The 133,815-nt window shown below is 33.3% G+C and overlaps 3 protein-coding genes, 1 long non-coding RNA gene and 2 other non-coding genes across 6 annotated transcripts; 3 read left to right on the top strand and 3 right to left on the bottom strand.

The window, feature by feature from the left end:
- Positions 1-568: 568 nt before the first annotated feature.
- Positions 569-3,668, bottom strand: LOC149907601 (extracellular matrix protein 2-like). Its single transcript, XM_090103358.1, has 3 exons — positions 3,486-3,668; positions 2,679-2,854; positions 569-2,196 (listed from the first exon to the last, which is right to left on the bottom strand). Exons 1-3 carry the CDS (start codon positions 3,487-3,489, stop codon positions 904-906), a joined length of 1,473 nt encoding a protein of 490 aa, XP_089959484.1. The 5' UTR covers positions 3,490-3,668; the 3' UTR covers positions 569-903.
- Positions 3,669-7,826: 4,158 nt separating this feature from the next.
- On the bottom strand, positions 7,827-8,576 carry LOC149907600 (uncharacterized). Its single transcript, XM_090102526.1, has one exon. It carries the CDS (start codon positions 8,574-8,576, stop codon positions 7,827-7,829), a length of 750 nt encoding a protein of 249 aa, XP_089958652.1.
- A 37,187-nt stretch (positions 8,577-45,763) lies between these two features.
- Positions 45,764-114,303, bottom strand: dve (SATB1_N and homeodomain domain-containing protein dve). The gene is made up of 6 exons (XM_090102617.1): positions 114,122-114,303; positions 77,725-77,896; positions 53,641-53,829; positions 53,044-53,273; positions 46,773-47,600; positions 45,764-46,660 (listed from the first exon to the last, which is right to left on the bottom strand). The coding sequence occupies exons 1-6, from the start codon at positions 114,209-114,211 to the stop codon at positions 45,995-45,997; spliced, it is 2,175 nt and encodes a 724-aa protein (XP_089958743.1). The 5' UTR covers positions 114,212-114,303; the 3' UTR covers positions 45,764-45,994.
- On the top strand, positions 93,594-95,751 carry LOC149907599 (uncharacterized). The gene is made up of 2 exons (XR_016456797.1): positions 93,594-94,382; positions 95,191-95,751. It is a non-coding gene; the product is annotated as an uncharacterized LOC149907599 (long non-coding RNA).
- Positions 114,304-126,381: 12,078 nt separating the features above from the next.
- TRNAP-UGG (transfer RNA proline (anticodon UGG)) lies at positions 126,382-126,453 on the top strand. Its single transcript has one exon. It is a non-coding gene; the product is annotated as a tRNA-Pro (tRNA).
- Positions 126,454-131,405: 4,952 nt separating this feature from the next.
- On the top strand, positions 131,406-131,477 carry TRNAP-UGG (transfer RNA proline (anticodon UGG)). The gene has a single exon. It is a non-coding gene; the product is annotated as a tRNA-Pro (tRNA).
- The last annotated feature ends 2,338 nt before the right edge of the window (positions 131,478-133,815 follow it).

The following is a 133,815-nucleotide window of genomic DNA, read 5'->3' as shown; positions in this document are numbered from 1 at the left end:
CGGACCGCTAGTATTATGTAAAAATTAAATTATTTTATTTAATATTGTATTTAATTAAATAAATAAAAAATATCTCACATAAATAGCTATTTACAAAGCAAATCACCATAATTACAAGTAAACTCAAACTTCTTACCAAATTCTTAATGTATAAAATTATCAATATTTTCATAAGTTAACATAAACATACACTATACCTACTATGATTACAAAAACATACATTGCACAGCTTCTCTTTATGTATATAAATATATGACAATCCAACAATATTGGAATGGTTAGGTTAGACCTCTGTTCTCGTGTAATATAGGTACAATTACCTATGGTACCAATGTACCACAAGAATTGTTGAAATAAGAAGTTAGTATTATTTCTTATTGGAAAGATCAATTTATAAAAAGAAGTGTGGCACTCGGGGACTGCCGCGGTAAAGCTATTGCATGCTATGCCTTCAAGCCACACCTCCGCGCCCGTCGGAGTGGGGAGCGTGAGGTTTTTCGTAACTAAATTTCTGGATTCGGTCCCCGCGCTCAAGGCCCGTGATAGAAGTTATGCAATAGCTTAATATTTAAAGATATTCACACATTTATTACACTCATACTTATTAAACTTTTTATTAATTTTAGTCGACTCATAGTATTTATTTCCATTGGTGCTTTGTCTTTAATCTTAATAATATTGATCCAGTAAACTCGAAGTGAAGCGACTGCAGGCCAATAACACATTTTTATTGATCTTTTTCCTTGAAAATTGTGAACATTTCCGTTTCTTAGAAAATTTATTAACGTCTAAAGAGTGCAATTTAATTAAAGCGGTCATCCTCTCTATAATGACACAGTAGTTTGGATTTCTAACAAGTTTTACTAAAAAAGCAGTCATTAGTTTAAGATAATAATTATGAAATCATCCTTCTTCTGAAGCTAACTGCAGTGTTCGTCGTACCGATCGTCTATCACCTAATCGTCTAGGTTCTGTTAAATCACCTATTGATCTTGAACGACGATTTCTTCTCGGGTTTTCCTCTTCGTCTATAAAGTCTGGTAACGAATGGAATGAAGAATTTAAGCGAGGCAATAATAATGCCTCATAATAAGTAGGAGGTAAGTCATCAGTCAAAGGTATTCTTGTCTCCACCGCCTCTACTTGTGTTACTGGTCCGTTTAATACAGTTGTCTCTGGGCTTGGCCGAGGAGGATCAGAATTATTCAAGTACATTATTCCTCGACACACGAGCGAAGTAAATACTATTCCTATAATTAATCCAATCATAACCGCCATCACACCGTACATGGACTGTGGACTATCCACATCATGCCACGTTCTAATGTATGCTTGCTGCCAGCTTAGCTGCGTCACATTTGAAGGCGTGTAGCAAATTAGCGATGCCGTATCTGAAATTTTTGGGGGATCCTTCGTTAAGAACTCGTAAGTTAGGAGCAGGTTCACACTGAAACCCTCGCAGCTCCATCGGTTCCCCTTCACGTGTACTTCCCTCAAAAATGGGTTCGAGGCAAAGTGAGAGGTCGCCCAAACATCTCTGAACTCGTTCCCTCTCAGATCCAAAACCGCAAGGTGCGGTAATGATGAGAAAGTACGGTCCGTCAGCATGTATATCTCGTTGTAACTCAAATCCAGCTCTTGCAATGTGTTCGATGCGAAATTATCGGGAATGTATTCGATCTGATTTATGGATAAATCGATTAAGACTAGAGAACTCATGTCTGCGAGAGAAGTTTCACTTATGGATGCTATTTGACAATTACTCAAATACAAATTTCTTAACGAATGCGATTGGAACCTCGGCACTCTTGAGAAATAATTTCTCGTTAATATTAATGTATCTAAATTGTTTGCGTAGGAAAATATCGTCTTTGATATTTCATACAATCTGTTTTCTGATAAATCCAAGAAAGATAGCTTCGGCATTTTCGAGAACGCATTTTCATCTATTTTGTTTATTTTATTCTTGGAAAGATCTAATCTTTTGAAATTCAGTGTCATTTCGCTCTCCACCCAAGAATCATAGTTATTATTCGATAGGTTTAATGTGCTAAGTGCTTGAAAATTTTCAAAATATATCGGCAAAGGTCTTGACAATCGATTTCCTGAGAAATCTAGTATTCTTAATTTAACAAAGTTTTCCAATCCTTTCGGATATGAAATAAAGTTGTTATTGGATAATATGAGGGCGTCCACCTGAAAAAAAATGAAAATACATGTTATTTTAACACTTTTATCTCGTAGTATTTATATTTTATACACACATTAATAAAAATATTCCATTTAATACTAATGCGTTTATATTTCATTCCAACTAATTTATGAAATTATTATTTTTTAATGTACCTAAGACTTTTGCTAGCATAAAACAAATTTGCAAGTTGGGATTTGCTAGTCATTTATTCTAATTCCTGTGGTTCTCAAAAAAACTAAGACAAGTTCTATTTAAAAGGAAATTTATCTAAGATATTATGTCATAATTAATCTCTACTATATAAAAATAAGTCGGGTTTTTCTTCCTGACGCTATAACTCCAGAACGCACGAACCGATTTCCACGGTTTTGCATTCGTTGGAAAGGTCTCGGGGTCCGTGAGGTTTATAGAAAAGAAAAGGTGTCTCTGGTGGCGAAACGGAGTTCGCCCGGTTTGCTAGTTGTTACTAATGTTAAAACCTTACCTCATAATTTAATCCCTCCGGTAGTTCACTAATGCCTTGTTCAGAACAGTCCAAGTACACCAGATCATTTACTGTATACGAACGGCATTGTACCTCCTGCTCCTCCATGACGTCACGAAGCACTCCACACCATACTGTTGCTGGAAGCAGCAATAGGAGAAATATAACCCCTTCATCTGAAAACATTGTTTTTTAATATTAAACAGAGAGGATAGTAAGCATATTTTTATTATTTATCAAATTTTGTTAACTTGGTTCGTATCTCTACCGATATGTCCTTATAATATCATCAAATTAAATATTCTTGTTAATAATTGATTCACGATAAATTACGTTTTAGTTTATTTATTTTTGTATGCAAAAAAAAAATTAAAATGAAGTTTCCACCCCTCGTGGAGTAGGGGATAGATCTGAGCTCTGATCAATTTCATAGATTTTTTTTAGCAAATTGATTATCATTCAATTCCAGGAAGGTATTTTTTGCGCTATCAATACATACATTGAACCAAGTCAGGGCCAAGGCTCTTTCGGATCAGTGCTCGTGTCCTTAACGCAGATCAATTAAAAACATTCAAATTCAAATTCAAATTACATTTATTTACAAGAATGTAGTTACAAAAAAGGTCTTATTACAATGTTAAGGCGCTAATACATTCTACCCACTATCTGGGTGTGCAAACCCACTTCCCACTTAAAATCTCACATAACCTATTTATAAATGTATTATTAATTTAAGTAAATCCGATAAAGCGCAATCAATAGTTTCTCCAATCAAAGACGTATCAAAAAAATCAAACACCAACCTACCCATTAGTTACGTATTCTGTTCCGCATAATACAACACTTAATGTCACATGTTATTCAAATCACGTTCACTAAAGAAATCCCATAATTCGTGTCACTGCATTGAGTACATAAGGTGTAATTTCACTTTTTTATTCTATGTCCAAATCAGCTATGAAATATATCTATATTTACACGGATGGGCTCTACCCGTGAAGCGGGACTAAAATAAATGGTGTTCGTATTTTTTTAATGCTGATTATCTGAATGATAATAATAAATAATAATAATAATAAAAATTCTTTATTGTACACAAAAAGAGAGGATAAAACAATTATACAGCAAAGTACAGAACAAGTACACAGGGCGGTCTTATCGCTTCGAGCGATTTCTACCAGACAACCACAGCAAAGGAAAGCTGCAGAGAAACGGAGTAGGTGGTGCACAACTGAAAGTTGAATTTTAATACATATTAATATATATACATACAATACATACATATACAATATACATACATACATATAATATATACAATAGATATACATACATACATAAATAATACATACAAATACTATACATATACTTACTATATACTTATATATACTTACAAAACAGTGTTAAGGTTCAACATCATTATCATCAATCTTGTGATAAGGATGCATAATGGTTCCTTAGCTCCTTTTTAAAAATAGGCAGGCTTTGAGCTCTCCTCACAACCTCGGGTAATGCATTCCATAGCGAGATGGCGGTGACAGTAAAGGAAGAGTGAAAGAATTTTGAATGATGATGAGGGAAAGATAATGTCAGTTTGTTCGAGGATCGTAAAGCTAGGGAATGGTTGGAAGATACGTAGGAAAAGTTTTGTTTCAGGTAAGGAGGAGTTTTAGGATCAAATAAAATGGAATACAAGAGGTGGAGTATGTGAGTATTCCGGCGAAGGCGAATTGGAAACCACTTGAGCCTGGCTCTAAATTCAGAAATGTGGTCGTATTTACGCAGTCCAAATATAAATCGGATACAAAGGTTTTGCAGTCGCTCAAGGGAGTTAAGCTGGCATTCGGTGAGGTCGGGATAACAGACATCTGCATAGTCTAAAATAGGGAATAGAAGGGACTGTGCAAGCGCAATTTTAGTGGGAATTGGTAAAATATTTCGGAGTCGCCTAAGGGAAGCTGCAACACCAAACATCTTTTTGCGTACTGCGTTGAGTTGTACCGTCCAGGAGAAGGTTTGGTCAAAGTGCAAGCCGAGGTTTTTGGCAGTAAGGGAATAGGGAATAGGAGTGTTGTTGATTTGGATGGAAGGAATAGCGGTCCAATCAACTTTGGCAATTAATTGAGGACTTCCTATGATAATAGCTTGCGTTTTGGACGGGTTAATAGATAAGCCATATTTATTACTCCAGTCGGCAATACTTTTTAGGTCAGCATTCATAGTTTTCACGGAGTTGTGTAAATCTAATAGAGAGCATTGCGTGTACAGTTGTAAATCGTCTGCATACATATGGTAGGGAGAAGAAATATTTTGGGAAATTGAATTAATAAAAATTGAAAAGAGGAGAGGAGACAACACGCTACCTTGAGGTACACCGACAGAAACATTGCACCAAGAAGAAGTGGAATCATCAATCTTGACACACTGCCGGCGACCTTGGAGAAAACTACGAAACCAGTCAACAGCTGCTGGAGATATGTTAAGAGAACCAAGCAAACTCAACAGAATGTCGTGATCCACGGTATTGAAAGCATTGCTAAAATCAAGCAATGTAAGCAGAGTGAGTTGCCTGTTGTCCATTCCAATACGAATATCATCGGTTATTTTGACGAGAGCAGAAGTCGTGCTATGACCGGAGCGGAAACCGGATTGAAAAGGGTTAAATAGGTTATTTTTGTTCATGAACGAGCATAACTGACCCTGCACTAAACGTTCAAGAATCTTGGATAAAAAGGGTAATATGGAAATAGGTCGGTATTCGGAAAAAGAAGAGGGATTGTTATTTTTCGGGATAGGAATAATAAAAGCATCCTTCCAAGCTGAGGGAAAAGTAGACAACGAAATGGAAGAATTAAGGATAAAGGTAAGGACAGGGGCAATGATGTCAAGGATGGGGACGATCATATCACGACCAATGCAGTCGGGACCAAGAGCTTTCGATGAAATAGACAGAATATTCTTCTTAACATCACAGACAGCGAATTGACAGAAGTTGAACGGTGGGATGTTAGGAGTCGGTGCAGATGAAAGATTATTTAAAGTAACAATTTTGGTGCTAGCATCAAGAGCGATAGAAGTATTTGAGAAGTATTGATTCAGAAGGTTAGTATCGATTCTAGAGGAAACATTATTTGAAGGTTTACCAACTCCTAGTGATTTAAGAAATTTCCAAATTTTTGCTGGATCGCCGTTCTCGATCGATTTATGAACATAGCGCTGTTGTGCATCCCTACACATAGTATTGCAGCGATTACGTAGTTTTTTAAATTTTTCAATATTCTCAGCACAGCAGTTTTTCCTAAGCTTGACTTTAGCATTATTTTTGCGATTTATGGCTGCTTTTAATTCATTGGAAAGCCAGGGGGCAGGAAGGTGCTTGAGTTTTACTGGCCTTAAAGGAGCATGTTTATCGTAAAGCTGCAGTATGAGTAGATTAAATATGTCCAGCATTTGGTCTATACAACCAGCAGAATAAACACTAGACCAGTCAGTATTCTCCGCATCCTCACGAAGACGATCCAAATCCATTCCACTAAAATTGCGTTGCATAACAGTTTTGTGTTTCCTTTTGGGAGGTCGGACTTTGTAGGATAGGAATATAAGGTCATGATATGAAAACATCTCAGCTGGGCATTGGCCAAAGCTGGAGACGTGTTCAGGGGAGGAAACAATCATGAGGTCAAGGAGAGATGGGGAGGAATTGGGAAAATGATGTGTTGCGTTGAGAGGTAGGATATGCAGATTGTGTGAGTCGACAGTGGATTTTAACTTATCAGAACGATGATCACTCTTAAGCAGACAGGTGTTGAAGTCGCCCATTATAATAATATGGTTGAAGGAGGGAGAAAATTCTTCAAGGAGGAGATCAAAAGATGGGAAATAGTTAATGGAAAGGTTTGGACTGTAGAACACCCCAAGGAGTATACGAGTATGCATGACAGTTACTTCAACTAAAAGGTGTTCTGCTTCATCAGTGGGAGGTGGTTGAGAGGAGGAACTGAGGATACTGAACGGGATATTACTGCGAAGGTAAATGGCGACACCACCACCGGGCCTACCAGTGCGATCATTTCTGATAAGCTGGAAATCAGGAAGGGAGTAGGATAAAGATGATAGACAGGGTTTAAACCAACTTTCAGATATAAGGATGGCATGGATATTTTGGGAATCAACGAGTGCCAGCAAATCAGGATAGTGAGCCGGAATACTCTGGGCGTTAATGTGGATGATATTAAAATGTTTATTGACAGCAAAGTGAGAGGATAGAGTAGAGTGTATAGGGGAAGAGGAAGTGCTATGGAAGCTATCGTTGCTTAGATCAGAATTGGAGGAATTCAATGAAGCATAACTTACAACACTGTTATTCAATGACATAATATATTGCATTAAACGTGAACCTATAGTCAATAAATAAATATGTAAGTATAATAAAAAATAAAATAAATAAATATATAAATTATAATAATAAATAAATATATTTAAATATTTAGAGTATTTAATAGATATATAAGAAGAAATATATATATGTAATAAGCAGTAATACGTACGAATAAAATATATAAGTATTAGTCTATTGAATTCAAAATAATTTATTAGTCAAAATAAAATTTACCAAAAACACCTTCCAGTAGTTTTATAGAGTGGCAACACCAAGATACAAGTGCATGAAATGAAATGACATTTGACAAATGATAATAAGTGACAAATGACAGTAGTTTGTTTACAAGTGTGCAAAGAGTTGTAAAATAAAATTGACGGTGGTAAATAATTATATGTATGCAGATTGCAGGTACTGTGTGAGATATTACAATAATAAAGTATTGTAATAACAACCTATGCGAAGGCACAAAATCAAACCACAGTAATTTGTCACTCATTATAGCATACATTACATCTGCATTACAAAAGCGTAAACACACAAATAATAAGTGGAGAAACAGAACATGATAATATTATGGCGAGACTACATAATGAATTATAATAAATGAAAGATGATGAAAAATACATGATGGTGAAATTAAGAGTAAAATAAAATATATTCCCGTAAATAGTATAGCAAAAGTTATTGTAGCAAAAACCGAAAATATAAGACCCTACACCATCATTTAATAAGCAATAAAAGAGAAAAAAAGAAGTCATAGAAATATAAAACTACTTATGCTTAGGAATTCTTCTGGATCTCGCTGTTTGCTGCGAAGAAGTCTTCTGGTTATTGTCACTAGGAGCCGTAAGAGGTTGCTTTTCAGTATCAGGAGTCTGAGATTTAATTGAGTCTAAGTCAGCGATGGAATTAATCTGATTGCGAGCCCCGTCTGATCCAATAACAAAAATTAAACCATTCCTTGTCCAGCACTTGGATATGCCAAACCGTTTCCTTGCAGCAATGAAGAGGTCATGGCGAGTCTTTGTGAGGAATTCAGATACGGTAATATTAGTACCCTTGAATGCAGTCTTGGCTTGCCACACCTGGCTCCGAACCTGGATATCCTTAAATTTGACAAGAACTGGCCGTGGTTTGTCTTCCTTCATCATCCCCATTCTATGACACTGGCTAAATATTTGTGGAGCAACCTCGGGCATTTTAAGGTGATCAGATATAACCTTCGAAACGACAATGCTGGAGTTTTCATTCTTCGACTCAGGAATACCGTGAATCAATAGATGTTTGCGCCTGCTGCGCATTTCTAGTTGATCATGCATTTGGGTTAGTAGCTGAATTTGAGATGTAAGGCAGCTTAACGATGACAGCACAAATGTTCGAAAAACAGCAAAGTCTGAGGAAATCTTACTGGTGGGACTTCCAGAGCCATTGTTGCTATTTTGCAGCTCACGTTGAAACTCCTCCATTCTATATTTAAACATTTCACTCATATCCGCTACAGTTTGTGCAATGGATTCCATTTTGGAGGTTATGTTTAAACTTTTGTGTTGGATTTACAATAAATCTTGGTGAAAAGTGAAAGTGATTTTGTGTGACACTTACTGGATGGCAAAGGTAACTTTTAAAGCATATTACTTATGCAAACAACAGTAGGAGACAAATTTTTAATAAAACAGATCAAGAGTAAGAAAAAAGACATATGCACTTTACACTACCCACAAGCAGAAAAAAGATGATATTGATTGCTACAACTGTTGCGTAATATTTATTTCTATATTATTTTTGAAAAACTGTTACTCTATCTTTTCATTTGAACACAGAGAAGCAGATCGATTTATGCAAGTTACAAGAGACCTTTTAAGTATTCATAAAGTAATAGATAGGGATAGATATTAAAACATTAACATAATCAAATAATAAATATGTTTAATTTATAAGTGTAGGTGCTAGCACTGAATCTATAAATCGATTCCCACTCCCTCTACCTTATTATCTCTAACATGTTGATATTACTTAATAATTTGCAGAATTTCTTACGGTAGGTACTAGTATTCCAATAATAAAATAAATGATAACGAAATATTTTCACAATGTCGATGTTATCCTTTTTAATTTTGGTGAACATGAGTTGTAAAATCTAATTAATGATTTAGAAAAGTAAAGAAAGAAGAAGTAAGAGAATAGGGTTTTACTTGTTTGTAATGTATTAATAAAAAACTAACGAACATTTTTGAAAATTCTTCCACTACTAGAAATTTACCTTATTCCTGAGAGACAGGATATTTTTCGTTATTATCTCGATTAAACCCAGGCAGAGCCGGAACGACCAACTAGTTTGCTATATTTAAAGCATCCTGTATGCTCTTTTGTTATCAATACATCGTTATCGCTGATTAGACGCCCATCGACTTATCGCAACTAAAGAAATATTTTCACTTCAAAAAATATATGAATCACACGTAGGTGTATCTGAGACGTAACTAAATACTTTTTAAATAAGAACTTCATAATTTTTAATTGATGGACGCTAGAAATTATCTGCGCGAAGACAATTGAGTTGTGGAAATAATTAATATAAAATACTTTGTTTAATCTAAGGCCTAAGCATCTTAATTTTGATCAGTTGTAAAGATATTCAGATCAATGTGAGGTGAAATATGACCTCCAATAATTTTATGATAATACTAGCTGTGCTCCGCGGTTTCACCCTCATTGCTCCGCTCCTTTTTATTTTAACGTGGCGATATATAGCCTATAACCTTCCTCGAAAAATAGGTTATCTAACACCGAAAGAATTTTTCAAATCGGACCAGTAGTTCCTGAGATTATCGCGTTCAAACAAACAAACTCTTCAACTTTATAATATGTATTGGTATAGAATATAGATGATTCCTTTTTATTTTCATAATGTGATCTCATGATGATGAAGATAACAAATAAAATTAAATGTGATATAATATTGAAGATAGCTAAAATATGACTAATTATACATTTTCAGAAATAGTCAATAGATAAAGAATTGTAGAATATTGATCATGTTTCATTTTAAATTTTAAGCGTCACATTAATGTGTGGAACATAATATGGATTATGTTCCACCCATACCCCGCTTTTTATTATGACCTTATTCGTTACAATTCTTTCGAGATTATGAAGTATTTCCTTCGACCACAATCTCTATACAATATAGTTGGAGCCGTAGTTATTTTAATTACGAGAAACCATTTTATTTTCAGATTTTTCTAACCAATAATATCTATGTTAGGAGGCTTGATTACCCTAATAACTAAACTAATAACTAACAACCTTTATTTTAGCTCTACATAAACTTTACACTCTATTTGAACGTCATCTAGTTACATGTATGTGATTCAATATTTGAAGAACAAGCCTAGTCAATGTTCACTAATCAATCGAGGAGTTGTAATCCTAAGTGCTCCGGGATTAAACTCAGGTACAAAAACGACATGTCTCTTACGCTTGTCTGAAGTCATTACCGCCTCCAACCTGTTAAACACCCCTCCAACTTCCAAGGGGGGTAAGCCACAGTTATTGGAACGCTCCAATCGATTCCTATGAAATACCTCTTTTGTTATAGATCGTTGTGTTGGAACTGATTGTTAAGAATGCTTATTGATTGAAGTCGAACGTTTATGTTGTGGGACTGTTTTAAGATCACCATTTGCAAGTCTGTATTACGCAAGCAATAGACCTACATTATTGATTCTTCTTTTCTGCCTTTATTTCTTCAAATACCTAAAGTTTTCTTAAGCTTTGTGAAAGCAAATTAAGTGTGTTATTAAATCTATAATTTTCACTGTTATTGCACGCCTCATAATTTCTATTTGTTGTGATTAGTTATTCTTTATTCGTTACTTTTTTGTGAATATGTAATATTGTATATTTTAACAATAAATAATTATATAACCGTTCGTTTTTGTCAAATTTAATTTAAAATAAACATAAAAAGATAATGAATCGTTATTAGACCATTACATCATAGCATAAAATTAAAATATTACCGTTTATATCTAAGATATGTATCCGCAACTGCCTATTCATTTGTTACTATCGTCTAGTTATTTTTATTTAATTTTAATATTGGCATGACTGTGTATTTCCTTATAAATATTAGAAATATAGTTTGACCGTACATTTAAATAGATACCTTTTTTTTTGCACGCCTCATAAGCGAAGCGTTGAGGTGGGTACTACTGTCACTTCCCGCAAAACATCTGATTTTTCAAACTTAAAATGTCTTTATGTATCATACATTGCACTTGTAAGATAATACATACACACACATATTAAGAAAAAACACTATTTTTAACGTTCATGATATTTTTGATGTCATTTTTGTTATTTAAACTAGTTAAAAAACAGTTTAAAAAAGTTCTGTCTTGGACGTCCGTGTGTCTGTATGTGCGGATCCTTTTTCTTGTTAACACGATAGCGACCGAAATACTTTACTAATCGAGTCTTTTTTTTTCTCTTACGCTTCAGTATGCTCAGGAATAGAACCCTTTCATTTTTCAGGGTCTGATTCGATGTGGTTTAATTGTTATTAAATAAACAAAAATAATAATTAATAAATATTTATAAAAAAAAATTATGAGGCGTGCACTTTTGGATTTTCCAAATTATATATTTTTTTTAGTGGGGAAATCTTTTATAGATACCCACGGCCTCCGGGGAAGAGGCCGTGGGTTATGTCGGATTCCTACCGACCAAAACCCCACTGTGTTCCGTCAAGCCGCATCAGCGACAGGGCCACGGGTATGTGTAGAATTCATCCGTGACCCCATCAGCGGCAGCCCGTCGCCGGGCCATTTAAATAGATACCTACGTAAGCGTGACCTCAGACGTGAGCATTGTTAAATGGGATGGATTATATCATTCTAGATATTACGATAGATATTTTCTTTAATTCTTCTGCCAAGAGTTAATAAATAATATAGAATTAAATCAGTTATATAAATTTTCAAGTCGTATGTAACCGCATCCATTTGCCTTATAAAAAATGGTAAAAATCGGGAGTTACAATTTTTTATAAGGATTTATACTTTTTGTTAATGGTAGAGTGACAATATCTCGTATGTTCAATATCAACGTTCGAACAAAATATTATATAAACAAAAAATATTTACAAACGTTAATATTAAATTTGGAAACATACCCCATAACCTCGGATAAATGGACACACAATATACGATAAATGGACACACAATGTAAACCCCAAAATTTGTTGTAAATTTGAAAAGTTCTCAGCATCGCATTGGTTCAATAAATAAGGATAATGCCCATTAGAGCCGGTCCAGCAAATCTTCGCCCGCCGAACGCCACTTACTTAGACTTAAAGTGTTCTAAGAGCTATTTCGTTACAGATTTGGGATTGCAACGTCCATGAGGAGATGTATGAGTATTTGGCTGCCAAGAGAGCAGATAACTTGCACTTGTGACGCTAATAGTTCTGGGTATTGCAGTTGATAAACAGGCACACAATACCCAATATGTAAGATAAAGTACAACCAAGTAATAGAGATGCCAGTTACATGATAAAAAATTATAAAGTAACTTTATTGTATCAAAAGGCATCAGAAAAGACTTGAGAATATCAGTCAGTAGAATGAAATGGATTTTTGATCGGACTATTTTTAGAGTAGTAGAAACACTGTTGTTAGATCTATATTATAATTAAAATCTATAATATCAGCCATGAGCCACTTGGATAATCGTATCCATTAATCAATAGTATAAGTATTATTCTAAATATTATAATAAATATCTTCAACTAAGCGTAATGGCCTAATTCCTTATTCATGTGATATCAATTTTGAAACAATAAGAAAACCGATAAAAGTTAAATCTAATATCAATTGGGGTTGGCATTGCTGACCCTTCCATATCTTAATACCCCGGGATCAGAGAAATATAATACGGTACCGTATTTATTTGTGCCCACTAAGGATTTGCCCTTCATATGTTAAGATGTTTGACCCTTGAAACGAGATGAGGGCAATTTTCTGTATCGACTCCTTGATCCTGTCTGGCCAATTTTGATTATAATTGTTTCGGGTGTATTTAGCATTGTATGAATAATTGGATTTGTACGAGTGGCTTATCAATTCGTGCGCGCAATTAGGTAATGTTTTTAATTATACTTTTGTTTCCGAAACGTACCTACCTTATTTTGTTTAATCATACGGAGCATCTTGATAATAGGATTTGTTCATTGTCTTTATTGATCGATATTCGGTATTGAAATTAATATAATTTAAAAAAGACGACTTACACACCAAGTTATTTATATTCCCGTAAAAGTGATAAATGGCTCTATTAAATTTCTACAAACAGATCATACACAACTACAATAATTATTGAATTTGAATCCCTTGGCCATTAGTTACATACATTATACAAGTATGACTACAAATGAAATAATAAGTAAGTCATAATAACCATCATAACAAATCAACATCTAAATTCAACAGAATAAAATAAGCCCGTACAAACAGATGTTAGCATGACATTTGAATATAATGCCGAACGTTTACCATTATGATTGAAGTTACCCCTGTCGGGGGTAACTTGTCTCCGTCTCAATCCGGCACTCCGATCGTTCTCAGCCTCAAACGCCAATCCTTTTACGATAGACATGCTATCGATATCGATGATTTTCTATCGATATTGGAAAGTCCCATTTAATAGTATCATTTGTGAGTTATTAGTCTTAAGATTTTTGTGGCATACGGACAATTATCGTGGTAATTGAAGATTATAGATACCAAGTTAGCAATCATGTGATTGATTGATCTGTAGTTCAGCTGCTGCTGCTGTGCAGTACTTTTTTAAGCTTATTCATTCGATATTCGTTAGTTATTACGGTCTATCCATTATTATATCGTGATAAAAATTAATCTATTATGTAGATCATATTGTCGTGTATGACTCACGTTGCAATAAAATTCAAGTTTTAATTCAGATCAAATAATTATTGTGCAACAATGGAAGATACATGTTTTGTCAATAAATACAATATTTGTTTAAATTTCCACAATTTACATGTGCAAAATGTGAAATTATACAATTCATAAAAAAACCCTAATTATTTTTATATCTCATGTTTTATCGACAATCAACCTGCACACCACTTAAACCATTCACAAGCGTTTTAAGTATTGATGGTAGCAGCATAAAACAGCATTGAGTCGATGTCGCATCTAAACCTCTTCGTCGGGAAACAGGCTTATTCTGCCGATGAGTGCTATCGCTGGTGGCCTTTTAGACCTCCCGCGGGATCTGAGCCTTTTACAGTGTGTGCTCCGCTTTATCGATGTTCAATACGAGCTCGGATGGGTTATGAGATTGTAAGCTCGCGCTTGACATATAGCCTTTTTCCATTTGTTTTCTTGGAGATCTTATTGTGATTTGTCTAATCTTTTGTTTGTAATTATTGTATGTAGGTGCAATGTGAACGTTATGTTAGAGCTAATTAATTCAATTCACGTTGATTAAAATTTCGTATACAGTTTTTAATACATATTATATTATGTACTGTATTTTGCGTGTGATATTTGTATAAAACATTGATGCTATTTTTGTAAGCAGTTTAATTAAAAGTATAAATAAAATGTTAATCTTATTGTCCTTCGTCCGAATAAATAATAATTATTTTCCTTGTTTGTTTTTAATTATGTTGAAAAAAGTTTTCTAATATCATGAAATATAATCCTCAGTATTTCTATTTTGTCCTTATCGCTTAAACGTACCTACGTCCATAGTGGGATGAAATAATTAATCTTGCTACTTCTTTTTATTCTGATAAAGTTTCTAGCAAAATGAAAGCCAAATAAGTCCTTCCATTGACGTACTAGTCATAACGAAAATTAAATACGTCTAGCTAAATTTTTGAAGCCACATCTTACTTCTGACTTGCTGTAAGTTTCCATAAAGTTATAGTTTCTCAAAGCGCGTCGCAACTACGGAACGTTCGAGAAAATGAAGAAGCAAGGCATCCGAGTGAAACGAAGACGCCGGCTGAGGCGGAATAAAGTTGACATTTTTGCAAAGCTACGTTAGAATTTCAACAAAATTAAATGTGGCACTACACGAAATGAAAATAGTGTGAGTGGAGCCGGGAGCGTGCCACCTTGCCGTACCCACCCCTTCATTTTTGTTAACAATTTTCAGACGTTGAGCTAGTTTCTCACTTTTAGATATAAATTACATTTATATGCAGCGTGTTTGCATCATTTTAAGACATAAAAATCACCGTATTTGAAAAAATAAAGAAAGTTCCATCTTTTCTTCCTGTATTTATTATCAGATAATAATGAATGAATTAACCCTATAACCACAACATTGGGTCATGGGTGACCCCACGCACACGTATTTTTATTTTAATTTAGCGAGTTTTGCACCTAAAACATTGTGCATCTAGGTACCTTCCGTAATTGGTAATCAGTGGCCCATGACGCATGGCGGGGTGCCCACGCCCATTAGGTTCGGAGATATAGCCGTTTGGGGTCGCCCGCGACCCGTGTTGTGGTTATCGAAACTATTTTTTTGTGATTATTTTTGTGTGATTTCACGTTTATTTCACGAATAGTCTTTCAATATGGCCTAAACGTCACGAGCCCTTGAAAGTAATGAAATAGAGCAACTTTTGGAGGAATATGAAGGTGAAACCTCCAGTTTTTCGGACGAAGATGGATCTGAAACTGCAGAAAATGAACACTCCGATGAAGATGATTTGTTTGATGTTGAATCTGGATCAGATGATGATGATGTTCTTCTGTCTGATTTCTGTATGGGCAAAAATGGTTATACTTGACGAAGAACTCCGTTCACTGTTCCTAATACACGCACTGCAAGTAGAAACATCGTGATAAATCAACCTGGTCCTAAAGGTATCGCACGCGACGCAAAAACCGAGTTAGAAGCGTGAAAGCAATTTTTTCCAGACTAAATATTGGATATTATTGTGATGCATACCAATGCACAAATTGACAGACTTTTTGAAACCATAAAAGAAAGTCATTCTAAGATAACAGTAAGAAAAACACGAAGGTGGCCGCTAAGATATTTCTACGGCATCTTGATGCTGGAGGTGTAAATTCCTATGTAATACTCAAGGCAAACATTCGCAGGAGTAAACTGAAAAGGAACTACTTTCTAAGAAACCTAATCCTTCAATTAGTACAGCCCTACGTGAAACGCTGCCTTGATGAGGTCAAAAATTTGCCCCAATTTCTTAAAGTGATAATGCTTCATGTTTTGGGAGTAGATGACTAAAACAGTGCTTAGGTAGCCCAAGCTCGATCAACTTCAAGTTCCCACTGCTATTTATGCACTAGAGCCAAAGATAGGAAGGGCAGAGAGAAATGTGTAAAGTGCTCCAAAAAAAATATGTGCACAACACAGGTTACCTATTTGTCACTATTGTATCTAGATTTTCAGATTTGTACTAAATTTTTTTCCCTTAAACATTCCATTAATATCCAAAAAACCTTGTAATAATTGTTTAAATTTATAAAAGTTTAATATTTTGTAAGTAATCATTTTTTTATTTTGGGGTCACCCAGGACCCATGTTGTGGTTCATTTCATTAAATTTGGATGTTGTAGTTCTAGGGTTAACAGAGAACTCTATATAAAAATTATTGGTTTAGTGCTTCTGCAAAATAATCAGTTTGTTTTCTGTGCAAACTTTTAACTTAAAACTATATCTATACATACTTGTACAACGTTGATCAAAGATAAAGATCAAAAAGAAGAATCAAGTTTATTTTTCATGCGTCCTCTGATGAAATGACACAGAACCACAGAATACTTAACAGTAGCTAACGCTAACAGAACAACAAATATAAATTAGTCATTATTTTTATCATCTGTAATAATTTGAAGTTAAAACTTTAAACAATTTTCTCATCTTGAACTCCTCTATTACTTCTGCCAAAAACCCTCTTGAATATAAATGCAAACGACTTGCAAGTTCACATTAGCACAACGAATAACCTCAGGCGTCGCCTATCGGGCCACATAAACTAGCTGCTACATTAGCGTACTGTATGTATTTAACTTATATAACTATTTATTACTAGTGGTCCGCCCCGGCTTCGCCCGTGGTACATATTACGCAATAAAAGGTAGCCTATGTCCTTTCTCGGGTATCAAAATATCTCCATGCCAAATTTCATGCAAATTGGTTCAGTAGTTTAGGCGTGATTGAATAACAGACAGACAGAGTTACTTTCGCATTTATAATATCAGTATGGATTAGTAGATCTGTTTTGTTATACATTTTGGATATCCGTGTTCTTTTTAATTGGGTCAAATACTTAGTGAATATATGTTATGTGATGTATTTAGTTATATGATTGTCAAATGTGTTTTGGATTTCCGTGATCCTTAAAATTGGCTCAGCGTTCAGTGACTAGAGCTTCATCTTCTATATCACTCACATCCTATCATTCACATATGTATAATATTTAGGTGTAAGTAATGTGTAGGAGAAAAACCAATTTGATAGAGCCTTAGATATAAAGTTTAAAATTCAGTTTCCGTAGTAAAAGTATTCGTCTGGCTGACGATCGAGATCTTGGTGTGCAAAAATATACTTATCAAAGGGATGGAAAAGTTTATATTAGCATGTGTCACATAGTGATTTGTAAATTATAAATATCTTATAATCACTCACAAAAATTTCCCTGATATTCAATAACCTTATCTATTATTACCGACAGATCAAATGAAATAATCATAATTATTTCCAATCTCGATAACAGATTTACTGGTGATGAAGGACAATCTGCATTGCAGAATACAGTATACTAAAGAATACAGTATACAAAAATACAGTATAGTAAATAGGTAAACACTGATTACAAACGCATCAGTCTATCGTGTCATCATTAGTCAAGGGAACGTTAAGATATGGTGATATCAAGTCCATTTATCGGGGCTGGTTGGAAGCTATACCGCCTGTAATTGGCGTCGGTCCATCTGAGGCAATTAGGAGGCGAGGCGCTTTAAAAGATCCATATTTATTCGCAAAGCTGCCTTGCAAATGGCACCAGCGCTGGTGATTACGCAAAACTTGCTGTATTTCTCGACAATTGCTTGTATATTATTTACGTTGTTACGTTCTTACATATTATGAAGGATACTTTAGTAAATGTAACGTGAGTAGGTATGTGATAAAAATATATAATATATGTTTTCCTAGGAAAGTTTCAGAAAAAAAAGTTTTTTGCTGAAAAAAAAAGTGTTTTAAAATAGGTTTATAATATATTTGATTGTTATTTAATTAAGTGCTACCTGGAGATTTCTTTAAAATGTTTTATCACTAAAATATAGGTATCATAATAAATTTTACTGTTAAGGTACATTTGAATACACTGCTTTCCAATAATAATGACCATCCAAACGACCAACTAAATCAAACACACCAGAACATCACTTACAAAGTTACAATAACCGATAACATATTCCTTATTCACAACACATTAGGGCATATAATAGTGTCCACACATGTTTGTGTATGCAAAAGCAACATTGTCAATTTGTGTGGGACGTCAGGGCACAATGCACTAATTATATCAGTGTCTTAGAAAGCCTCTAACCAGCCCCTTAACAGTTTTCCACGGTATCGGAAGGCATTAGTGCATTTCCCAGTAATGCTTCTAAAGACGGTTGGCGCACGATGACCAAGGAAGGGGGTCATTGAAACCATCGGGAAATTTTCCGATAAACGTCGGTTTAATTCTGGTTAACAGTAGTTTAAGATATATAAAATATATGTTATACAAAAACACAAAGACTTTTCGTTTTATGTTTGAATAAAAATATTGTATTGAGAAATTTAAAAAAAAACATGGTTCTGGAAACGCAGTAAGTAGCAGCAGCTGACGCTGTAGATTTCCCTTTTTTAACATTGTTTACTTCCTATAAAATGAATGATATATCACAGAAATTATTGATAATTTGTCATCTTATTATTTCGCTAATCTTCCAAGATTACGCCAATTAAAATAATTCATAATAATTTCATTTTTATCTTAATAATTCTTCAATGACGTAAAAGTTTACGTCTCTATTACGACATTAGTAAACTTACTTTTTTGAATTTCGTAAATAAACTTTAAACGACAGTTTAAACATTAGTTAAGATTGTGGTGTATTCCTCCTCCGTGGCTAATTTAGTAGCCTCGCAAGCAAAGTGCTCGGGCGTCTTGTTCAGACACAAGAACTTAAAACGGAGTTACGGTCACCACTTTGACCAATAATTTCAATATATGATCCTTTGATATATACCAATTTGAGGCCATGCTTATATCGTTAAGGTTTATTGGAAATATTATGTTTCTCTATTTAATGTTCACTATTATAAGATATTAAATTATTATAATATGATGAATGTAAATATTCAATTCATCATTGATCATCATCATCATCACGTAACTATAAATTTCATCTCGATATGTTTTCCTTTATCATTTGGTATTCAATATTTATATATTTTATTTTTATTTTGAGAGTCTGTTTAGTTTATTTTAGCCGGCTTACCGGAAAAACTCTAGTACTATAGCCACCAAGTACAACTAACCGTTAATTTTACATTGCATCTTTATTTCACGATTTTATGTCATGTTGTGAACCATTTTTTATTATAATAATTTTGAGTAAATCTATATCTCATTCTAAGAAATTATGCACTCAAGAACTTACTAGAATCCTTAAAACATCAAAGGAGAATGGCGAAACTGGGCCTAACAAAATTAGGGCCTTACAGAAATCATAATATATTTAAAATTCATTATGTTATTTTTAATAATTCTTGGTAAAATATTGACTTCTGATTCTATGGGAAAACAAATGTTTGAAAAAAAAGATAATGTGTTCACTAACGGCATTGTTATTTAGATTTCTATGACTACCGGTCTTATCAAGCAGAGATTGTCAGTGCTGTCAGGAGTAAAATAGTCGATATATCGATTAAAACGAATGAATATTTATTTTCATTTTTAGTTTTATATAAAATTCAAATGCTTTATAAATCAGAAATATAAGTTAACTGCGTTACATATTTTATTTTTAACTTTTTAGCACGCTATTTATTTAGGTAATTCTATACATTTTTACTCAATGGCGGCCGCACTTTGTAAGAATATTTCTGAAATGTAGCTGGCCGCTTCAATTTTAATTACAATGTCATGCTTATGTCATGTTTGTCGTTTGACTTTTGGCATTTGATTGAGGTTTTTCGTTTCGTGGTTAACTTATTTTCTTCATCTTTATCGACTTTCGCTACGTATTACGGACACTGACGATCTCTGTTATTACTGCCAACCAACGCTTGCACATCGCCCATCGGACTTTGATTACCTGCCTTTATGACTCACTACTGCTACCCTACATGGACACCGACTTTGCATCCGATTTTTCATTTACAAATATGAACTGCATCAGCTGTGGTATTAATGCTAATCGTAACAATACGAATGCATTTGTTACAAGATAACGCAATAATATCCTCTAACGGTTAGTGGATTAGTATTATCTAAGGTATTTAGTACTAGCTATTGAAATCAAACAAAAACGTAAACACACATTGTTTTATATATATACTAGCGGTCCACCCCGGCTTCGCCCGTGGTACCTACATGTTTAAACTATCCTATCTCTCGAGTTGGATTGAACTCCACATGGTGTGCGAATTTTATTATAATCGGTTAAGTGGTTTAGAAGTCCATTGAGGACAAACATTGTGACACGAGATTTATATATATTAATATATTATAATATATTCACTTTCTTTTGTCTGATATTACCTCGTCATTTAAGTTATTGAGTGTTTTGATAATATTTTAAGTAAAAAGTTGCCAATAATCTTCTTTTTAAATCTCAAAGTAAAAATGAATGGTGTTTTAACAAAGTATTTCTTTACAGATTGAAAATAGAGCAACATATCTATGTCATTCTTGCTGGGTGAGGGCTCTCATAGGAAGGGAAGCAATAACAGTTTATTATTGTAATTGTTTACTAGGAAGAAGAACTGTAGGTTGCTGCTGTCACGTTATGTGCATAATATGGTACCTTAGAGCGTATACGCACTATGCGGGTAGCCGCATTGCGGGTAGCCGTCCGGCTGACCGCAAGCACAATAATTATGTACGTAATATTCATTTCTATGCGCACTGCGATGCGGCTACCGCAGACCGCACAGTGCGCATAGAAATGAATATTACGTACATAATTGTGCTTGCGGTCAGCCGGACGGCTAACCGCAATGCGGCTACCCGCATAGTGCGTATACGCTCTTAGCTGGGCAAGGTATCAACCAGATTTAATACCGCAAGCACAGTTTCTGGATGATGTGTTAATTGTTTATGATGATAATGATGAATAAACGATTTATGAAAAAACGTGTTTTATTTTATAATATATAAGTACCTACGATGTTTTGGTAGGTACTCTAAAAGAATAAAAGTTCGATCCAATATCTCTATTACCTAGGTGTTCTTCTGTTACATTCTTTATCTAAATAATGTATATTATAGGATATAAACTTACCTCTACTTAGAAAGAAACAAAGCTATTCATTGAACTCGAGCAAACCTAACCTCAATTTTAGTGACGTTACATGCTCAATATCTCTGCTATCCCATAGAACAGATCTTTAATTGTTATATTTATAGAATTTGTATATTTTTATCTATTTAACCCCACATAAATCATCAGTGTAACGATCAGGCCCAAAGTCCTATGGGAGTTCGCCATTCTCCTTTCTCTTCGCTGCCAATCAAGTCTCAAATTAGGTATACAAAATCCATACGTTCTATTATTCTATATCCCTTAATTGGCATACATCAAGGGATCCATTCAGTAAACCGTTAAAAGGATCTAAGTGCAGGATCGAGGGTTCGATTCCCCGTTTTGTAATTCGATTCGAAGCAATTAGGAGTTTAGTTGTCGGTCGACTGTCTTAGAGGTAAGATGAACTTAGTTACTGAGATGTCCATTTGTGACCCTTTTGTGTTGTTTCATCGTCTTATTCGTGTGGGTAACTTTAATGGGATTGTAAGAGAGCGTTTTATGGATAATTGATATGTAAGGAATTTGAAAGATGCTGAAGTATTGAATATTTATTGATTGAAAGAAGATATAAAAATGTTAAAAAAATAATATTATTTTTATTATTTATTTTTTTTTACAAACACAATTGTAACGATGAAGATTAATATACAGTAAGCTTTGAACTTTAACCATGTAAACTCAGAAAAACTAAAAGAGAAGGTCTTTTATGATAGCTTCAATCCTCAAACTTTCAAATACATCTCTAAAAAATTTCCTCATAAAATGTATGCACCGAATGAAACCTATCTATTGATCGACTCATTTTATATACAACATTAAACAACCAACAATCAAATGTACATTTACCACCAAGACCATAGGTATAGCACGCTACATTTAGCCACATTCAGGCGACTAATCCCCGTGTGGGCGTGAGGCGTGGTCCGGATAAGTTATATCCGCTATCCGGGGGCCGATCAGCCGGGATCAACAGGTGGGGATGAGCCGCCGCTCTCTCCGCCCACCCACGTGCTCGGAGATAAATACTAAATCTGTGGTAGAGCTTTTGCTTTATGTTAGCAGCTTTTTGTCATTAGAAACTTTGGGAGATATGAGAAAAATCTGTGGTAACGCTTTTTAGCAGCTTTTTTGTAATAATACTGATTTGTCAATGTATGTGTTGTTAGATTGAATAGGTGTTTGTGTTTCTTTTTTAGCTTTGAAATATTACAATCTAAGATGAAGTCACTGTAAGATGAGCTTTGCAATAGCCATCACAGATTTGTAACCTAAGGAAATAGGTATTCTTTGGTTATTGTATTTTGATTGTAACAATATTGATACATTTTTTTGATTAATCTAAAGCTTATAACAGGTACACACTGACCTCAACTAACTTTTATTATTATTCTAGTGTAATTATTTTAGTGAATAATTAGTTATAAATTTGTATTTGGGTTTTTAGTTATTCAAACATAATTAATTAAGCTCATTATATTGTTCAATTCATTTAATGCATTCAAATGATACTTATGTTTACAAACCATATTTTATTCATGCCTCATTTTATTTTAACAGCTAATTCGTTATCAATTAGAATGCTAAATTATACGTTGTTTGTTAGTGTTATTTATAATTTTTGAAAACATTTATTTATAACTGTTAGCCTTTGATTTTTTTAAGAAGTTATTCACTATTTATGCGATTAATTCTTAAAACTCACAATAGCCTAACGTGATAAAAATATCAGTCAATCTTATTAAAATTAAGAGACCTGAATAAGTAATTATTATGGATATCGACCGTAATTGGATAATAATTTCCTTTTCCACCCTTGTTGTGGCATCGGAATGATATATTTCGCACCTGCTTCAATTATCAAATATCTATGGGTTATTTAGCCTTTAAACCCTTCTGTTAAAAGGCTCTCATATTAGTATTAAGTACACAACGCTTCATCACTACATAGTGTAAAACAAAGTCGCTTTCTCTGTCCCTATGTCCCTAAGTATGCTTAAATCTTTAAAACATACGCAACGGATGTTGATGCGGTTTTTTTTAATAGATAGAGTGATTCAAGAGGAAGGTTTAAGTATATAACTTATTATGTTTTAGACAAAGCGGGCGAAGCCGCGGGCGGAAAGTATGTACTGTATAAAAATAAATAATTAATCCAAAACCGATTTGTCTTACATTTACAACATAATTCGTAAATTAATTACAAAATTTATGTCCATCGGTTATTCATCATGTCCAACTCATTAGTTGGTTTTGTCCAACTCATTTAGTACAATTTATTGTAATGTTTCATTAAACATTACAATAAATTGTATAATAACAACCGTCAAATTATTATAAACTTTTGCTATAAAATTACGCAAAGGCTTTCCGTTATCACATAAAACAATGGAACAACTCTATATTGTTAAAAGATTACCAAATTGCGAGTTACTGATCACTCGTGTAAATTTATTGGAATAATTAATGCCCTAAATTGATGAAATTAGTCATTTTGTATGGGAAACTTTAAAATACATTAATATTGAATCAGCGGAACGGGGCAGCGGTACTCAGGGGATGTGTTTGTTATCGTTTTATAAGTATGTAGTTGATATTATAAATTATAGACATGAGATTTCCATTATCTGTACTAATATTATAAAGAGGAAAGGTTTGTATGTATGTATGTGGTTTTCACGCATAAACTACTGAACCGATTATAATGAAATTTAGCACACATATAGAGGGTAACTTGGATTAACACATAGGACAGGTTTTATCCCGGAAATCCCGCGGGAACGGGAACTATGCGGGTTTTCGTTTGAAAACGCGGGCGAAGACGCGGGCGAAGACGCGGGCGAAAAGCTAGTAGGTACTTAATTCATAATTTTAACTAGTATAAGTATGGATATCCTGTTTGTTGATATTTATCGTGTATTTTTTATGCTTTCCATTGGTAGTTCGATAATTTGGGCGGGATATTAGTTACCATTAAAAAGTTCATTAGGTACTCAATATTATCTGTTCTGAATATTTATACAACAACACTGCCAAAGATAATAAAGCTGCGAGATAGCTTACTTGCGCACATGCACTTTCCCTTAAGATATGTTCTCCATAGGTACCTACCCAATAGACCTTTTCTTCTTATTTACCTAATAATTATTATTACATTTATTAATTCCACATAAACGCAAACACAGCATATTCACACACATAACTCGCTTATTTGTCGGCGTTTCTAAGACCCAAATTAATAGTCTAAACTTGGTTGAATCTTCCCCGCTTTCCCTCCTTACTCTAACTTAGTCGCCAATTAATTTATTGCTCCAACTTTACTTTCTATTCTTTAACGATATTTGCAATATTATGTGAATATAAGTGATATAATTTGAGTAGAAAAATTGTTTGTTTATTAATTTAAATTAATTAATTAATTATTAGTCATATAATCGATAGGAGGGAATAAAAGTTAAATGTTAAAAAATAATAAGTGTACAAGGTGAATTCTAAATGAATTGTTATTTTCCAGCGCCATAAAAAGCCTAGGAAAGTCCTAGCACGTGCTGAATTATGTCCTTAACGTTATCATTACTCGGTATTATTATGTATAGTATGTTCTAACTTGTAATCCAACTTCTAAAGTTCTAAGTTCTTACGTAACGTATATTCTAACGTACTGTGTATCATTTTCGTCAAATAAATGCTTTATTGTTCTTTCTTTAAGGATAGGTATCCAATAGATATTTATTCCAAAATCTTCATAAGATGAAAAATGATCTTTTAAATAAAATAAATTTATCAATGCATTCCTCTTATACAAAGGCGAATGTGTGGAACACATTGACTTATAAAAGCTACGATAACCTCTCGCCAAAGATTTATTTCGGGAACTTGTTAAAACTTCGTAATTTGTCCGCATTATCGGCGTGTGTACGAACGTTATCAGATTTATGTGTATGCGAATTAATGAGAAATCAGTGATATATGACTTAATTGAACGTGCATGTTATACGTATTTACATTTACTTCCATAATTCGATCGTTGGCTGGAGAGCTTTTTGTTTTTTTGTTTAATTACCTTGATATTAAAAAAATAGCGCAGAGTTCCAATTACATTATATCCAAGAAAACATAATCTTCTTATATATAAAATTCTCGTGTCACAATGTTAGTCTGCATACTCCTCCGAAACGGGTGGACCGATTCTCATGAAATTTTCTGTGCATATCGGGTAAGTCTGAGAATCGGCCAACATCTATTTTTCATATGTACCACGGGCGAAGCCGGGGCGGACCGCTAGTATATATTTGGCATGTTTTTAAGCTTGTACCTTAGTTAATTGTTATTTTACATGTTAAGCTATATGCTAAAGCGTAGTCTATCAAGAGACAATAATATAAAAAAATCACTCTTTTTATCTTTTAATTGGAATAAGTATCTATTTAATTACAAGATGTATCTTTTTAAACACGAATTGTTCAAATAACCAATACTAGAAACAATATATAATCCGAAATAACCGATGACGAAAGCTTTTAAGGAAGTCGCTGTATAATGTATATCATAAAAAAATCGATATCATTTGGCAGAGCGGTTATCGCTATATCCATCTAATACTGGAACAATACCTCGTACAATAAAGCAATTCTAATTAGTCCCTTATTTATGATTCATAAGCCGATGTACAATAAATTCTCGCGGAATCTTTCCGTCCCACATGTGCCAGTAAGCCCGGGCATTAGCGAATGTTGAATGTTGGTTCTCGCCTAATAAGGACGGGATGTAAGGAATCGCACTGATTACTATATTATTTATTACGCTACGTGCCGCCCGTGTAAACGCTTCCTAATACTCCAATCTACGAACGTCTTGGAACCGTGTCGCAGTAAGCGGCCGTCTATTGCTGAGGTAAGCGAAGCGAGCTTAAGTTTGGGTTAGTTGGACAGGGTTGTATTGTGTGTTTAACATTTATCAAAAGATGTTGAGATTAAGTATAGAAGCTTCTGGTATTTATTGCTACAAAAAGGTCCTCTATATGGTACGGAAGCTCCTACCTGAAATTAGACAAATAGATGTGCTAAAATTATGAAATAAATCAAAGAAATAGATTAATTAAGTTTTTCAATCGCATACCCTGTACGTAATTTTGAGATGCAATGTCAATCTACAAGCAGAAGTTGAACTATCTTATCTTGTTTGTATAAAATATGTCGTAAAAAGCACATGTTTTAAGTGTGGAAGCTCTGTATTATTACATGTATATGTACCTATGCATTAATTTTTTTATGAGTCGCAAAGCGTCGGAGAAGTCTGAATAACTTAAAAAAACTTCATAGATCAAATCTGAACACCTACATGTTTCCATGTCTAAAATCAAATATGCTAATCACTGCCGTGTTAAAGATTCTCCATATTAGTTTAATGTTTCAATTTCGTAGCTATATCTTAATATTGCCATAGGGGATTTTGTATAGAAATTTTCCTTACCGTGTTCTTCAGCTTATTCCTAAGCGCGAGTATGAGGTCGCGTTAATTTATATGAATATTTATACTGTTTGTGCATTTACTTAAACTTGGATGATAACGTTCTGAGAACTTAATAGAGTGTCGGTAAATATAGGAAAAGTTTAAATTGGATATCTTTGTTTACAGTTTTTAGCGGGAATTGGGAAATTATGTTGATAATGTATGGTGTAATTTTGTAACAGATAAATAAACTGAAAGTAATAGAAATGTTTTTCAAACAATTTGTAGGTAATGGCTCTATAGTCAAGCTTTGGTTATATTAAAGGCAATTAATTATTTTTCAAACAATAATATTTTTTATAATAAACTTAATCACACTAAAATCATGATCGCTCCTAGGCTATAATTATAGCAATATATTTCAATAATATAAATAAGTATCTACTTTTCAACTGAATTTTTTTACACATAGAATTCATTACATTACAAAAAATGTTTTTCCAAAATGCAAAGAAAAGTCACAATCAAATCAGCCTCACGTAAAATTACCTTTCCAACGATAATTTACAACCCAATTCTATCCGAAACAGTCTTAGTTAAATCTTATAACGCCATGCATCAAGCCTCTAACAGTAATCTACGGCGCTCTGAATGATTATTTATGCGGTAATTACAAAAACACTCGCACGCACGCTATCTAATATTATTTATGTGGGGATAAACGCGGATGGGTAATTTTTGCATATCGCCCCCTTTATCGCGGAATTGAATGATAAGGGACCGTCTTCGCGTTAAGGAAATGACGATAGATTTGTCTCGACACACATTAGCTGATTCCATACATTTTTAATGCATGAAGTGTGATCGCAGTCGCGTCAGGTGAAATAAATGGGCGTGTTATAATGCCATAAGGGTTGTTTAACCCTGATCTTTTTGTTGGGTGTGTTTACTTATAAATGTTAAAACTGACCGATTTTGAAATATTCTTTTTGTTATAATAGTCTTTAAAAATAAGTGAATTACGTTTATATATATTTACGGTACCTATAGAATTATTTTAATTAAAGAGCAAACTTTGGCCACGATTCTTGGAATTACAAAATAAAGAGAGTTACACCTCCCGAAGAAGCACGTGGCACCTTTCTGATATAAATATTTTTTATCAATCCTACAATATTACAATTTTTGCGCAGTATATTTGGATACTATGATCAATCATTTTAACTAATTATCGATGTGTAAAAGACCGTTCTATAATATAACTTAAATTGTTTACCTTACTGTCTTAACGTGAACCTTTCTTTTAAAATCTCGTTACTAAAAATATATTTATCTTAAAAGTAGTTCTCTTAAAACCCTTAGATATAGGTACAATAACAAAATATGACCTGATATATATAATATGTATATATATCAGATATAAAAAAATATTTTATGTTTTTTTCATGTACATCGAACATAAAAAAATAGACTTAGGTACCTGATTCTCTTGAACACATTACTTGAAGTAACATTCTAAGAAATCTCTACAAAATAGATGTTTTCCCCAACAAATCCCAGATCTTACACGAGTAGTTCAATGTAATTATTATTCTATTCCGATATTTATAAATATAGTTTATCTATTACTAGCTGTGCTCTGCGGTTTTAGTTTTAGCTGTGTTCTCCTATTGGTCTTCGTGAAATGATATATAGCCTATAGCTTTTCTCGATAAATGGGATATCTAACACAGAAATAATTTTTAAAATCGGACCAGTAGTTGCCGAGATTAGCGCGTTCAAACAAACTCTTCAGCTTTATGAATATTAGTATAGATTGGAGAAAAACATAGGAGAAAATAAGATAACAGTATATTACTTAGACACGCGAAATAAATTCAAATTTAACTCTTGTAAAACTTCCGCCGTATAACTTTATTATCGGTTTTCGGTAAGCAACGTATCCTAAAGTTATTTTGCATGTTAGCTAAGATAGCGTGTGTTGCACTTTTGAAAAGTTACGTGAATTATGGACTTGCTTACTCGCACATATCTTCTTTTCATTCTACGTTCAGGCTATTAGAATGTTATAAATTGAATTTTAATTTGTCTTTGGTTTGTAAAATTAATTGGTACTCTGTTTCTGATACTTATACATTGTCCTTATTTCAAATACGCTTCTGAACTTATTGAGTGATGTATTTATATTATCTTCCCAAATTAGCTGAATTGAATCCATACGATAAAATAATTATCCTTGAGTATCTACTTCCACGATCCTTATAGAAAAACCAGCCGATTTTCCTTAACAATAGCCGGTATAACTTTTTAAGTATAATAGCCGTTTGACACTAAACACTTATGGGACTGCAGCGTCTTAAAGAAAATCATATTCATAGAAACGATAAATTCACACCGAAGCCACCACACACCTCTCTAACCGTACGTATTATTTTAATATACATAATGCTTGTAAAATTGTCTATCCTACTCACACATGTAGTGACTTCAAAAGCTCTATCTCTCTCAGTTTTCGGAGGATATCTTAATAAGATTCATGAAAGGACGCCATATTTTATATCCGACTCTGTCCTCTATCTTCTTATATTATCCGGGCAAGAAGAGCGTCTTTGAAATATGAGCTTGCTTGGGAATTTCCGATCTTTCAATTATACCTTTGTTGCCAACTTTGAGTAAGATATTTTGAAACTTATTCAGAAATAATGCTTTTATCGCGCTAGTGAAGGTGTTATGGAAGTTAAGAAGATTCTTATGCGCGATGTTATGGAATGGGGTATTTAGATACATTCTTCTGTTTTAATAAAAATGGAAAATATTTATTAATCTGAATATTATTGTTTTGTTTTTCGCTTTTAAAAGAACTTATGCAGTCTCATATTTTCAAAAATTGTCAGCAAATGAAAGTTAAAACAGAAACTTATTAATTAATAAATGGTTTACATATTTATTTTCCTAATAAATCGTTTAACACTGGTTATGAATATTTGTAATTTTCACAAAGCATGGATATTACTTGGCTAAACTCAATATAGTCGGTGCAGCTTAAAAGTTTTGTTCGCGAGGCGCGATGTAACCAGATATTAAATAAAGTTGCCGCTATAAATATTCCTTCAGTTAACTCTATGCCTTCAAATTGACTGGTATAGCGTATTTATTTTAAATTGTGTAAAATAGTATTTTAATAATAACCTTTTCAATATCTTCTTCTTATATATAAAATTCTCGTGTCACAGTGTTAGTCTGCATACTCCGAAACGGGTGGACCGATTCTCATGAAATTTTCTGTGCATATCGGGTAATTCGAAGAATCGGCCAACATCTATTTTTCATATGTACCACGGGCGAAGCCGGGGCGGACCGCTAGTAATATTATATATTCATACAATAAATTCTTCTAATAATATGTCATCGTATAGATTATTTTAATTGTAGGTACATGACATAGGTACGCATATTTTTTAAAGTTAAGAAAACAAAATAAGAGATAGAAAAAACTTTACTAACTGCAATTAAACTTTCATCGCATATGAATAATCCAATCAAAAATTGCTAATCTAAAAAATAATATAACGTTAAAAAAAACATTAAAACGTCACCCCTATCGCACCTATGCAAACTTTTTTCATCGACTGCCGGCTTATTTCGCGGGGACGAAATAATTCCTAGTCGTAAATCTTAACTTTAAGAGAAACCCAGAAGGGGGATTAAAGATCAGTAATCTTACGTACAGATGAGTTATGGCATCCACCGCGATCCTCTTTATTGTGACTTTAAGAAACTAAGAGGAGATTTTAAGGTTCCAAATTAATTTAGATAATGATTAATGGTATCTCCGTAAGCAAGCCCCTTGGGCTCGGTATTTGCATAATGGAAATAGGTATAAATGCGTGAGTTGTCAAATAGGTAAGACGTTATACACCTAAAGCTGGCTACTCACGTACATGCCGTAGGGGCATTATTGGTACAATCTCGGTTGCACGGCGGTCGGAGCAATTTCATCTATTCTCTAAATTGCCCCTGCTTGCCTATACACATCATAATTAAGTAGCCAGTTAAGTGTGCAATTCCAATATTGCCCTTGCAGCTGGTAGGTGAGTAGCCGGTTTTATAAACACGTGAATATTTCACACAGACAGATTTTCATGTAGGTGTTGTTTATATATTTTTCGACGTAATCCAATGTAAATTTTATAATGCTTGTGAAGTAGACATATTGACAGCCTACGGAAGACTATTACAAAGGAATTCGTGACTTTGATATCTATAAAAACAGTTCACCTCTAAACACATTTTCTATGACCTTTGACACACATTTTATCAAGTTTATTCAATTTTCGTCGGTATTGAATAGATTTGGGGAATAAACTTTACTTTTCTATTTCTATGACGACGCGGTTGGCGCAGTGGTAAAGTAACTGCCTACTGAGCCGACGGTCCCGGGTTCGATCCCCGGTCAGGGCAAATATTTGTGTGATGAACTCAATTATTGGTCTTGGGTCTGGGTGTTATTATCTATATATGTATTTATTAAATATTATATTTATCGTCGCCTAGTACCCACAACACAAGCTTTAATTGAGCTTACTGTGGGACTAGGTCGATTTGTGTAATAATGTCCTATAATATTTATTTATTTTTATTTATTTCTAAGTTATATAATTATGATGGTAGGAATTCTAAGAATAAAGTCATATAATGCATTTTCATTGCTCAGATTCGGTAAAAGCTCACTGAAGGAGCGTGACTGTATTAAAACGCTAATGAGAACCTAGACTGAACATTTATAGTAAGATCGTAGTTGACTTTATCTTATATAATCTTATGAAACCATTTATTATGGTATGGTTTGAAGAAAATGTTATTCGTGTAACAATAAAACATAATGTAATGTCAGAAAAGCGAGATGTTCTAACACAGGCATTTAAATGCTTAAAAGAATGTCTCAATGACTGGTTAAACATTGTAAACATATTTGTTACTGAATAAATATTTTTGGTTTTGGTTTTTATTTAACTCATTCCTTAAAGTTTTTTGTGCAATACATTGTAGAGTCACATTTATAATTTAGGTTATGACTGCAACTGTTTGTAGAATTTATCTTTACAAATTCTTAGAATTTTGTTTTTGTCGTCATCCAATCATATAGAGTTAATTAACATAGAGTAAATATATAATATGTTAAGGGCATACGCAATGATAATTCCTCTTTGCACTCTGTCTCTATTCAATAGACCATAATATATGCCATATATTTCCACAATTGATAAATATCTCAAATAATGTTTTAACAATCCACGTCATAGTACAACAATGCTCTCACAAATACAACATTCAAATTTAAAATTGAATATAATTTCACAAACCAAGTCCAAAATGAAGTAGGAAATTAGTCAAGCGCCCGTTATCACGACAATCATCCGCCTAAACAAACAGCTTATTCATAAATCTCTCGCATTATTCGCGGGAAGGTGATACAACAAATATTACCCATATAAATCTGCGAGGTATCGCACAAGAATTATGTGAAAAACACACGGAGTTTGAAAACGGCTAACGTTATTTTAAAATGTTAAATTCTAGATACAAATTGTACTCCCATTATTGATTTGGTATGTTCATATATGTATTTATTTATAATTTATTACAAAAGAACATTGTACATGTGTATGTGAGTATGTGTGTTCAGTAAGGTATCTATTTATAGGTAGGTGTACATAACAATTATACAAATAAAAAGCAAGACTTCTTAACTTGCTAGTTACCGACTGTGTTACAGCAGAAGTATATTTTGTTATTTTAGTACCCTTTTATATAGTGAACATTTTAACACTGAACATTCTCATACTGGAATCATATGAAGTACTTTTTATGCGACTTAGAGGTGTGTAGAAATATTAAAACTGTTAAAAGGTTTACATGCCTAGTCACTCGTAGCACAGGACGATTGACAAAAAAATATTTGAGTGGTTTTAAACAAATAAAAAGTCCACATATTTTTAAATATATGCTCTACGTTTTCGCCGTCCGTGTGTAAATTTGTTATCGAGCACCGTCGCGCCATAAGACAATAGTAAGGCAATAATAAAAATGTTGAATAGCCTCCGTAATGATATTGTTCCCGCAATGCATTCCCAGATAAGGGATAAACTGTACCCAGAAGTGTGCTAGATGTAATGAATGCTTTTATCAGCTCTTACCTGATATACCGTAGTGGCTTGAGTGATTTCATAATTAAATGATGTGCTATATTTCTTTGAGATATTTTTTCCGTATTAGGAAAATCGATGCAAGAAAAAATTGGAAATGAAACTGTTAAAATATTGTTTTTAAATATGTAGATACATATGTAATAATGTATAAATATGTAAGTTTTAAATATTGTCATTTAATTTATTAGAATCAATATTTCTTAGGAAAATGTTTAAATTATTGTATATTTTCACTCTTATTACCTACAGCTACGTTATAAAGTATGCGTAATCCTTACCGAATTATAAAATTATACACAATAGTATACTAATAACTTAATTTAACAATCCTACAATAATTACCAGGCCTTATAATTAAAATTAATCACTATATAATTGAGCTAACAAACGCCTTGATGACGTCATTACTCCACTCGTAGCTTCGTAGCAACACAACATTTTCTTTAATATATTTCGTTTATTATCCATTGACCTTATCTGACGGAATTGTGAAAAAACCGTCATGACTTAGGAACTGAAGGTGACATTAAATACTTCTCTATTCATGTGGAGGGGACAGATACTGTGGAGTTATTTAAAAATATAACAAGCGGGTGTTGCCAGATAAGGCTGTGTTTCCTGCCTCCCCCGTCGTCGAATTATTTCAAAGTCCGATGTCGCTGTCGTACACTCTCTGTTAAAAATTTTAGTGTTGTCGCATTATGTCGATGTTCAGGACTCGTGTAATTTTCAAATAGTTCAGATATAATTAATCTTATATATAAAAATGAATCGCAAAATGTGTTGGTAAGCGCATAACTCGAGAACGGCTGAACCGATTTCGATAATTCTTTTTTTATTATATTCCTTGAAGTACGAGGATGGTTCTTACGTAGAGAAAACGTAAATATTATGTACCACGGGCGAAGCCGGGGCGGACCGCTAGTTAATAATAAATTTAATTGTTAAAGTTAATTTATAAGTTTACAGACTATTTCAAATCGTTATTTTACAAGATAATTTTTATAAATGCATATCTATTAATGCTATAAGCTAGAGAGCTATTAATAAAGTGAATTTTAAATCATTTTATTTGTTGTTAGTCAAGAGAAATCAAATAATTTAACAGTAAAACTGTTATTAATCAGTTGCCTATAAAAGTAGTTATTTTTTATCGATAAAATTTATAATTATAATAGTATCAAGTCGTCACATCACTAGCAACAGATCTGTAAAGAGCGCCATGTCAGATGCTCGCCGCTGTTTCTTAATTTCCTCTTCGAGATAAGATTGGCTTTTAGCTTTTTATTGAATTTTCTGTTAGACGTAGCTTTTAACAACTACAGTGACTGGAGACTGAAAGTTTTAACATGTATACCTACTTATTATATACAACGCGTGGGTTTATAAACAGAAAAGTTGTATAAATTATGTTTGTTTCATTGGAATAAGAAATCCAGTAAATATATAATGTGTATGTAACAAAAATTATCAATCATAATGTTTACATAAAAACTTATGAATGCTTTGAATTTTGAGTATATTTTCAGTGTGTTTGCATTTTTTGTAAAAGTTTTCAAGTTTTCTTACTAGGCTTTGCGAAAGTATACACACATTTTACATAATTTAATAATAATATTTTATAAAAAAAACCTTAGACAAACAATTATACTAGCTACTTGAATAAAAACCTCACTGAAATGAAATAAACGATAACTTCATCAGCTATTTGCGACGTCGGTTTATGGGTAATATAAAGATTGTGCATCTGAATACATTTGCTGTTATCTGTCGAATAAACCGACTTAGCTATCGCTGCACATTTCCGCAAGCTACGAATGTGCCTTGTATTTTTAAAGCATATTTTTGATGTAATCTCTTAGTAATATGATGCTATTATGTGCTAGAAGCTAGAACATTATGTTCTAAAAGAACATCTAGGATTTCAAAAAAGACGCTTATTTACTGTATTTTGAAAAAGAACACAGAATAGGTATGAGAAGCTTACGCTATACGTATCCAAGCACATAATAATTAGAACAACTTCTTGAATACATACCTATATAAATGACTAGAGGTCCGCCTCGGCTTCGCCCGTGGTACATATTTCGCAATAAAAGGTAGCCTATGTCCTTTCTCGGGTATCAAAATATCTCCATACCAAATTTCATGCAAACTGGTTCAGTAGTTTAGGCGTGATTGAGTAACAGACAGACAGAGTTACTTTCGCATTTATAATATTAGTATGGATTATACATATGTATTAGATAATGGATTGGTCGATTGATGTCAATAAAATAACTTCACAAAAAGAACGATAAAATTTTAATAAAAGTGTTAGTTAAATATTGTTTTAAAAAGATAACAATAGGTTGAAATAATACACACCAGCGTTAAAAATGATAATTTGTTATGTTTTACACTTCACCAACGTGGGGGAAAATGAAGATCTTTAGTGAAATCCGTAAACTTACGTCTATTATCTTTTACTAATAAATTAAAACAAACATATAATATATTCCTTCTTAACTTTTATTGATAAGCCGTGTTCTGTTCTATCTTTAGATCTTCTCATATTATGAAAAAAAATTAAATTGCTTAATATTTATCAAAATTAAAGTTGTACCTTGTATCTTTTACAATATAATCAACGAATGAGCTTTACCCTAAAAAAGCTCAGTCATAAAAATCGTTAAAAAAAATACGGAACCACATCCATAACAACGGTCACGCATTTTTTCCCAAAAGGTAATGAAAGCTGTCATTCCGAAAGGGAATTGAGTTCTTATCAAGGAGTGTCGTTCTTAAACGGTTGATTAGCCTCCCTTCAACCTCACTTTACGATTAGACCCTCTGGGATGTAATTAAACAATTTTGATGAGTGATCGTTAAAAATTAACTTGTTTAGTCCGAGGGACGATTTAATGCCTCTGTTTTTGTTTTCTTAATTCGTGATTTTGTTCTTTCAATCGGTAATTAAATTGTATTGTAATGAGTATTACTTTTTAAATTATTTAAATTAGTTTTAAATGTCTTCGTTGTTTCTAGCACTTATAATTAACTATATGATTACATATACTCCTTATACAGTTCTCTGTATTTTATATACCTTTGTACGTATTTACCTACTAATACATATTATGGAACCAATAAGAAACAAGCCATTAAAATCATACAAGTATTTATAAAACCTTTTCATCTGTCACGATATGTTTAATCCTTGGTTTAATCTAATCTAGTAAAAAGTGACAAATATTATGCGACAGACGAATGAGGAGCAGTAAACAGTTAAGCTCGAGATGCAGACGCCGAGCGTGGGATATTTTCACCTGAGACCGCGGTAAACAGTGCCGGGAATTACTGGTAATTATTAGGAGCTGTTATTACCAACTATACCTATGTAAGATATTTGAAGCGCAGATTGTTGCTTCCAGTGGATCATTCTATACTTATTTTAATTATAAAATATATTTTTGTAAACAAAAATAATTAAATAATACTCTACAACTCTCTTGCAATTGCTGAAAGCTTAAGCAAAGATTTTTTTAGTCTACCCCGAGATAGCTTGACGTAGAAAAATATAGCTAAGTATAGTACAGATTTCCTAAGAGCTTTATTAGTCGCCTTACTTTCAGAGTCAGCTCAACTCACAGGTGAATCCGGGCGACATTATCACATTATGATAAAGCCCTTCATAATGTGTCTCTCTTTTTTACTACGTAATAACAGCTCTATATAATTACTGAAAGCCTGGTGCATAGCTGCGATCTCGCTAGATGTCAGAGTGTGCGGTGTTACTCATGCGTTAATTTCGCACGTCGCGACAAATTAATTCGAGCACAGATTTAGACGCGAATAAAATGCGCTCCCGTAGCTTGCCCCTAAAGCACACAATTGTTTGTTGTATAGCTTAGAATAATTAACGTAGTGAAATATTGTTAGGAGGACATTGGGGTCTGTGAAGGTCCAGTTTTTGATTAACAATAAAAGTTCAGTTCTATCGATTTCTAGTTAAAAAAATATTTTTATAATCTTACTCTAATATACAATCTAAGCTCTACTTAAAGGAAAGAGGTACAATTAAAAATTTAAAGGTAAAATAAGTTTTACAAGATGCACATAACAAATCAAAAAGTATGTATTTTTTCAAAAATGATAAAAAATCAAAAAAATAAAAACAGGACAAAAACTAAACAGAACACAGATAAAGTATAAAACAAACAAATTTCAATACAATCGCTCATTCGGAAGAATTGTCAAACCGAAACATGATTTCGCTTCGATTATCTTTGAAATATAAATGAGGGTGGATAATTGAATATCCCACCCCGATTGGCTGCAATGAATAAAAAATAAGCCGCGGTTGAACCGAAAAAGCGTGAGGGAGTAAAAAAATAATATTATCCCGTGGAAATGAATTAAGCATCTCTGAGATACTACGGCCTAGGAGAGGGGCTTGCTAAGTATGGAGTCATGCTTTTCAAATCATAAACGCTAGGAAATTGTCGGTCAAAATAGTTTTTGTGGGCACTGTTTAAATCGTAACCAAGGGTTCGGAATACAAAAAAAAAAACAAACACATTCATATTTCTAGAGCCTAATTTTCTAGATTACTATATTTTTATAATTTAAACATGAGCATTTATGATCGCTTCATCGATTGCAAACAGCGAGCTATTTGATACATCACAAAATTTAATGCTGTTAAAATATCTTTTTTACAAATGAATACCTACAAGACAAAATACTCAAAAAGATGCAACAAGTTTTGTCATCTAGAACACATTTCTCACAATCAAAAAAACTCCACCAAGTGCTCTCCACACTAACCTAGCCAAAATATCCTTCGCAGGGTAAGTAGGGAATAAAATTAACCGAGGATGATCACTAATGAAAATAAATTGACGGCAGGAGATTTGAGATTACACCGGCCGCAAGCGACTACGACAGTCGCCGTACGGAGCGGGGCGACTCACGCGAAAAATACTCTATTTAGAGAATTTCGTGGTTTGTTTGTAGATTTTGTATGCTATAATTTCAAGGTTGTTTTTTGTTTTACTATACTTTAGAAGGTTTACGGTGATACTAGTTTAAAAATATTCTTTTTTTAATATTATAGAGTTAATAAAAATACATATAAGAGTAATGTAGAGTTTGTAAAAATAAGTAGATAATATCGGTATAATATAATAATAACAAATACTAATTTGTATTTCTTTATCATAGTTTCCAAAATGGTATAAATTGGTTCTATTATTCCTTGATAGATTTTCATCTATTATTTTTACGATGAAAAATTATACACAACGCATAGTTGGCAAAACTTTTTTGTAGAGTTAGGATAATATTGTAGAATGTAGAGAATTGATAAAATGTTCGTGAATCGATTTCTTCATAAACATCGAATGTATACTTGATATTTTTCATAACAACATAGTCATTACAGGGGTGGCTGCAAAAAGAGCTACATATCCGAAGCAGGTTCATCTTCTTAAGTCAATGTAAGGATCAACTCTGAGTTATGGCTCCTTGGATTGCCGTTCTTATTAAATAAAGTACCTTTATGTTTTACCGCCTGAGGATTATATGGAACGTTGTTTGGATTCATTAATTTTATAGGTATTAGGTTTTATCAATTACTAGCTGCTCCGCGCGGTTTCACCCCCGTGGCTCCACTCCTGTTGCCCGTAGCGTGATGAAATATAGCCTATAACCTTCCTCGATAAATGGGCTATCTAACACCGAAAGAATTTTTCAAATCGGACCAGTAGGTCCCGAGATTAGTGCGTTCAAACAAACAAACAAACAAACTCTTCAGCTTTATAATATTAGTATAGATATAGGTAGGATTGGTATTGTGACTAATAATAAGTAATTGCTAATATTTGCTGTTCATTTATTTTGTAACTTCAAATCAAGGATTTGTGTTATTGGTAGTTTGTGAAAGAGAGGATTGTTGTATTGCATTTTATTTCGCATTTCAAGGATATGGGTCATAATTGTATTCTATTTTCTGCCGTAAAAATAATTGGTATATTGTAAATAATATTGAATATTACAGTCTCTTCTTTTATTATATTATATAGCATCAATTTTGTTAAATTTTTTAAATTCATCTCAAGTAGAGCTTAAGACTTAATTAATATTATATTTATTAATCATATTGTACGATAGTATCTATAATGTAATTATGTACCAGCATGAGAAATTACTGTGCTATATTAAAATAATTGTAAATAAAACACGTACCTACCCCGAATAATTAATGATCCATTATAAAACCCTTAAATTAAAACATATCTTATTTCTTATTCTCATTTAATAATATTAAAAAAACAAATACTTTATACTTCAGATAATAATTTATTTTAATCTTTTACAAACAGCTTATACGTTTACGTTGTAGCCCAAAAAATGTCATGTCAATTAATAAAGTCTCTTGTAAGCCGAGGCTTAGCCAATTTCTTGTTATATCATAACTAAGGCTTGGACGGACCGACAGATACGCTCATGGCCGAGTTTTCCAGATACAAGCGAGCGAGTTAAAGCTGTTTTTAAAAGAAAAACATGTTTTTTTTATTAAAAATATAACAAGCTGACAATAAATGTAAAGAATACAATCTTTATCACACAACATTTGATAAATCTGTATAAAAAAACCATACAAGTTCACATTTTTAAAAAAGAACAATTATATTGGCTCATAACTGCATGTATTGAGTTTAAAATTATATTACTTTACTCGTAAACTAAAGTTTATTATGTTTTGTAATTTGTTATCAAGTTGTATAAACAATATTATGGCGTTATCTACGATGAAGTTGAAGTTTTGTACTAAAAGATTATCAATATAATTCTTTGAGATGAGGTAATGTTTCTTAGAGTGTGGAGCAGCATGAATTGCATAATATTTGTAGAGTCGAACATGTTCTTTATCAGCAGTATTGTTTGCATATTATATTGTTATTGCATATTATAATTAATTATCTAGCTTCAGACGATTAATACGCATGAATAAAAATACTTGAAGTTTATAAGTAAGTTTTATAAGGTTTTCTTATTTCTTGTTCTTGTCTTATCATACATTTTTTTAAGCGTCCCAACTCCCAAGCAAGGGCTACAAAATTTTTACTCACTTCGTAGCTTCCACTGGACCACTTGCCCAACCGGCGATATTACGGTGTATTAAGTTGCTGGAGTAAATCTTCCTCGCTAGGCAACGGGCTTAAGAGTTTTATTGTGTACAACAACTGGCTGGTTAGCTGCCGTTTTCTTAAGATGTCACGTCGCTACAAGCCTGTCTGGATCGAGTTATTGAAGGTCGCAAATTGGGGCTTCGAATTAATTTTATGTTGGATTGAGGTGTGCTGGATTAGTGGAACGAATGATGTCAAGTAATTTTTAATAGGGTTATAATATGTTGATGGTTGATATTGTGAGTTGAGATAAATTGCGAGTGTTTTGATAAAAATCAAACGTACTTTATACATTAACGATTAAGAGATATCATAATACATGTATAGACAAATAGAAGACGCATAAATGAATAGAACCTTTAGATAGAGAATATGTCACTTGAATCTTGTCCAACTGCATCTACTGTCCCTATTTTTATAAAGTTGTGTTTCTACTTCACCAAATATGTTTACTAACTTTAATTACCTGCGATGGCTAGTATTAGTATATAGATACTTCTCATTAAAAATCTTTCAACTTATTGCTAATAGCACCTATTCTTTATTACTATGTAAACAGCATGTACCATTTGTTACAACCGTCTCTGTTATTAGGTACTTAGCGTATAATAAATTACTTCATTACGTGAACGTCATAATCCGCGGTTAACTAACATGAATGCTCGGCTCTGCTCGCAGGCAGTTTGTTTAGATTAAAACTTAATACCCTAGCTAATATCAACGAGAAAACAACAATATTTTTACAGCGCTGTGTGAAAGCTTGATTGTTTAATTTATTTTTAAGTGGTGGTACGACCGCGACGGTTTCGCTTATAGTTGGGTATCTTTTTTTCATGATTTAATTTTATATTTAGCACTAGACTGAATTTAAAAATCAACGCCCAAATAAGAATATACATAAATAATAAATATACATGCTGCTTAATGTGAATTGATTTTTCACTATTAATATTTTTAGTTTTTAACGCCTGTTATTTACTAAGGGCAAAGTTCAATCTACGGAGTAATATCATTTATGTAACAGAGGAGTATTTTTTATCATATAAGTAAACCAACATACTTATCTTATTACATCATAAAATTATAAATCTTTTGGATTTAATATACGTAGTTAAAATAAACATAATAAAAATAATTTTGTCAATGATAATCACAAACAGCAATGTAGTAGGTATCTAATTTCATCTACGCATGTTTCACGTTTGATATTTTTTTTTTATAAATATCGTGTTTAAATATTATTATAATGAGATGCCTTAATTACTAGCGTGTTTAATTATAGATAATAATTAACAATAATATATTTTGTACTATGCACAAAAAGGGCGAATGCTGTTTTCCGATTCATTAATTAGACATATAAAAAACAATAATAGTAAATATTTATTAAAACGCAGTAATAATTACTAGTCATAATAATTATAAACGCAAAGTTTACAACGCTAATATAATTAGCGAAACATCATTAGTAAGTATCGTAGTGAAGAATGGATAAGAAAAAGATGAGTGTAAGTATGATCAAAGAAATACTGAAGACGCAACGAAGCTCGAAATCTCCTGCTAATTGGCTTAATCCATATAACATCGTACTCAAAGGTTTTTGTATCAAGACGTTGCACCGATGTTTTCATTAGGTGAAACAAAAGAATATGTGAGTTGTTTTTATATTAATTTTTATCCGAAATAAATGCAATTGTTTTTTTTTTTTGCTTCTTATTTATCTATATGCTATTTATGATTATTAAATATTTACGTGACTTTATAATTATAATGTTAATAAAGTTACTACACAATAATGATTAATTAACTTTATAAATAAATAAATACCTATTTCAGGACAATTTTCACACACGGCACGATCTGATTCCATACTAAGCTTTCGCTTGAGTTAGGTATGGTAACCAGATGGCTGATAAACATACATATATAATTTTAAATAAATACTTATATAGATAATTAACACCCAGATACATAGCAAACATCTATGTTCATCACACAAATATTTGCCCCGGGTGGGAATCGAACCCACGACCTCTGACTCGGAAGGCAGGGCCACTGCCAACCAAGCCAACCGGTCAATAACTTAATATTATATTATATAAATAACTACATCTTCCATAGTTAATTTGAATATAATTTTTTTTTAATTGTATAATACCTACCTTTGTCTACTTGTGTTTTTATCCAAAACCAGATTTCATTCCATATTTTTAATTACGTCCTTATATCATCTTACAAAATCCTATATTATATCATTTGTATTGCAATCCAAAATGCCAAATCCCAACATCTCCCGAATACCTCCCAATTCATAAACCAAAACAATAATAAACCGAAATGATCTCGCAAACGAGATAAAGGCGGTCATTCAGTGAAGATCGAAGACGCGACAAAGACGTCTGCAGATATCGTCGATACCACCAAGACTTGTAAGTTTGACAGGTGATTTGGGTCCGTCGGGCCGGTGACTCTTCCGTCGTCTACAAGCGATATCTATTGACACATGTTATTGAATTGTTCGGTGAAATGCCGATTAAATTTAATTGATTGGCTAAATTTTAAGGATTGTTATATTGATATAGTAAATGAATACTGTATAGACTTTACAAATTACAAACATGTTTTTTACAAATAAAATTATTGCGCCTGCCACTTTTTATGAGCAAATGTTTCTATCCAATTATTTGTGATATAAATAGATTGTGAAAATAAAGACTAATAATATGAGTAAATTTATGAGTTTCAGTAAATATATTTAAAAAAAATGACCAATCTACCTACCTACTACATGTGTTCTGAAATTTGTTTAATATTACACTGTTATAAAGCATTAAAAATATATATTATCGATTAGAATTTCACAAAGAGTCTTTCTAAATTTGGAACCTTTATTTGCGATATATTTTAGATATTTATAGAATAAAAAGGAGTAGTTATAACTAGAAAGGAATTTATATTTTTAGATATCCAACAAATTAGGTGGGTGTTTGAATGAAGCTATAAAATAATTTTATCATATATATATCTATATTTTACCTTTTATGATTTATTGACCAAAATTCTAAATATCGAGTCAATTATCCAGCTATAAAATATAATGTTTTTATTTCTGTTTATCCTTTGTACCAACCTATATTAATTGGAGTATTCGTTAAAGTTCCGTGTTCCTAAGATTTTACACAGTACAATTTTTTCAGTAGCAAAGTTATACTTATACGTTTTAGTATGTATATTTTCTAAACAAGAATAACTTGAAACATACTTTTAAGTTTTAACTTACTTAGACATCGTCTGAATTTAACTGTGTATGAGAGTTCTGTATTCAATCGATCTGATAAACTAAGGTACTGAATTCAGCCAGCTAGAGTCATTTGTTATTAGATTTATTTCAACAGCTATACTACAAATACCAACAATTTACTTCATACTCATTGAACTGGACGTTATGACGATCCAAAAGGGCTTCTACATGAAGTCTAACTGAATAAATAAATGTATGAGTTTGAGGTTGAATAATTTTTTTTATTTTTTATTTTTACCTAAGTACTTAAAATTTATGAATGACGATTGATTAAAATATAACATATCCTATTTATATTAAGAGTTTGTGTAAGAAGTTATGACTTATGAGTTCGGTAAGAACGTATTGACTATGGATGTATTAATTCAAAAATATGTAGGTGATGTTTTTCTGAAACTTTTTAGAGTCTGGATTAGCACGCTACTTTTTCCTGGTGCCAAGCGAGTGACGCTGCGTGTTCCATTACTTACCATATGGTAAAGTATATACTTACTTTACTTAATTTCTATATTGTAAGGGATTCAATAAAATAGCATGTTTCAGTATCATACGTAATATATTCAATAAACTTTTCGTTTATATAATTGAATGGAATAAACATTTAGCCGATATTAATCAATTATACAAGCCATAAATGCTTTTGTTGTGAGCCTAATGACGTAGTTTTACAATAATCTTATAACATTAATAAAATATTTACAATTATTTGGAAATACCATCACAGCTTCACAAAACAAGCATAACATCGAAATAACAAAACAATTTAATTTTTTATTTCTATTTCGTTTAAAACTATAAAACAATATTTTATGAAACTGCGCGAAAAAACAGCCTCGTTTTATAAATGCGTAAATACTGTAACAGTTTATAACTTGTCTCACTTATAATAATTAGTTGCTGTATTTCTTATCTGAATGGTAGAGAAAAGTACACTTTATTATACTTTTTAGAGCAGACTAGGTTTAATTTTTGTCAATTGTAAGCGTATATTGCATATATGTACAGTTTTATGCCTATTATTAATTTTTTGGGCCGGTAAGACAAGTATCTATGTATGAGTTTGGTTTAACATACTTTATTCTAATCAATCTTTGGATTGAGTATTACTTAACAAAAATAAGGAATGTGCGTATTCTATAACTTTGTAGAGACTAACGAACAAGAAGGTCAATTATACTATAATATAGAACATAATATACAGTTATGTGCGATATAATTCTAAAGTATATCTTATTGACTCATTATTTTCTATACATTATCATAAAATTATTTTTATGTTCATCTAGATAAGTACCAACTACATAAGCACAAATGATGAGATTATCCACCTTTTAGATACTATGTATTACAATTTCTATAACTTTAATAAATAAAAAGTATGCTACTTATATACAAACGCGAGATAATATTATACGTAATATATTTTGAGATTCAAATTCATAATGACGTGACAAAGGGGAAATGATTTTTACATTGAGTTTAATGGACTTAAATACCAATTTTAGTTTTCACTAGCTTCCGCCCGCGACTCCGTCCGCGCGGATGTCGGTCTTCGCGTGGATGGTTTATTTCTCCATTTTGAGTAACTCTGACAATGACATCTTATAAATATCTATTGGACCCAAATACGGCTAGGCCTATAATAATACGCAACGTGTGTTCGCGGTTCTACAGAACAACGTCTATGGATAAAACTGAAAAATTAAGATTATTTTTTTTTACGTATTTTTCCAGGATAAAAAGTATCCTATTTTACGCCCAGGATAATAAGGTATAATTATACCAAGTTTCATCGAAATCGAACCGTTAGTTTTTACGTGATGCCTGAACATACAGACAGACAGACAGACAGACAGACAAAAATTTTTTTAATCACATATTTGGGTTTGGTATCGATCCAGTAACACCCCCTGCTATTTATTTTTTCAATATTTTCAATGTACAGAATTGACCCTTCTACAGATTTATTATATGTATAGATATGATTTCGTAATATTTTCTAACAAGCAAACGTATAGCTTACGATTATTAAATACCTATACTTTAAAGACTTCTGTAATACGTTATAGGATGCACAGATGCAACATTCTTTAATACTAACATGGCACTACACACCATCAACGGTTCTTATTCAGTCTTTCTAAAATGATGTCACGGTTATTGGCTAACATTGATAGTCAATCAATTTTTCTATACAATCGTATTGGTTCAGACCATTTTCCTTTCCGCGATAGCGTGTGGGTGTCCCGGATGCCCGTAATGTCCCGGCGAAGTCGGTTCGTACAGTGACATCTTCAAGCGTTTGCACTTTGCCCGTCGGTTCTTGAACCAAAACTGAACATTTTTCGATTCGAGCCTCGGAAATTTTTGCCTGTACGGCATTCTGTTTAATTCTTCGGTATATTTGAGAATCAAGTTGTGTGACGGGTGCGTGTTCATGGAAAACCACTGTTCTAGAACAGGGACTTCAGAGACGGGGTCAATGAAGGTCCGGTTGCGTTTGCGGCGTTCGTCGGAAGCTCCCGCTAGAGCGAGGTTCAAACCACTAGCGCCTTCACCAGGAACCGGTCCAACTCCAGGAAAGCCACTCATGTACTGACTCATATACATAATCCCGTGGCTGAACATCGGATGGTTTGGGACCATGGGAAACGGTAGACGATCGAGGTGTGGTGACGCAGGTCTGTAATGACGTTCTTGAACAACTTCATCATCAGAAGCGAGGTCCTGCTCGTCGCCGACCCCATTTTCATCATCATTGTTGTTGTTATTGTTATTGTGCGAACTATCACTGTTTTTTGCTGGCGACCGTTGCGGTGATTGCATCTGCTCAGATTTTGTTAAATCTCGAGGCTCTTGTTTGATGTCATGTACCTGTAAAAATAAATTTGTTTAGAAAGAACTAATAAGTCAGTAAGAGTGTTTGTTTTAGAAAATTTTACCAGACCCTTAACGTAATTTTGTTACAGTATCATATGAAATTTACCTTTATTATATCTGGAGGCTTTGGTGATTCCTTAGATAATTCCTCTTTTTCATTTTCATTGTTGTTTTTCCTAGTAGTTATGAGTGATAATGGAGCATCTGGACTGTCTGGCCTTTCATCGGTATTCATATCAACACCATCGTCTTCCATATCAGACCCAGCATTCGATAAATTGTCTTCAGACATCACAGACATTGGGTATCGCCCAGGGCTTCCAGAAAGCTGCATTGGGCTTTTTAATAAATTGTGATCATGCGGTGAATAGTTATCATTGCCAGTCAATAACGACCCATTTGAAGGACTGTGACTTCTACTATTGAAGCCATTAATTCCAAGATGTCCTCCCAATCCACCAATATTGCGCAATTCGGCTCTCTTTTGTGCAGCTCTTGCATTTTTGAACCAGTATACGACATTATTAACGTCCAATGGTTTTCGGCCTCTTCTCGATTCCAGATTATTCAATTCTCGAACATACTGCTGTATTTGTTGCCTGCTGGGATGCTGATTCTCAGCGAACCAACGCTGTAGCTTTGGTAATTCTAGCTCAGGATCGAAGCTTGTTCTCATTCTAGTTTTTTGAGTTGGATATTGACTTTGAACGGTTTGAAGAGCTGGATGCAAATGTTCCGGCATGGCATTTAAGGTAGGAGATCTGTTCTTGGGTCCTGGCGAAGGATACCGACGAGGACTAAAGGGCGGGGGACGAGGTGACACTTGTGCACTCCACCAAGATTCGAATTTGCGACGAGTTTCTTCCGTAGGTTCATGTAAATTGTGTGGCCCTGGTGTTCTATCCTGCCCTCTGCATATCTGCGCCAATGTCACCTGTAACAATAAAAAGTATATCAAGTCTCACGCTACCCATACCAATGTTTGTACAACAAACAGAAAACAAAAAGAAACCGCAAACAATTTTAGATGGTTTTAAAGAGGTCAGTCTAACCAATAACAGATACAGAGATAATTGTTTGAATAAACAGCGAGCATTGTTTCTCAGAACATTGCCATTAGATTATGAAAATATTAGGCCGGCTGTTAATGTATGTGTCATGCGCCAGCGGCCGGCTCGGTGCAGATGCGAGGTGTTTGCTCGCTGGTTAGTGCGTATCACTCCTTCGCCGCCGCCGAAACTTCAATCATGGTTTGCTCTAAAACAATGAGCGGGAAGGGCGTCTTTATAATTAGCATCCACCTACAACGCCTTAACGAAACGCCGGCACACCGTGTAACTAAGTGGTTGTACTAAAATGTTTCGTCGGTATCTAGATTGAAAAGTACACTCTCGACTCGTTTAACACAATAGGCAAATAGAGAGATTTTCACGTTCAAAGTCTCGTTTTAATTATATAACTATGTATTTAACATATCTTGACACCCTTATTTGATCAAGTATTAATTATTCAAGCGGGAAAATTGAATCATATATCTTTTAAGATAATACAGATGTTTAGCTTTACAGTTATGCAAGCAAAATCTGCTCATATCAGTAGATTACATTGTACAATAGCAGTGATTACGTTGTGAAGCAAGTTGTCGGCCTTGCACGTATGTCTATGCATTGCCGAATGTTAGTTAAACAGTAGCCAAGTATTGCATCAGATAGTGTTAATTCATGTCAACCTGGAGGCATTAGCATCTAGCCACAGTGATACGTTAATCCGCCTCTTTGTTTTGTGTTTTTAAATAGTGCGGTCATATTTGCTTTCAGATATTGTCTGCTTCAGATACATGTAAGATTTACGAGAGCTGGCGCCTCCGTGATAACTCTGTCATGTGTAATCTTCTCGGTACGTAATTCGGTGTGTGATTGCGAACATCACTTGATACACTCGTAGTTACTAAGGACAACTTAGAACACAATAGGCTTAGTCTTATCTGATATTAATTTCATTCTGTTTATATTTGCTACTTTACACCTGTCAGAATTAGAGGAGATAACACTTCTCCGAGATATCATTAAGACACATTTATGGAATTCATCTCTTGATTCTAATTCAAACAGTTCTCAAGAGCGTTGTAAAAGTTTGTTGCGAATGGAAATGGAAGTAGCGCAAATTGGCGCGATAAATTACCATAATATCATAGTCGGAGTTCATCTGGCGTTTAGCTACTGTTAACTTCGAGCGATGTCTTTGATTATCTCGCCTCATTGCGGCTTCCTTTGACTTATTAGTTATCGCTTCACAACTTGTAAATTCTCGCTTTAAGGTTTTTCGACTCCATATTTTCGATATTGGTGTATTATTTTTAAGCAATGTAATTATTCGTCAATTATGTAGGGGAGACCGAGGGGAGTTGAAACAATTTTCACGTTTTGTTTAATATAACTCAAACTATAATCAGAAATCTTGAGGTACTAGTACCAATCGATAGGTTATTCTATACACTTGCGAATGGTTAGCAAAAAGAAACTGTAAGCCTTAAAAAATGTGGTGAAAAATCGATTTAACCGTAACAAGTCAACTTGTTTCAACTCTCCTCATACCGAGGTAAGATGAAACAGAGGTCGAGGAGAGTTAAAACATTACGATTTTGGGCAGTAATGGGAGCTGCAAAATAAAATAATTTGGAAAATCCAAAAGTGCACGCCTCATAATTTTTTTTTAATAAATATTTATTAATTATTATTTTTGTTTATTTAATAACAATTAAACCACATCGCATCAGACCCTGAAAAATGAAAGGGTTCTATTCCTGAGCATACTCAAGCGTAAGAGAAAAAAAAAGACTCGATTAGTAAAGTATTTCAGTCGCTATCGTGTTAACAAGAAAAAGGATCCGCACATACAGACACACGGACGTCCAAGACAGAACTTTTTTAAACTGTTTTTTAACTAGTTTAAATAACAAAAATGACATCAAAAATATCAATATAGTTAAAAATAGTGTTTTTTCTTAATATGTGTGTGTATGTATTATCTTACAAGTGCAATGTATGATACATAAAGACATTTTAAGTTTGAAAAATCAGATGTTTTGCGCGAAGTGACAGTAGTACCCACCTCAACGCTTCGCTTATGAGGCGTGCAAATGATGATTTGATCTAAAGGTTTTAATTAAAATCAATCTTTTCAAGTACTCAACAACCTTTTTAGTAATATTTTAATGACATATCAGTCAAGTAGGTCTAATACAAATAATAAACTCGTTAATTACTAAAAATTAACATGACGCCTTATGCTTAACATCAATTATAATCAGTCAAATCAACAAAATGTTTTATTGCATTCTTATATAATTAAATCTTTGACATAAAGTAGTTATTAACTATCAGTAATTTTTTTAAGTGTTACAATCAGTGCTATAAATTATTTAAGTAAAAATACTAGAAAAAAATGTCAAAGATCAATTGGAAACACATTAATCTGACAAGTAGTTTGAATATGGCTCCATACAGCAAATGCAGCAGGATTAATCCTCTTCTCCTTCATCACCTTCTTCGTTTCCTCTCTTTTTTTGAGAACCTTAACCTTTTTAGTTTTACTGCCTGGTTTTGATCTTTTTCTTGCTTTAGTTGCTTCAGTAGGGATGTTGAAACAAATAAACACATTAAATCAACAATAAAATGCATTAATGTAAAGTACTTTTTATTTCTTAGCTATAATTATATGTTCAATTTAAACCGAGGAGAGTTGAAACAGTTTGTTTACACCTCAGTGAGAAAAAACCTCCCAATTTTTATTCAAATCACGATCAAGCAGTAAATACACAGAAATCAAATTTACCAAGTATATTTCATGAATCTATAGATAATGAGATTTCAAAACGTATATAACTCAACCCAAAATACAAAACCACTAATAAAGTACGAGCATCGTAAAAATTCGTGAAATACTTACTTTTAGCGATTTTCGGCACATGTCATTCAGAACTACACAACTGCACAACTGACGTCATCGGCGTAAACTGACGCGATAGCGGGTTGTGGAAGGTGATTAAAAACTACGTTTCCAGATCGCTAACGGTTTTAGGTTCCGAGAAATCGGGACTGTTTCAACTCACCTTTGTTTCAAAACCCCTCGGTCTCCCCTATAACCCTGAAAGCGCTAAATTGAAATCTCAAACCCGAATCGTGTCAGGCGAGGGCGCGCCTCGAACGCTAACCTCGCGTTTAATAAGATTATAAAGCATTATTTTATGGTATTAATAAGATCAAAAGCGTTCGTACATCTAAAACTCCTTTTAACCCTCTTTCGCTAACTCAAGGTGGTAAGATGAGGGATCGGGCCCGCTTGTATTACGCTAATATATTGGAAGAGCACGTGGGTAATGGGGATTTATTATTTGATTAAAACATGTGATCGAAAATTTGTAAATAAAATATTGTTCTAAGATATCTTATAAAAACTGCAAAATAAATCCCTATGCGAAAATTATGGAATTTACTACGTACCTACTCTTGTAATATTATTGTAATTTATTTATTTCTTAAATTTTATGGCTTTTATTAATTAAGTTAATATGACTTTTTAATTCACGGTTTAATTAAAATCACGAATGTAAAAGAGCAAATTATCGGTGTATTATTTTATCTGAAAGTTTTGCAAGAAAAGGGGGAAGCTTTAAACTTATTCCTCCTTAATCTAAAGTACCTTCACTTAACTAACCCTATGACGAAGTGGATGTTTAGAAAATTTAATAAGGTTCCAACGCGGATGAGTCTCAGATTCAATTCAATGTATTATGTATGAAGCATGAGGCATTGATGTGCTATGTCTTAGTTTATAAAACTGTATATTCACAATTATTTTTACAATTTTATAGGGCAGATCATCAAAATTAAGGAGTGGGTACATAATGAAAATATAAAAAACCGAAGATCTTTTACAACGACCATAATTTATAATTATAAGTGTAAGAAAATGGTAAGTCGTTAATCATTGTAGATTTTAAATATCAAGTTCTCATAATTCATACATAAAACACGTTATTAAATATTCCGATACATCTTGTTACAAAGGAAGAATATGAAAACAGCGTTTCCCTGATCCTTATTAGCAGGGACTTAGACAGCGTGTAAATTATAACGAGCCCCAAATATACGGGAGTCTACTTAACAAGACTTTGATAATCTGTCTCCATCTTTAAAATCCGACCTCGCGATGAGCGGCATTTGTATGTTGAGATACGAAGTCGAAATTGTTAAGAGGACTTAAAATACAACGACTTACCGTACTTTCAATTGTTATTGTAGCGGTCCTAATTGAATAACGGTTACGATAATTGCGTTTTCATTGGTCGGAAAACGACGAAAATTTCAGGTGAAGTTGTAGTTATGTTCGGGGAAAATTATCTATGAAGGGTTATTTTATTTAATAACGACCGGGTTTTCTATAAATGGTCTTTATCGAAACTCGAAATGGAAGTATTGACAGTTCTATGACCAAAATGGCAAAATGTAATTATGTATTTCAAATTGATTCACCAACTTTTCAATATTTGTTCCCAAAAAAAACACGTAAAATATTTAGTTTCAATAATTAAATTTATAATATTAACGCACTGCCCTCGCATTAATATATCGACAAAATCGTAATAATTATACATAACCACGAATATTTTCAATTGGTAATGGAGGACTATTCAGTTGCCGGCTTAAATATGAAAACAATGAATTTCCCGGTAATGAGGGGGGGTGTTTAGGGGTGAGGGGGGGCGTATTGTTCTGTCCCGGGGTTACAATCAGGTATTAAAACGTAACATTACCAGGACAGTGGGAATCTGGCTCAGCCCAGTGTAGCGCGATCGCATTGTCGTTAAGAGTTGGTTTTAATGCCTCGATTGATGTTATTTGCTTTGACAGATGTTTAGATAATACGCCGAATTTGTATTTGTTACATCTCGGTAATTTAGTTGATCTAATTAAATCGCAATTGTATTGAATTGGTATTGAAATACAGTTGTTGAAACGAAAACTATGGTAGTGAAGTAAGAGGTTGATATCTATCGATTTGTTTTTCTTTTAATTTGACTTATTGCTATTAGTATATTGTAGTTTGTACACTGAAAAATACTAGTATAAATAGGTTTAAACGTATTACACGTGGATTAGTGTGTTTAACTAGAAATTAGAAGTTGCCTAGTTTTTTCATAATCTATGCATGGCATTGTTCTTTTCCTTCAATATATTATAGCTTGGTCTTTCCTTGAATACTTAAGAAATTTTAAGTTCATTAGCTTTATATTTAAGAATTATCACATAATAGATTGATAAATTTAATTTTTACTCTATTTATAGGTACCTATAAGATATATATACGTGTTTTACCTCATCCAAGGGGCAGCCAGTGGACATCAAAAGCGGTCTGCTCTGGACCAGCAGCAATCTCAACAGCTTGTCCTTAATATCTTGCAATGGTGTTGGTCTTGGTCGCAGCAGCTGGATCCTCAGGGTTGCGACCGTGGTCAGCTCGCCCAGTACTTCGCCAACCGTTGCAAGTGGCCCGTCAGATATGCGCTCGAAGGGAAGTGGCTTCCAGTTGTTTATGACTACAGATCCTGGTGGAAAGGTATTGAATTAGAGTAAGGAATAAAGTGACTATGGATCTTGATAGAGTAGATAATGATGAAATGTAAGTGAAAGCAAAAAGATCTGATAAGAAATTTCCTAAAATTAGGTTACGGAGAATTTTTCCCAATTGTAGCACCACGAATTCTGTTGTTTCAATTGATACATGTAAAGTTATAACGTATTTAATAAAGTACAATATTGTTTTTTCCTTGCTCTTAATTGCAGATCTGCATATAGCAAGTTTTGATAAATCTCTCGCTAAAATAGATTAACTCTCAAATAAGGATCGATTGCATTTAGTCATTTACTGTACTGTGATGTATATATATTTTATATACTAATAAAAAAGATTACCTTTAGCAGAAGCAGCCAGTTCATGAGGATATCCAAGCCGCATCATAGCAGCCGGCACCAGTTCATGGAACGCGGTTGCCGCGGGGATGATGACGTAGCTATCAGTTTCCACCACAGCCCGACGGCGCCAGGCTCCCTCTTCTAGAGAGGAGACCGCTTCCACCACGCAGTGGACTGGCAGGGTCTTGCCTTGAACAAATATAGATATGATTAATTAATATATCAATTACTAATAGATATTCAGTGGGAATGCTTTTTTGGTTAGAAGTGAGGTATAATTATTGGCATAAGAGGTAACGTGTAAGCAGATACATGGTAGATATACATATTTTGTTGTAAGACAAGTAAATGTCTACATTATGTATCATGTGTATGTATATTAATACAATAGAAAAAAAACATGAGTAAAATTTTATTATGCTCCAAAACTTCCCTAACCTTTGGTGATAGTTAACATGTAGTACACAAACAAGAAATCGTTTAATAATCCTAAAATGTAATCTTTTATTTACAGCTTTAGTTACTCATAGTTCATTTATTCATATTTGACGTAGATCGCAATGAGGGACGACGTCCACGGTCCACTTAAGTAAAAACATCACGTAAAACTTTTCTCGCCTGAAAAATGTTCGGAAGACGTCGAAACACTGTCGTCAAGAAAGCGTATTAATTATTTAGTAACTTCTCAAGCGAAAATGCTTTTGACTTGCTCATGGCAGCGTTAAAAAACCTAAAGAGTGAAATGTTAAAATAATAATTAATCCTTGCTCTGTGTCGAAGCAGCCGTCTGTAGATCGCTTTGTGTCGGCCAATGCTTTTACCGTCACTTTGAGTCTTTCTTCAGCGATATTAAATAGTTCTTGCTGCTTCGTTGCATTTTTACGCCGATGCATTAAAATTATGAAAAAAGCAACTGGCGCTTTTAAAATATTTTTAACTTTTTTGCTTTGGTATCGCACAACAACAATATTCGTACTTTTTGTTACTATGTATTTAGTATCGAGCATTCATTTAGAAAACATTATAATTACCTTCGTTTCAATCAAGCTTCATTAAAAAATAATACAAAACACACAGTTCTAAAACATTTCACACTAAACACAAAATGATAATTTAATACGATACAATGTTAACCACTTAATTCCTTCAGATTTAGGGTCAAAATAGAATATGATGGGTTTTAATCTCATAATGTAACTTTCAATAGTTTTCGAGCAAGTTCTTTAGTCGATGAGATTTGGAGGGTAGTTTCAGGTTAGCACCTATGCTTTAATATGGATTAGTTGTGATTTAGTCGCGGGGCCGGACGGTCCTGCGGTCAGTTAAATCCCTTGGCTTAGAACTACCGACTTTATTAATATTAGGTTCTGCGCGATAAATAATCTCGATTCGAGTTTATTAATGGAGAAAATTTTCATTACTATTAGTTACAAAAATGATAATTTAATACAATAATAGCGTTTACCTATTGAACTATCAACATACGAAAAAATTCTGGATAATTCGATACAAGTTCCTATGCATATACAGGGTGTCCCGCTTTCGGTATACTAAGCGCGAAGGGACTTGTAGTTTTGCATACACTGATCACATAAAAAAAACTTAAATAACAAAATTACGCGAAAAATTTTTTGCTAAATTTTTCCTTAAAATCCATGTATTCGTCTCTAGCTTCGCGCAGCCGGCATATACCGCTTCGCTAATGTGAGTATTTTGTCTATGAAAACATAATCTTAAACGATAGCTCACATGCGGGTGGCAAAGTTGGGCGGTTTGCTTGTTGGGGGTGTACACATGGAATTTTAAGAATTCCTCTATTTAAAAAAAAAATGCGTCTGGAATTTTATAATTATTTTTTACGTACTCAGCGTATGCAAAACTACAAGTCCCTTTGCGCTTAGTATACCGAAAGTGGGACACCCTGTATATTTAGACAATTTACATGTTCCGCAAATACACCGATATGAATAGATCAATACGCAAACAATCACGGATTATACGAACTAACACGCTAATCTTCCACCAAAGAACTTGTACCGTAAATTGCATCTTAGTTCGCTACATTGTTCATTAGCGCATAACATAAAATGGCAATTAGGTTCGCTCGCTCCAAAGCTTAACTGATCTAAGCTCTCTTAAAAAGATTTCAGTCTTTAACAAAAGCGTGCACCGATGTCAAGGAGCGCCTGATGTATAAGTAGTGCGAAATGCGAATTAAAACTTTACACCAACTGGAGTTTAACGAACGTTTAGTGACGTTGATGTGTGAATACATAATCGGGCTTGGCTGGTTAAAACAAAGTATAAACAGTGGGGTACCTTTTGTATAGTATGTACTTGAGAAGTAGTGAAATAGATTATTCTAATAGGGGAGTAGAAAATGTAGAGCTCGTAGAGCTACGGTGTAGCGTTTGATGCTACGAATTACTACGCGCCTTTAGAATAATGGAGTTAAAAAGCTTTTAATTTTGTAATACGATTAAAGTATTAAGACAAAATTAATTACATAAAGTTTATATATTCATTTAAGTTGCGCTTATCATATTTATTAAGAATCGTTTTACGTGAAAGTTCTCAACATTATACAAAATATTTTTGTAGCCAATTTCACATTTCATTACATAAATACATATTTAAATCTCCGCACAAATAAAGCGAATACAGATTCTAATCACTTATTTGAGTGAAGAAGGCATTAACAATGAACTGAAGAGGTGCGTACTTAACTCGGAGTTAGCATAAGTAACCTCTTAAAAGTCTCATCCGGTCTCCCCTTCGATGTAAGGAATTTACTTGCTAATATGTATATTGTACTTCGCTAAGTATATACTAGACAAAAATATATTAATTAACGCTTTAATCTTCTTATAATGTAGATTTACATATTTATTTTTTAACTAATTTATGATTGATATTTAATTTTTCATTCCTTCTACTGGTTATTTTTCTTTAAAAGCTGCCGAATTGAACTGTAGCTTAGCTTTAGGGTGACAAATCAACATCGAGCTATGCTGCGCTGTACTGCGCTGTGCTGTGTTTGGTCAACTCGCTCGTCTAATATTTTAATGAGGATACAAACAAACCATGCTGTGCTGCGCTGTGTGAGGCTACGCTCTGTTTAAAAACGCAGCAGTCTCGAGCGAGGCGCGCTACCCGCCGTGCTGAGCCGCGCTGTGCCGAACTGTGCTATGTTTTTATGGAGCTCTGCCATGCTGCGCTGTGTCGAGCTTATCACTACATAGTATAAAATAAAGTCGCTTTCTCTGTCCCTATGTCCCTATATCCCTTTGTACGCTTAAATCTTTGAAACTACGCAACGGATTTTGATGCAGTTTTTTTTAATAGATAGAGTGATTCAAGAGGAAGGTTTATAATATGTATAATAACATCCATTAAATAGTGGAGAAGTACTGTTATTTTTGAGGTTTCTAATGTGATGTCGTAAAAAATTACATTTATTCCGCTTACATTGCAAACGCAGGCTGAACGCCCTACGAGTTTTATCAAAATAATGTACTAAGTATTTATACACATTGAAAAGGTCTACAGAAAAGTCCGCGATGGTATATGTTTATCTCTTATGGATAACCCACAATAACTTATTTTTGTCATTTACTTTTTACGACAAATAATGGCTAATTTTCGAAGCGATTTTAACCAATACAGCATTAATCCTTAACCAATTAAATACCTTGAATACATTGTTCATTTAATATATTATGGCCCTTTACACCGCATACGGTAAATCATAATTTAAGTGAATATTTTCGAAGATATTACAGATTTAAAAATTGCGGGACATAGCGTTTGCGGCGGTACCGGCCGGCCGCCCGGCTAAACTAAACTAAACTAAAAAAAATGTTGTGTGGTTTTATGAAACCACGGTAAAAGTGAAACTGTTCGAACGGTTCCGAACACTGCTTTGTGTAGCGCATGTCGCGTGACGGTCGGCTGCCGAGTAGGTATACCTACTCGGCAGCCGCGATACACGCGACATGCGCTACACAGACCAAAAAGTTTGAGACGATGTAATAAAAGTTTCACTTTAAAAACAGAACTTCTTTTTCAAAACAAAATAAACTTCTAAGTAATAGTAATAAACATATCAAAGCACATATTTATCTATGTTTGGCTTAGTTTTGAGCCTTGTCTGTCCATCTTTTCCCAAGTAAAAATCACGGGAACTTCAGATATCTCTTCATTGTCATCGTCTTGCTCGGTTTCGTATGTCTCTTCTTGTATCTCCACGTTGTCTTCCACCTCACTGTCATTTTCGTCTTCATAGCAGAAACAGAACTTGATTCTTCCAGCAACAATCTGATTTGATCATCGTTCATTTTGACATGAAGTATGGCCTAAAAAATTGTTCAAAATGTAATTTAGAGCAACATTCATACATATATGTTACTATACATACTTCATAAAGTATTCAAAGTCTTAAAAAATATATAAATGTACAAAATATATAATATTAATACTTACACAAAAACTTGCACCTATACTCGCGTCGGTCTCACGGACCGATTGGCGCCAAATGCTATGACACGTGAACTTCTGCCGACCACGCCGCGACCTGCACTAAAATGAAGTTAGCCCCAAATCCGGAAACTAGCAAGGAACTCGACTTCACAGGATTTACCTGCATAAAAATAATTACGAAAATGTGTTTCATCGGTCTCACAGACCAACGCTCGAGTATAGGAAGGTTAAAAAACGTAGCTTAAGAAACACAGCACAGCACAGCGCAGTACAGCGCAGCATCGTTTAATTGTTAAAAAAACGTAGCTTATGAAACACAGCACAGCACAGCGCAGTACAGCGCAGCATAGCTCGATGTTGATTTGTCACCCTTATGCCAAATTTAATACCAATCCACACGTTTCATATGAAAGAATCCACTAAAACCAAATCATCCATACCTTTGTGATCGTACCACGATATAATTCAAAATAAAAACTTACGTAATAAATAATCATACGTCCAATGAAAACGTAAAACGCTAACGTACAACGAGGGATACAATAGGCTTAGCATGTAGTTCTCATTCGTGAGCGATGATCTATTTAGATCGGATAGATCGTGGCGTGATAGATGCTGAAGCCAAGCAAATACTATGGTTAATCGGTACATGCGTGACAGGAGTTTGTATGCATTCCTATAGATATGTAATTAGTGTGTCATCAAACGACACGGTATTTTATTCAGGTTTACATAGGTTTTTTTATGTGAAATAGAGATAGGAAATTGAATACGTGTTTTTTAGATAGATTTCATTTTAAAAAAGTTGGGATAAATATTTTATATTTTCAATAGAATGAGCTAAAGAACTGGAAAACAAAAATGAGTACACAATTCAAATTGAAGTGAAATAATATTTTTCAATGGAGACATGAAACGATTTTACAAATAAACTTTATCAACATCAAGGAAAAATAATATCACAATCTGGACTTTTTTGGAATAATAAATACCAACAATAATCTATTAAATTAACAAAATACATACTCATAGTTCCTACTCATACATTCTACATATTTTTCTGGTTCTATTATCTTGAATGAATTTAACCAGTGAAAGAATTAATCTCCATTAAACAAAATCTTGAAACTATCTCTAATATTGTGCAGATTTAGGAGATTAGAACCGTGGATCGTGTAATTAATTAAATATTTGCGAAACCGAGGCAAAAATAAATTTTTCGTAGAGCACTCTCTAATGTTTCGCATTACGAACTTACTTTCACTTTCCAAAGGTATTCTTTAAATAAAAAAGCACTAACAAAACCCATGAAACACATACCGTTTCTTCATTTATTTTGCACAGGTCCAATTCAAATCAAATCAAGGCAGAATCCGGGGGACGTATGGGCTAACAGCTAAGCCTGTCCAGTAATCCCCTTACAGACCCCAAAACTTTCACCTGGACATCCCAGACGAACTATTCTCAACTAAACAATGCATAGAATGAAGCTAACTGGGTTTTATTTAATCTGAAATAGTTTAGTTTGTTTTTGAGATGAGTAAAATGCAGGAATATACGTTACTTTTATATTTAAGAAATACATAACAATAAATATCATTCCACACAGCATTTATGATTAAATGTGCACCTACTAGTTTTATTTTCCAATAATTATTTCACAAGCAGACAAAAACTTAACAATTAACACTCATAGTGTATTTTATGAAACGATCAATGATTGGAAAATTTATGTCTCTTAGTATAAAAATAACATTTATCTTATCTATTTCTCCGCACAAACTTATATCTATTCAAAATAAACTTTATTAGCCAATTTATAAATAGCAATAAATTAGATTACCGAAATAAAAATGTATTTACACTAAGTCTGCGTTAAATCAATGTTTACATAACAAATACAATGTTAATTTCGTTATCGAACCAATAATTTACCTAAAGAGCATCGGGTCAGCTTTAGGCACGAAAACACGTAAAAACTGTTGATATCCATAAGCCGTAAAATTCGTAAAATGATTAAACTAATCACGTTTGACCCTTGATTACGTAATCTTATAGTCACAACTAGTTCAAAGATTAGGATATTAAAATTGCGTACCTATTTTTCTATCGTAACTAAAGTATAGTCTGTGGAATTTATTTTCATATTTAATCTATGCTAAGTTTAGCGCAGTGTTGTCTATGCTATCAGCTGACCATAGGTAGACTACAAAAGTAAGTTGACACCTGAGTCTTAGAGCCACATACTGAGGCTTACCTGAAGCTCTGCTTAAGCCGCCTCGCGTTTATATTGCACTTTAAGCTCGAGATTTAACTTCACAATAGCAATATAAACTCATATTTAATACCGAACTGTATACTTACACTTAATTTTTGAAGTGAAACTTCTTTATCGGGGTTGGAAAAAAATTTAGTGTAACATTTTTTCGTTACGCGTGACATTTTTCCGTTACGCGCCATCTTGTTTTTATCCCTACCACGCGTGATTGACGTTCTGTAAAGTTGCATATAGTAAATTATTTTTTGAAAAATAAGGTCATAAAGAAGTTTCACTTCTTACGTTACACTAGTACACGCACACATTTTTTTTAAATCTTATTTAAGTGTAAGTATACAGAGAGAGATATATTTATAAACATTTATGTTTTATGTAAGAAAATATTTTAATATTTTTTTTATTCGATAAATAGATTGTACCTACTTCTATAAAATTGTAACCTCTATCTGTTTATGTTTTAGGAAATACATTAAAAATGTTTACGTAATTCTTAAAAAAATATTATTTTAAGTATTAAACATATCTAATCTGCGAATTATATGTAAGTGTAAACATCATCCTAATTTCCATGTCACCCCATACGTCAGAGATAAAATTAACAATTATTGTATGAGCCGTCAAAGGGCGCGCTGATTTTAATTAAGAAACCATTTATCCCCCACTCAACCTAGTTTCACAATAGATTTATCTCTTGATCACTGATAGCAATATTTTTAAAATATAATTATATAATATCGTAGTTCTAATTATGTTTTATTTTTCTAATATTTTATATGTTTCGTAATAACGAGATTTCTAAGAGCATCTGGCGGAATGATATGACATTGTAATAGACTATTTTCTCCCCGTAATTAATTTAAACGCAAAAGCTCCACAAGGGATGTAAGAAGGAAACGTGATCATTATCTTAGCTGGTGTCGTAGCAACTTTATGAATACGCTGCGTGTATCTGCCAGTCTTTTGTTCTGTCCCTTGTCAATCGTTAACACATTTACCTACTTACTACTGGGTGAAAACTCGCGAAACGAACGCCATTGTAAAGATCGCGGGCGCCACAATAGTATACGCCACGCTTATCGACTCGCTGGCGTCAAAGAACTTCAGAAGCTCGGTTTAGACGTTCGCTATCGCACCGTCGTTTGTCACTTCGCGCCGGGAGCAGTGATTGTCTCTAACAAATGACCTTTTTGAGGGAGCGACTCCTGTTCATATTTTAATTGACACCGCTAAAGTATCGTTACCGAGGGTAAATCTTATACAATGCGAATGCGAAACAAATATATTCGACTTTGACTCGTCCTCGTTAAATGAGCGCGCAACGAGCGTGTTATTTAGAAGCCTACTTATGTAACAGCGTGTGCGTTCGTGTATTAATCCCATTTGTGTAATAAAATCTGTGCCTTAGCCGAGCGATGTGAGGAGTGATCCGGCCCTGAAATGCGTGCCTCTGCACGATAATCCTGTTAGGTTAAGAAGGTTTCTACATATTACGTGCTTTGCTACGCCTTAAGGATTAAAACAACACGAATCGATATTTACATAGGCGTATAATATTCCATATTAAAGCTATATGAAGGCGAAATTCAATAAACACAGCGAATATATAATTCGGTCTTAGCCAGCCGGACTTAAGAGATTACGTGCGCCAAAGATGCAGAGGAGATTTAAAGCAAAGCTCGCCATGACAAGGTGGTCATCGCAAACCCGGGATCTTTACGGACAATGAAGACAAAGGGCGTTTAAATTATTCAGTCAAAGGAAAAGCGACTTTAATATCTCGCACGTGAACTCTATTTGTTAATATTTAATAGTGACGGCCAATTTCGGTTTAAGACGTGTAGTTTGCATGAGAGAGGAATCGGAGAACGTCTGGGAGCTAAACCTTCCCGGCGGGCAGTGGGGCCTCCCATAAATAATTAATCTGCAACGATGTGCGTCGAGCGGTTAACTTAATCCCGCTACAGTTAGGCTCGCCGGCCTTCTCTACGAAACTATTTTCGAGTTTCAATTATTTCTACGTCTCTTTACCGACTTTACAAAAGTGTTAATTGTTACACTCTTTAATAAACACTGCTATTATTGTGCAATACAATTAAAAACAAAGAAGCTATACAATAGTTGAACTTAATCAAACAGCGATTTAACAAATCCAATTACAACAGCCTTACGAGTATAAACATTTTAACGCTATGCTAATTTGCGCAGAAATAATACAAAAATAAAGCTAATACTTGAAGAATTGGTCCAAACAATTTATTCCATATTAAGTATAGGTGAAGCCCTACTGGCTGCCGTCTTGCGGTGGACGGATAGAACGCGGATTAGGCCGGCTTTACCGGCAAGACACTGCCTCATATACAAATATTGTAGATATATACAACAATGTTTGCTTACGAGAATGTCTTTTCATATCGCTGACATAACAAATAATTAACATTTTAGACACCTGTTGAGTGTTTACTGAAATTAATCGTTACCCGTTACATTTATGGCAAATCCTTAAATATGTAACATCATATTGTAAGAAGATTTAGTGCTTATAAATGTATTTTTCATTAAAAAGTCTACAACAACATGCAACATTCAATTAATGTGTAAACTTAATACTCTAAACTGCAGTTACCTTTAAAATGCGTCGGTTCTCGTAACTCGATTTGGAAAACTGACTGGATATTGGATTAGAAACAATTTGGAACTAAACTTTAGCTGCAAGCCGGTTGATAGTTTAACCGTTAACGCATACGCAAAATGTTTATTCAAAAGCATGCAATCGAAAAATGTGGAAGGGATACCATTATTTCAATTTATTGATGATTTTTAAAACGTTGTTGATTTTTATAAATTCGTATAATTTAGGTTTAGAGACATCCCTACTAATATTATAAATGCGAAAGTAACTCTGTTGGTCTGTCTGTCTGTTCGTCTGTCTGTTACGCTTTCCCGCTTAAATCTCTCAACCGATTTTGATGAAATTTGGCACAGACAATCTTTAGACCCTGAGAAAGAACATAGGCTACCTTTTATTGCTAAATATGTACCACGGGCGAAGCCGGGGCGGCCCGCTAGTTAATTATAAATTTTGACATTATTGACATTAATTATTTCAAAGAATTTACAATTTACTTATTCAGTTAATTTAGTACGTAACGATTATGATTTAATCCCGTGGAATATTTATTACCCATATATTATTTAGTATTTACACACCTTTTGACATGACGATTAATGTACCAGTGATAAATACATATAGCGAAGCAAAGGCGAGTTACTAATCATTTATATAATCCTATATACTTCTCACATAACTCATAAGTAATTGTAACCATAAGTTTGTGTATTTTTTCATTGAGTTCCGGTAAATAATAGATAGATAGTATGATGCCATATTGCACAATGTATTCTAATATTTCTTCACGCAATATCAGCTCTTAATTGTGAAAGTTTAATTTAGATAAGAGATTAATTGTTAGTTAGTAACCTGAAAATGACTATTCGCTAAGGAATATTCCCTAAAATTTGAGCTTTAATTTTTTAAGGAATAATATCATTACCTATAGGATTTATGTAGAGCCGTAGAGAGTATTAATCCAAAATTTGATACCAATATGTGAATTTTTCCAATAAACACTGATGAATACAAAGTATATCTATAAGGGTATAATTTGAGATGTATCAAGAACGGTGCAAGTAAAGAATTGGGGATGTCCCTTACTATATTTCATAGAATTTACAAATAAAAAAGTAACGAAAAATGTTAATAAACTAGACGCGGTAGAAAATCCTCGAATTGGCCAATAGAGCTCGAATAATTAGCAGCAATCACGGATAAACTGAACAGCTATCGCGCTAATACCGCATAATTCTAAATCAGCGTTGGTTAAAATAGCGTTCAATAATCACAACGCACTTAATGAATGCATTTGAAAAGTTAAAAGCCCATTGTTAGGCCGCAGCCACGCAGAGCGACTAATTAACATCGCGCGGTAATACCGCCCAGTGTAGAAGTGGACTTAGCGGCATTATCGCCTAAATTGTCCTAATGTTTAGTTGCGAGCGGTGGTCATTAGTGATTTTAGATACAAATGTGAATGGACATTGATTGTCCATATCGTGATATGATATTTTATTGAGTGTGTAAGAATTGTATGAAAACTGAACGCATTTCGAGTAATGCGTTTTCTTTTTGATAAGCAAGTTAACATTAGTTATATTAAAGCATACCAGGGTAATACAATAATTTATCTCCATTATACTATAAAGTTAAACTGTGTCAATTAATGTGTTTCGATAAATTGATAATAATTAATATTTATGTCTACAAAATGCATACCTTTGTATACTCTCAATTCTACGTCACAAGGTAAAGATCACACGTCCGCCGTTACACCAAGGACACGGTCAACCTACGCATCCCCACACCAAAAGATTAATTTTGTATGAAACCTATAATAATATTATAAGCCCATTCAAATGGGGGAGTCCATACAAGAGATTAGATTAACGAACATCGAAATTGTGTGCGAACTAAAACGCAGTATTTAGACGACGCAGGCAGACTCGATTTAGTAATTAATTTTACCGCGCGAAGTGCTCTAAATGCACTAGAAACTATAATCCTCATTAAAATGGGAATAGGCGACTATTCATTTTCCCATCAAATATAATTTTGGCTTCTAAACGCGAATATAATTATGTGTTTCAGCGAATCGGATGAACGCAGCGCGGTTCTAATGTACTCATTAAATATCCTAACACATCTTTTCATTGCATTTATATGTGTTTACATTGCGAATTAATTCACTATTATACTCCAGCCATGAAATGTACTTTGTAATTAAAACGAAAAGTACTTATGTTTACAAATACTTTTCATTATTAATTAGTATATAGGTACATAAACAATATACACATATGACATAAATGCATGATAAACTGAAAACAATACACGTATATATTTGAATCGCTACATATATGAATGATAATAGCAACGAAAAGAAATTAAGCACTTATAAAAGGCAATCCGACGGAATACAATAATACGAGGCGATCATTTCATTTTGTTCTCGGGTCGCTCAATTTTTCGCATAACGCACCGTCCGATGAAAACATAAATTAATCTCCTCATTTTTTGCATACAATTTTATATCATTGAGTTCAAATATCTGAATGCGATGCATTTCGCGAAGCGTAATCCCACGTCACATTGATAGATACGGATTACTTCTGACGAGATTGAATTATTTCATCGCGATAAAGCTGCATTATTTCATTACGTCATAAATGAATGAATTTCGACGACTTAAATTCGAGATTTATGTATACGTACGGTAGGCAGGAATAAAATTCGGAATCAATATAGGACGAGCGACGAGCGTGTCGAGAGCGCCTGTGTCGACGCGATATCCGACACGGGTTGGGATTAAGCGACGTCAAATCCGGGATTAAGCGGGCCGGGATAAAGCGGACCGGTTGAAGCCCGGGTCAGCGGGATTCCACCCGGGTAATAAAAGTGTCTGCAGCCGATTTAGGCTGAGCCCGCAGGCAATTCGGCTCGGTTACCAATTGCTAGGTAATTTCGTCGTGCGAGTGCGATCTGTCCGCACAAAGCCGTTCTAATGCCCGACAATGGGATTAGCCCAGTGTCGTCCGGCCCTTACAATTTATTGGACGGAATCAGTTGTCCGAATTAAGATCAAATGGAAGATATCTTGCCAATGTAGCCAGTGTAATTTCGACTTCTATTGTTTTATGCTTCTATTTGCAATATCTACATGCTCTTGGCCATGTTACACCTACATAATATGTACAGGTTAAATGACCCAACAAAATAATAACCAGCAAACGATAAAGTTTTGTTATAAAATAAAGCATTATTTAACCCCAAAAAAGTAACACAAGCATTATCCTTTCCCAAGTGTGCGCAATTTGCATATATTTATTTAGATAATGAAAGTTTTTCAAACTAATCCGCGCTTCGCAAGCCGCTCAACCGTTACGGGGGAACGGTAATCCGGATTGGAGATTCATTAGGCCCAGATTATACTTCATTGAAATCTGCCTTGAATCTGCGTAGTTATAGTAGTAAATTAACTGTATTATTAAAGTGAAACTTCTACGCGCGTTCAGAGTAAAATTTCAAGTTCGCGACATGGCAATACCGTCACATGATGGAGTAAGGCGGCGATTTGGTACCCTTGAATCTTGCCAAAGAAGTTTCACTTCTGACACGTGTGTTCGTCACACACGCTCTTTTTTATTTATGTATAGGTAATCACAGTATATAATATATAACAAACAGCGGGAATTTTACTCCTTAACCCACGATCAAATCATTCTTTGACAAAAGTACGTTGGTATTTCTGAGCATACACACTGTTAATTCCGCTAATATCAGCTAACAGCCAATTTATTTGCCTCCGTATCGTTATTGAGGTAAAAAGCCATAATCAAAGGCAACATTATCCTTATTGGATAAGACTGGGGAGATACATCAAACGGTAACACGTGAGAACGTAAACAACGAATATATCATATGAAAGCTCATGTCGTTAGGGATATATTTATTTATTTCATATATCATGTATTCAATTCAACCCCGGTGTATCTATTAAATCGGATAATACTTACAACTTATGACTTATTTTGGCTAATGTGGCTTATTAAATTTGGGAATGAGTAGATAGTATAAGGTGAAGAAATAGGGTAGAAAAATATTGCTAAAACCCAAAACAAACTTGATTTATAACGCATATACACAAACACCAGCTTAAGCGCATTTATTTTTTCCAAACCAACACGCATAAACACATCGCAAATAATATGTATGAATTAATATATTGAAACAAAGATTAAAGCGCAAAACGTAGCTTACAGAATATTCAAAAACCGGCGCATAATCCGTAGTCGGAGCTTATCTCTTTATACGAGCCGGGCCGGATTACATCGTCCACCAGGTTATCCCGATAAAATATAATATTCTACGAGTATATGAGTATATTTTAATAATTATTTCCATATTCATAACATGCCATTGACTGAGAGAAATCTGCTTTAATTAGTGGAACAAAACCAAGATTTTATTTCAGAAATTTCGTCTACATTCATTCAATGTTAACTACCTACTTATTCATAACAAAAGTATTATATTATTTTATTAAACTTTAATTGTTTATCCTTGCTAACTTCGTCTAAAAAAATCTAATAGGAAGATGATAATAAAATTACATGTCCCTAGAATTGCACCCGAAACTTCTAAAAACTCAAATAAGCTTTGCCAAAAAATGATAAAAACCGGTTCTTTAATACGAATGTTTATACATTTTGGCAACAGTAACTATTGAATAGCCATAAAAATACTATTGAATTGGATCTTTCACATGACTGCAATCCTCCCTTTGAATGTAGTCAGATTAATGGATTAAGCAGAAGATTATAAATAATTGTCTGCTGCGCAAAGACCCGTACACGCGTGTTTCCACAGATAATGTATATCATTTAATTATTATTTATTGTAAAGCTTCCTATTATACTTGCGAAATATACATTTGCAAAATTTTGGTGTTTCAGTCAAGTTATGAAGAATATTATAGTCATCACAACTTATAAAAAAAGAACGAAAATATGTACCCAATATAGAATTACAATCCTTTACTAAAAGCTTCGATCGAACAATTGCTATTTCGTTATTTCCACACATTTAAACTGCACAACATCCCTCAGTTTTAGTATAAAACACGAAAAACATCATATAGGTATATGTTTGTACGACCCGCTAATACACGGGACCCTATCGTAGGTCGCGGTTCTACCCCAGTGCAAGGTTCATTGACTATCCAAATCCGAAGCGATCACATAAAAAATAAACCTTACCCTGTCGTATTAGGGTTACTTTTGGAATGTAGGTTAATATACTTTCTATTGATAATCGTAGCAAGCGGATTTGCTAAGTATCCAAAAGGTAGGAATAATCCAGTATTTTTTATATTTCATAGTAATTTGTACAATAACATATTTTCCATAAATTATTAAAACATTAAAAAAAATAAACATATTTTATAGTTCCTTACTCTCACATTAAAAAGATATTAATACATTTAATATAGTTTAAAAAGCACGTAAAGTAGATACCAAATAAGAGATCCCGTTTACATTATTGGGGTCACCATAATTTTGTGTACCGGTACTAACTTCATTACTGGATACTTGAAAAACACGTTGTAAAACTTATTTTTTGAGCATACAGATGTCTTCATTAACCAAAGTACAGCAGTGACAATAGCCAATAATAAATAAATAACTTTAATATGCTGTTGTTTACAAATTAAAGTTGTAAAAACATTTATAATGAGTAATTTTCAATTGATTTCAGAAATACTAAGTGTAGGGGCAGTATTCATTCTTAGAATTTGTCGTCAGAAATAAAATAAAACTATTATTAATATTACATAATTAAATTTATTTTTGAAAATCAGTAAGTATGGATAAAACTTATCGCTTCATGAATAAAATCTATAGTATTTATAAGATAATATTTTTATGTATCCATCTATTTATAATTCAAGGTGAAGCTTCATTAATTCTTATAATATTTATTTATAGCTGATTTATTTTTAAAATAATTGAAACTAATTATTAGGTCATGTATTTTTTTTTTATTAATTTACACCGAATGAAATATTCTAGGAAGAAACTTTGTCATAAGTATTTTTAAATACATATGTACTTCGAAAATTTTATATTGTAAACGACAAAAACAGACACATAAAATAATACATATTAAATAGAACAGATATATTAATAGACGTAAAACTTCCAAAAATTATTTACAAGAAAAGGTTTCTTTTTCCTTTTCCTCCTGGACCTCATTTTATATCCCAATACCTCACAGTCTGATAATATGTAGAGAAAACTTTAAAAGGAATACAATAAATTCGTTAATACATGAACGGAACAAAAAACTAATGATTATTCAGTGTTAATTGGAAAGTATAATGAATACCAACCAACTTAAGGCTTACATTAGTTTTTATTCACTCATAGCATAGCTATAGTTAATATTCTTTATAGCCGTTACCTTATTTACATGTAACTTTAATAATGTAGGATTGTGATTGAATATTCAATAACTTCTCAGTGTACAGTTGTAGACAGTCTGTCTGTAAGTAAATTATTATTCATCATGATTAATATTTATTAATTGGTATATTTAACTGTGTAAATACTATAAAAACCTTTTTATACATATAAAATAAAAGACGTATTTAAGATTTCTATATCAATATTAAAACAATACATCATATATTTTATTTGTCATAAATCATAATAGGATCGGTCCATCCAGAGATAATCGCATGTGTCTCGTTCTAACACTACGGCAGTATCCGCAAATCCTATCCCCGTCTCGCTCTAATCCCTTATTTGAATCTTATCAGATCTTAGGAGATATACCGCGGTAGTGGTCGCATACATGTTAGTTGTAAGATTATCCGTCAGGGATGTCCAAACTTGATAAAAAAATATATTTTTTTTTTAATTATTAAAAGGCATTAAACGTTAACGTAATTACGAATTTATATCTTAATTTGAATGCACTTTTTAATTATTATAGTTATCGCTCAAGTATGTTAAAAACTATTAACTGGTTCTCATTAAGCAAGTCACAAATGTGAAGCACAAAGCACATTTAACAGCACACATCATTTCCAAAAACTCATGAGTGACCATTTAAAAATCAGGTATCATCTTAGCGCAGCCCTATTAACCCAGCGTTTATTAAGGCTCGTCCACACTAAATCCGCGATTAATGGCCAATGGACGCGCGATTGAAGCTAAATTTATGTTTCTGCACGTCGACAGATTACGTTGACACTAGAGGGACGTACGCAGCTGCCGTAATCCGCCTTAAGCGATCCGAAGATTTCCAATTTGAAATGTTGCCTACACCTGCTTCACGAATTCATTCATATAAATATAGATTTGTTAACGCAGGTTATATGTTAGTCAACCGCGTGAAGAAAAGAAGCTGATATGAGGATTATTATAGCCAAGTCTTTATCCCTTTATTGAACTGATAAATGTAAGCAATGCCGCTTTTCAGACCTTGAATTTAAAATTCACTCACGAAATTCAGTTGTAGTGAAAATAAATTGTGAGGGAATTATTAAAATCCCAAACAAGATATGGGTAAAACACAGCATTATTTTGAAGTATTAAAACAATATGTTAACAATAATACTTCTCATTAGAACATTGACCAAATATCTATTCAAACAAATGTACTAAAAAGCAGAGCAAAAATAATTAAAAGAACAACGCATAATTGTTTAGCTGTTTAAATTTAACGAGCCGTTTTATAGGGCTATACCTATAACGTAATAAGATAATATTGCTAACCCTTTGTAGAGATTAAGATTTTGCTAAGGGCGGGTGTACAAACCCCAGGCGGGGTCTGGACCCTTTGTCGTTCACTTCTATGGTTTTTACGATGCTTAGACGAAGGGATAAATGTTATAATATTTATTACATTCCACTTAAGCGGGGCCTTTAGCTTGTACACTTTTAATCCATTTTTGATGCATAAAACATAAAGTAAGTAAATTTATTTAAATCTACAAAGACTCCGATAAACGTTCTACGAACGGAAAATTATTGTAGATTGTTTAAAATAACCGCGTGTTTAAATATTAATATTTAGTTAACATTCGTTTGGTCTACTAACTATTATGCACTCGACAAGATATATTTGCGACATAAAATGCATTACAAACCAACAATTCAGCATTTCAAAATCTTTAATTACAAGTAGAATAAGGTTAAGCCGCAACCAAGTACGGTCGATCTTGACAAATGTACCGGATCATCCTCGCATCCGTGAATCGACTTTATCGATCCATATCAAGCTTAGCTGATTGCGCTTCTTTATTGCCAACGGATTAAATACAGCTGTAGGTAAAGTACACATACGTAAAGTATTTAAATTTCAATATGACTTCTGAGTTAATATTTATCATACTCGAAGAAGGTCGATAATAAGTTTTCCTTAAAATATTAAAATTTAACTACTCACATTTCCGCTATTTAATGCTATATTCAAAATTCAAATGTATAATGTAAAATGAAAATAACAATAGTTAGATTTCTTTTTCTTTTTCACTCAGGGTAGTCTAATTCGTGGCGTATTTACATTAGAATATACACACAGTTTCATCCGTGTATCTTGTGACACACACATGCAAGGTTAAAACATTGTATAAAACACACACAGCTATATATAATCTCGTGTCCGTGTGTGCGTTAAGCTGAATGCAAGCCACAAATTGGGCTCAAGTGCATGGGATAATCTCCCTATGATTGATGAAGCAGCCGCCAGCCACCCTTCTTATCTTTGTTCCTCGCTGTCTTACGAATATGCCTTATGACAAAATGTAATGCGTGATTTAAGTTCAATTTAATCTCGCTAAAATTAAATTCAATGAAGCTTTGCCACTCGGATTAACAAAGCATAAAGCAGTCAAATATTCTAATCATTGTTTTTTTTTATTATTGTTTTATTTATTAGCTGTAGCATTTAATTAGAATATAATTAGATCGTCCGGTGTGGACCCAGCTAATTGACATGAACTTGCAATTTAACCGTATTTATGCAATGTTTACGCGGCTTTTAAATCTTCATCATAGATACAATGAACTTATTTGTTACCGTCACGTAATAGGTTTTATAGCGTAAAAAAATATAAAAACACGATAACAAACTACAGCAGTAAACTCGGGTTTAAAATCAAAACACGAATGACCCTGTGTAAACAAAAAAGTGACACGACTATCGCTCTTACATACATGTACATATGTGCTATAATAGCGTGTAGCACGAAAGTTTTTACTATGGTAGAAATCTATAGGATAATCCCGAAGGATCAAGCCGGCGGTAATGCCTGTGGGATAAGCAGGCTTACCGCCTGTAACATCCGAACGTATTGCGTTTTCAGCAAACAAATACATTTAAATCAAAGCGAAATTGAATTTTAGTTATACTATGAAATATTTACGTGAAAGACATTTTTATTTCATGTATTTTTCTTAAATGAAACTTTTCAGACATTACACTTTTATACTTCTATATCTATAAGATGTATAATTTAATTAAAAAGGAAAATATTTGTCGTGTCTTAAGTTTTACATACCTAATAAATTAATTATTGAAGTTTAAAAAAAACGCAATAGCCTTGAAAATATACTAAAATCAATAAAAATTAAACTAGATCCGAAATCTAATACGTATCATAATTCATAACACTATCAAGATTGATCATAAAACGAAACATCTGAAAATAAATATACAGCTTAGAAATAGACCTAATAAATAATTTTTATATTAGGTAAGTCTAGGAGCGTATCTATTTAATCAGAATTCCTACTCAAATTCCCGACTTCATTCACAAATTTCTAAACAACACCTACACTTTTAGAAGCGTCATTTCATCGTTCATAATTTTAATTTTGCATTCACAATTTTATCCAGATAATCCTCCAAACATTCTAAACGAAAGGTGTCAACTATTTTAAAAGGTCATTAAATTCCAATCAGCACCACTACTTTGATTTCACAATTCGTACGTCTTATTAGAATACGCAAGGATCGTCTCCGATTCTTAGCTTCAGCTTAGCTTAGCGGTAACAAAGGAAGAATCGTATATAGCACATACAGAGCTTACTGGTCTGATCCGGATGAAACCGGATTAGGTAGCCGCTGCCCACCGCCCGGGATACATCTCCTACGGGATTACGAAAATCCGGATTTACTTGAATAACTTGCTCGGGATTTACATTGTAATCGCCTTCTAGGTAATAGAATTTCGGATGTGTTATATTGGTATAAAAACAGGTCTTACACGAGTTTTTCGTTAGTGCTTTAGTATTTGGGAGATAATTTGTTTGTACGCAAAGTGTTCTGTTTCAATTTGCAATTTTATTTTGCAAATTTAAATAAGAATTACGAACAACAAGATAAGTATTTATGCAAACTTATTAGAACATTACTGTATTTAGTAATTTTCTTATAAGACTTTGTGAATGGAAAAGGAGAGAAGAAGATCTTATTCAATAAATGTTGCAGGTTTAATATAAATTGAGAAGCCGTTACCATGTTTATTTAAAAAATTGTTGAAAAGCTAAGAATCAAACAACATAAATTGTTAAAATAAATAATATGTCATATGCAAAACGCATGCCTTTGTCGATCTATAAACCAATAAATTAATCAGTTATGATTAGGTTTTAAAATATATATGGTAATATAATGAAGAGTTTAACAGGTTATAAACTTACAGCAAACATAACGGATGCGGATTAGTGGGCTCCAGGGTCAAACGTCCGATTTATAGATTGTCATAATCACGATTATCTTTTAAAATATGAATCCCATTTAGTTATAATGTACGTAATATGCTAATATTAATTTATGATAATACTACCAATTGAAATTCTTTTTTTATTAAAAAACATAATTTATAAAATAACGAAACTATGTTTGCGTTGTAACGTAATTTATAACCAAGAGTGACGTGCTAAATAAAAGAACTGTCAACTTTCCCGCGCAAAAATACTGGCAATTTGTAAAAGAATAAATTCGAATAAACAATCATAACACCATAGATAATAAGGAACCAAAACCAACACGAAAATTCGAAATTCAAACAACACAGATTATATTATAGAGATTGAATCCATCTCTTTGTCAACACATACTGAAGTGTAGCACACACGGATACACGTACGTGTATGGATCAGGACTAAGCCGGATTACTCGACCGTCGGATCTGGATTGTATCCTGAGGTCGAAAATATTATAGATTTTCGCGAACGAAAAATGTTTTAGAATTTTAATTTTCCGTGAACAAAAATATTGTCTAAAGCAAATCCTTACTATCGAAGTTAAAATTTCCAGGTTTTCTTCATTAACGACCGGTTTCAATATGTTATGTACTTATCTTATTTGACAGTTAATATGATAAGTAATGTTTGAAAATAGATCTCAAAAAGTGTTAAATAGTCTAACAGTAACATTATCCGCAAGTGGTGAAACTTTTCCTTTAAAATAAGTATGTTCAGATCATTATGTATAAGTACCTACTTAATATTATTAGTTAATATTACTGTTTGAATTATAATTAGATAGTATACATATCACCTATGTTACAGTATGTAACAAAAGTACAGGCTTATACATTATCAAATAATTTTTCTGCGTTTTTTCTAATTCATTAGCTTTTAAAAAAGTAATCATAAAAAGCTCTTTCTATCCACATATTTATGCCAACCCGAACATACCGTTAAACTACAATTTTATAGGCATTTCATTAGCTTAATCTCGGGCTAGGCATTGCAATAATATTCGGCTTAAAACTGAACACTATTAGTCGTAATATAAATCGATAGGACGTACAGGCTGCGATTATCCGGATGATCCGGGCCGGATCAGCCTCGTGTCGCCCGGAGATAAAACGGGTACTCCCCTCACTACGCTTTTGGATACGTAACACGTATGCTGTGTATATTGATTTGATATAGTTTGGAATGGTGTAGATGCGTTATGTTAAAACGTATAAATCTATTTGGATAAGGACATTTTTGAAATGTTAAGTGTATAATGTTAACTGTGGCTGAGCTGATTCGCGTAGATTTCGATGAAAAATTACCTGGTTTTGGATAATCCTTTTAGAATGTGATTTGTGAATTATAATATGTATTTGAAATTGTGTGTGCGTCGATACAGATGGTAGATATTTTGATTTCATCGATGCAGGAAGGAATGGAAACTTTAGAAGCATTTACGATATTATGAGGATACATTAAAAATATTATTTAAGCATGCAAGATTAATTATAAAATCTGCTAAAGAACTTCTTATCTCAGTATAATCTGATACCAAATACTAATATTTTTCATATTCAAATTAGTTATTTTTTATTTCATGTTAATAATATCAAAAATATTATACTTATGACTTATCATTATAATATCATCTGTAGGAAATATAATAATATTTAAAAAATATGAATAATTATTATGATCTGTTCAATTTAACTCTCTTATCAGATACCTTGATCTCATACGTGCTTATTTTTAAATGTCATAATTTTAATTCAAAAACGTTAAATGCAAAATTATTATTTACAATACGCCTTATACTTTATTCAAAATAAAAAATTCCATACAATAAAAAAAACAAATCGGCTTATCTATATAAAACCGGCTTAATTCGTATGATGAAGCGTCGGCAGATTAAGCACTATTGTTTCAATTTATATTTTTATGGCTTATCTGTTCATAATCATATAAAATCATATTAATTATCGATATTATAAGAATAAAATAATTTTATAACTTGTGAAATGAATATCAATCATATTATAGGTAAGTATTTTGCATTATATAAATCATTTTAATTTCATTTCAATTTTTCAATGTATCTGGTATATGATTGATGCATATTTTAAAACAATAAAAAGCTATAGGCTAAATAATTTTTAATAAAAATATTTTTGTCTGCTATCGGTACACAGGTACGAATTGACAAAAAGATATATCTACAGCGGAGTATAATCCGAGGGGCATTGTGCAATCGCTAATCGGCGCGGATCGACGCACTCGACTTGAAATTAATAATGATTTATACCGACCGATTAGAGGCATTAGGTATTAACTCGCCACCGTGTCTTTGGCGGGCCACGTGATGTATGTAATTTCTACGAGTATATTATTCTTATCTTTTATTCGATGTACCGAGCCTTAATCCTTTTATTTAAGACTCAAATTTGCATGTATAATATGACAGGTGATACTTAAAGCTAATCGGACGAACGGAGCTTAACGCTCTTTGTAAACGATAAGTAGGGAAATAAAATTATGTTTATCTATGTTAAACATCTTAGAAAAACTTCGCATGTTCGCGAGCGATTCCAAAAGGAATATTTTATGGGAAAATGTTATATCTTTTGTATTCAATGACTTTTCCCAGATTGGAAATTGCGTCTCTAGATTACTGGCAACATTCTTAATTTTTTTAATCGTGCAATGTCTCATTATTTAAAGCACAGCTGTGTTTGATACGTTAAAGAAATTCTTATTGTTTTTGAATGTGTTGCGCAACGTTTGTATGAGTGTGTAGAGCGGCTTAAGCTTTGTACGCGCCTTACGGCCAGACGGGATGTCCCGGATTAGATTTAAGGGGTAAAAGAACTCGAAAGGGATAGACATAGATAGATTTACTATATAGTGACAGGGACAAAAGATCAGAGATTTAGAGATTATGATTCATAAAGAGCAGAGAATGAATGGAAAATTATAACGGAGGGAATCAACGTAGGGAATTAAGGCGCACGCTCAATGTTATGAATTCGTGTCATTTTGGATTTCATGGAGTATGCGCTCCTGCTCTGCATTGAGGACTTTCATTAACTTTAAATCGTGAATTAATTTGTTTTAAACATCCTTTCGGGGTTTATGAATATTAATCATAAAATATCTTTTTTCTAAATAAAAAAAAACTAGCATTTTCCTGTTTTGCGACTATTTTGAATTATATGGCACAATATAGTTTGATAGAAATTCTAAATTATGATATTGTGAATTAAAATCACATTAAAAATTATTATGTTGTTTTCCCATAGAACTTCTATAAAATATCTCAGTATAATCAACACGCCGAAAATTCTCAAACCAAACTGACGTCGGCCGAATTGAAAGATATCAGTAAATCAATTAAAGAGGAGATTAACGCAAGATGAGGTCCAACAAAGAGTGCGAGGGGACCGCGCGTGACGAGGAATAAACGGTGCAGCGACGTTTCTATAGACTATCGTTACTTATCCTACTGATAGACGCATTGATACTGTGTCTTTCCGGCGTAAGTTTTGAAGAACATGCCGAACTAAGTTAAGTTTAAAACTTTTGTTCTTATAAAGATTGAAATCTATGTACAATTTGAACACTTTTAAATAATTAAAAAATAGGGAGGGTATATATTTCCTTATGATGTTTGTTTTCATTAGTTTGAAAAACGTTATAAACACGATATTTAAATTTATTTGCAATATTATAAAGATTTTACAAAAACTTATGTTAATTTTCTAAATGGGTTCTAACTTCTATGCATAGATTATCCATAAATTTGAAATACTTTTTATTTGAGTACAACCTCTACAATTATCATACTTGTAAGTATACCTACTGCTTAATGCACACCTACCGTTTTATCCAATCAAAGCTTAATTTTGAAATATATTTGTTCTAATATTTCCTAAAAAAAACAACTAGTACTTGCAACTTACCAGTAATACCCTTATTCAGTATGTTGTTAAAGGCCTCCTTCTTCGGGGACAGATGCGGGGTGTGCAGCGGCCGGTCGTGGTGGACCGGCGCGGAGGGCGGGCGGGGTACAGTGCGCTCCTCCGGCGAGCGGCGCGGCGGCGTCTTGCTGCGACGGATCTCTGATGATAGACTCTGGAACAATATTGGAAGAAATTAGTTGATGTGAATGAGATATGGGACATTTTTAAAGTAGAAAAATTTCGATCACAAGGCGGGTTTCGGACCCGCGTCCAGCGCCAAAATTTCGCCTCTTTATTCTATCAAATGATGAAATGTGTTTAAAAATGACATATTTCTGATGATAGAGTCAGCAATGATATGGAAAGTCGTTCAAAAGACAATCAATGTAAAATATAGAGAATGAGTGTAGTTTCTAATTATTTTTCAAATTCCATGTATTAGAGAAGTGTGTTCAGTTCCGAACTTTTTGACTACCAACTTGTAATTTGTCATGTTTTTTTCTTATTTAAGGAAAATGATTTCCTTCAGTTATTGTGGTTATAGCAAATAATAAGCTACGTGGGCCCTTATGCCAATAAGGTAATTGTTAAAGGACAATAAAATCAAAGAGAACCATAAAAAAGAAATATCCTATTCATATTATTGCATCATCCTACGAATGTTTGATACATCATTGTATTTTATATTATTAATAAATTATATTGTAACTACATAAAAATGCAGGTATAATTCCAATTCTAATCTAAGAAAAGTCGAACCACTTAAGACAAAGAGATTCAAAATGGACACTTGTATTGCGTCAGAGCATTCATGAGCCGCACTGATTACGCTCATTGAACGATTGAGGCTCCACAACATGGCGATTGGCGAATCTGAGCTTTAATAAGGTTAAACAGAATAGATAAAAACACTGACAGACAGACGCGTATAAATTGTTGTGCTAATCAATTTGCAAAAGGTGAATGGAGCAATATATGGTTTTGTGAACGTTTGTAAAGGAAACAGTTAGTTTAAATTGATTTATTAAATAAAACAGGTACGTAAATATTTGAATAATGAAATGAAATGTTTTTTCTATTTATTTATAAAGTCCGTACTTTCCCGGATACTTCATCTTTGACCGTTAAATTGTTGTATTTTGAATACATAGAGCGCGCGTAAAGGGTCCATATACAAGAACGTAGAGTACCCGAGCTTTTTTTGAAACTGTATACGTTCTCATGTCGACTTTATAGTAAACAATTGTTTTAAAAATTATAAATTTTTATAATGTTTAAGAATTATTATACCCTTTTCCTGTGCTATTTATCTTCAATGCTTCATTATTACGCTCATAATTCTTATGGAATGATTTTCGTTTTCATACAATCGTCGCTCAAAATGCACAAAACTGAAGAGCCAGCCAGCAACCCTTGCAACAAGGAAGGCAATAAGAGGCCATAGAATCGTCGATTCGCGCCACAGATCTGTCTAATATCATATTGGAATTTGTGATGCCGTTTGACCCCTGTTAACCTAGATTACGCTCCTCGGCGCCTGATTCGTCCTCCCAGCATGATTGTGTTGTGACACAAACTGTAATGTATTATGTGTTAACTCTTGCAATCACGGCTAGCACCACAATTACAATGGATACGTTCGCCGAACCTACAATTTATTTTGTTTCGTGATAAGTAATGTATGGACGGGTTAAATGCTTGCGTTTGAAAGGACGAAGAGGTTGATGCTGTTTTGTATTTGTACTATGATGAATTGAGAATTATGTAATATTTCAGTAGATTAGATATTAAAATTTATATCAACAGAAATAAATTCATGAGTAGGTACATAATAAGGTTATTTTGACCCAATCAAATAAATTTAATTAAAATATAAATATTTTGAGCTCCAAAAATTGAAATTACTAAAAATGGTTGGGAATCTAGACAAACAGAAAATCAAACTTAACTTAACTTAACTTAATGATCCTTCAAACATCACCTCATTATATTTACCTTAGTTAGGACACGAATCGAGAACAAATTAAATAGTTCTTTGTTATATAACCTACCTACGATAACATGCTTCCGCTTAAATATTTATTTTAAATATAAACCGTGGGAGTAATTGATTTGGGTATTATCACCCTTAACAACATATTTATTTAACATTGTTTCACGTATCAACTAATTATAAAAAAAATATATAGGTACCGGCCGAATTGAGAACCTCCTCCTTTTTTTGAAGTCGGTTAAAAAACAACCAACACTGTGTCATAAACATGAAAACTTCAGAGCGATTGTTAATATGTTTGTCTGTGTGTCAACAAAAACCTTTGAAATTGTAAATTATGTTATTAAAACGTCATACAAAAATCATATCTTGTGGATCATACCAAAAGCATCACCCCTTATAAAGTGTCTTGCAAAAAGATATCCTCATACAGACATACACGTTTAAAATTATGCGCATTTGTTTCATAACGAGTAACAATTTAATAATTAATACGAAAAACTTATAAATACGTAATTAAACACGCCTTCCCCGCTTTAACAAACAGAGCTCAACGCTGTCAGTTAATGTAATCTTCGAATGTCACGTAAGATCATTAGGAATAATACACTTACTCTATTTACCAACTTATCTCATGATGTTGTTTAAATAATGTATTTGTGCTACTGTGAATTGTGACACACTAGCATGGAAATCTTTGCAAATATATATTCGATTCCACTACATTGGACTATAAGTACTAAACTACTGAACGTTTAAAGTAAGGTATAACCCTAAAAATAAAAAAAAAAAAAAACAAATATCTACAGATGCAGTGTATATTATACCTATATCTGATAATAATCATAATAGGGTTAAAAGTTTTTATTGCTTAAAAATTAAAAACACATTTAATATCAATCCTCCAAACTTCCAATTATAACAAAGTAAATTATTTACAATTTTGTTGCTATTGAAAGAAACAAGCAAAAATAATTCGAAGCAAGGAAACTCCAGTGATTATAAAACAATCATACATCTTTATCATAATGAAGCCAGTATATTTAAATGTAAAAATAAAACTTTTTAATAATATAATGATTTGGTAACAATCAAATCTAACAATTAATAGTTGCTACTAAGCGCCCTTGAATCGCAAACAATATATTATGAAATACTTTCATTGCCACAAACAACACATATCGATTTCAAATGAACCAGGAAATAGTTAACTTTAATTTTGGTATCATAGATAATATATCTATTATACTGAAATGATTATTTTTTGGGTTTTAATAAAATATGTTAAACTTTTTAATACATTTACAGTCTAAAACAGCATATTAGAATCAATTTCGACTCTACAATAGTTTAATAGCTTAAAACATATTTTATGCCAAACATGACGTTATACAAATTCGAAGACATGTTGACCTTTTCTAACAAAAGTTTACTAGAAAATCGATGCGTGTACGCAGGCAAATTAAATTCAAATGTATTGTTAAGAAACCTGAACACACTAAATCTTGTAGCATCAAACATAGATCGCACCGAACATGCTTATCTGAACAGGGGCTGCGTAATGGTGACATACAAACAACAACCAAAACACGATAGTAACATTTACCATGGCATTACGCGTTTTGTCTATCGCACTGAGCCACGATTATTTATGTCCCACTTATTTATACGAGATAACGTGAATATCTCGTATTTGTATAAGATGCGAGTTATCTTTTAATTCTACAGCTGTCAACGATGTCGGAGGCGTACCTCACATGCTCATTGTGTTCTTACTTCTTATTCCATTTAATAGATCAGCGTTACGTAAGAAAAGTACCTACCTACACACAATCATCATCATCCCTATCCATACTAATATTATAAATGCGAAAGTAACTCTGTCTGTCTATCTGTTACTCAATCACGCCTTAACTACTGAACCAATTTGCATGAAATTTGGTATAGAGATATTTTGATACCTGAGAAAGGACATAGGATAGGTTTTATCCCGGAAAACCCACGGGATCGGGAACTCTGCGGGTTTTTCTTTGACTGCGCGGGCGAAGCCGCGGGCGGAAAGCTAGTATAGTATATAGTATATACGTTCCCACTGTTGAGACACGGGCAATATTATAATGAGAGTACATGCCATAATCCACCACGCTGACCAAGTGGGGACTGCGGATTGGCGGATGTCACATGTCGTCGTACTTTTGAGTTTTGATTCTGACATGTCGGTTTCCAACGATGTTTTCCTACACACAACACTGGAAACAAATTGGGAGATTTTAAGCTATTGCATAGCTTCTATCGCGGGCCTTGAGCGCGGGGACCGAATCCAGAAATTCCGTAACGAAAAAACCTCACGCTCCCCACTCCGACGGGCACACTCCTTTACCGAGGCAGTCCCCGAGTGCCACACGTCTTTTTTTTAATATGGTCTTGTTTTATTTCGAAATTTTAAAATATTTATTACTCTACATTTACCAAAATTTTGTAATTTTTTTACATATTAGGTACATACTAATTGTGTCAGCGTATTTCTTTGTCAGTTATGACTGATGTACCTGTTGTAATTTGCAGTTATCACGATATGGGAATTCGATGTGTTCCAATCAAGCGACCCATAAAATAATACCTTGATAGAGCAACTTTAATGTGATAACTACTTAAAGCTTAACTTATCAAAATTTAAACATAAAGCTATAATATAATTTATTATCACATATTAGCAATATTGATAAGAGATTAAATGGCCTAAACTAAAAAAAGATAACATATTAAAACCTAGAAATGTAAATCGAATGTGAAGCATATAAATAATAGAAATCACTACATAGTATAAAACAAAGTCGCTTTCCCTGTCCCTATGTCCCTATGTCCCTATGTCCCTTTGTACGCTTAAATCTTTGAAACTACGCAACGGATTTTGATGCGATTTTTTTTAATAGATAGAGTGATTCAAGAGGAAGGTTTATATGTATAATAAGATCCATTAAGTAGTGGAGAAGTACTGTTATTTTTGAGGTTTCTAATGTGATGTCGTAAAAAATTACATTTATTCCGCTTACATTGCAAACGCAGGCTGAACCCTACGAGTTTTATCAAAATAATGTACCTACTAAGTATTATACACATTGAAAAGGTCTACAGAAAAGTCCGCGATGGTATATGTCTATCTCTTATGGATAACCCACAATAACTTTTTTTTGTCATTTACTTTTTACGACAAATAATGGCTAATTTTCGAAGCGATTTTAACCAATACAGCATTAATCCTTAACCAATTAAATACCATGGATACATTGTTCATTTAATATAGATCTATATGGCCCTTTACACCGTATGATTTAAGTGAATATTTTCGAAGATATTACAGATTTAAAAATTGCAGGACGTAGCGTTTGCGGCCGCCCGGCTATGTATGTATTTTATACCCGTGCGATGCCGGAGGCCGGAGCGGGCCGCTATATTTTTATACCTATACAACGTTCACAATTTTTCTGTAGTGTATTTAGTATCAGCATTGCACCCGTGCGAAGCCGGGGCGGGTCGCTAGTAAATCATAAATACAAGAACATCATTTAGGTAATTACTTAAATGTAATATAATCGCTACTATATATAAAATGACGTAATCATTACTATTACAACATACTATTTTAGCAAACACGTATGGAAGTTTTTACTTTAGATATGAAAAATACGCACAGCGGTGATAAGAAACCTAAAATGTATCTATAGTATTAAATATGACATACGGATTTTAAGGAATTAATAACAAACAAATATAAATATAAAAAATGTTATCAACTACCATTTTTGATACATAATTATCCATTATATGATACATAATAGCAAAACATTCTAATATAGTTGATGTGCTATAATAATTCGTGTAAAACCGCGATATTAAAAACAACAAAATCATTGCATGGTTATTTAAAAAAAACAGTTTATGCTATTTTTCAACATTTGAGTTATACAAAATTTATTTTTTATATAATCATCAATACTATTGCTCCTCTAAATTTCTACTAACCGAATACACATAACACATACAAATTTATTAATAAAAATCATTCATAATTAAAAAGCAAATAACCAAACTTCACTGCAATGTTACACGAATATTTGACAAATCTGGATTTATGTTTATCAATGGCTGATTTAGTTTACTTCTAGTTATCATTTCGCCGTCATCAGAGCCATGGACGCGACCCGTTTTGAACCATATTCATAATTTTTATGGCTTTTATGTGACTTTATGACATACAGTTTTATGACCACTCGATATGTAAATTAAAAAAAAATGTGATAATTTAATAGCATTTTTATTATATGGACTGCTTGGAGATTAAGCATATTCTGATTATTTTACAACAAACAACACGTATTTGTGAATCGATGTAATATTAATAATTTGAATATTAGATCGATCTGTGTTATAATATATTCAAAATATTAGTTTATGAGTGTGCGAACATTATTATATCTTTAGCGATTATATTATGTTTTCCTAATTTTCGAGAATAATCATCATCATCAGCCCATATACGTTCCCACTGCTGGGACACGGGCCTCCTATGAGGGTACAGGCCATAATCCACCACGCTGGCCAAGTGCGGGTTGGCGGATGACACATGTCGTCGAACTTTTGATTCTTCGACATGTCGGTTTCCTCACGATGTTTTCCTTCACCGTTCGAGCAGTGGTGATGTTACAACATGCGCAGATAAATTGAAAAATCAATTTATTTCCTGCGCGCTCGCCTGGTCTCGAACCCCGGACTTATCGATTCGAAGTCCGAGGTCTCACCACTGAGCCACCACTGCTCTCGAGAATAATATTAATCAGTAATAATCTGCAGCGAACTAGTATGAATTTCCAGTCATAAAGTATCAAATCATATGCTTAATATTCACATATTAGTATACGTAAATAATAAACAGAATTTTCCTTCCATTATTTTCCCATACTTCAGTCTAACTTCCCAAAAACACGTTAAAACATATCTAAATACTGTTTACACTCCCGCGGTAGCCAGGCTTCGTGTAATCCAGTGACTACGCTCAAGCCTAACCTTATGTCAATCCAGCCTACTTTATAGTGCCGAAAGAGCTTTAAAATAAACCTCGGAATGTGGTGATAACAACATTTATCTTTAAGATTAGAAATGGAGACGTCTAATCCCCATTTTAAGAGTACTATTTGTTTAAATTATAGTATTTTCTAGATGATCTGTAGGGTAGAATTTTTGTGGCTGACGAGAGGGAAGACATCATACTTCAACTACAACGAAAAACTGAAATATTAGATGAATCTTCTATGTATTAAAAAAGATAGGAATTTTATAAAAATAGAGTTACATACAATGTAATGTATGTAACTCTATTTGAAGTGAAACTTCTTTATCGGGGTTGGAAAAAATTTAGTGTAACATTTTTTCGTTACGCGTGACATTTTTCCGTTACGCGCCATCTTGTTTTTATCACTACCACGCGTGATTGACGTATTTCTGTAAAGTTACATATAGTAAATTATTTTTTGAAAAATAAGGTCATAAAGAAGTTTTACTTCTTACGTGTGTACACTAGTACACGCAGACATTTTTTTAATATTGTAAATGGTGTTCCGAGGATAATGTAGAGCTATAACTTAATTTATATTAAATTTTATTTAATTGAATAATTAAGTTTGTATTATTATTAATCAACACATAATTTAACCCTATCTTCCAAGACAAACGTTTGCAACTTGCAGGCGTTGAAACGGATACAATCCAATGTTAGACGTTACCAATGATTAATCTTAATATATATAAATCTCGTGTCACAATGTTTGTCGTCAATGGACTCCTAAACCACTTAACCGATTATAATAAAATTCGCACACCATGTGCAGTTCGATCCAACTTGAGAGATAGGATAGTTTAAACATGTAGGTACCACGGGCGAAGCCGGGGCGGACCGCTAGTATAGGTATAAAGTATAAACAATCATGTATTGAAAGCCCCCACTGAACTACTGAATTTATCCACGTGCATATTAATCAAACTAGCCCTTCGCAGAAGCAACAGCAACTTTTCCCACAAGCACCGTTATATTTTCCGAAGACATTCTCTATGCGCGGCGCGGCAATCTGCGCTTCCCTCATTATTCCAAGGGCATACTATGAAACGCTTGTCAAACATCCGTTGTACAACGTTTACAACCACTATCGATGATCTAATGAATTCATTAGTTCTATTTACGTATTTAGTGGGTGCTTTACAGGTTTAGATGCTGGAACTTAGAGCCTTTTTGCGTGCTAATTTGTATATTTTTGCAGATTTTGTCAAATTGACATCGTATTCAGATCTGGATAAATCATAAAATTATTGTTGAATGTGCCTTCTCCTTTGGGAGGTTGGCGATCATTAAGGCTATTTCAATTTTGGAAACCACTGTTCTGAACAATGATTTTGTACTCTTCCCAAATCATTGACGAAGATTTCTGAGCCATGATATCCGTCTGTGGCCAGGTCTCCTTCTACCTGCCACTTTGCCCTGCATGAGTTGAAGTTCATACTTCTTGCTGTTACGCATCACATGACCGAATTATAGAAAATTGCAGTATAAGATTTTTTAAATAACGTTCCAGTACTACACCGAAAAAATAAGTCAATAAGTATATTCACGTTAAATATCGCATATCTACAAAACAATATTTACGATTTCAAGCAAATAATAGCTATCTTTCATTGACCATATAACTCACCAATATATTTAATTCCCACATTCTAAATAAAACAATAAATATTGACTACGGAAGCGGTTGTTATCATCTATTTGATTGAGGTCTATAAAATTAATTTTATCAAAGAGAATGCCTAACATTGTATTTATTCAGTGACATATTGATTAATTAATAAACGTCGTTTTATTAATTGAATGCAATATTGGAGTAGTTTTTATCTTTCATTGCATTTATCTACTTAATTATCTCTCACTTATGATTAACAAGCTATGGCCTGCAACTCGATTCGTGTGAATTTTATATTTTTTTTTTAATCAAGACATAACTTCCTTACTACAAACTAAAAAAAAATTAAAAAATTATTAGTTTTTACTTACATATCTATTAATCTAAGTTTTGTGAATAATAAAATGAAATAAATATTTGTGTGTGTACTCTAAATTAACACTTATAATATGTTAGAGAGTCAAAATACAATTTTTTATAAATTCAAAAAGAAAATCTATTTTGAATACTCTACATTATTTCTGAACGACGTTTTTGGTAAATCGTCTGTCTACACAGTATTAATATAATAAAAAATCTGATAAATAAAATTGAAAAATAAACAGATCATAAAACAAAATTATAATATTACTCACAAACTCACGTGTAAAATTTCGAAACGGTTCAATGCAGCTTAAACGAATTCAGTATGAGCAATCCATTAACACGGGTCCGCTAGAACCTCCTAATTAGTGTCATTTGCACTATTTTTGTACGGGATAAACACAGCAGGGCATATTGTCGAACTGAACAAATTGGAAACAAATGGTAGAGAGTGCTAACTCAATTTGGATAGCGTGTGAGCCATGAACGTTACACCATCGAGCATCGTTTTACAGTTTGGTATTGCTAGTGTATGGTCTACATACTGTGACGTTTAAGCGCGTCACACACGGTGAAGATACTATAATATTTTATGTTAAGATTCTCTAATATAAAATATATCTTAAGGTATCCGGTATCAGCGTTCTGACCATCATTTATCTGTTTGTCATTGCGTACTAAGACCCCTGTAGAACCGCCATCCTGTTACAAATGACCCGAAACACCGACACAAAATTTCGGGTCATTTGTAACAGGATGGCGGTTCTACAGGGGTTTATAGTAGAGAATCTTAACATTAAGTATTATAGTATCTTCACCGTGTGTGTTTGTCACCGTTTTACAGTTTAGTTTTGCTACTGTATGGTCTAAATACTGTGACGTTTAATGACTTCAGAACGTTACACGGTCGCAACCTTTTACAGTTTAGTTTTGCTACTGTATGGTCTACATACTGTGACGTTTAATGACTTCAGAACGTTACACGGTCGCAACGTTTTACAGTTTAGTTTTGCTACTGTATGGTCTACATACTGTGACGTTTAATGACTTCAGAACGTTACACGGTCGCAACGTTTTACAGTTTAGTTTTGCTACTGTATGGTCTACATACTGTGACGTTTAATGACTTCAGAACGTTACACGGTCGCAACGTTTTACAGTTTAGTTTTGCTACTGTATGGTCTACATACTGTGACGTTTAATGACTTCAGAACGTACGGTCGCAACGTTTTACAGTTTAGTTTTGCTACTGTAAGGTCTACATACTGTGACGTTTAATGCTAAAAGGTTTTTTTAATAATCACCCATTAGAGTTATCACCCGAATGGATGACCCAGCAATTGCTAAGCAAAGACAAAGTATTATTCATGCTTATCTATACATATTAAATCCTCTTATAATTATGTATATCATAGTTCAATACATACTATATAGACATAATATGTCCGCCTCTACCACCGATGTGGACGTCTCAACGTGACCACGACCACTCTGCCAAGAGTGAATCGACAAAGAATAAGAAGAATAAACATGAGTATTGTAAACATATATTTTTAAAATCTTACATTCAAGCACCAATTGGAAATTTAGTAATTGGAAGTTAAAATCAGATTTCCACATCTCTAAGATAATATAAGAAAGTAAATAAATTCAATAAATAAATAAAAAAAAACATTACAATAAACTCTCATTAAAAATTACAAATACGTATCTATTTACTTAAATATATCAATAATTTCCACCAATTAAATACAAATCAATACAATATTTACGTAATAAATTAATCAAACGGATATTGAACACGAAAACCTAATCACATTAAACAACGCAATACGTAATCTCATAATCTCTTTGAAAAGTGCACAAATACCGACACTTAATGCGATAAAAGGAAATCTGTGTGTTAATCTCCGTAATCCACGGCTGATTCGATAAACGCCTATAATTAAGACATTATCGACATATTGTTATCCGTAATCAGATTTAACATTTGATCTACGTGACTTATCACTTTTGATTTTCTATGAAACGCACTCTTTCAAGTTCTGAATTATTTTATTATCGCACATTTTACTTTGAATTGAAATAGATTATCTGTTTCGAATTTGAGGAATACGATAATGCAAGATTGTGCATTTTAATTCGTTACCTAATTAGATAATCGCGTAAATTGATTTTTTCCTGTGGCTTTGTTTTATTAAAGTCGTTATCTGAATCGTTTTATGTCACTGAATGATTAATAATATCTTTAAATGTTATTCCTCAGTTGAGGCATTGTATGGATCAGATAATTTATATTTTTATTTTATTACCAATTGAATGAGTTGAATAAGAAACAATCTCGGTCAGTTAATAATCAAGGATGATATTCTATCGAGTCACGTGTAATCGTGGCACTGACTGTCTTTACCTACTAAGACCTACTTGTAAATATTTTATTATTATCCAGCACAATCTATGTGTAGTGGATTTATAAGTTCGCAGTATCGACGGTCTAAACACTCCAGATAGGTGTACTCGATACATACACCATTAATTAATCAACGATAGATTACCTACAGCGATGATTATCTCTAACTTGCACTCGAGTACCGAGATTAATCGAAGTAACCCAGTTTACCCACTCGCGGTCGAAATAGTCGTGAAGTATCGACTTTGAATAATACTTATTGTATTCGCAACGTACGCCATAAATTATGCAATAATGCATTTTATAAGGAGCGTCTACGGCGCAATATGGATATAACGTAGGAACTTGGAAACACACCGGGAACAAAAAAGCTATCAATGGGGCCGCGGGCTGACCGCGGAGCACATTAGATATTGTTGACAAAACTTCCTCTTCAATTAATATGCATCATCAGGTAATGTCGCGTACGTGCGCTGCGCCGAAGCCCCGCCGCCGCGCCCGCAGACTACATTTTCGCATGCGCGACACATCCATGCAAAATTTTAGGCGGGATGCGTTTGCTTATGTAAGAAACGTCCAGTAAAAGTCACCATACTTTCCATCGACGCCTCTTTGTCTTCACGGTTCATTGGCTTCGAGTTAGACAGGGATGGAGACGTTAGCGCCGATGCGTTTGGACAATGCACGACGCATTCGGTAAAAGCGGGTTTTGACGACCGCTGTCGCGCATTCCCATGCAAGGTATGCCCGCAGGAGCTATGTCGGCAATTTAAATATTACGGCTACTCAAAAACGTGAGATGTAGGTAGTAAGAAAACCCGTGTGGGCTCCGATCTCGCCGAAACTGAGATGCACTGAATCGAGCCGAAAAAATTATTTTTATAATTATGAGGCGACATTTTTTCGTAATTAAATCGTACTTCTTGCGATGCTCATATGAGGCGAGCGTAATTAATAATGCCCATGAAAAACATCGCGTAGTCTCCGAACGCATCTACATGATGAGATTATGCGCTATAAAAATTCTCGGGGTTTTCGTTTTAATTTTGGTCGAATTAAGTATAGAGTAGTTGACATTTTGCGCACAGTCGCCCACGTCGAGCATTCATTCCCATGTCGGCACGGAAAAATAATATTCAAATGGATTCACGCGCGCGCGCCTCCGTCCGAATTTTGCAACCTCTTTTGATGCGCCCGCGCCGATTCCGGCAAATCCGTCGCGTCGGAAGTGCGTGGCGCGCGCCCCGCCGCCGCTCGATGTGTCGATATGCCCACATGTCGTTGACCTCGATCAGGACCTCGATAAAACTTATCATGGACCGTTATTGGGCAGATTAAGAAGCCGCCCGAGATCTTAACCTCTAATAACTGGGCGACAATGAGCGAGCCGCGCCGCGCCTGCTCTAACTCGCATGTAAATCGAATCGCATTTGCATGTGAAGTGCGCGTCTATTTACATTTAATAGACGATATCGACTATGAATAAATTTATATTATATAATTTTAATATTGATACGTTCTTTTTCCACTTTAATTAGCAAAAAATTCACGTAGTGTAATGAGTTGGTAACTGTAACGAAAAAGTGGTAATGAGTGCGAACTATCGACATTAGGTATTCCCCTCACTAATCCCGTTGATACGTATACGGTCACACAATGCACTTATTATTCGACAGTTCAGTTTCTAAGTAAAGTGCATACAGATTGAATACAACGTTGAAATGACGTGTGCGTCTGTCCTTCGAATGTCTGAATATTAGTTTCAAAGAATCATGATACAAAGTAGAAAATGAATCGATTAGTATTGCTATGGATTATCCAAAGTAGTAAGCGCGCACGAGGCTGGAATATTTTAATAATGAAACCGTTGCCAATATTATATGGAACAGTTTAATGCGTATATATTTTAAAGGAAAGTTTACTTAGCTGTTATCTGATGCCGCTAAAAATAATGTATCAAGGTTTGCTTTATATTATATACTAGCTTGCCACCCGCAGCTTCGCCCGCGCAGTCAAAGAAAAACCCGCATAGTTCCCGTTCCCGTGGGATTTCCGGGATAAAACCTATCCTATTTCCCGGGGTAAAAAGTAGCCTATGTCCTTTCTCGGGTATCAAAATATCTCTATACCAAATTTCATGCAAATTGGTTCAGTAGTTAAGGCGTGATTGAGTAACAGGCAGACAGACAGAGTTACTTTCGCATTTATAATATTAGTATGGATATGTGTAATGTGTAATTTCGAATTCGGCTCGTGAATTGTAAAGGTTTTGTACACTAGATACAAAATTATATGGGAATTTAAACTTTTTTTAAAGTATTCTGTTTTAGATTTTACTTTTAGATGTGTAAATTGATGTCTTCATTAATTATATTTTTCAGACCAAAGGAAAATTACAATGCAATCTTATGGTCAATAATTAAGCTAATTTATGATCGCATTTAATTAAGAACACGTATTTAATTTTTTATTAACTCTAAGTTAAGCAGAAAGAACTAAATTTATATGAACAGGTACCACCATAACTCAGCAAATGACAATAATTATCGTAAAACAATTCGACAAATCTGGTTTTAAGATGGAAAGCATACAATCAAGGTTTTTGCTTATACTTCAAACGTGTCGGGAACTCAAAACAGAGGGATTCTGTTAAGGCAATTAAGTGAATCTTTCCTTGTAAGTGAGGTAGCGTATACCTGCATTTTATGATCCTAACAATGAATAAGAAATCCGGCTATGTCCTGCCATTGTTTATACTGTTACGTCAGTTACAATATCCCCATAAATAGGATCATCAGTTAAGCTTTGACGCCCGAGGACATTGTGAATACGTTCTACCTGATCTGTTATTTATGGCTAGAAAAAATTAACGGGATAAACTAACTTCTTTGCGACCCTTTCGGCTTAATTTGAGTTAACTTATCTTGTTATCCTAGAAATAGAAATACGTTGTTTTGGTGTTTGAAGTAAATTACGGTAGCTATTTTGTTTTTTTTTATTGCACTGAAAACAACAAATTTTGTAATTTCATAAAATAGATCGTCGTTGCCTTTTTACGTCGGCATGGTTTTTTCGGCTGTAAAATTGAACGAACATTTTCTAAGAGGGCTTTAGAAGTCTTCCGTTGAATATTCATTCCATAATCAATCTCACATAATTAATCTGTTTTCATTGCTGTCTTTATTGTAACTATACGATTATACGCGTCCTCTTGTTTACAAACCACAGTCAACTTACACTCGGTTGGGATCGGCGTGATTCATTGACTATCTATCTATACGTACATCTCGGGCTCTGGAAGCAGCCACAAAACAGAGATTAGAGTTCGTTCACACAGGATTTTATTCCTCTGCATCAATATCGATGCGCGTATCGTTGCATGGCTCTTACTCATTTGTTGTTGTAATTGTAAAAGGGATGGCGGATGAGATAAGTGGGTCGATGACATTTGGCTGCGTCCGATTACTACGATTATGCACTTTGAGCGTTGAACTTTACTACGAGCTTTGATATACGACTAGCTTTGATAATGCACTTGATGCGTTCCGACTGATCTCGTGTGACCTGTGCGTGCGATGCCACCGTCTGTTGTGCATTGTACCTACTCCTGCTCATGTGAGCATCGATGTATTGAGTGATCACTTCAAGGTAAGTAGTATGCACATAGAGTGTAAAAACCCTATCTAATTATACTTATTTATAGCAGACTTCCCCGAAACCTAAATGAATTGAATACGTAACATTCCATTTCAAATTAAATCAAACACTGATAATGAATTATTATCACTATCTTGTATAGAAACAATGAATGTTTAGGCTTTTGAGTTTTAGTTGAATGCAATAAAAACTTTTATTTGGAAGGGCGTTTTTTAAGCCCACTTAAAAAGCGATGTACCTGTACCATTAAGTTTATGATCATTCCTTTCAAACAGGATAACTGTGTAAATTAAAAATTATTGTTAAAACAAACAATGGTAAACTCGTAACCACAACTAGTATACGTATAAATTCCCATGCCATAGATAAGAGAATCTATCTGAATGTAGAAACCACTATTACCACTATCGCATCCGTTGATAGCCGTACGATCATTCGTAATCTATTGCTTTAACCGAAAACACTAGCCCCTACAATACTGTAATTATCGTACACGATAAAAATAAATTGTGACAAATAATAAGTATTGAAAACATTGCTTTGAATCATAAATACACAGAACTTACGCACTTTTTAAAACTCTGTTTAACATAACATCTGCACTATTTAATCAGTTACTTTGTATTCACATAAACAATCAATATAATGATAATTAGCTATATTTTTTGTATAAAAAAAGTTTTAATAAATCTATTTACCTAGATCTCAAATAATTGTCCGTATTTATGCAAAATGGAACCACTCGACAAATTTCGTTTTTTGCTTTTATTGAAGAATACTCATTCAAAAGTGGTCTAAATTCTTATACAAACAAGAACCACATGATTTTTACGTTGGAAACAAGGTATACTAAAAGCAGAAAGGAACCACCAGCAACAACGAATAATACCATATTAAGCAAAACCGAACCACAGCACCACGGGACTGCTTTGTTCAAACAAATAAACGATATTACTATCATGTCATTTTATACAAAACAGATCCACACCTACTTGGTACCATTATACATTACACATATTTCTATTAATAACAATTATTTTTAATACACAAAATGGAACCAGGTTTCTGTGGTATGGTTATGCGTAAAATAAATACATAATTTAATTGTAATTTTTTATTGCAAAATAAAACCACAAGCATTCGGTTCTATTATGCATAAATAAATATTGTAAAACATTCTGAAACCCATCATCGCTATATGGAACCAAATGCCTTGACTTGTTACAATGCTTCTCATCTTTAAACAACGTATTTCATTACTTAAATAGCTCAAAGTGCAAAACTCCAATTTTTAAAGTAAAACGTCGAACATCTGTCAATATAGGTGACATTCAGCGAAGTAGTTCGAATACGTGACGGTGTTTTTTTCCTCCGCGAAGTAAGTTCTATTGTTTTTGTTAATTACCTTTAAAATTAAATGTGAAAATGTTTAGTAATAAATAAATAAGCAAGCAATGGGTAAGAAAAGCATTGGAGACGAACACCGAAGATAATAATGAAGATACAACGGGTAAGTAGTTTTATTTAATGCATTTAAGTACTTATTGAATCTGAGATGCAGGTACGCTTTATCCACTTTTGATTCATTCCCGATTGTGGTGTGATTTTAAGAAGATAGTTCATTAAGTAAGTACAAGAGGAATCCTCTGTGGATTTACGTATTTTAACGACAATGTCGTTGTTCACGAAGGCGCGGCGAGTCGAATTAAGAGATCATTTTGTTACGATTCATCTGTCATTGTGAGATGAAACTACTAAAGTCTAAACCCTGTTTTAAAAATAACTGTCGATGATCTAGGTACCTACCTACTATTTTGGTAAAATACGTTTAGATGTATTTCTGATGCCGCTGTAACAACAAATACTAAAAAACAGAATAAAAAAGACGTGTGGCACTCGGGGACTGCCGCGGTAAAGCTATTGCATAGCATGCCTTCAAGCCACACCTCCGAGCCCGTCGGAGTGAGGTTTTTTCGTTACGGAATTTCTCGATTCAGTCCCCGCGCTCAAGGCCCGCGATAGAAGCTATGCAATAGCTTAATAAATATTTAAGAAGCTCCCATACAATATCATCATCACATCATCATCACATTTTGCCGTTTTTATAGATAATGGTACGGAACTCTTCGTTGCGCGAGTCCGACTCGCACTTAGCCAGTTTTTTGTACATGGCGCATGTACATACAACATACTTAGTCGTCTAGTAGGGACACGGCTTTATAAGAACTAATAATATTTTGCTGTCGCCATATACCTACGTATAAAAGCCACGCGGCTTTATTGTTTTGATTTAAAGCTTTTTTTTCTTTTTATTACAGAAGATAACGAAGAACCTTATACGTCGCTGCCTCTGGAGAAGCTTTCTTCACCTTCTAGCGATATTCAGTCCATATTACATCTCATTCCACAAGATGCACAGTTTTTATAACGGTCTCATTAGTGATGATGCAAAAGAAGACCACATAGATGGACTAGACACGGTGGATTTCGAAATCCAATTTGATGATAACGTCGAATAAACGTCCTATATAAGTATTATTTTATATATTTTATTAATTAAAGCTTTAATTACGATATTATAAATACATAGTTTCATTTATATCATTAAATCCCTGGGATGTGGTTCCTTTTTGTATAAGAGAAAACCTATCAATTGATAAATGTTAAAAGGAACCACATGCACATTTTCTTAATTATCTAGAAAGTTTAAGAATATTCAGTGCAAATTTATATACACATACTTAAATAAGTAATTTATCAATGAATTTAAATAAAATAAATTTTAATTTTACTTCATCTGACAGAGCTGCAAATGTTTTTGTAAATCCTTTAATATCTCAGAAGTGCGTTTTTGCTGGGTGGTTCCTTTTTGCTTAAATACGGACAATTATGAATATACAAATTGCTTAAAAAACAAATGTTTTTAAACATTCTAACATAGAAATCTGTTTAAAACTAAAATATTTGTTATACAATTTGTTAAATGATGTTTATTAACATAAGTACATAAATCCAAAATACAATTTCCTAAGTTCTGAATCAGTGATTCGATCAATTATTTCGTTGAATTGAAAATACCAATCTTAATCTTAAAGCGTGAATGACGGTAGATATACAGATACTAGATAGTGTCCCAAAGGTTACAATGTCAATTGACGTCGACTAAACCATAGACATACGTTGTTCTAAACGTTTAATCAGCACAGATTCTAAATATAGGCACTTATGCTATACCAACCGACATGCTGATGTCAGCAGACCTTTGCGATAAATTAATGCTATGCGTGTAATTTTGAACTTATTAATTTCGTGTTATTTGTTGCATTGTTTTATAATGTAAATGCATGTTTTATTTAGTTATGCATTCTAATCCTATGAGATGGTTTATATGGCATTCATTTTATTTTCTAAAAAAAGTAGAGATTCCTACGACACCCGCAATTATGTTAACCAAGGTAACTTTGCTTTTTCATTAAATTCAATATATCCTGAAATACTTAAAAAAAGTAAAAAGTACCAACTCATCATAAACTTCAGAAAATCCCGCGATACCATATCTGTAACTATTGTAGTTTGTCATTATAATTAGTTTTTATCTATGGTTTTTATTATTAAAAAGTTAATTAAAATACCAGACTATATTAATCCTTATCCAAATAAATTACTTAATATTCAAGGCTGTTTCAGTAGATGCAGATTACTTTTCAAATTATTCGAATTTCTTTCTTTCAGCAGATATTATTATATTAACAAAATTTAACACAAAAATGCGGGAGCCACTGAAAATGCAAAAAACCCGGGCAGAGCCGCGGAAAGTGGCTAGTTGATTATAAATGTAGATAACTGTTAATATCGAGAAGCAAAAATTAATCCAAAAAAATTACCTACTACTTCTTTCAGTGAAACAAATTGTATAATATTATTTACAAGTACCTATTAGGTACCTATTTTGTAATATGCTTTTTATCATTGTCATTGCTTGAATATAAAACAAGTAAATCACATACTTAATAGATTCCATAGTTAATTTACATTTTAGCAAACCTATAAATACATGAAAATTAAAAGACAAGTTTTATTAAATCGTAATCATGAAGAAATCGTATAAAAGCCAAGGCCACAGAACAAATAATTAAAACAATAAAATGAAGTAATAAATTATTTGTTGATATTGGAAAGTTACTTTTATAGGATACAAACGATTTGAGTTAACAATAAACATATCTACAGGAAGGGCAAAGGGTATCGAACAGGATTAAGGGACAACAGAACATCGTATAGGTATATAAAAAATATAGTTATATAAAATAAAAACCCAGTTACTTAAGTGGTAAAAAATAATACATCACAGCTTCTTATTTATTAAGAAAACAACTCATCACGATAACTCACGAAAATACATGCATTATAGAAGAAAATCCCTTAATTATTCAACTTTAAACAATGTTTTTGAAAACAAAATGCGTAATGTTCTCCTATATAATATATTTAACAAAGAGCATCAAATTCAGCAATATATATTTTATAAATAAATAGTAATGATAATGAAAATAAAATCAAGAAAAAGCGCTGTCTGATAATATAAATTTCAGTTCTACAGTTATCGAAGTTCTATCGAGTTTAATAGGTACATATTTAATAGCAATAGCAATGATTTGATTCTTGGATAATTAAAGGTTTTCGTACGACTACAGTCTACATGTAAATATATAAGATTCTACACTAATTACGGGAACGCATCGCTACACTAACAAGTAACAGGCCTAACTTATCGCGATATCACTTTCTGATAATACGTAATTATTCTATTTTTTTCGTCACGTTATTTATGTGAAAATATTGCGTTTGTTAAATGGGGTGCAATTAGACATTCATGATTTTGCGATACGATCGGAAATTAAATGTATTTTATTAGGTAACGGTTACTGAATTTGAGATTATTGATACCGAGAAAAAGTAAAATGAAGTGAAATTAAAGCAAAAAAATAATTCACATACAAATGTAGAGTGCTAATGTAGAGACAACAAAGGTAAGGTGTATTCCATTTAAAACATTTTTACAATCAAATAATTAGAACTTGAATTCATAGAAGAATGAGAAATTCTCACAAATAAAACTACTTACATTCAAAATCTTTGAAAAAAAGTGTAAAACGACATTTTTCTCAAAATATTATAAAATTTGCAAAGCGCACGCCAAGCAAATATCTCCAATTAATATATAAATAGTCACTTATTTAAAAGCAATAAAATGGCTTTATTATTTAATTATTTCGTAGTTTAGTATTGTAGGCCCGGTGGGTAGTCGTGTGTGTCACCGGCCCCTCAGGCGAAGCAGGGATGAATTCATTGTTCTTTTATCCTATAGTTTTACTATATTTTTAGAGTATTTTTAGTAATAGTTTAATTCAAAACTCATTACACCAAGAAGGTAGATTAACAAGGTTAGTATAACCACAGATTAATTAAAAATTATTTTTATTAAATCTGGTTTATTTTTGACTAGATTTCCGCCCGCGGCTTCGCCCGCTTTTGCAAAGGAAAACCCGCATAGTTCCCGTTTCCGTGGGATTTCCGGGATAAAAACTATCCTATGTGTTAATCCAAGTTACCCTCTATATGTGTGCTAAATTTCATTGTAATCGGTTCAGTAGTTTTTACGTGAAAGAGTAACAAACATCCATACATCCATACATCCTTACAAACTTTCGCCTTTATAATATATATTAGATATTAGATACTAGATTATCAGATATCTTTACACGAAGAACGAAGAGTAGCAAGGTATATATTCACAGTTATATTGTCTTGTTAAAGATTGATTTGTTTGTTTATAACGAATAATCTCTGAAACCAGTCAACCGATAATTATTATATCAGAAATTTACATTTACTATTTTTTATATTACATTAAAGGGTATGAAGAGGCTTAAATGTTGAATGTTACAAAACCATTAGTACATATTTAGTAAAACATAAAATTAAATTTCTTTAATAGGTTAAGCTCAATCATTAATAAGCATAATTTATTAACGTTTCATGAGACAAGCCCATTTGCTATTGACTGCAATAAAGAATCTATAGAATACATACTTGGGGCCAATGATACCTCTTGTTTGTATATATAATATCATTGCTTGGGGCATGATCTACAATCGATATCAAAGCCTAAAATATATTTTTTAGAATTTTTGTCTGTGTGTCTGTATATGTCCTGGTTAAATTAAAAAAGTAGGTAGTTATTGCACGGATTTACTTCAAATTTTGCATGAATATGACCAACTGCAGGTCGGGCCAATATGTAGGCTGTATATCATCACGCCACCAGTAGGAGAGGAGCAATGCGGGTAAAACCGCGGTCTCTAGTACGTAATAACATCAATACAAAAGCAATATTCTAATCCGTCCCCGTAAGGACATTTCGCGTAAACAAAGCATTTGAATGTGGGGGTGCATGTACACTTACATGTGGGTAGGTTAATGATAGCGGGCTTCCGCTGCGTCACACCTGAGAGCGTCTAACCGCCACTGGATATAGATACCCCTCGGGCGTTACCCCGCACCCCTTAATTCAACGCACTATGCGTGGCGGTGATATGGAGCTGTGTTTACCGCCTAAATTTATTCCCACGCAGGAACTTTAGTTTTGTGGATGTTGTTTTCGGACGTCTGCAACTTCAAGTCCAAGTCCAAGTCCAAGTAAGTTTCAAGCTGATAAAACATTTTGATGATCTTATTAGTAACTGTGCAATATATGTATGTATTTTTTATATGTATAACAAGCTTGTAATAGATGCATAAGAGTCCAATCTATTATTAAATAACTTATCACTGTGCTGTTGTCATAATGGTTATAATTATAGTTTTCATATCGCAAAACTATGGAAGTGATAAAGTTAATCACTAAATTAGATATTGAATTATTCCGATAATACTGCATTATAAGTGCATTCAATTGATCGCAGATAAAAGATAAGCGTGTTGGAAATTGAAGTTTTATCAGCTCTATGTCATTACTTCGAACGCATTACAAAAGGTTTTTGAAGAATAAGTAAGAAGTTCAATTAATCCTAATTTGCCCGCTAAGATTAAACTTGCGATATGCCATTCTATAAGAACCCTTTACTTTCAATTCCCTCCCTTTTAAGCCGCTTTAAAAGAGTTTGACAAACACAGGGCTAATGCGTAACGGAATTATTTGGGCACATCGGTTCATTTTAATAGCTATATCTACGTTTAAATTATAGTGCTCTGTGGTAAAATATGTCGGCAAGACATTGGTGTGTTGCGTAATTAAAAGATACTACAAAATGAAACTATTTTTCTTTCTTTTTGTATAGTTTCCACGCATTCAATGCCCATACACCTGATGCGTTACTCTAGGAAAAATATGTAAATTTATTCATATTCAAATTATTATTATAACATATTATGTTTTACCACATTTTTGCATCCATTCCATCAGCGCATACGCACCCTTATCGAAGTATCGATACCCTGGCCAGTATAGCCGTTACAGCGCATAGGTTTTTCACGTGAAAAAACCACAATTATTATAATGATCGTCCTAGTATGGGATCCCGGCTTGTTTATGCAAATATCCATTCTAATTAAGAGGGAAAATTATTTTTCAACGTAGTTTGCATGCGCTATGCGGCGGAATCGGAGTAAAAACTGCGCAGGCGATTGTAATATGGGGAACGGTTCATTGTCATCGGAATAAGTAATAGAATGGAGAGTTGACTGATCTGTTGATAGGTACAAACGATATGAGGTTTTTATAACAACACGTTCATTACTTTCTCGCCTTGTTTTAATCTATGAAACCAAGATTTAATCGTCTCATAATGTGTGTGTATCATTTCAATTAATTACTTCAAATAAAGATTTTTCTCAACAATACATTTGTTTTACTGCGTAGTTGTCTGCTGTGTAGACTCTCAGTCTAATCGAAGATATTCAGTAAATATGTATATGCAAATAAAATACCACTTACGTATTCGACCATTAGAAAAATCCTTCATTTGAATTATATGATGATTATAATATCCGTGTTCACATGTAGTCAATTAAAGGGCATCTTTTTGTGAACATTATAGATTTAAACATCGTTAAAATGTTATATTGCGTTATATGTTTATTCTGAAACCGTTGCTAGCGTTCCTTCATTAACAAAGCTTTGTCGAACATTTGATGCGATTCCAGATTGTCGGCCGATAGTTCAGGGCGTGGAATTAATTACTTAATACCAATGCGTGCATAAACGCGTGCGATTTCTAACGCAATACCGCAATTATGTATTTTTTAACGCACTAGATAGCGTTTTTGAGAGCTTATCGCGTCGTGCGCATGAACCGAAACGATATTTATGAATAAAATCGTATCGTGTCGAAGCTATACGAGATAAACACATTTATGGGTTTCATTTAATAGTATATTGCACGTCAATTATGTTGCGGATAACATAGCTTATGAATAGATCAAATCCTCGGTGTGCGTTGATGTATGAAATTTGTTATCGGTGAGAAATGTTGGAAAAAGCGCGGGAAAAAGTTTATTATAAGATAATCTGTTTAAATTCTATATATTTTTTATGATTGTAAATAAATTTCATAGTTTTAAGGATTACAAATACAACCCAAATGTTAAACTTTAGAAGCAAAAGCTCCTAGGCTAAACCAAACGCACATTCAAAACAAAATAACAAAATATTAAAAATTATTAATTAATGTTAAGACACATTCAGGAAACATACTGTATAAGTTAATTTGCGTGTTTAAATAAAGTAGGAAATTTAATTATTTCATCATTAAGTAATTATAATTCTTTCGTTTCGTTTGTCAAATCAGTTGTTTACAGTTAATCAGTTATTACCTACATTTCAAAATCCATGCAATATAGATACATAATTAACACACGGCAAACACTGGGTACATTACAAATCCGTCCAAATTAACATGTACACGCATTATCGCTTAAGGACAAGCGAGTCATGTCATTTCAAATCCAGTGACCAGCATGCAAGTCAAATAGCCGTGCGTGCGTTTTCCAAAACCACTTCCTCCACGCATATGATGTATAGAAGCGACATGTGTGCGTGACAAGTGCACACATGTCTATCTCACTTTCATGTGATCTTATCAAAGTCTGTAATAATGTTGCGAAATGTTTTGGCTAACTATTGGTAGTATGCAGTATGCTTAAAACAAATTGGAAGTATGCTTACTTAATAGCCATAACGAAGAATGCGTAAATTGTAGGTAAATACATTCGTGATTCCTGTCAGGTTTAGCATGGGTCATAGTTGTTATTCACTCGGCCCTTCTACATTTTTATATTAATTCATTTTAGTTAAATTTCATTTATAACATATTTTTTTTATTATTTTTCAATCATAAATATTATCAATTCATAGACTGCATTGGCAATTGGAATAACAGATTCACATCTATTATTAATTGCTTGTTTTCATTATAAAAACAATCTTTCCAACTTTACCGAGCTTTCTGAATATTAAAATTTCCAGGAAAATCTCATAAATATAAACACAACAATTGTAGTAAACAAAGCAACATTACTAAAGGTTATCATAGTAGATATCCCTTTAATATAATTAGTAACTGCTAAACTCGACTGTTATTTGTTACCCCGTGAGGCCATGACTCTTATTTCTTGTGAAAAATCAATAAAAAATAAAAACTGCAGTTGCATACGTAATCGCTAATGCCGTATAAATATGTATTTGCATAGCATGTGTTTAACAGTGGATTACTAATATCTGCATCATAAAAACATTGGCTTATAGTGTGCTTATAGTTACCATCGACCTAGGGTTGTCAACTTAACGATTTATTGCATGAGAAACAAATACAGTATTATGTTAAATATATTCTATATGGACAGGTTGATAATAAATTCGACGTAATGGGCACTTTATTTTATAGAAAACAATCATTAAGTCGATCGAATATCTTTATGATTTGATATGCTTTGTATTCAATATCTTTCACTGATGAAATAAATGTTTAAGTAGTTAAATACCTTCCGTTCTGTTTGACTTATCGTGTGTTAATAAATAACATCTATTTACCATTAAAATAAAATAGCCTATAGCCATATATATTATATATATCTATGATGTTTCGCATCAAAACGTTTCGTATAAAAAGGTATCGACGTATCAAAATATTATGTTTCGCAGTTACCCTAACGTGGTCACGCACACATAATATTATGCTGGCACACATAGACATTCGTGGCCATCAATATTCGTCTGTTTCCGTCATTTCCCTGCGCAGTCGCCGATCGCGATGATTGCTCACGCGTTTCGCATCACTCACCCCTGCCCCTGGGATAGCACACACAATTTACATAGACTTTACTATGCACCTCGAAATGTTTTATAACAGAAAACGGTAATCTACATACGTAGGCTGCACGAAGAACCATTGACGCATGCGCTTAGCTGATACAAAGTGATATTAAGTCTTTAATTATCTTTTAACTATGCTCGGAATACCAGCAATCGTGCGAGCAATGCGAAGAATGTCTAGCGTAAACATTATAAGAAACAAGCGTGTTTTTATACAAAAAGTTAAAGAAAACGACTTAACATACACACAATCCGACTGAACGGAATAATTCGCTCAAAATGTTCCTTATAATTAACAATTGTTTTCCACAATTGACCAGACTTGTCCCATGCGACAACAATGAGCGAACACCAAAGAATTATGGAATACAAATTGAATTAAACAACTCCCAGGTATTAAAACGTTTAACAAATGCGAAACGCACATGGCCTGGGCGTGTCGTGTACACAGCTCTCACCCCATTGTTTATCCCACGATTAAAACCAATTCAAATACTAACTCGCACTCAAAAATTAAGCTCGAGTGGTGCTACGGAATCCTTTGTTTTAGACACAATGCACACTTGGTGCTACAGCGAAAACTGTGGACGGTTTTAACGATTATATACGGGGCCATGTTAACATGGGGCTTATTTTTTAGGTTATGTGTAACTATAGTTCACATCTATTGTTTGTATATTATAAACTATCAGAGAGACTGAGAATGTTAATTTTATTTTGCTTTTATCCTCCAGGGTATCTTCCCTGGCATTCATAATTTAGGAATGACAAAAGCTTCAAAAAAATTACCAGAATAAATCATCAGATTTAATTATTATTGTACAAAACATCTTGTAGAGTGTAAGTACATAATTAGACTCATTTTTTAATTGACTCTTATACATTAACAATCTGTAACACTGAATTAATATTGCTATTAGATTTTTTTGCTAATTTTAATTTTCGCTAAGAATGCCACGCAAGTTTTCAAAACGCTCCACATTTTTACTTCAAAGGCAACGCTAAGCATGGATTATAAAGTGGGGTGTTCGTTATGAACTCTTCAGGCTGCGCCGGCGCAGACGACAGCTGAGCTCTTTGAGAATTTTTAGCAATTAACCACCCTATTGTGCCTTTATTAGCGAAGTATGGTGATTGCTATCACCGACTTTCCCCTTTGACAATATATGAGAAATTAATTTGTCATTTTGATGTAGAGGACAGTTACAGCTTACTCCATAATGAGTGCCTGGAAGTTTTATAACGGTTCTCCCTTTATTACATATCAAAATTATGAATACTATAGAGCATATTATATTATATCTTGATAATTTTATAACTTATTCTACTTGTATTATAAACCTTTTTAATATTCACAAAAAATTCACCTCCATTATAAACAAAGGCAAGACACAAGTCGAACATTAAGTTCCCAAATAATCCCCTGCATTACGATACCAGAACTGAAATCGTGTTTGGTGGTAATGCAAAAAGTGGTCCGTAATCACAGTGAGCGTTACATTTACGCATGCTTTATCGTCAATCAATAATTAATATCTGGAGGCTGGACGGCTGAGAGGCTCCCGAATTTCGCGGAGAAGCATGAGAGCCGTTCGAGTAATCGCACTGGCAAAAAATGAAAATGAAACAAATACGAAATACTCCATTACTGATACGGGTGGCGTGGAGTCGGTGTTCGATTTTATCGGAAAATTATTTGTGATTTTAATTAATCAATATTGTGAATACGAGATGGTATTTTGCAAATGGAGATGAGATGTAATGTTAGTGATGGAGTGATTGAATGCCACGATTTTTAATGTCGGAATACTTTGATTATTTGTAATTACGAATTATTTTTTGTAACTTTTTGTTGCTATTGCATATTTTAAAAGTAGTCTCTTTTTTTAATAACGGTATATCAATGCCACGGCACAAATGTGATTCTCAGTTAACTCAAAGATGAGTAGCAGTTAAGAGTTATTAGACTTCATAAATCTATTAAAATGACATAAGTCAAGAACATTAGACGTCATCTCCACACCATCCCTATGCGCTGCGCCGCGCATTATGTATGCAGGGCGCGGCGGGCCGCGGGCCACGTCAGCTATTTGCTCGTGACCAGAGGGCTAAGCCATTCAAGGCTATACGGGGCCAGTTTTTGGCCGCTTTTGACTTGATCCGCCACTTCAACGCCCCTGCACCCGCTACGCACCAACTTTCATCACGCTTCCGAGAAAACGGATTGATCGACAATACATTTCCTTAAAAATGAAAGCAAAGTGGAGCATTCGTCAGTTTTTACGCGTCACACCGCGTGGCAAAAACGCTAATGAGCCTTTTTCATTGATGGCTATGGGAATGGAATGGTACACTTATATCGGCAAATTAATTTTTATTAATTACTTTTTAATGTTCTTTGAATGCCAGGCGACGAGACGTTGGTGTTCCTTTTGCAGAGATTCGTGTAAGTTTTTACTTTTGCATGTGTCCAAAACATACCAACGATATGTAAATGAGATGGTTAACATACTGATAGATACACCTGAAAACTAGATTTAGAGTAATTAAAAAGGATAAGAAGACATTGTCCACATTGAAGCGAAACTAAAAAGATGACTCAAAATAAAATTAACGTCAAAGTTTCTTCCCCTAACCTTCGGTAGGTACATAGACACAATCCGACACAAACATACACCGTTACTTAGCCCGTATCTCCATCTTAACAGTGTTTGCACAATCGTAGTTACTTACCGAAAACACCCGTCCATTATTAATTGCACTCAGGTGCTAAGATTATCCTTATTAGGGTACCGCAAAGCTCAAGCTTCCTTACAACACGGCATGTATTAATTTAAGTAATATATTGGATTACAAGCGTGATCTAGCAACATTTGTACAATATGATATACAATGGAATATGAGAGACAGAATGGGGAGAAAAGATAAAGACAGATCATAGACTATGGCTATTAAACAAGACATTTTTGCTAGAGCAAATGCAAAAACACCAAGACCGTGGTAGAATAAAGAATAGCAATTTATCAACTATTACTCAATATTAATATAATAATTTAACGAAAAAGTAATTTATGTCAAACGAGTTTACGCAATACCATATTAGCACTGTTGTTAAAAAGTATGTCGTTCCAATTAGTTATTTATTTACTTTAAATTGAACAACAAATAGGTTTTATTATTACACCGGAACTTAATAGCATTTCCAGTGGATTAGGTAAGTTGAAGTAGTCGGCGATTTCAGAACGGATTGCGAAAGTTTAAATTAAAAACCGAATTGGCTTTCTGAGGCACCTCGCTCCCCGCCCCGCGCGGTAATTGCAGCGCGCGCGCAGATTATCAGAAGCAAGTGCGTTCGATAAGGCGAGCTCACGAATGCGTGTTATTAAATTTATTCCTTTTTCGCCAGAATCTGCATAATGAGGGGGGCAAAAAATACAGGTAATCGCTAGATTGCGAGTCCCCTGAAGTGATGCCTTTGTTTTGCATGTACGCAGGTTTCGATGAATATATTAAACTGCTTTAAATTATAATGGCAATGCCAAGAGATCCTTCGCAATGATCGATACAACGTGCCTTGTATAATCTATATCTGGGTTTCATTATTGTAGTAATGTGTCATGATCGCCCACGTCGAAGGGAATCCTCTCACGTAGCAAATATAAACGAGCAAAATATTTCTTTTGTTGATATTCTTGCGACTCATAACTCATTAACATTATAAAAATTCTGATATCGATAAATTGACAGTTAATTACTGGTTTAACTTTCAGTCAATGTCATGGTTGGCATTCTATGGGTTGCGAGATATTCATCTCTACATTGTTTTTTTCAGTGGAGTAATTGTTGATCTAATCAATTTACTGTATTAGTAACTCTAACTACCTATAACTGTGCTTATAACGAGGAAAACTGAGTTGGTAATTATATCTGTACCACCACAGTGTGGGTACTGCAAATTATCTCCGAGTTGCGTATGTAGTACTTATTACCATTCTTGATTTTTCGAAGCTCATTAACGCTTAATACTTCCAAAATTTGTCTCAGGTGCTCGTGAGAAATTTGCTTTGTAACAGGATCGGGGTGTAGTAAAAAAGTACCGCGCGTGTCGTCAGCGGCCGTCCGGCAAGTAGTCCGTAAATTATGGTTAGTTTTTGGCATCGCCTGCGCAATGCAGCCTCACAGCTTTTCACATTCACTCCCCTCGCCCCGCCGCCTCACACGGTCACAGACCCCGCGTCAATCTCGACTACTTATCCGTCCGCATCCATTATATTAATCATTTTTCCAAAAAACTGCCGAGATCCCATCGCGGCCGGGAGCGGAGCTTTCGAAATTTAGAATTGACAAATCGATATCGCAAGATATTTATTGAGGCATGTATCGTTCGGCCGGTTCATTGTGACGCCAAAATTAATCTCGGGGTTTAGCTGCGTCACAAAGGCTGCATGCCGGCGCGTACGGTGGCTATTACGGACACCACATTATAATTACCTTTTTAAATAGTTTTTTCAGATCTCCATATTAAAACGTCAATGTAAATAACTTGTTAGCCGCAATCTCATTTCTGGGCGATTGGATATTACAATAGTGTACGTGATTTGAGAAAGGTAACGGTGTCGCCGCTTTATCCGACAGATGGAGCTTATTACGGGCGGAGCGCGTGCTCGACAAGGCTACACACTAAATAGTCAATATCGACACGATCAATTTGTTAATCGAAAACTAACTCGAGTCTCGATCGTAAATGTTGCAAGATATAACTGATACATTTTTATGTCTGTCTACTATGTAGTCATATTATACTTTGCAGTTTAACAATGTTGATAGAGCACAATCACAAGACCATTTATGTCGTATTTTTTTATTATTATTTCTACTATAATGAATTTACAAAATAACATTATGTATTATTGTGAATCGGCCTGGGAGCTTTCGAAAACATTGCTTAATCCTTTTTCCAGATATATAATATAAAATATTTGATGGTAAAACTTGAATCTCTTAACAACTCTACAATAAACTCTATGGTAGCATCTATCGCATATCTACCTACCCTTAAAAATGGTCACATACAAAGTTGTATTTTGAAAGCTATACGATACAGTATTAATCGTTATCAACTTAAATATATTAGTTACCTTGAACATTTCACGCAAATTATGATAATCCTTTACACTGTATAATTTAAATATCTCAACAGTTATCGGAAAAAAACTAACGCGCTCGAAAACGCTCTCACACCGCTCTCAAGCCTTTAATAAAAACGCATACAAATCCAAGTAATTCTGTCTAACAAATAGTTAAAAACCGTCCTAATCAAATGATTCGGTGTCAGCGTAGATACAACAATAAATATCTTAGTTGTACGTGTGGAATTGCACGGATCTATCTATTATGAGTCGTCATCACTTTTTGTGGACCGTCCAGCACGCGCCGACTTTCTATGTACCAAGCATCTGGATATAATTTGTTCAGTTTTTTATTTTCGCGCCGAAATTATGTTAGTCATTGTCGGCGCTGATAACGGTCAGTTGGTTGGTTTGGTCTTCGTTTAGATACATAATGGATTTCTAGGTATTATTGCTGTTTAAGATTTCGTTAAGGCGTGCATTCAATGCAACGTTATTTGCAACCGTTTTCAAGAGTAGGAAGTAATCAATGCGACTGTATTTTTTGTGATTATCCAGCTAATTATAAATTGATTGTGATATTTGTTTTTTTATTACTTAGGTCCTAGGAACTCCTTTTGCTCGTACGTGTTGATATGATTAGGTAGGTATGCACTAGCATGTAATTGAAAACATTCAATATCCCGAAATTTTTTTAGCTGTTAATTTAATTTTGTCGAATGAATTATACTAGGGCATTTCTATTTTACAATATTAGAATTGGTAACCTATTAAAAACTCGAATTTCTATTACCCGAATCTTAAAACCCCGAAAACGGTTGTTAGAACTTTTAAAAGACAGATGTAATGAATGACAAATTTTTAAAATTCCTTTTTTAATTTCCCAGATGAATCAATTTCCAGATGCACCAAAACCAGATTTTTAAAAAGTATTTTTTTGTTTCCCGTATTCTCATAATCCAGATCTCAATATACCAGATTCTCAGAATACTTTTTTTTGTTTCCCATCGTACCATTTTCCAAATAAACTATTGCCAAATTTTCATAATTTTTTTATTTGATTTCCATACAATCGTGATTATACTATTACTATCGACTGAAAATAAACATTGACAGTAAGTAAATTTATTGTTTTACTTGTCCATTACAGAAAGGTTTAAGTATCAAATTCGACTCAGTAGGTTAGGTTAGGTTTGAACTGTGACCCCCCATGCACGAGCCGAGCGAGCGAAGCGAGCGTGCCGCGGCAGCGGCCGGCGAGTGCCAGAACCGTCTCGCTATTGTTTTACTTGCCCATTACAGAAAGGTTTAAGTATCAAATTCGACTCAGTAGGTTAGGTTAGGTTTGAACTGTGACCCCCCATGCACGAGCCGAGCGAGCGAAGCGAGCGTGCCGCGGCAGCGGCCGGCGAGTGCCAGAACCGACTCGCTATTGTTTTAGTTGCCCATTACAGAAAGGTTAAAGTGTTAAAATCTATTCAGAAGGTTAGGTTAGGTCCGTGCTGCGTCCCCCTGGGAAGGATTACGTTTTGCTGGATATCGTTTATTGGAATTTCAAAAATCTAGACATTGTTTGTCTGGATATCAATTAACTGTATTTCAAAAATTTGTGTTTTAAAAATCTGGCTTTCGTGCATATGGATTACGGTCATCTGGATTTTGTGCATTTAGATTTCGTATGTCTGGAACTCATTCGTCTGGATTGAAAAACGTCGTACAAATAAAGAAATGGGCAAATGAAATTCGGAGTTGCGATTATATGGCAAACAAAACTTCGAAATTTTAAAATTCGGGGTTATGCAAAAATGTCCAAACGTTTTCTGGATTATGATATTCGGAATATTAAAATTCGAGATTAAGATAGGTAACCATTAGAATTACCTAATCTTTAATATTATATCCTATATTATTAATTATATGTTAATTATATCATTAAAAATTCCAACTATTCCCCACTACAATCACTAGGTACAACAACACTTACTCACCTACACTATAATATATAAAACTTAATATTACAGACGGCAACATTTCCATTAAATATCAAGTATCAAATCTTAAATATATGTATTAAAACAACTATGTATTTCAAACTGCATACAGGAAAAATATAATTCACAGTGTTAATGATGATGTTAAAAAAGTCTCTTTTTTGTCGTAGTTAATCTACTCACAGGCCATAATCACTTCCCAATATTATAGCAAAGTTCCAATTGATCATAAAAACATCAACTAAATTCAGCTCTAGGACCTTTTTTTTATGCAATAGGGGGCAACAGAGCAGACGCGTCACCTGGTAGAAAGTGCTCCACGTCGCCCATATGTAGGTACGCACAGTGCCAGAGACATTGTGAGTATGTTGCCGGCCTTTCAAGTAAGAATATGCTCTTTTCTTGCAGGTCCCCAGATCATAGTCGTTTGGAAAAGCCGCATGAGGGAGTTTGTTCCAGATGTCTGTAGTGCGCGGGAAGAAAGATCTTTTAAAGCGCACAGTTGTAGATTGCCAACAGTCAAGGAGTAGCCTCCTGCGAAAAAGTAGGTAGCAATCGACGCTGGTCCCTATTTGATATCCTACCATTCAATATTCCCATGTAGCGAATATTAAGGGGGAAACGATTAATTAAAAGCCAATAAAAAATAAATCTCAAGTATGTCACTAGAGCATATAGGCAAATAGCACTTATTGCAGTAATCCACGATAATGGATTAGCTGGCACGTCGTTATTTATAAACACCGCTATCGCGTTTAATCGAAGTCGATTCGAATAATGTCCACGATTATTGAAACGATAAGAGCCACAATAAAAAGTGGTAGCGTAGATAAACTGAACTGATTTCAGTTGCGACAGAATTGTTTACATTTACTATAAAAATATAAAGGTTTGCGGATAAAATACAACACGAACCCAGCTAACGAATAATTTTATAACTACAATTACTCCTAATTAATGCAATTATAATTACTAATTAACATAATTAAACACTTATTTTAAAATATCGATTTATTGAATTAGTATTTACCTGTCTGCGGCTATGAATTAATCTAATTTTTAGTATAATAAAATGGTAATTTAATAATTTCTTGGTATTTATGCTCTCTTTTTACTTGTATAAGAAGGTAGGTACTATTGACACATTCCCAAATATGCTTTTTTTGCAATTATAAATTTTTTATGTAATAGATATAAGTTACTACTAACTACTTAGTAATATGTGTTATAGGTAGGACCTAAATACAATAGGCACTAATACGACCAATTTGTACGACAATAATTTTTGTATTTCTATTTTTTTCATAATATTTTAGTCTGATTTTAAAACTAAAATTAAAAAAATATATACGAGAAAATGTGTATGTTTGTATAGCTACCCGTCTTTAACATAGCAACCAATTGATGTATTTTTGCATATTGATAGCTGGAGGGTCGGAAAGAATTAACTAGTTTTTATAGAGAATCACAAAAAAAAACAAGCTACTCTATCTATCTAATGTATATTATAAAGGCGAAAGTTTGCAAGGATGTATGGATGTATGGATGTTTGTTACTCTTTCACGTAAAAACTACTGAACCGATTACAATGAAATTTAGCACACATATAGAGGGTAACTTGGATTAACACATAGGATAGTTTTTATCCCGGAATTCCCACGGGAACGGGAACTATGCGGGTTTTCCTTTGCAAACGCGAGCGAAGCCGCGGGCGGAAATCTAGTAGGAAATATATATTCTTACAAAACACATAAAATTTACAAAAGTGTATTATTGCCAAACATATCAAATAAAGATAATCACGAACCTTGCAAATAACGATACAATTTCGTAAAACTAAACCGCAAGTAAACCTGTTTGGAGTAGATTAAAAACCTATTAGTAAAATAATCTGATTGCGTTAGTTAATTTCACAGACGTTATTTTCACTTTAAAAATTAACTTATAATTTTTATGATTAATTTACATGTCTTTAGAGAATAAAACTTCTATAAAAGTGTCTATAATTTATGCAAAAAGTTAATTTTATGATTACCCTACAGTTCACATTATGATACAAATTATATTCGACGATAAGAAACTATAAAGTATAAACCTGCTCAATTAATATTATGTGATAACATGATGTTTATAGATAGAAATGTAGAGCCGTCACAAACGTTTTTGTAGAGCCGTCACTTTGAAAGTATAGAAATGTAATCAATCAGTTCAGACTAAGTTCTTTGACTTCAGTTAAAAACGACTTATTCATTTAAAAAAAATCATCGATTTAATAGTTAAAAAAAATATATCGGAATGTATTTTTTTCCGTCCCTTAGCTTAATTTTTTCCAAAATTTTAATATTATACAAGTAAGTTATAATTTGGTGTTTTTCAGTTTGATTATTATTATTAACAACAATCCAGAACGCAATCTGCATTATTATTTGCTTACGGAAAGTACATTTTTACGAAATACCTAATACCTACTTAACATAATTATGTAGCTATATGTACAAATAAAAGATAATACCATGCAAGTTGTTATTAATAAATACCTACAAGATTTGACAAACATTCACGTCTTATCAAATATCTTGTCTCAAATGTTTGTCAAGAAAAAAACAAATCAGTAAATTATTTTAAATCCAAGTTTAATTAGCTTAACCGCATCGTTACGGATAATTACCAAAACTAAGAAGTAATCAGGCGGATTTAATAAATTAGTTAAGTATTGCAAACTATCTGGTATTTTGATTGTCTAATTACGAAATAAACAGTTGTTAGTCACCACCCGTATTTTTTCCATATAAAAAAAACTTAACACATGCTTTTTTGAGTGATAGAAAAAGTAAAAAAATCTTTAAATGTTACGTTGAATCAAAAAATATGCCTAATTATATACCAATTATATAACATTATATGCAATACTTAAAATTTTTTTAAAGTTTTGACAAAAATAAAATCAAAATTTTCAAGCATTTTTTGTATTTTCTCAGATACTTCTTAATCGTATTGAAATGGTTAATATTGCTAGCTAGTTTGAAACAAAACTATCGGAACATAAAAAAAATATTCATTGATAAAATACCTAGTTATATTAATTGCAAAATATGGGTTAAAATTTTTGCAAATAATATAACTTTTCACCTGGCTCTTTTTCATTAAATCGGCTGAAATTAATGTAAAAATTGACGGAAGTGTTATACGAATCGATTAATTTATTCTCCATTAAAATTGGATAATCAAAATGAATCTACGATTTTTAATTGCATTTTTTAATAAAAAAAAATCGGTCAATGTCATCATAATATTACGTAACTATTAACAAAAATAATAGGTATAATATCAACGTAGGTATAAAAATAGCATATTATTGCAAACAAAATCTTTTCATATAAATTACAAATAATACAATACAGGTCCTTAGTGCAATGCAATGCTCCACTTCTATATTTCAGTGACCTTGCCAAATATCAATAACTATTGTCTGAACCCAAAATATAATTTGGTATGTAAGTGTTTCATTATATTTATGCTAATTTCGCTTATCAAGATGAACTTGCTCGTTTATTGTTTGAGTGTATCAATTGAGCATGTCTAATACGCCGTAACAGTTACTTATTGTTTATATAATTTTGTCCCTTTACTGAAAAAATATTGCATTTTTTTGTATTTGAAAAACACACTCCGTTATCATGTTCAACATTTTTTTTTCAAATAATATGTCAATCGTCGCAAGAAGTCAACTTTAAAAAATATCCCAAAAATAATTTACCTGTGAAAGATCGCTCGGGGCTTCTGATTTAGCCGTGTTGGCCGCAGCCCATGCCTCTGCGAATGTCTCCATAGCACTCTGAAAGTCCATCTTTCCGATTCACGACATCAACATACCGAAATTTCCACACATGTGCCCGAGAGAACGGCGAGAGAATCACCCTACACGCGTGCGTTCGTGCCGGCCGGCGGCGCGCTACTGACGGTCGGCCCCGCCCAGCGAACCGCCCGCGTCGAGAAAAACCGATACCACCACAGCCTCCCGTTTCAGCGCTTTTCTTTTTTAAGCCGATATTTTAACGAGTTTCTTTTTTCCATACAAAGCCCAGCCCACGGTGGTGGTTGGGCGGCCTTTGGATTATTTACACTTGTAATTCACAGATTGTTACGATACTTAATTTGTTTCGCTGAGAGGGTGTTAGGCGTTATCTTGTTGCGATTACGCGACGCGCTGATAGGCGTCTTTATATCTCGCAAAGCGCGCATCAACATGACTGCATGAATTTTAACAAGCCGTAATCATGCCTGACTTGATTAAATACTTCGCGTTATTGTATACTTCGAAATTGGCTTCGTATAACGTATACAATTTGATCAATTCGGTCATTGGTATTGATGATAGCAATTGGAAGATACTTGACGAGGCTTCATTTGTATGCAAATTTGGGAATATTTTTGCAATTTCAGAAGTTATAAAAATCGCTAATTATGATATTCGAGCAAGCGTTAGGTGGGTACTAGAGCATTTTTATTCATTAAATAAATCACCCCAGCTTCCCGTCTGCTCTATTCTGAAGAAAAAAAAATTGTCACGGCTTCCTATAATTTTGTACGTGGCCGTTTAAACGGTATTACCTTCCGGCAAGCGGCATTTTATCTTAATTTCTATAGCTTCTAGTATATTAACGGCCAGCTATGACAAATTATAATGAAACGGTCTCATAATTTGTAGCTACGGGTTTATGTTCGTAGCTTTATTCCTTCATTATTGATTACATTTACGAATTATTATTAAATATTAATATCAAAACACTTAATTATATCAATATAAATCAATAAATAGACTTTGAAAAAAGGTCCGATGGGGATAATCTCTCAACAGCTTAACAAGATTACCGTCAAACCAGATCTTCGAACATTGTTTACGTACAACAAACGATGATTCTTTATAGCCATCATAAGTTCCCTTCAGATTATCTACATAATAATATAATATAACCGTTAGCGGCTTCACGGAACGCAAGTAGGTCGCTTTATATCGACCGACATTCTTTGTTACCCGCCCGGATAAAACAATGAATTTGTATCTACTATTGTTTTAGCTTCTCCCGGCTTGTTTCTAGCTTTATATCCTGCAAACATAAGAGATCTTATCTCTGATACATTGATTGAATAATGAATCCATATCTACTAATATTATAAATGCGAAAGTAACTCTGTCTATCTACAGTCTGTTAAGTGTTACTCAATCACGCCTAAACTACCTACTGAACCAATTTGCATGAAATTTGGTATGGAGATATTTTGATACCCGAGAAAGGACATAGGCTACCTTTTATTGCGAAATATGTAGGTACCACGGGCGAAGCCGGGGCGGACCACTAGTGGCTAAATATGTCTGGACTATAGACAAGACAATGAGGCAACAGTTTACTAAAATAATACCTAGGTATTGATAGACTGCACGTTTTATTATTAATTTTGACTTTATTTAGGTACCTATTTATGTGATTTTTTTAATAACTACATTTAGTATATTTGGAGTAGGTATCAGTAAAATTTTCATATTATTTCTTGCGTATATTCTACTCGTACCTACTCTATAATTCGCTTGCGTAAACTCTATCTAACAATTACAAGGAAATACCATTAATGATATATTATGAGTTATTAGAGAGTATTAAACATAATAAAGAAAAATGTTTATAGGAATAAATATAACATTTTATTTGTTACTCATTTTTATACATACAAATTCTTTCTATGAAATTGTACCTACTACCTGTAGGTATAATTATTATTTTTCAAGATTAAGAAACCTATTGAAAGTTATTTTAGTTCTAAATTCCTATCAATTTTTTTTGAACCATTAGTAGCACACAAATAGTGAAAGTTTAACGTTGAAGAAATAAAATAATGGTCAAAACTTGGAATTCCAAAAGAGCTTCGGAGGTACTTACCTAATTCTTAAATCAGGCCGTATACCTACTCCATGTTTCATCTCTTCACATCTACGAAATAAAAACGTCACGATCTCACAGATGTCAATGAAACAATTTGAAGATACGTCAATAACTGTCATAAATTAACATGTACCGAATGTTTTGTTTTTTGATTAAGCGTGTCTATTTTTAGCAATCCTAATCAGCAAAAACATGAATTGTTTTACAAAAATACACCTATATAGGTTAAAAATAACCATGGTTTTTCCTTTACACGTACCTATGGTGTAAACATATACGTATTTAAACGAAGTTTTCCACGGTCTACGATGCTAATTAGATCATCTCAAGATTCTATAATGAATTAAGTAAGTAGTTACTAGTTATGGTAGGTATACTATACCTAAAGTATTGACATCGTTTCTTCATGGGTGTTGATAAGTTGAGACAACAATAGATTTATAGATTTTCTAATTTAGGTAGGTATATTATACCTAAACCTCTTATTTTCAGGAATTTACGTTATCTTTAAACTAAAATGGGTTGGGTTTTCTATGTGCAAATATCATTATCGCGATCACGATAATTTGGTATTAGAAACATTGCTATAGGTACCTACTCAGGCAAATAAAAGCGTAAATAAATACTTGGCTATATATTCAGTACATCCTAATGGCTATGTTTGAAATGTCACGCTTTAAAAAAGTATAAATTAATTTAATAGAATAAAAATAAATTCGATTATCTTTCAGTTAATGCTTGCTTACGTACCTATATTAAATGGCGTGTTGCAATTGATTCAGATTGTTCCATAAATAAGCACTAATACGAGCCGAGTGTTCTTACATAATAAGATTTAAAACAGCGCTGAGCGGTAAATGCCGACACCCAACGGGATAAGAGCACACCTCCTGAAAATCCGCGCTGAAAGTGGATTACATAAGGCTTACATATCCTAATCGGCCTATATCCGAATGCCAATAGCGTGGCTAGGCGTCGACATTCGCTAAAGCCTCCTCCAATGCCCGTGTGCCCGGGTTAGGTTTATCCGTTATCCGGGATCGGATTAGGCGCGGTGCCGGCGGGGCGGGCTGGCGCCACGCCCACCGGTCGATGGCTCACTCGCACAGTTGTAGACTTGGCTCAGCATTGTGCTGTTATCTGCGAGAGACGAAGCACGCTCATCCGGCGCTCGTCACAGATAAGCAACGGTAAAACTGTGACGTCACCCGTCTATCCGTCAATCTATATTTAACTCGATGTAACGACTGCAACATACTGTCTGTGAGCTTGGTGCCGTTTTACAGTTGTATCTACTATGTTGTAACTAGAATAAAAATAAAATATGTAGTAGGTAACTTATGTAGAGTACCTATACTAATATACTTAGTACCAAATGGATAATATGAATTAAAATAAGAAAAGAATCTCGTTCTCATTTAAACACACACATACAATTAGTTTTACTTCGTTTTCAAAAATAGATTATTCAATAATCTCATGTTATTCACTATTTCCTAATTCCTTATTATCATTTTACAGTCTCTACATAATTTTGAATATGCTTTGTTTAATCATAAATTGTAATTTATTTCACATTGCTATTTGAAATTAAAAAAAAACTTAACTTGATACAATTTTGTATTAAAAAATATGATGACAATAACAATAAATAGTCGTAGAGCTCAACTCTATCACAAGACCTCTACTATACGCGCCACTTGAAGACCTACTCTACTTATCTGCTAAACAATAGTTTCTACTAGAATCCATACTAATATTATAAATGTGAAAGTAACTCTGTCTGTCTGTCTGTTACTCAATCACGCCTGAACTACTGAACCAATTTGCATGAAATTTGGTATGGAGATATTTTGATACCCGAGAAAGGACATAGGCTACCTTTTATTGCGAAATAAACGTAGCTCCACGGGCGAAGCCGGGAGGGACCACTAGTTATTTATATAATAAGGATAATAAGGATACTTTTCAAGACATGCCAAATGGTTTTTTGAATAATATAGAGTTAAAGCTCTACACGTTAGGAATCATTTACCCTCCAGAGAAAACTATTTGTAAAGATTCTGAAATGCCTCATTAACAACGTATTTATTACATATCAATATTGTATAAAATCTCAGTGACCTACATAACAAATAAATGACTACATTATCGAGCGCTGTAAAAACTAATCGAGTCTCTAATTTTGGTATCTTGTTAGTTCGCTAACCTTGGAACCGCAAATTGCACTAACTCATTGTTAAGTTACGAACATTCGTTCTATTCGTTATGTCTAGAAATAGGTTTCTTCATGACATTCATTAAAATGATAAAAACTACAAAGCATAGGTACCTAGTAACAATTATAAGAAAAATATGACAGTTTTGAGACCATTTTAAAGATCTATACCTGTAACTTATAAGTGACGATTATAATGATGATGAAAAAATAAATTGTTATAACTTATAACCTCACTTGGTTAAATATTATAGGTAAATAGGTGTTTATTATGGTAACAAATAACAGATTTAATTTAATATAAGCAAATATAGGAATAGGTATGATTAGCTAGAGAATTCCTAGTAATAAACCTAATATTTTAAAAGTAAATAGATCATTCGTTTGATAGAATAGAACAAACTTCGTTAAAAATACAATACTACAAGGCCAAGGTCCTTTAGTTAATTAAATTAGATCGATTTAATGCAAATATAAGATATTGGACTTTTCATTAGTAGGTATGTTTGTTACACTTAAATCTTCAAAGTAGTACTTAACTTACTATACCTATAGGTACATAGGTATACGGTATATAGATATATTCCATACACGAAACAAAAATTGTTTGTATATCCTATGACAAACATATTAGGTATTCAATACACTTTCTTTTAATTTTTTTCTTCTACCACTACTTCTACTACTTATACTACTGTCTTATTATTCTATGTTAAAAACCTTACATGCATTTTGCAGCTGCATATTCTTAATAACAGAAAAATCTAGAATTCACGATATAAGTAAGTAATATTTCCTATCTAACCAAAATACATGCTACACAGTACGTACACGTTACGAAAATGACCAAAATCAAACTTAAAACCTGTTAATATTCATAGATTTACCTTCAGACTGGGGGGTGGGAGGTACCCCCTGGCTCTGAATTTGTTATCTCGACAAGTAATAAGACAGAGATTAATTCCCGCGACCTTACTGATCGTGTTCATGTTGAATACACGCAAATTGATAGTACGTAACGATTATTTGTAGAATATTTTCAGTGCTTACCTAAGGTAAGCAGGACTAAGGAGTAAGGTAAGTTACCTTACTCCTTAGTCCTTAGTAATTATAGAATATTTTAGAGCAATCAACCTGCACAATTCAAACTCAAACATTTATTTCAAACTCAAACATTTATTTATTCAATTATACTTCTTCTAGAAACAGTTTTGAATCGTCATTAAGTAATACATATATTTTACATTTACAATGTTAAGTGAATCGGGTTATATCAATTTTCAAAATAGTTCGTCAATTCGTAATGTTGAATTATTTTGAATTTTAAATATATGAAGTTAAGTTACCATTCCTCAATCCTCCAGAGTAATAACTCTGGAAACACAATTCGGTGAATAATTATAATTACGCTATAGAAGTGTTAAAAAGACGATATAAATAAAGCGTGTTTAAAATCCATTAAATAGCCATTAATTTCTTAATCAGGTTCATATTAAAATCCTCCTCACGCCATAACTCAATCCTCCTCAATGCCATAGCAGTATTAAACATTTTAAATTAGTTTAAAGATATCCAAAAAAACCTGACCAATTGTGCACCCAAAACCAATTTCAACGTCGATAGTGGATCGAAATCGGATTTTTAGAATGCGATGAATTTGACAAGTCACTATTTTTTTTTACTTAACAGATTATCTGTTCTCCTTACCCCACTCGATCAATCTTATCAAAGCAGCAAAACATACAGAAAGACTTATAACACAACAATTTGCCAAGCTATTTTCAACTTTAAGTTTAACAGATTGAGTAGATTTTTGAGTAGTGTGTCTAAATGATGATGCTTTATGTTATCCAAATGCGCCGGATCATCGTCGGATTCCGGGAAATTCGCCTCGCGTGAATACCTGCGTTTACAGGTAAACCTGTGACCATAGAAAGATTAGACACGAACGCTCGAAGAATATGAAATAAGATTACATGTGGAACGATAGCGAAACATGTTTGCGTAGTATAATTCAGTGAAAATTATGTTATCTAAATTAATAGTTTATTGTACCTAATTAAAATTAGCTATTGAATTAAGATACGGATAACTGTTATTAATTAATTTTCAAGAAAACTTAAGGGGCCATGCTACGAAATGTATGTTTCTAAATCATGGTTTTTGGATAGAAATCATCATATTTAAAATCCTAAAAAAATATATAGCACAGATAAACGTTTGATCTAGTGACTTTTTTGGATAAAAACACAATATTAAACATTTGACTCGATCAAAAAAAAATCAGAAGTAACATCGATTTTAAAAGCATAATCAGTTTTATGAGAATTAGGGGAACGCTATGTTTATGAAAATTTGACATTTCATTTACTAATCAGGTTTTACAGGGAAATTTTTGGATAGATTTTTAATTTAGCCCTTATTTTTTTCTATATAAAATATAATACGTAAAATGCGACTCGCGCGCACCACGTCAGTGCAGCCAGAGTCCAGCCGGACGTTATCGAGGGAGGACCTGTGCTAGTTTTGCTCCCGACCACGTTGCAGTCGCCGCTCGCGTATTAGAACCGAGCGGCGAGTAAAACGGCGAGCATGTCACGGTATAAATAAATCAGTAGTTTGATTTTGTTAGTTATCCTAGGATTATTGTTGTAAATATAAATTAACTTCTTATTCTATACTATTAAACGAACAATATTTGCATATTAATATATTTGTTTGTAAATACAGTGTGGAAATTTTCGATGGGCCCTGGGTGAAAGTACTAGAAATACTGGAGATAGCAAATTTCCTTTATTTTTAAAAAGAAATAGAACTGCATTCAAAGATTTTCAAAAATTCATTTTCTTCGACCGGGAATCGAAAGAACTATTAAAACCGCATCAAAATCCGTTACGTAGTTTCAAAGATTTAAGCGTACAAAGGGACATAGGGACAGTGAAAGCGACTTTGTTTTATACTATGTAGTGATTTAAAATTATGTTTTAAAAATTACCTTGCCTGAGATCCTCTTTTTTATGGGTTGTTGAATAGGAATAGCGGCAAAGTTTTGAAGTACTAGTAGAAAGACTATTATGATGTTGGTTGATCTGTATTCAATGAGTATGACAAATATTATTTTTATGAAACAACAATCCAAGATGGCGCCGACGAAAATTTGACTTTTTTCGTGATGGGTGTCATTTTCATGGTTTTTGGGGTAGCAATTAACGAATATGAGGTCAAAACTGTAATCCAAGATGGCGCCGACGAAAATTTTACATCTTTTCGTCATGGGTGTCATTTTCATGGTTTTTGGGGTAGCTATTAACCAATATGAGGTCAAAACTAAAATCCAAGATGGCGCCGACGAAAATTTTACATCTTTTCGTCATGGGTGTCATTTTCATGGTTCTTGGGGTAGCAATTACCGAATATGAGGTCAAAACTATAATCCAAGATGGCGCCGACGAAAATTTTACATCTTTTCGTCATGGGTGTCATTTTCATGGTTTTTGGGGTAGCTATTAACCAATATGAGGTCAAAACTAAAATCCAAGATGGCGCCGACGAAAATTTTACATCTTTTCGTCATGGGTGTCATTTTCATGGTTTTTGGGGTAGCTATTAACGAATATGAGGTCAAAACTAAAATCCAAGATGGCGCCGACGAAAATTTTACATCTTTTCGTCATGGGTGTCATTTTCATGGTTTTTGGGGTAGCTATTAACGAATATGAGGTCAAAACTATAATCCAAGATGGCGCCGTCGAAAATTTTACATCTTTTCGTCATGGGTGTCATTTTCATGGGTTTTGGGGTAGCTATTAACCAATATGAGGTCAAAACTAAAATCCAAGATGGCGCCGACGAAAATTTTACATCTTTTCGTCATGGGTGTCATTTTCATGGTTATTGGGGTAGCTATTAACCAATATGAGGTCAAAACTAAAATTCAAAATGGCGCGGACGAAAACTTTACATCTTTTCGTCACGGGTGTCATTTTCAAGGTTTCTGAATTCTGCTCGAAAAATATGTAAACGGTTGTAAGAAAAATATACCAAATTATCGACGGTAACATTGGGGATTTGTAAATAGCTGTCTCAAAAACCTTGAAAATGAAACTCATGCCGTAAAGATGTAAAATTTTCGTCGACACCATCTTGGATTTTAGTTTTGACCTCATATTGGTTAATAGCTACCCCAAAAACCATGAAAATGACACCCGTGACGAAATTTTGTCAAATTTTCGTCGGCGCCATTTTGGATTTTAGATTTGACCTCATATTGATTAATAGCTACTCCAACTCTTTGAAAATGACACCCATGACGAAAACATTTCAAATTTTCGTCGGCGCCATCTTGGATTTTAGTTTTGACCTCATATTGGTTAATCGCTACCCCAAAAACCACCCACATTTGCTACTTAGGAAAAGTTCAGATTTAAAGATATCATAGGTAATGTGACGAATATAATTTATTTCATTCCGACCGTTTCTCGGAATCACATACATTTACTAAGAAGGGTTTAATATATTGCCGGTAACATAATATTATGATGTATGATAATAATTAATAATTCATAAAAAAGTATTTTATACATTTCTTAAAAAGCTTCGATATTGTGTACATACAATAATACAAATCATTAATTGATTATTATTCAAATTGTTGTAAAATAGTCACACTTTTTTAAGTTGGTTGAATACACTAACTTACTTATTACATACTTTTATTCAATTATTATTTTGCCTTTTTTATTTGTTTTACTTTTAATTATTATTACCAATATTTTCAGAAGAAAATAAATTAATGTATCCAGAACGAGAGTTTCATTTTAAACTTTAAATGTATGTATAAAATAGACCAAAAAATTTTTACGAGAAATTAACAATAAATTATCTTTTATATTGTTTCTATCGATTTGAATAATAAAATAAAATTTGAAAAAGGAATGTTTCCTTTCAGAAAAATTTGCTATCCCTAGTATTTCAAGTACTTTCCATTCAGGGCACATCGAAAATTTCCACACTGTATATATACAAACAAATATATAAATATGCAAATATTGCTCGTTTAATGGTATAGGATAAGTAGTAAATTTATTTATCAACAACATTCCTACGATAGCAAATAAAATCGAACTACTGATTTATTTATACTGTGGCATAATCGCCCGCCTTCATAGGTCACCGGAGTTCATGCCGCGCCGGCTCCTGCGCAAAGCGGGCGCGAGCCATCTCAGTGCCCAAAAATGCCTAAACTTTCAGTATAAAGGGCTCTTAATTATCATATCATATCATGGTAGAGATTTATCAAGCAATATATCTACTTACGGATAAAAAATATCCACGTGCCTATATATTCTTACTACGCTATCGAGATTTTCGAGAATGATATTCGTCTATTTTCTCTACGTAAAGTGGATTTTATTATAATTGAATTTTTAAGATATTATTATTCTTTATATGTATGTCAAATGTGTTGAGTCTTGCATAATATTGTACCTTTTTACAATTAATGAAAAACAGTCTAAAAAAACAGTTTCTTTAAAAAAATTGTGTTGAAACGCGCAGTCTATAACCCCCAAGCTCTATGGCAATATGACTTGCTGTTTGCGAGATGTGACTGTTGATCCGTTCCCGACCTACCCCTAAGCAAACCTAGTGACCACGCGAATATCTCACCTTCATAATTATTTACGTTTTAAGGGATTAAAAGGGCTTCATTTCGTGGAACGGTAGGTAAATGTGCAATGTTTGTCTACCTATTCTATTTTATTAACCTTTTTATATAAACTAAAAGACTTTTAATAAAAGTGGTATGTGCATTGTTTTTAAGTTTAAATATCTGATCTTATATAATTATATAGTCTAGATCTTTTGTTAAAAAATCTATAACTCTCGTCATTGTTTTAGCAATTAAACTCAAACTCAAACTCAAACATTTATTTTTTCAATTAGACTTCTTCGAGAAGCACTTTTGAAATTATATACATATATAAGGAATATCGATATTTCGACACCTGAAAATGTACACGAATATTATCGGCTCTACTAAATATAACATACGCTGCCGATACATTCTTTTTTCCATAATTATTTCGTCGAATTCGTCAATTCAGAGAATCTCCATTTTTGCTTCTACCATACTATTATATTATCTGTGCTACAGAATCCACGTACATATACAATGACAGGCTCCACGTGTAAGCAAAGTACAACAATTACAAACGCTGTGTATTTGGTTAACGTGACGTAAATTACGTATCACGTTCCCGCCATAACTTGAGCGAATATAAAAGAAACAGCCATTCACCGTATCTTCATATCTGGAAATTATTCAGACTCGCATCTGCGTCTCGCTTTCGAAAATAAAGTTTCGTTTAAACGCCATTCGTATGGGAGATACGAATGAATCGTAATAAAGTGTATTAAACGTATTGCAAATAGAAAATGTTTTTCGTGGAACGCGACGCCAATATTATTTACGTAACGTCTCAGATAATACGAGATGGAATGAGTTTTTTTCAGTTCAGTGGCTTTTTAAACGATTTCTGTAAATTATTGAATTTCATTTCGCGTATTTGTCGTGTGCAAACACGTGTGGGATGATTTGTGTTTGGGCAATTTGTTTGAGGCAAATGCTTTAAAAGATTGTATACGTTTCTTCGTTCTTTTACTAGGTAATGTACCAATTCGTCAATTTCGAGAATAGGAGCGGCAGCTCAAGGCCCTACCGCATAAGTCTTAAATCTTAATGCAAAACGCAGAAAAGCCTTAGATTTTTTAACAATTAAGGTTCTTGTAGTCCAATACGATCAAGTTGGTAAATTTTATTAAAATAAAACAGCCTAATTATTCGAGAAAAAGCTACTTTTTGCTACAAATACCAAACATGTTCTTTTACAAGCGAGGACGCGGGCTAAAAGCTTGTAAGTAATTAAATAAATGAAACACAGAAATAGATGACATTTACATATAAATTCTTTAATGATACCTTCTATAGAAGCTAGGTTAATCCCACAATCTTGAAAGGCTTCATCGCAGCTATGTTTAAAAGATTCTATGCGAATTTTTAGTCGTAAATTCTATTATAAACATGATAACATAATTAACTATTATATACTAGCATTGCGCCCCAGCTTCGCACGGTATCATCTCATGAGAAAGCTTGTGGTTATTGTATGTGCTTCATGCGTGTGATGGTTGTACCTAGTTTTAGGATAACTTTTGAATTTAGCTTCTTTCTTTTGATATATTTATTTTAAATATTTGATGTAAAGGGCTGAATAATGTGCGTGACCTGCTTAATTTAAAATTGATACGAATAAGTTGTCCACCAAAATGTACAAACTATAGATGTGTCATGTGACTCATAGTTTTCTTCTACACTTTCTTCTCAATTCTGATTTGGTTTTTTATTCTGATATGAGTATGGTTGTTTGAGTTTCTGTCATTGAGTTTCTTTTTCTTCTTCGTCTTTGTGTTTATAGTATACGTTAAAGATTTAAGGGCCACTATGTTTTACTACTAATAAGAAAATTAATCATACATGATTTAATTTTCTTACTAGAAATATATTTTTAAGTATAGATTTCAATTTCATATATGACAAAAGAATAACTCAAAAGTAAACTTAACTATAAATATTCTGATTTGTACGCACCATAAAGCGTTTGACCACGTTTGACACACTTGTGACGTAGATCACATTCGCTGACGCGCACTTTCACACGTATCATCTTTATAACAATATAGACTCTATTACAACCCAAATAAATGCATTTTTTATTGAATATATATTGTGAAGATGTAGGTTGTATCAACTTGATGTAAAATTAACATAAGCCGACGCCAATTTATGAACGGCTTAACATCGGCTCGTTGGTCTAGGGGTATGATTCTCGCTTTGGGTGCGAGAGGTCCCGGGTTCAAATCCCGGACGAGCCCTGTTCCTCTTTTGGCATTTTTTTACAAAAATAAAAATTTTTGACCGTGATCTCTACATAAATTGTTCATTTAATTGATATTTTTGCTGATATAACATCCTGTTAGTTATCGTCTATACATAAAAAAATAATATTATGTTTAAAGCTAGTTTAAACACTTCATTTTTTAAATAAACTTCACTTACGGATATTATATGTAAAAGATTATCGAATTACATACCTACTTACTTATAATTATGTAGATTGTAACTATAAAATAAATATATAATTTTATTTTTTTTATTTGATGTTAAAATAATTTTCATCATCACTAATCTAATATTCATACCCTGCACGGCTGCACTATATCAATACTAGGTATGACAAAAGTTTTTCAACATACTTAGATTTTCACTTATAATACCACAAAAGAGCTTCAAAATTATCGGGTATTTTCCGATAGGTTCGTTGCAAACAAATGAAGGAGTCAAGTTTTTAGTCAAGGTTAAAAAATCTCGAGCGCGAAGCGCGAGTGATTTTTCCTGAAAAACTTGACGACTTTATTTGTTTGCAGGGAACCTTGAGGGAAATGCCAGATAATTTTGAAGCTCGTGTGGTATTCGTTATTTTTCCGTCCCAAATGTCGGCCAATAATTTCACAATTGAATTGAACCTGTCAGTTTGACGTCAACGACCAGAGAAAACTTTCAAAAAATTATCAGTATAATACCATGTAGGTTGTACCACGTGACGTCGAATGGTGCAATTCTATTGGTCGATATTTGGGTTGGAAAAATAATCTCTATTAAATAAGATAATTAATGAAGCTTTATCCCCACAATATTAGGCCAAAATTAAAATACATTTCCACCATCAAAGAACGTCTTAATGTAATGCTCAATACGAAACGATCTCAAAGGAAATATCAAATAATCTTCGCTGCATTAAAATATAAATATCGTAAGCAAATCATTAGCCGTCTCAGAGACTTCGTCTTCAATCGTGCAAAGGTTCGAGTATTATGTATTTTTTACTCCGCTCGTTAAGGAAAACGTACTTCGAAGCTGATTGGGATGTTATCGATAATTTCGATTACCTATATTCATATAATTATATTTTATGTTATTAATATCTGCTTCTAATTAGGAGCAAAATATAGGTGGAATACCTATCTTTAAAATCAATTAATACAAATAAAGAAAATATAGCTACTATGTAAGATTTTGAATTGAGGTTTTTAACTCTATCAGAATTTCAGGATTATTGAGTCTTCTTGATCATCAAAATAATGTGCACACTGACAAAACAAGAAGAAACAGACTGTTGCACATTTGAGGATAATTGTTTTGTAAATTGCTTCCCACGTCCATTCAATGAAAACCCCTGACATTAACACATGCGATATTAATAGCAATTATATACAGCATCATCTTTCACCACCTCAAACCGCGGTTACAATTTCTCCAAAATTCGCAGACGTTCAATGCTCAAGCATTACTTATAAACTTTTACATTCCACGTTTCGAGGGAAACGGAATCATCTTAATGCCAGTAATTATACGGATTCACCGAATTACTTGGCCATAAGTAAACAAACGGAATGTCCTATTTACAATCGTAAATTTCGCGAAACGGCGGACTGCCTCGGAACTGTTTTTATACCCTCCTACTCGTGGGGTAGAAACGCTTAATAAATTTACAAGTTCTTTCGCTCTTAAGTACCGTGGCTATCGTAATGAATTAAACAAGTAGGTACACACTTTGTTACATTTCCATAACCTAATATGAATGTTTGCAGATGTCAAAAAATCACGCGAACAACTTGTGAACATCAAAAATCCAACAATGTAATATTTGTATTATCATTTATAAACATTCATATTTGTCACAATAATATTTTTTTGTGAATTAAATAATTGTAAGTGATAACAATTTGTCCTACTTTTTTTCCTTTATAAAGTGTTGATTTGAATATTTCGTATCACTCGCCTGAAACGGTCCCTAACAACAATATAATATGTAGCCAAAAATAAACCGACAGTATGAATAAAATCTTATATGAAATGAGACATTAAAATACCTATAGACATAGACCATTATTTTTGAAACTTTTGCCAAAAAACTTTGTAAAAGACCGAATGACCATCATTTTGTTTTCTAATGAAAAATAACATGTGTAGTATTAGGTGGTAGTTTCCAAAATACTATTCCTAAATACTTAAGTTTCCTTGAATAAAAAGAAAAATAAAAAAAATATATATAAAAAATATAAATATAAATTAAGTTCCAGTTTAAGTTTAGCACAATTCATATAAAATTAAACTATTGCCACAGAATACATAATAGTAGCTAAACGCTACAGAACGGACACTCTCCGCCTCCCGCCAAAATTAAACTTACCTCACCCCCGCGCGATCAGACATAAAATGGGCCATATTTTTCTGCAAGGACGATACGCAACGAAGATTGACAACATTAATCAAATTGACTTAAAGTAATTTTATTATTTTGGATTTGTGATTATCGTTTTTCGTAGAAAATGGTTAGATATTGTGCTGTTTACGGATGTATTTCATCAGAAAAACGCGAATTTTTTTCTACGCTAGTCACAAATGTGCCAACCATAAAGCGTTAACATACACATTTGCAGTCTCTACAGTGTGACTGTCAAAACGACCATTTTGTATGGAGTGTCCGGGGTGTGCTATTGCTTCAAAAATAAACGAATCCAGCATTAATTCTCATGGCTTCGTAGCCAAATGGCAGCGGGTTGGCCAGCTAATGAACGAAGATCCTCGCAGCTAAGGAATGGCGGAATTAAAAGTACATAAATGAACGACCGACGCTCCAAACTTGAAATTATAAAGCTTAAAATGCTCTGCTCTATTTCTGCGATCATAAATTTAGATGTATAATAATAAACGTAAGTATTACTGGTATAAGAGAGATAGTAATTCAGGGACAATGTAATATTATCCATGCTAATTTGGCATAGTGTAGAGGCGGTTTCGAATACGCGCATCCTGACAAAATTTTCTCTTTTCTTTAAAAATTTCTCGTACCTACCTACTTGTGTTTTGCTACATTTTTGGAAAAACAAACTTTATAATAGTCTGTGGGTAATCTGCATACATGTAGGTACCTTTTTTTTTAAGTGGGGAAATCTTTCATAGATACCCACGGCCTCTGGGTTATGTCGGATTCGTACCGATCAAAACCCCACTGTGTTCCGTCAAGCCGCATCAAAGACGGGGCCACGGGTATAAGTAGAATTCGTCCGTAACCCCATCAGCGGCTGCCCGTCTCCAGGACAACAAATATGATAATTCTATAGCATAACTACAAATCATCATCTGCATAGTTAAATATATCTAATTCAACTCTTCAAAAAAGTTTCAAAAGTATAACGTCAGGAAAACCTGAGCACCTATAGTTTTTGATAGGCAGAAACGTCATTCTACTCATATTTCACATATTTCATCACAACGATACATGTTCCTAAACAGTACAAAACTAGGTCATAATGGTCATACTGCTAATCAATCGATATAGAGATTGAGGCGACGCGCTTCTTCTTAATAAGTAATCAAGATATTATGTTATGCATTATAAATTATAATATGTATTTAATATGAGGAATTTTTGATATTATGTGTTTATATAGAAATATAAATGTGTATTGATGGTTAGTTTATGATTCTTAGAGCATTATTTAATGCTCTAAGAATTATGGTATTAGTCAGTTCTTTAAAGAAACGAATCTTCAATGGCGGCGCTTATCATTCCCTCTCGCTCACACACGGCCGTACGGTATGCAAAAAAAATAGGGTAAAGTAAAATGTATTTAATTTTCCCTGTTATAATTTTTGGAAGAAGTGTACAAATACAACCCTCGAATTTAAGGTTTTTGTGGGGGGGAGGGGAGGGGGGAGTGGTGGGAATCCCTCCTCCAAAGGGGGGGGGGTGAGGAGTCACTTAGTTTCTGAGATATTGGAGTTTAAAGTTTTGAGAATTGCCTTGAAATTGCAAAAAAAAAATATGGACGAGAAATAATATGAACTTTTCACAGTAATATCACCAAGTTTCAAATCGTGGGTAATTATTGTACCGGCGAGCCTAATTTTTTTTTTTAGTTTGTAACATTTTCGCCATTTATATTTAGAATGACAATTATGTATTTGCTATACTTAGTAAATAATATTTTCTTTAATAATATATTCTTTGGGGAAAGTTGTTCAGTTTATGGGCTAATTACGAGACTACGAGTATTAATGGGGATTTTGTTGCGTTCTGTATATGTCATTTGATAGTTCATATAAATACACAAATATCATAACAAAACAGTTTGTCAACAAACAAATTAAAATAATTAACAAAATAATAAATAAAATAATTATCAATTTACGTTATTTTTATTTTCTTTTTTGCTGATCCTACCATCTGTCAAAGTCAGCTTTGGCCGCCATTGAAGATTCGTTTCTTCATTGAACTAGCTAATATGACTTCGTATAATTGTAGAGTTTATTAATAAATGTCATGTTTAATATTTATTTTACAGTAAGTTTTTCCTATATTATATTGTATAATATGATATCCCTATAAAATAAATGCTAACGCTAATCAAAATCTGATAAAGTTTCATATTATGTAGTACATATTCTAAAATATATAAAACTCAAAGGTGAAGAAAGGATTTTAGAAAATTCATTCCCTTAAGGGGTAAAATAGGGGATGAAAATTTATCTTTTCCACGCAGGCGAAGCTGCGGGCAACAGCTAGTTCTAAAATAAAGTTGTTCTATAAATTAGTTATTCAAGTAATTTTAAATTATAATGCAACTTTGAAACATAAACAGTTTCAACCACTTTGATTGACCGTTAAAAATATTGGAAATTGTTTTAGAGTTATTAGAGGTAGAAATGATGACGTGAAGCCTATGATATCCATTTGTTTTTTTGCTTCCTTTCACCACACGGCTCGTTGGTCTAGGGGTATGATTCTCGCTTTGGGTGCGAGAGGTCCCAGGTTCAAATCCCGGACGAGCCCGTACTCTTTTTTTCAATTTTTTATTTCTGTTTCTTTATTTCAATATTATTCTAAAATGTTAATATTAGATATTAGTCTTTACTCTAGCTATAACCATGCCACGAAAACATCGAGATAGTATGTGTACGTAGTACATATATCTCGATGCACGAAAACGGTTATTTTTACAAGAAAAAATATTACAAACGGGTACTTTGCAGAATGTAGTGTTTTTATTTAATGTAATTAACTTCTTTTTGAAATAATTTCTTTGTATTTAGGCTGAATTTTAACAAAAGCATAATGCATAATAATTATCATTGATTTCGCCGGGAAAGTCCAGATGAAAGTGAGGGCTTAGAAGCCTTTTGAAAGAAGTCATCTCCTTGATTGATGGGCCCTTGTAGATTTATTATGGTAATACTGTCACTGCCTGATCTATTAATGAATTTCACGAAATGCAAAAAAGTGTTTCACGTAAGCCACCACAATTTATAGATCCATTAAACAATTGTGATTGATTACTGAGGTTATTTTTAAAGAATGGATTTTACTTTAATAACATAATTTATTGCGTTCATGGTATAAAAATAAATATATTATGCATTAATAAATTAATTTAATTATGATTATTTTAGCTAAATTACGTGGAGCACAATTTGCTCTTTAAAAATACCAGGCGCTAACATAGTTGCTCAACGCGGATCACAATATTGAATTAGGAACGAACATTCTCATTGTTTTACCTTAACCTGACTAACCGGTGACGTCGGCGCCGCATCCTGCCTTCAAAAACTCAATAAGTAACATTATTAGTAGAACAGTGGCACTTGATTGAATCAATACGTCAACCCTCGTGGCGCCCACCTGACAATTACCTCCTGCTTTCAAATCATTTTAACCCTTGCCCGAAGGAGATAAGTTTATTTTGAGCCGAGTGGCGTTGTCGTTCATTTAAGTGCTTCTTTTGTGACGACATTCCGCTGCTCCTGTCCCAATTAACTCTGGCTGGTTCAAAAATTAAGTTAAATACCCCCGACTTTGCGAATCGTGTTTGCTTATTGCCAATCGTCGTATAACTTCGTAAATTAAAACTCCGCCGGGACTGATGTAGTGAAGTTTTTATGACGAGACGTTTTTGTTTTATTTCTGTGTCGTCTGCGGAAATCAATACGCCTGAAGCTTAGTGGAATGTAAAGGAGGTTTCTGAAGCTTAGCGACGCAGCGCAGAAAGGCTTTGCTGTAAGCGTTGCGCTGATAAGGACACGAACACTATTTATATTTTATGCAATAGATGTATCGATCAGCTTCTATTTTTGTTCTGACTAAAAGTACCTTATCACCTCCCATTTCCCGATAAACGCCCCTATTCTCTGCAATAATCCAACAACCTGCTACTTACTACTTCTAACATAATAAAGGTTGGTTGGATGTTTATTTTCATTTTTCAAGCAAAACAGTCTGATCGGATCTATGTATTTGAAATTTGGTACCATGCTTTGAGTATACTCATCAAATTGCGAAATTCTAGTTAGTGTAATTTGTACTCCTTATTCATTATGTTGTAGCTTTTATTCCAAGTAGGTATTAAAACCGATCTTGATAGAAAATCTCTATGTTAGAATTTAGCAACATAATAGGTTTAGGTATCGACAAGTTGCCATATATGCCGCAAGTAACCAAAACTAAGTTACACGTACAAGTATCCAAGTTGTAAAACTTAAGCTGAGCTCAAACTTGGCTTACTAACAGTAAGTAGAGACATATTTTACAGCGGCTCAACTACCTGCGCCTAAAACAATCAAACAGCTACTTAGGGATTGAGCAAACATGTTAGAACGGTTAGGTTTAACTAAATACAAGTGTGGCTTAAGTAAGATAAGTGTTCGTGTGTGAACGTGTGGCTTCAGTTGTTCATTTATGTCAATGTTGTATAAAATACCAAACTTTTGGAGGATAAAAGGTAGTAGGTACTGCATGCAACGCTTGACCAAGCTTCCAGTATGTAATTAATTTATCTGTATAGCAAACTTCAGTCAAAATGAGTGCGCTACTTCTGTATCGAAACAATATCTTTATTTATAAATTTCTATAGAAATCTTCGTATATAGATAGTTTTTTTGATTCATAGTTGACGATCCGAGCTTTCCCACGATCGTTATTGAATAACCATTTATCACAAATTTTTCTCCTTGCTAACTACCTATTTTCTTTTTGCGCCTACGTCTTATAGGCTTTACACAAGTAATTTTCGATAATACTTGAATAAATTAGTAAACTAAACATCTATCTAGAGATTCGCATTAATAAGCTTATACAGAACATTAGGTCCGTGTTAAATTGCGTCCCCTTCCACCCC

This window comes from Colias eurytheme, chromosome 6, assembly GCF_061535395.1.
Source record: "Colias eurytheme isolate Ceu_HAF_F1 chromosome 6, ilColEury1 Martin Lab GWU primary, whole genome shotgun sequence".
NCBI lineage: Eukaryota > Metazoa > Arthropoda > Insecta > Lepidoptera > Pieridae > Colias > Colias eurytheme.
The sequence above is the reverse complement of the archived record's forward strand: the minus strand, read 5'-3'. Positions and strand labels throughout refer to the sequence as shown.

What these genes read in the sequence shown, in the direction of transcription:
- dve (XM_090102617.1), bottom strand. Translation starts at nt 114,211, where the DNA reads ATGGACTTTCAGAGTGCTATGGAGACATTCGCAGAGGCATGGGCTGCG. An exon ending in CCCCGAGCGATCTTTCACAG is followed by an intron (nt 77,897 to 114,121) that starts GTAAATTATTTT and finishes ATATTGTTCCAG; the next exon opens with AGTCTATCATCAGAGATCCG. An exon ending in AGCCTCCAGATATAATAAAG is followed by an intron (nt 46,661 to 46,772) that starts GTAAATTTCATA and finishes TTATTTTTACAG; the next exon opens with GTACATGACATCAAACAAGA.
- LOC149907600 (XM_090102526.1), bottom strand. Translation starts at nt 8,576, where the DNA reads ATGGAATCCATTGCACAAACTGTAGCGGATATGAGTGAAATGTTTAAA.
- LOC149907601 (XM_090103358.1), bottom strand. An exon ending in CGGAGGGATTAAATTATGAG is followed by an intron (nt 2,197 to 2,678) that starts GTAAGGTTTTAA and finishes ATTTTTTTTCAG; the next exon opens with GTGGACGCCCTCATATTATC.